Here is a 144,179-nt window from a genome sequence, read left to right as displayed (position 1 = left end):
TCCTCTCAGATCTTCATTCAGGGAGAGTTAGAATGTGCTGGGCAGGAAGCAATGATCGGGACTGCTGTCTGTGTAACTTCCAGCTCCGCCCACCTGTACTAGAGCTCTGTGAAAGCCCCGACTCAGCCTGCTGACAAAAAGAGACGTGGCTGCACTGCAAAGCATATCACTACACCACTACACCAGTGGGCGGCACCCAGCCGGTGGCCGCTGCTCTTGTGAGAAAAAAAAAACATCCCGCAGCAGCTCAATAGCCGATGGCAGCCCCAGGGCAGCCGGCCTGCCGGGAAATTTTCCGCTATCCCGGCAGGCCAGTCCGGCCCTGACTAGAAGTAGGTGGATGTTGGGAGGTCTAATGATGGGCATATCACACACTTTCAGGCAGAGATTTCTTCATCCATATCGATCGATGTCAATGGAGGAATCTGTTAGGTTCTCTTTTTTCGTTCAGCCCACAGGCTGCATGAAAAAAAGAACCTTACAATACATGCTCAACAAGGACCAGCAATGTACTGGTACATCGCTGGACTTTGAGTGGTCATGCCAGGATGATGCTTGCAGATTTAGGCATCATCTTGGTATTGTTTTTTAAAGCCAGTGGTCGACTTTCATGTAAAAGCAATCCTAGTGGATAATTGGCCACTAGACTGCTTTACAAGCAGTGGGAGGGGACTACCCCCCTCCCGCTGCCTTCCACAGTTTTCTCGGGCTCTCCTGTCACACCGGGTAACCCCAGACTGCAGCCAGTGGTTCTGCCAGCTGACCATAGAGCTGATTAGAGACCATAATGGCTCAAATCATCTCTATGGTCTAAGATACCGGAAGCTATGAGCATTTCATGACTTTGGTTTTGTCAGATATAAACAGCGCCATTGGGAAATTGGGGAAAGCATCTGATCTCACCAATCTTGGTGTGGTAAGATGCTTTAAGGGCAGAGGAATCTAATAGACACAATTTTTTTTTAAAAAAAAGAGTACCTGTCACTACCTATTGCTATCATAGGGGATATTTAACTTCCCTGTGATAACAATAAAAATGATAAAATAAATAAATATGGCAAGGTGTCAAAAAAATAAATAAATAAATAAAAAAGCAAAATAAATAATAATAAACTAAAAAAAAATTCAAGCACCTCTTTTTTCCCCGTGTTTGAACGCAAAGGCAAACGCAAGCATCTGTCTGGTGTCATATGTAAACAGCAATTGCAGCATGCATGTGAGGTACCGCAGTGAACTTCAGCTCGAGGGCAGTAATTCTTGCAGTAGACTTCCTCTGTAAATAAGTAGTAACCTGTAAAGGCTTTTAAAGGATTTTAAAAATGTACATAGTTTGTTGCCGCTGCACAGGCATGTGCAATTTTAAAGCATGTCATGTGTGGTATTTTTGTACTCGGCATAAGATCATCTTTTATATTTTACCAAACAATTGGGCAATAAATAGTGCATTTGTGCATTCAATTAAAAAAAATAGTTTTTTTCCCAAAAAATTGCATTTGGAAATTCTCTGTGCAAATACCGTGTGACAAAAAAATTGCAACACCCACCATTTTGTTCTGTTGGTAGGACCTCTGCTTTAAAAAAATATACATAATGTTTAGGGGTTCAAAGAATTTTTTTAGTAAAAATAAATAAATAATTTTCATGTAAGCAAAAAGTGTCAGAAAATAGTTGGTCTTCAAGTGGTTAGAAGAGTGGGTGATGTGTGGCATAAGCTTCTAATATTGGGCATAACATGCCAGGATGGTTCAAACCCCCCCCCCCCATGACCCCTTTTTGGAAAGAAGACACCACCAAGATATTTGCTGAGAGGCATGTTAAGTCCATGGAATATTTTATATTTTGCCACAAGTTTTGGGAAATGACAAAATTTTTTTTTTTTTACACAATGTTGTCACTAAATTATATATTGCTCACACATGCCATGGGTATATGTGGAATAACACCCCAAAATACATTCTTCTGCTTCTCCTGAGTATGGTATTATTACATGTATAATATTTTTTTGGCAGTCTAGCCGTGTACGTGTTCTAAGGGCGTAAATTGTTGATTTCACTCCTCACTACCTATCACAGTTTTGGAGGCATGGAATGCTAAGATAGCACAACCCCCCACCCCCAAATGACCCCTTTTCAGAAAGCAGACACCCCAAGGTATTTGCTAAGAGGCATGGTGAGTATTTTATAGCTCTCATTTGTTTTGGAAAATGAAGAAAGAAAAGGAAAAAAAAGTTTTTTTCTTTATTCAATTTTCAAAAGTTTGTGACAAAAAGCGAGATCTGCAAAATACTCAACATGCCTCTCAGCAAATAGCTTAGGGTGTCTACTTTCTGAAAATGGGTCATTTGTGGGGTGAGGGGAGGGGGGGTTGTGCTATCTTAGCATTTCATGACCTCTGAAACTGTGATAGGTAGTGAGGAGTGAAATCAACAATTGACGCCCTTATAAAGCCTGAAGGCAGTGATTGGTTTTCGGGGTCCTGTACGCTAGACTGCCAAAAAATCTCACACATGGGGTATCCCCATACTCAGGAGAAGCAACAGAATGTATTTTGGGGTGTAATTCCACATATACTCATGGCATGCATGAGCAATATATAATTTCAATGACAACTTTGTGTAAAAAAAAATATATATTTTTTTGTCATTATTCAAACACCCGGGACAAAAAAATGTAATATTCAATGGGCTCAACATGCCTCACAGGAAATTACTTAAGGTGTCTACTTTCCAAAATGGGGTAATTTGGGGGGGGGGGGGGTTTACTGCCCTGCCATTTTAGCACTTCAAGAAATGAGATAGGCAGTCAGAAAGTAAAATCTGCGTAAATTCCAGTGTAAATACACACCATAGTTTGTAGACGCTACAACTTTTGCAAAATCCAATAAATATGTGCTTATTGAGATTTTTTTTATCAAAAACATGTAGCTAAATGCATTATGGCTTAAATGTATGACAAAAATTGAGTTTATTAGATGTTTTCTATAAGAAAAAGCAGAAAATGTAATTTTGTCTCCAAATTTTCGTCAATTTTTCGTTTATATCGCAAAACATAAAAACTGCAGAGGTGATCAAATACCACCAAAAGAAAGCTCTACTTCTGGGGAAAAAAAGGACATAAATTTTGTTTGGGTACAGCATTGCATGACTGGGCAATTACCAGTTAACCACTTTCAGACCGGAGGATTTGGCTGCTCAAAGACAAGGCCCTTTTTTGTGATTCGGCACTGCGTGAATTTAACAGACAATTGCACGGTCATGCAATGCTGTACCCAAACAAAATTGACGTCCTTTTTTTCCCACAAGCAGAGCTTTCTTTTGGTGGCATTTGCTCACCTGTGCGATTTTTTATTTTTTGCGCTTTAAACAAAAAAACAGCGACAATTTTGAAAAAATAATATTTTTCAAATTTTTTTATATGAAATTCTCAAAAAAAAATGTAAAAATCAAAATTTTTTTAACATTTCAGGCCATTTTTTTTTCTGCTACATATTTTTGGTAAAAGAAATCGCAATAAGCGTATTTTGATTGGTTTGTGCAAAAGGTATTGTGTTTACTAACTACAGGAAAGATTTATGTAATTTTTATTGTTTTTTTTTTTTTTACTAGTAATGGTGGCGATCTGCGATTTTTTTATTTATTTATTTTTTTTTGCAGGACTGCGACATTGCGGCGGACATATCGGACCCCTAACTGACGTTTTTTACACTTTTGGGGGGTACCAGTGACTTTACTACAGTAATCAGTGATAAAAATATGCACTGTTACTGTAAAAATGACACTGACAGGGAAGGGGTTAACTGTAATGGTGATGAAGGGGTTAAATGTGTCCCTAGGGGCGTGATTCAAATTTTCAGGCGGCGTGGCTTGTGAAGTAATCACAGAGACATGTGATCCTATATAGCAGGGTCACATAGCCTCTGTGATCACTTCAGGGATAATGACAGACGGCTGTGTTTACATCATCCGTCTGTCTTTCTCCCTCAGCTGCGGGAGATCACAAGTGGCCGGCGGCCATTGGAGCTGCCGGCCACACGCACTGGCTCCCCTGCTGACGAGCGGGGGCAGGAGCGCACCGCAGGCGGCACACGCTCGCCCCCTAGAGTCTCCTGAGCGAGCGACGTAGTAAAACTGTGGCAGATGGTCGTTAAGTGGTTAAAGTCACACAGTTCCAAATTGCAATAAATGGCCTGGTCATTAAGGGGGTAAAACATTCTTGTCCAGAAGTGGTTAAATAAAAATTTAAAAAAACTTAGGAAAAAAACTTTTAAACTAGTGGTATTTCCATTTGACACAAAAAATAATAGCTTACACGTGGACTTCAGTTTTCTAAATCAATATCCAACAGATTTTTAACCACTGTCACCTCTTTGATTCTTCCTCACCTCTTGTTCCATAGCTATTTTCTATCCTTATCTCACCAACTATTCCAGTTTAACTACCATCCCTGTAGTGTGTGTGTGTGGTTTTTTTTGTTATTGCTGGTTTTTTTTTCTCCAGAGGTTGTCCTACTTGCTTATCAGTACTGCTTGGACCATAGAAGAAGGGTGTACACAATGACAGCGTAAGTTTGTCCAAATAAAAAAAAACTTTTACAGGCAATACTCAACTGCATTATTTCCAGATAAAATCTGCCTGCTCTCTCCCTGTGAAAAAGCAGACTATCAAACAGGCTTCTGAAACTCTGTTGCAAGTACATTATTTATGGTCTATGGTCTTCAGTCTCACAATAAAAGTCACTGTTACTTTTTTATTTCAAATGAAATCTGCCTGTTCCCACTCTCACTTTCTCTCTTTTATGTCTTAGAAAAAAAAAAACAACATACTGTCCAGAAAATCTGTTCTATTTTTCTTGCTTTTGGATTTGAAAATGTACACTTTAATATTTATTTAATGGTAAAACCTACTTTGTATCTCTCTCTTGTATTGTTGCACCGACATAACAAACTGACACCTTTTTCACAATTAAAAAAATGCCTCTTCTCTCACTTTAACATAGTGAAACAGTACAAATACCTGCATAATGTGCAGCCATTCTTTACTATGGGGTTAATATACTAAATCTGGGAGCAAAAAAAGATGGTCAAGCTGTGCATGGTAGCAAGACAGATTCTAACTTCAGCTTGTTCAATTAGGCTTTGACAAAAAAAAACTGGAAGCTGGTTGGTTTCTGATTTTGCATTCTCTGGTTTTAATAAATCAACCCCATTGATTGCTGCTGTCTACAATTGTTGTTTTTCGATGCATAAAAACCATGCTTCATGACAGTGATTTTCAGGCAGGTAATCTGCTACTCTTAACACAATTCTTGCCTTTTGGCAGTACTAACATGACCCTTCACTTGTCAATGTTGGAAGTGTAAGTATATGTTGGTTCCAACAGAGGAGATGGCAACATATGGGCCAACAAAACTCAGAAATGTAATGTCTAACACTTGGTGGCTAAAAAAGCTGAATATATTATCAATAATGTTGTCAAGAAATCTCATAAACACCTGAGAAATTTGTAGCCACACCAGCATAAAATACACATTACAGCATCCAGAGTCACATAGAAAAAATATAAACAATCTATTGTTATCTTTATAATGCTTGCTGTAATTCTTCTATTTTAAGCACTTAGAAATGTCACTTTTTTAATCCATAAAAAGTAACCCACAACACTAATTTTAGGTATAGTACACTGTAAACCCTTTTAAGACCATAGTTTACGTCATATGGCACATACAAATGGCCCTTTGAGTCAATCAACAACAGATTCACATCTACAGTATGTCATTCTCATACTCATTTTAAAATTACATTTCTGTCTTATCAAGGTAAAGTCATATCTCAATGGAATGCTGCAGTTCAATGTCTTCTCCAATGTCAGCATTTGTTTGACACCAGTAATGCTGAGTTTTCAGAACAGTCCATCTCTGCCAACTGAGCAGATGGCCTCCTGGCACTGAGAAATGTTTCGTATTTCCTCCTGCGGTATTGTTTAACCTCGCCAAAGGATGTCTCAGGATTAAAATGCACATGATCTTATGATCTCTTAAATTTGTTCATATTACAATATTTACTTAGATTAATTTTATTCATTAGTAGATTCTGAGATAGATGTTTCTTCAATATGCTCCATCTGCTGTCAATAATTTTTGAGGAGACGCAAAATGTTTGCATATGTTTTAAATTTCTTATGCCACTAAGACATCAGAAGGAGTTTGATGTATTAACGACAGGGGAATGGAAGAGCTTGGTAATATTCTATACAAAATGCGTACATGCTTGAATGAATTTTTTGATATTTCTGCAATCAGCCAATCAACATTAAAGACAGTCATAAAACAATGTATCACTTTATAAAGTAACTGATATGTGCTGCTACAACAAATGAAAAATGTAGGGAAGACAGTTACATGGTATTTATGCAGCATATGATCCATTATTTCACACAATACTGCACAATGTATTGAATCAAAGTATTATGTAATATACAGTACATTATGAGGTCTTCTCTTATGAACATATATAAGCATGAGGGGGCGTGTCAGGAGCATGGCTAAGTAAGGTGGGTACATCAGGAGCTCCCGCATCTTGAACACCTTTACCACATTCAGGAGCTCATGTTTTACCACCCCTTAATATAACATAGCACTGCCCCCATAGTGGGTGCTGAGTATAGATTTCCCTGGGTCTTCCTCTGATTATCCCGCAGACAGTTGCTTGGGTATTATTTCACAGCCAGGTGCACGCTCCTCCACTTGTTATCCAATTACCAGTCTAGGGGATTTTTTTGTGTTTATTAGCAGAACTTGGATAGGAGAAGGGATTAGTGGGATACTCCAACTTTAATTGTGTACAGATGAGGTCAACTCTCACTTGGCCTCACTTGGTTGAACTGAATAGCAGACCCTCTGCTGAACCATACAACATTTGTATGGAAGAATAAGTCCTTTGCTTGCTCTGGCAGCAGACTCAATGAACTCTGATTCTTCAGGACATTATCCCCTTTAGCTGGCACCCGTCCACTAACTTTACTAGCATGAATGGATAGCCCTCACCAAACAGGCCCCTAGACATGGATCTGTACTCCAGTAGCCAGGAACAGATCCTTCTAGGGGTATCCATCTCTCTCGCTCTGTAGGACATCTGGGTTGCAGCTCTGGCCCTCAGGTCAACCACGTAAGGTTGCATGGTTTCCTGTACAGAGGAGAGGCAGCGACCCCCTTCCTCCAGGACCCTGCACACACGTGCTCCTTGGTATAAATACAGTCACCCAGCATGCCTTGAGGCACCTTCTTCTGCCAATCACCAAAATGTCCAAAAGCAGGAATTCCTGGGGAAGAAAGAGAGAAACTTTGATACCAGATACCACCTGCTTTCTGAGTACTTTTACTACTTTTACCGATTAGTCAGTTGAGCTCCAGAAATCCAAGATGGAGCAGACTCACGCAGCATCCTCTCAGATAGACCGATCAATAGAGACATCATGCTCAGAACAGTGTGACAGCTTAGATCCGCTGACACAGATTAATCTCTATTCACTATCGGCTTCTTGTGACTCGGTATTCATTGATGATAGATGTACATCCCTGACCTGCACTGCATCCTTTCAAAGAGAGAGACCTGCTGGGTCATCAAACCTGGCAGCATTTAACAGAGAGGAGCTAATGACACAGGTTTCCAACTCTTCACAACCGGCTTCTCAAGGCTCAGTACCTGCTGTTGACGGCAGTATATTACATTGCTCCTCTCCTGCTTATCCACTTGTTGAACCTCTCACACTCCCTGCTGATCTGAGAGGATTACTGAGGTACATCCCATCCAAAGCAGATTTTGATGAATTCTCTAATAGGATTGGTAAATCTTTTCGGGAAGATAATAACCCTTTTCAAGAATCCACTTCTCAGTTCTCAGCTCAGGTAAACAATTTAGAGACAACCTCTGCTGTGGCATTGGAATGATTGCAGACAGTGGAAATGCATTTCTTGGATACCTTGCCTCATTTAATGAAATTACAACTTTGGATTGAATACCTTGAAGATGGCAACCGCCGCCATAATATACAGTTTATCTCAGGGGATCCCTGAAACTCTCCCTCCAGCTCATTTACGGGAGGCCATTGTTGACATTTTTGAGTGGTTGCTAGGACACATTCCTAGACATAACATTGAGCGGGATTGTGTACACCATGCTCTCGGCCTGGGATCCCAAACACTCTAGGGATATTTATTGTTGCGTACACTTTTATGCAGTAAAAATCAACATCCTTCGCAGAGAACTAGGCACTGTAATGTTTTTTTCCTGACTTATCTAGGAATACATTACGCAGGAGAGCCATTCTTAAACCCCTTTTAGAAAAAATATATAACTCTGGTGCAACTTACAAATGGGATTACCCTTTTAATATGATCATCAAAAAAGACAATGACACATGTATGTACGATCTATTGAAGGCGTCCCTCTTTAATTTGAGAAACTCGAATCAAACCTTTCCAACTTGATGATTGGCTGATTCACATCATCTGAAGATTTCTAGGGGGTCAACGTCCTCTTACATCTTCTGTCCATGCATCAAGACAGTAACTCCAGGCATCTCTTCATATTGTTCTCATCGTAGTGCAGTCCTGGATCTGCAAGACTTGGACCCTGATCTGAGTTTCTTCGTGTTATACAAGGTCCCTCTGACCTCTCCATTTTAATAAAACTTTCTCCTCCTTCTTACCATTTTAAGTAACAATGTTTCATTGTTGTCACTTTATGGGGTTAATTTCCCAGGACTATGGGGGTGCGGGACCTGCTGCGGCCGAACACCCCCTAGTTCGCTTCCCACCATTACTCCTGAACATGTAAAAAGGTTGGACCAAAGTCGTGAACCCTATTAAAGTCTTAAAACCCAAACTTGAAAAATCAAAAGTCCCCATTTTAAAGGCTTATACAGTATTGGTATTTACCACATGGATCCCCACATTAGCCTTTTCTGGGCGCCCTCACCTCTTGCATTCATTTCAATGAAGTATGTGAAGCCATTACAAACATTTCTAGCAATTAATGTGATATATTGATTTCTATATCTGTTTTTTTCGTTGTGTAACCATACATTTGTGCATCTTAGCTAATGTTCATGTTCTACCATATAAAGCATTGAACTGTAAGCTCAAGGTGAAGCGTTATGCGGAACATGTTGAGTGTTCTGGCTCAATTAATTTTTGTACTTGCCTATGATGACCACACCGATTGATCTCTTTTGGAGGACAGCCTTTGCACCAGTCATCTTCAATGGATCGTTTTGTTGTGGAACACAACCCAGATAATTATGCAATGACCTTACTAGCTCTTATTTGCTTGTTTAATGTACTGTATTACCTTTTATTAATCACATTTCTTTCTAGTATACTGATGCCTTTTCAGGCGATGTGCTTATGTTTTTTAAATAGGCAATAATAAATTGTTAATATTTTTTTCTACCTTGTGCCTCCAAAGTCCATGTTTTTCTTTTGTTAGTAGTTCGGTTAGCAGACATGGATTATAATCAGGAACAAAGGAACTAAACCTGAAGACAATCCATCACTGAAGCCAGCAGACTCTCAATTTAAATAGGCTTCTGGAAGCCAGAATCTGTGGATGTGTGCGCATGCCTACATTTGCGTGGGCATTTTAGCCCTTGCTCCTCTTGGGCTATGCTCGTGACTCTGCCCATGTGCATAATAATGAGCACCTGATGCATGGGAATAAGCACCTGCTGTATGAGATCCCTAACAGGAAATTTCAAACTCCAGGCCCCGATCTGGACCCACCATATCTGGAGAAAAATTCTGGAGAGCACAGCTTTCTCCATTCACAATAAACATGCCTGAGCTTATCAAATTGCATCTTTGAGAATGCTATGTCCTTTTTAGCAAAAATATATTTTTAAGCAGTGTTTGTTGTATTTTGATACTTCATGGTTACGACTAAGCGGACGTTTATTCGTGAAACCCGTCAACTGCTATGCTTTCATCCCTTGTCTCTGACTGTATTATGGACTGTATCTTGGATTGATTTTATCTTTTGGATTCAAATAAACGGATTTTATATTTTGTACCTTCAAGTTGGAGTGCGGCTGTCTTTCTCTCTACATAACACAGCTGTCTGGACTGTGGATCCTAGCTGCACCTAGCCTTGATGGTCGGGATTGCTTTCTCACCTGAGCGGTTCCCTAGCCTCTTTTGCTGATCTGTGACTGTATTTTGATACTATTGATCTTAGTAGAATATGTTAAAATATTTAAACTAGTTTATCTACAGACACTAAAAAAACTGCAGAAACTGCAGCAAATTATAGAAGAAGACACAAAATGATTAAATGATTTATCAATGTTAAATGCCCTTATTTATTTCTTTATTTAGATATGCATCTTGTTTGTTTAGTATAGTTTATATTGCATCAGTAAAGTAAGAAGGTACTTTAATTTACTTGTAGTTGCATGCCATACAAACAGAATTTTCAGATGTCATGATATTATAAGTAGAAGTTGGAGTAAAAATCACGTAACTAACTAAGTCTGAATATAAAAACATTTTGGCTGTAACCGAATCATAACAATTCAAATGTAAAAAAAAAAATTCTGCAGGAAGAAAATGCAAGGAAAGAAGCTTTAAAACTAAAAAGTGAAATCAGAGAGTAATAAATATTCAGTTAATGTAATAGGAAAATACTTGGTTTACTGACATGTAGTGAAAACATCTATTTTGTAGACATATTCTTAGAAGTTAAACAATTAAACAATGATATTAAATAGCACAACTTGGCTCAACGTACTGCATGAGGACAAGGGCTTTTCCCTTCAACTCTGGCCCAGTGGCTGTAGAGGTCTGGAGGTGGGGACTTCTGGAACTCACCTTTACCACTAACAGACACACTCCACTCCTGTCGAGCATTTGCTGTGAATTACATCATCCAGTATCTGTGTCCAACAGTAAACAAAGCGGTGGGGTCTCCTGGGTGCAATCATTAACCACATATGGACATGACCATATTAAATCATCAAAAACATCATGGGGATTCTATCCCTTACCAGACACCAGTCTTTTAGTATCTGTCCATTCTTCAGAGTTACTGCTTTAAATGTCTGTACACAACCATAGAAATGTCGGAGGTACAGATATACATGTAATGCATTCCTAACACTTCTCTAGATGAATTAATTTACTAAGTGCAGGCTGTCCATCCAAAAGCCCCATCATTTGCATTTCATCATTGTATATTCATTTCTGCCCAAACTTCAACGTTCTGTATCTCTGGATACTGGCACCCCAGGATACAAAATGTTAAATGGAAAACACAGTTCTTTAGTGTCAGCCCTGACAGAGAATAACATTGCTCTAAGGCAGCCTTTTTCAAGCAGGGTATCTTACACCCTGGGGTGCCTTTTGGGATTCTTCAGGGGTGTTTTGGCAAATTTCCTAAACATTCAGCAAACTACCCAAAAAATGGTGTATAAGCCAGTGGTGGAACAAACCTACCTTTACACAAAGCCACAGGTTTTCATTGTGCTGCATTACAACCTTTCCCACCATGCGGGCCAGCGGGCCAGCGGCCGGCCTCCTAACAACCAATGACATAATTGGTTAATAAAAAGGAGGCTGGACACTTGCACAGCATCCTTGCTTGCTCACTCCCTGTCCTTCTCTCTCAGCACTGTGGTCATGTTAGCTGATTGAGGGAGAGAAACTGGGGAGAGAAATGCTGGAATACTAGACAATATCAGTGTACAAAGATGTTTTTGCTTTGTAAGAACAAATCATCTCCAATGTTGGGTCTCCAATGTGTGTGGATAATGCTGCGATATGTAAAATAATTTGTTTAGTTATATTTATAAGGGGGTGTCTCTAAACTTTGCAAAGTTTTAAAGCGGTAGTATACTCCACCATTAAACTTCTACCTACAGGTAAGCCTATGATAAGGCTTACCTATATGTAAAATAAATATCTCCTAAACCTACACATGCATGCGCTCTGTGGTCCGGCAGTTGTTCAGAGCTCTTTGCCGGCTCCTTGTCGGAAAGTAACTTCCGCGCGCGTCATCGCAGCTCTGGCCACTCACAGCGCCGGACCCGCTGAACCCGGAAGAGACCCCGAGGGAACATGACGGCTCCCTCAGCGGTGTCCGGGCGACCATGTCGGGGCTTCATTTTAAGGTAAGTATTTCATAATGAGCTAGTATGCCTTTCTCCTGCAGGGTTTATTTTTTTTGAGGATACAACCGCTTTAAAGGGTGCCTTGACTGAAAAAACGTTGACAAACACTGCTCTAAGGCAATATGTAATGGTAACTTTGTATCCAGCCATGGCTTTGTAGAGCTACCCCCAGATTCAATAATAGTGTATCAAGTTTACTGTAACTTTGTATCACAGATCATTAGCAAGCAAGCCATTCACTTTGTTTATCTCTACATGTGAAAATGGGTATTCCATAGCACTGTAATCAGATTGCATGCTGCTTAGCATCGATCTCTATCAGGAAAAAAACAATCCCACTGTTCAAACATAATTTCTTTTCTCCCAGGGTTTTGTATATACTCAAAAGAAACAGTGTGTGACAATACTTTGCGATCTCTGGCTGCCTCAGAGGTGCTGGGAGATGGCTCTTTGGGAGAACTGGACAGAAAGAAAGGGAAATCTAAAATTCTGAGTTGTTACTGAAACAGTAATAGAGAGGAAAACTTCCAATGTGAGAAATGATTGCAGTGACAACAGTTTAAGAGGGAGTTGCTCTCACTTTGCAGGGATTTCCTCCTACTTTGTGGTGTCTAGAAGGGGACTTCCGTTATTTTAGAGGGACAGCAAGCATGCAGCCCCTTTCTAAACCATACCAAACTACATACAACAACATGGGTGGGGGGGGGGGTGTTGTTGAGGACAAGGATCTCAGATCCACAACCCTGACCCAGTGGTTTTAAAAGATTGCAGAGGTGTTTTATTGAAATCTGGAATACCCTTCTGAATAAGGGATCCCCCAAATATCCATCCCCCTCCATGTAAATGAGTTAGGGGGGATGGATATTAAGGTACTACCAATAAGGTAGTACCCTTGCTTGCACAATTCAAAAATTACAGAGTGAATAAATGCACCCACTCTATGAAAATGTTTATTTAACCAGTTCCGGACCACCCACGGCATATATACTGCCCAGCTGCGCAAAATCACGTACATGTGCGTGATTTTGTGCAGGATACGTGGAGCGCTGTTTCCACTGTGATTGGACACAGTGGGAGTCAATTAGCGGATCAACTATCGCGGCCACCGTGACCCGCCGATCGTTCGGCGGAATGACAGAATGGCGATCTGCCTATGTAAACAAGGCAGACCGCTGTTCTGTCAATGAGAAAGCTGAAACACAGATCTCTCTTTTCCTCCAGTGCATCCAGTCCCAGCACAGTTAGAAATTGTTATACTATATTTTCTCAAATATGTTGGCTTGAAGTTTGCCTTGTTTGTTAGGCTCATTCTTATGCTGCAGTTTATGTTTACTAAGGTCAGATTTGTGTTTTGCATTAAATAGCACATTTAATTTGGCCTTAGCTTCATTAAGTAAGTGTAGTACCACAGAAGATTGATTTTGCTTATGTACTTTCTCTAGATCTTTTTATCTGATTAAATAGCTCATCAAACTTTTCAATCTTTCTTTTTTCCTTAAGGGACCCATATTTAATTAAAAAACCTCTAATGTAACACTTCATGACATCCCGCTGTATTAGGGTTTGAGTCTTGGCTCAACTGATATAACCTTAGTACACTTTTTTTAATTTTATTTTTACCATATTCATTATCATTCAATGAGGAATTTAGCTTCTATTCTTAGTTTTATAATTCTCCCAAGATGGAGTTTATATTTTAAATGACTGAAGTGTGGTTAGAATAGAAATGCGTACTCCAGAAATATTGGTTACAGCTAACTGGGCTATCAAAGAAATAGTTCACTTGTTAAGTCTACATGCTAAAGGACCAAATGCCTAATTTCTTTTTTTCAAATTCTTCATTAAGTCAAACAGGAAGAGAAAAAAAAAAATACAACATTCACACGCAATGTGACTTTGATGTGTTTCAACAGAAACAAACATGCATCAATAACACTGAAGTTATAGCAAAATGTGCGGCGAAACTGTATACCGAATCGGGGCAAAATAACCAATAACATACTATTATTCCGCACCAATCCCAGTGCAGCACTGGTCAATGTTCATGAAGTCAAAGCCACGTGTCAGTTACAAAATAGAGCATAATGTCAGATACTCTGGAGCGTGTAGAGATGTAAGAATGGGTATAATTTCTCACCAACGTTGTGGGAAAAAAGAAAAACACAGTCATGGGATACAGTTAGAAGTGGGGGTTGGGGGGGGGGGGCGAAGGAGGGGAACAGAGAGGAGAGTGAGGGGGCAAGAGAGGAAAAAAGAGTGGTTAGTGAGGGTGAGGAGATGAGATGGATGAAGAAAGCCAAAGGGTGGGGGGGCAGGGGCATCCCGTGCGGGGAGCCAGGGCCACAGTTCAATTGCTCAGAGTTTCGCCATGTAGAGCTTGTCCCCCATCTGAAAAGACAAACATATTCCAGCAGTCCCTGGTCTTAGAATAACGTTCCCTCCTGCCCTGCGAAGTCAGCACCAGATCTTCAAAGTCATTTATAAGTTTAACCTTGGAAAGCCATAGTGATAAAATGTGTAATTTCTAACAAATACACAGAGCAAATCAATAGATTATACTGTCCATACTTTATCATTTTCAGTGGTGATATCCATTACAATGCTACTATAGCCTCCCATTAGACAAAAAAAAAGTCCCACAAATGCCTATTGAGCCTGCCAGTAAGGTCCACCTAATGTAACTGTATAGGTGGCAATGATGATGCATTTCTACTAAACTCAGAGCAGCATTGACACTCTCATGTAGGCTGCCTACCAGCCTGTAGCTTGTCAATCAACATCCAGCTAAAAACCCTCCCACTGTAGGCTGCAATGTCTGGAAGAGGGCATTAAAAAAAAAACACTAATATAGGGCTTTTGGGCTCAGTCAGGAAAGATTTTTTTTTAAAAAAAAACAACTTTTGTTTAATTTATGAGGTTTGTGCATCACAGAGTAATTAGGTTTGGTACTTGTTAAGACTGTCATACAGGCGCCATTAGTTGCTACGTTTATAAGTTGGATGTCAATTACATTTGCCACCCCCATGACAACTATCCTGTTTAAGGCTACAAAACAAGAGAAATGGCCCGTGGGACTTTATATGAGGTGCGTGCTCAGTGGCTGAAAATAATGACATGCACAATATATGAATATAACCACATAACATTTTATTACATTGTAAACAAACATGGCAATGTATATGCTCAAAAACACATAAAATAGCTCAAGGGCTCAAATATGAATGGCATATGACATGAATGATATGTAAACAAATTTTGATATGCATCTTGGTGTATCCTCTTGATGATAAATACTATAATTGATACTATGAGATAGTAGAATGTACATTGTGGGCTGATGCGTTTCGGGAGCAACATCTCCCTTCCTCAGAGACCAATGCGTTCAAGGTATCTCTATAGAAAATAATCATATATTAGAGTCTGCAGTAGGGATAGAATTTGAATGAAAGAATTCAACCAAAACATGGGAGCTCAAGGGAGTACTGTATACTCACAAGTCAACAGAGCTCAAATAGCAAAAATGCACTCTTGCATGGCAGCGGTGCGTCTCGTCTAACCCGGGAGCTGAAGGGTCCCAATGTGACCGCATCCATAGAGGGGGGTCCATGGCAGGCAAGTGTGTATGTGATGGGGGACCTTCCATGTCTGTTGTATATAAATAAGTAACAAAATAATCAAAGTGTAGCATGTGAGCTACCAAAAGTGAAAAAAACACATATGTGATTTTGTATCAGGTAGGAAGGGCTAGTGTGGTGAATGTGTGAGGGGGGGGGTGGCCAAGTGGGGGTAGGAGAAGAAATGTGGAGGCATATGGGGGAGGGAGGGGGAAGGGGAAGGGAAGAGGGAGGAAGGCAGGAATGAGTGAAAGGGGGAGGAATGGGGAAAAAAGGGAAGGAAAGAAGGGGGAAAAAGGGGGGGGAAAGGAGGGGGAGAAAGGGGGGAGGGAATGGGAAATGAGGGGGGAGAGAGGGGAAGGGAGGAAAGGGAAAAAGAAAAAGGGGGGGAAAGGATTGGAGAAAGGAGAAGGAGAAGGGGAAGGGGGAGGGAAGGAAGGGGCCTTAGGGGGATGGAAAGGAAAGGAAGGATGGGAAGAGAAGGGAAGGGGGGAGAGAGAGGATGCCCAAGCCGAAAGGTGATGGCAGTGGGTAAGGTAGTGATGTGTAATGACGGGGGTGAGGTGATGTGAGGAGTGTGAGTGAAGTGCTCAGCTGTGTGTAATGGGTGGGGGAGAGGAAGAAGCCGTGAGAGGAATAGTGGGGAAAAATGGGTCCGGTGGCTCACCTGTCAGGTATATCCATGGCTTGCAGCAAAAGAGGGACCCTAGCGTCATGTGGCGGGTGTATACGGATCTGACAGTGCCATGGGCAACTGTGATCACGTGTAGGAGAGGAACGCTATGAAGCGGACCTCTCCGTCCCGCAGATATGACGGCACACAACAGCGTGGGCACGTCAGTGGAGATACCGACGTACGGCGCTGAGGGTGTGGCATGACGCCGATGTAATGGTGGACCCGCTCCTCCCAATGAAGGGGAGGGGCGGGGACAGCAAGGGAGGCGGGGCCTCCCTCTTTATACATCGCAGCTCCCGGGAAATAGGCTCAAGCACCAACTGATACAAAGAGCCAGTGTGTCAAAACTAATAATACCACATTGATAGTATATGAAGGAGGACTCTAGTAGTAAGATGTTGCCTACTATTGGCAGAGAAAAAAAGGGGAATAGTATGTATATAAACTTGAGATATAACAACAATGAATATGCAAAGAGGGGGGCCACCAAGATTGCATTATTAGCCGGGAAGAAACCAGATCATTGATGGGCACAATGGGTGTCTTCCACCCTAAATATAAGTACAAAAGGGGTAATGGTCTGGTTTCTGCCAGAGCACTCCTCCATCCCAAAATATGTATACAAAACAAGAGAAATGGCCCGTGGGACTTTATATGAGGTGCGTGCTCAGTGGCTGAAAATAATGACATGCACAATATATGAATATAACCACATAACATTTTATTACATTGTAAACAAACATGGCAATGTATATGCTCAAAAACACATAAAATAGCTCAAGGGCTCAAATATGAATGGTATATGACATGAATGATATGTAAACAAATTTTGATATGCATCTTGGTGTATCCTCTTGATGATAAATACTATAATTGATACTATGAGATAGTAGAATGTACATTGTGGGCTGACGCGTTTCGGGAGCAACATCTCCCTTCCTCAGACCAATGCGTTCAAGGTATCTCTATAGAAAATAATCATATATTAGAGTCTGCAGTAGGGATAGAATTTGAATGAAAGAATTCAACCAAAACATGGGAGCTCAAGGGAGTACTGTATACTCACAAGTCAACAGAGCTCAAATAGCAAAAATGCACTCTTGCATGGCAGCGGTGCGTCTCGTCTAACCCGGGAGCTGAAGGGTCCCAATGTGACTGCCTCCCTTGCTGTCCCCGCCCCTCCCCTTCATTGGGAGGAGCGGGTCCACCATTACATCGGCGTCATGCCGCACCCTCAGCGCCGTACGTCGGTATCTCCACTGACGTGCCCACGCTGTTGTGTGCCGTCATATCTGCGGGACGGAGAGGTCCGCTTCATAGCGTTCCTCTCCTACACGTGATCACAGTTGCCCATGGCACTGTCAGATCCGTATACACCCGCCACATGACGCTAGGGTCCCTCTTTTGCTGCAAGCCATGGAGATACCTGACAGGTGAGCCACCGGACCCATTTTTCCCCACTATTCCTCTCACGGCTTCTTCCTCTCCCCCACCCATTACACACAGCTGAGCACTTCACTCACACTCCTCACATCACCTCACCCCCGTCATTACACATCACTACCTTACCCACTGCCATCACCTTTCGGCTTGGGCATCCTCTCTCTCCCCCCTTCTCTTCCCATCCTTCCTTTCCTTTCCATCCCCCTAAGGCCCCTTCCTTCCCTCCCCCTTCCCCTTCTCCTTTCCCCAATCCTTTCCCCCCCTTTTTCTTTTTCCCTTTCCTCCCTTCCCCTCTCTCCTCCCTCATTTCCCATTCCCTCCCCCCTTTCTCCCCCTCCTTCCCCCCCCTTTTTCCCCTTTCTTTCCTTCCCTTTTTTCCCCATTCCTCCCCCCTTTCACTCATTCCTGCCTTCCTCCGTCTTCCCTTCCCCTTCCCCCTCCCTCCCCCATATGCCTCCACATTTCTTCTCCTACCCCCACTTGGCCACCCCCCCCTCACACATTCACCACACTAGCCCTTCCTACCTGATACAAAATCACATATGTGTTTTTTTCACTTTTGGTAGCTCACATGCTACATTTTGATTATTTTGTTACTTATTTATATACAACAGACATGGAAGGTCCCCCATCACATACACACTTGCCTGCCATGGACCCCCCTCTATGGATGCGGTCACATTGGGACCCTTCAGCTCCCGGGTTAGACGAGACGCACCGCTGCCATGCAAGAGTGCATTTTTGCTATTTGAGCTCTGTTGACTTGTGAGTATACAGTACTCCCTTGAGCTCCCATGTTTTGGTTGAATTCTTTCATTCAAATTCTATCCCTACTGCAGACTCTAATATATGATTATTTTCTATAGAGATACCTTGAACGCATTGGTCTCTGAGGAAGGGAGATGTTGCTCCCGAAACGCGTCAGCCCACAATGTACATTCTACTATCTCATAGTATCAATTATAGTATTTATCATCAAGAGGATACACCAAGATGCATATCAAAATTTGTTTACATATCATTCATGTCATATGCCATTTATATTTGAGCCCTTGAGCTATTTTATGTGTTTTTGAGCATATACATTGCCATGTTTGTTTACAATGTAATAAAATGTTATGTGGTTATATTCATATATTGTGCATGTCATTATTTTCAGCCACTGAGCACGCACCTCATATAAAGTCCCACGGGCCATTTCTCTTGTTTTGTATACATATTTTGGGATGGAGGAGTGCTCTGGCAGAAACCAGACCATTACCCCTTTTATCCTGTTTAAGGCTGGGTTCACACTTATGCGAATTGGATACGGGTTGTGAACCCAGTCTAAAAGATTATCATTTTTCCAAAATGTTAAGCAATAACCTTATCTTTCTCTCATCTGGGGCATGCATTTTTGCTAAACAAAATGCAAATATACATGTTTTTGTCTTTTAAAATAGAATTCCCTTTAGATATTTCTAGATATTGCTAAACATACATTGCTAACAATACATAGTATCAGCACATGTATTAGGATAGCCACCGCTTTTGTTTTATTTATTGCTTTTTGTATTTTCTTTTTTTTAACTTTGACATAAATAAACAGGCCCATCCCATAATGTTATGAATTAATTTTGATTAATTTGTTTCCTATAGCAATACAATCTTTAAGTTATGGAGTCTTTCTCATGTCATTCATTGACAATTTTTGGTTTCCTTAATGGAGAAGTAGGGTCAAAGCTCTTTTGGCTTTTTTCTCCTCTGGGTCACAGGAGTGCACTTAGTTCTGCACTCCTGTGACCTGTTTTCAGTAGAGAGGGGGCTAAAGTCAGCTGTCAGCCTGTCTGCCGGCTGACGTCAGTCAGCCATTCCAGACTCTAGCCCAATCCTAGCTTTAAAGTTGGGATTCACCCAGATTCCTGATCGGTAGCTGGTTCAGTCTTTTAGCATGCTACTAAGAGCCTGAACAGCCAATCCTGCCCCCTCCACAGCTCGGTTCTCTATTGAGCGCTGGAAAGACAGAACAGAAGACCGAGAACTGAGCGATCAGTAGTCATCCACCTAGTTGAGTATGTATGTTTATTTATTTATTTACTTTTAAATTCCCACACTTCTCTTTAAGTCATGAATTTGCCCTTAACATCTAATGTAATAACTCATAAACATCCATTTTTAAGAACAGAAAAGGCATAGGGTAGGAAAGGCAGAAGAAAATCAACCACAGCCTTACCAGGAGGGGGGGGGGGGGTCATGTAAAGCACAGATATTTACTGTTCAAAAATATTTCATATATCTTCTATTGGACTATTTTTGAACAATAATTGGATAATAATTGGTGGCAATTTTGCTACTTATCCTGGCTTGGAACACCATTGTTGTGGTTGGAGTTATTCACTAATATCCCTCCTCATTCCTTGGAGACACATCACTAACTATAATATATGATACATGCAGATGGAAACTAGTGCTCTGGCAGCTGTTTATGTACATTATAACAGTAATAGTTGCAATTAGGGTCTCATTGAATTAGGCAGCCATATATCAGGCATTTCTTTTAATGTGCCATGGTAAATGGTTTGAATGTTTGAGTAAAACAGGTTTTATAAGCATTTAGACTCAAAAACTGATGTTGGAATTGGCAAGTGTAATCTTAAAGGACATCAAGAAGTAGTGTAAGCAGTCTTCTTCTTAATGCAACCTAAAAGTCCACCTCTAAAATATTGTGAGATACAGAACTGCCTTTTTAAAACAGAAGTTAGCTATGTGTCCTCACATGGAGCACAAAGTCCAAAAATAAGAAGCTCAGTCTATGTTTATGGGTAAGTGGACAGAGTCATTGAGATCATTCCTTTCTGTTTTTTTTTTTTTCTTTAGCCATCAGTGCATTCAGAACTGCTGGTTTAAAGGAAAGATAAAGCCATAATTTACGGAAAAAGTATTACCAACTCACATACATCTGTTTCAGGCTTCTCAGCCTTCATCAGTACAAGATATGGCTTGTCTACTCTATAGTATAGGGCTAGTGAGTTCAGGGGAACAGCACAATGATTAAGGTTGCTGTGAGGCAGTACAAAAGTAACGCAAAAGCCCGACTCTAAAGTACTGTGCGATCCAGCGTTGTCTTAATAAAACTGAAGTTATTAACATATCTTCACTTTTATCACAAAACTCAAAACCAGAGAGCTTAGTCTTTCTCTATGAGTAAGTGAGTGGAAGCATGAAAAACATTCCTGTATCCCACATAACTATAGAGGTGAGTTTTTCAGTGCCTCTTGTACCACTGTATCCTGATCTTAATGTTTGTACTGTTCCCCTGAACTCAAAAGCCCTACACCAGGGGTGCTCAATTAAGAGTGAGGACCACTTAAATGAGTTGATAACCGGTTGCAGCCCACAGTGAAATGAAATGGTTCATAGTTTTATTTTGAATAGCATAATGAAGATTTTAAACCACAAACTGGATCATCATTTTTAGTAGGATCAATCCCTGTTGGATGTTTCCCCACTAATGTATCACAATCACAAAAAGAAAGAGTGGATGACACTAGTGTGAACACTGACCCTTTTTACAAGGACTCTATGTCTATTTCAACATCTGCAGGAGGAAAATGGAAAGGATTGATCCCTGTATATGCGCCCTCACCACCCCTCCTGTCCCAGTGTAAAGCAGAACGGGACAGGGAGGCCACACAGGCACCCTGGAGCATGGGGCAGGGTCACGATTATGACTGTGACGAGTGGTTGGGGTGCGTGGTAAAAGCATGTCTCAGATATGGGGTTTTACCGCCACCCAAATTGCAAATGTAAATGACCCCTTACTGTTCTGAGCTGCCAATAAGGCTGCCCTCACACTAACGCACTGTAGTTTTCTTGCACCGTAATTGCAGTGCAGTGTACCTGCAGCTTTTCTGCAGGTTAACTGTACTTTACTATAGACTTCTAATATATCATGCGGGTGTGGTGCACTTTTTGAAAGTGTACCAAAACTCCTTCATTCAGGAGTATAATAGAAGTCTATGGCTCAGTGCAACTAACCTGCAGGAAAGCTGCAGGTGTACTGTGCTGCATCCATGGATCAGTGTGAAAGCAGCCTAATAGCTGTTTACTCTTTTGTAGGTACAACTATGCCCATTGCAAAAGGGCATTGTATGTGTTGTTTAAAACACTGACCTTCTTTTCCTATTCCAGCTTCTGCTGACATCGCTCTACAGGCTGCTAGAAAGATTCCAAGCGAAGTGTACTTGGTATGACTCTGCCTGGGACAGGAGCCTGATACCTGCTTCCTATGCTGCCCAATGCACTCTAATGCTCTAGGATGGTGGGTTGGCAATCCGTTAATTGTGATCTGGGTTTGCCGACTCACCATCCCAGAGCATCGTAATGCACTTCCCTGGTCTAAGGCCACATCAGAGGGCCACATACACTACTGTGCCAGTAAAGCCATGTTGCACTATCTAGTGCTAGGAAGCCTGAAATAGCTGTGTGCAAATTGATAATACTGGCTCTGTAGAAATATTGCTCTGCACAATGCACCAATAGTTTTGGACCTTGTGTGTACTTGGAGTGTTTCATCAAGCCTTTAAACATGCAGTAAATATAGAATCATATATTTTATTCCATTCACTGCCAGGTCATGAACTCCACTTTCAGCTTTAGGTGGCCAGACCATTTTTAATATTTAATTGTTTTATTTTTATTTTTTTTACGGGTAGCTTTCAGAGTTTGTAAAAGACTCCCCAAACCACACATTTTCTTAAAGTACAGGACCAGGAGAATATAAACTTGGTTCTACTGATTTTGTGGGTCACATGATAGTTGGCATATGTTTATCAAACTAATATTTTCAAATAATTTGAAAATTATTACTAATGAACATAAACACAACATATTAACAATCATACTCTATCTTTAAAGAAAAAAAATGTATTCAGTTAATAAATAGCAAATATATGTAAGTTTCAATTTGTGCCATTTTGAAAAACAGTGAAAACAAGAGGCAAACAAAAGTAACGCTTCAAATCTGGAAGCTGTTTTTACACCAATGCCTTGTGGTACTGCTTGCAATACCATCTGTGTATTGTGTTGTTGTGCATTGCTTTAAAATATTCAATGCATATGGATTCTATAATGTTGATGGAACCTATTTTTTCATACTGTACATTTAATGACTTTACACCATGCTGTTTGGCTATATGGAATATATGGATTGCCAACCGCAACCTGTATTTGGATGAATCACAGTGATGACTTCCTATTTATTGCTTTTTCCCATTGCTAATGTTTTACAATATTCCAAGGATATACCTATTCTATATATTACCCCTGGTCATTGTGCATGATATTATTTGATGCTACATCATTATTTGTTTCTTGTTAAATTATCTCCCCTGTTTGCATAAGATTGTGCATTTGGTAAGGCTATGTCATGCAAATATATGACGTGTCTGTATGATACTGTTCAATAAACCGTATGAAACAAAAAATTATTCATGCACACATTTTATTGCAACTTAGCGGTTCACAATAAATGTACTTTTGCACATAACATTAAATGAATGTAAACTAAAGAAAGTTTACAAAAAAGGAAAAAATTGAGCCCAGCGATGTGTTGTAACATTGTACTACAAGTGCACAATACACACCAACATGTGCGTTATGTGCACTGTAATGTGCATCCGCTGGACACATAGTGGAAGAGAGAGAAAAGAATCCTCAAAATGATTTAAAATGTATTTATAGTAAGAAAGCAAAGTTAGAACATACTGGCCCCTTTAAGGATGCTCTAATGATGTTGCTTACAAAGTGCCAAGGAAGGCAACTTGAATAAATAAATTCTTCTCCTCAGTTTTTACTTTGGAAAAGACGGGGTATAATAGACAAGAGGATATTGTTAGCAACAAAGCAGGGAGTGTACCCTTGTGGCTAACAGAGGCCAGTGTTCAAAAAAGACAAAAAAAAATGAATGCGAACAAATCACCAGGACTAGGTGGCTTACACTCGAGAGTCTTCAAAGAAGTCAGCCAGGTCATTTCTAGACCACTATTCCTAATCTTACAGGAAAGCTTACTGACCAGAATGGTGCCAGCGGATTGGTGAAAAGCTAACGTGGTACCAATATTCAAAATACATACTTAGAAACGACAGGCCAGTCAGCCTAACATTAATAGTTTGTAAACTGTTGGAGGGGATGATAAGGGCAAATACAAGAAAAATGTAGACCACACTCCGACATGAAGAAACAAATGGACTTTTTTGAATAAAATATATTCCAAATATGACAGCTATCATGGACAAATGGACGAACAAGAGAACAGTTGACGCTTTTCACAAATTAAATTTGCTTAATGATATGTTATGATTAAGCAAATTTAACTCGTGAAACACGTCAACTGTTCTCTTGTTTGTCCATTTGTCCATGATGGCTGTCATATTTGGAATATATTTTATTCAATAAAGTCCATTTGTTTCTTCATGTCAGAGTGTGATCCACATTTTTCTTGTATTTGACTTTACTTGGACCGCGGACTGGACGTGCACCCAGCTTTTGATGGTTCTATCACTCACACCTGAGCGGCTACCTCTCCTTTGTGTTCAAGGGGATGATAAAGGACCATATCCAAGAATTTGCAGATAAGAATAGTATCATTAGTAATAACCAGAATGGATTTATGAAAGATCGTTCTTGCCAGACCAACCTTTTAACATTATATGAGGAAACCACTTGTAATCTAGATAAAGGGAAGCCTGTGTATGTAGTGTATCTAGATTTTTCCAAAACAATTGACACAGTACCCCATAATTGTTTAATCCAAAAATTGGGGTCTATCGGCATTGGCGATATCATATGTACCTGGATAGAAAACTGGTTACAGGGGCGTTTCCAGAGGGAGGTGATAAATAGCATAGCTTCAGAATAGTCTGGAGTTATAAGTGGGTTACTCCAGGGCTCTATCCTTCGACCAATTCTGCTTAACTTGTTCATAAATGAAATATAGTTACATAGTACATAGTTGCACAGTAGGTGAGGTTGAATAAAGACAATAGTCCATCCAGTTCAACCTGTGTAGGTGTATGTGGCCGTAAATATCTCTCATACCCCTGAATGTTTTTCTCCTTGAGATGTACGTCTAAGAGTCTTTTGAAAGCCACCATACTTCCCACAGAAACCCCCTCTTGTGGTAGAGAATTCCACAATCTTGTAGCCCTAACAGTAAAGAACCCCCCATGTTGCCTGAGGTTAAAACGCTTCTCCTCCAATCGCATTGTATGCCCCCGAGTCCTCATGCAATCCTTTCGACTGAATAGCTTTTTTTCTATGCTGAGATTACTATTGAGATATTTATAAATTGCTATCATGTCCCCTCTCAGGCGTCTCTTCTCCAGGGAGAATAAATCAAGCGATTTCAGACGCTCTTCAAAATTAAGGTCCTCCAATCCCCTAATTAGTTTAGTTGCCCTTCTCTGGACTCTCTCCAGTTCCAACACATCCCTCCTGAGGACTGGTGACCAGAACTGGACAGAATACCACAGATGCAGTCGGACCAGAGTTTTATAAAGTGGAAGGATTATAGTCTTATCTCTGGAATACATCCCTTTCTTTATGCATGCTAATATTCTGCTGGCTTTGGCAGCTGCCGCTTGACATTGCATGCGATTGCCTAGTCTATCCTCAACCAAGACTCCCAGATCTTTCTCCATTTTTGATTCTCCCAAAGGTTCCCTCCCTAAAGTGTATTGTGCTTTTATGTTTTTAGTCCCCAAGTGCAAAACCTTACACTTCTCCACATTAAACCTAATTTGCCATGTCGTTGCCCACTCTGTTATTTTGCCCAGGTCATTCAGTAGGATATCTGTTTCATGCTGTGCAGTTATTGCCCTGCCCAATTTTGTCTCATCTGCAAAAACTGATATAGAACTACTGATCCCGTCCTTAATGCTGTTTATGAATAAATTGAACAAGGTTGGTCCCAGGACTGAGCCTTGGGGGACCCCACTTACCACCTCAGACCAGTCTGAGTATGCACTATTTATTACCACCCTTTGGACACGCCCTTTTAGCCAGTTCCGTATCCAAGAGCAAACCCTGCGGTAGATGCCTGCAGACCTTATTTTATAAATTAAGCGCTTTTGGGTAACTGTATCAAACGCATTAGCAAATTCCAGGTACACCACATCCACTGGTCTCCCCTGTCTAGCTCACAGCTCACCTCCTCATAGAATGTTAAGAGATTGGTTTGACAAGAACGCCCATTTGTAAACCCGTGCTGATTACTGCTGATGATGTTGTTGTCTTTAGCAAACTCTACGATATAGTCCCTTATCATCCCCTCCAGAAGTTTACATACTATCGATGTCAGACTGACAGGCCTATCATTTCCCAGGACATGCCTCTGCCCTTTTTTGAATATCGGTACCACGTTTTATTTCCTCCAATCCCCTGGTACATTTCCTGTCATAATACTGTCAGCAAAGATCACGAACAGTGGTCTAGATATAACCTTACTAAGTTCTTTGAGTACTCTTGGATGTACACCATCCAGGCCTGGTGATTTATTTGTGTTAATTTTATCCAGCCTTTTCCTGATTTCACCCTCTGTTAGCCATAGGGGCAAGTCCTGTGTATTACTACTAACCATACAGTCATGGTCAGTGTACCCCTCCTTTTCATTTGTAAAGACTGACGAGAAAAAAGCGTTCAGCACGGTTGCTTTTTCAGTGTCCTCTGTAACCATCCTCCCATCATCGTTAATTATGTGTGCAACATGCTCTGCCCTAGTTTTTTTGCTGTTGATATAGTTAAAGAATTTCTTTGGGTTCTTTTTACTATCCTCCGCTATTTGTCTCTCAAAGTTGATTTTAGCCATTTTGATTTTGTATTTACTTTTCTTATTTGCCTCCTTGTATTGCTCGAAAGCCGATACTGTGCCCTCTGATTTATATTTCTTGAAGGCCTTTTTTTTCCCCTAATAAGTTTTTTAACATTACGGTTTAGCCAGCCAGGTTTGGCTTTGCCTCTTCTAAATTTATTTCCCATAGGAATGCACTGCGAGATGCATTTGTTTAATATGTTCCTAAAGCATTCCCATTTTTCCTCTGTGGTCAGTGTTCCCAGGGTTTGGTCCCAGTTTACCCTTTCCATCATTGAGCACAATTTGGTAAAGTTTGCCCTTCTGAAGTTTAGGGTTCTTATTTTCCCCTCTTGCCTTGTTATTTTGTTATTTATGCTAAATGTGATCATCCTGTGACCGCTAGACCCCAGGTTGTCCTGGACTCCTACCTCCGAGATTAGGTCTGGGTCATTAGTGATCAATAGATCCAGGACTGCATTTTCTCTTGTTGAAATAGAAGTTGGGATAAATAGTTAAATTTCAGTGTTTACTGATTATGCTAAGCTAAGCAGGGCAATAAATTCACAACAGGCTATAGCAACTTTACAAGAAGACTTTGGTAAAATAAAGGATGGGCAAACATGGCAAATGAGGTTCAATGTAGGGAAATGTAAAGTAATGCAATTGGGGGCTAAAAATATGAATTCACATTACACATTAAGGGGAGATCCTCTGAAAATATTAGCATGCATTAAAAAGGGTATTTACTTAAGGGATAAAACTATAATTCTACCGATTTACAAAACTCTGGTTCGGCTGCATCTTGAGTTTGCCACTCAGTTTTGGTCACCAGTCCTCAGGAGGGATGTTCTGGAACTGAAAAGAGTCCAGAGAAGGAAAAAAAGGAAAAAGGGCCTGGAGGACCACAGTTATGAGAAACTATTACAAACCATATTCTTCTTGGAGAAGATACTCCTAAGAGGGGATATGATAGCGTTATACAAATATCCCAATAGTGATTTCAACATTGGGAGGAAACTATTCAATCTCAGGTCACTCAAGGAGACATGTGGCCACTCACTGAAGTTAGATGAGAAGCGGTTTAATGGTGTAGGGTTTTTTTTTTTACTGGTAGAGCAGTGAGGATGAGGAAGTCCCTTCCACAATGGGTGGTTTCAGCTGAAAATGTCACTAATTTTAAAAAACTTTTAGATGAGAATCTTATTAAACAAAATATACAGAGATATAGAAAGTGGTAGACATACACAAACACTCAGGTTGCACTAGATGGACTTGATTATTTACTCAACCTTACCAAATATAACTATAGTGTGAATGGGACCTTAGTGTGTATGCACTAAAGTGTAGCCACATATGCAGTGGCAGGGTGTGTGAGCCCTAATGCCCAACTGGCACACATATGCAACAATAGGAAACTGCTCTATTGTGCAGAGAGTGCACTCACTGCGTACCTCCAGCACAGTGCCTGAGCTGTCACAGACAGATTCTGGTCATTGTTTAAAACCAGAAGCTTCTGATGATGTGACCACTGTGACAACCAATCATGTTGGTCACATGACTAAGAAGCCTACCTCTGCCTCCTGCTGTTTAGAACCTCCTAAAGGACTGCCAGGTGATGGTGGCAAATGGTTATGTCTAGGTTCAAATGTATGCACTGCCAACCACATAAATCACACCAAAGCAGCACACCACAACATATAGTAATAAGTTACCATACATTGTGGTGTGCTGCAACATAGGAGTGTTTGGGCACCAACAAGAATAACACATGTTTTTGTGCACTGCCGCAACATGTGCATGCTCCTGCACCACATAGATGAGAATAAGGAACATTTTTTTCTTTTATTGTCCTTTAACATTTTTTTTTTTTTATCCATAAACATTTTTTATTTTATTTTAAAACTTTTATATTTATTTATGTCAACTGCTGATTATAGCTATTCATTTAATCAGGGCTTTAGAAAGGATTATTTTCACTGAAGTGACTATGAGCTTATAACAGAGTGAGGAATGCAGTCAACGTAAGGCATATAGAGCTGGCCTGTTGGAAGCAGTTCTGTTCAACCATTTATCTTAAGTTGGTGGCAGCAAAAAGGATAAAGCTAGTATGGTATATCTATATATCAGATCCATGATATTTGTTGGCAGAGAAATGAACTGTATTGTAAAATCCTGCAAAGACTGTAGCCACTTGTAGTTACTGTTTGAATTACTTAAGCCCCGTACACACGCAACGATTATCGGCCGACCGATCGTCCGTCTTTTGTCCAGAGTGGTGTTTTGTTGGTTGGAATGTGCCTAGACTGCACACGAATTTTCTCGCCCGGTAAAAATCTACTTCAGAAGTGATGTCATGTGTTGGTTTGCTTTCTTTGTGTTCTTTCTTCTCTGAGCATGCCCAGACTTGCTCATAAGATTTTTCTGACTGCACGAAAATCCGCCGTGTTTTGACGGCGGACAAAAATTTTATAGCCTGCACACCAGATTTATTTCGGCCGAAAAGTCGGAGTTGGTTGTCGGAAGCATCATACTAACAAGCCGAAAATTGGCAGATCGGTCGTCGGATGAAAATTCCCTGCCGATTTTCGATGCGTGTGTACGAGGCTTTACACTCCTATTTTCTAGGTGCTATGCTGTGCCATTTATTTACCCTATATAATGATTGAAATCCTACCTTTTTTCCACCACACTGGCAAATTGATTGTTAGCAGTCTAGTTATAAAATTACATTTTAACAAGTAGTAACTTTAGCTCTTACACAGAATATACCAGTCTATCAACTGCTGATTAGTTCTCAAAGTTCCCCCTGTCCCTAAAAAAATGTTATGGAAACTATCTTTTTTTTATACTCTTGATAATGGTAAGGGTATGCTGAGGTATAGTATCTGTTATCAGATCCTTTACCTTGTTGGTATACTACTGTGTGTGGATTTCTGTATCCAGTTTCTAATGTAGTATACTTATATTTGACTTGATATGAAGCTCCAGATACAAAACCCCACCATATTGCAAAGTGTTATTTTCTTGTGTATCCAAAAACTAGTACAATGAAAGCAGGAATAAAAGAAATTGAAAAACAAGTCTTTTTTATCAGACAAAATCTATTGAAATATCACAAAAACTATACAAAATAAAAATAATGGGGTGTAGGGTTTACAATGTTACAAAACTCAACAACTCCTCCTGTGCAATAATGTGCAATGAATTCCCTTAAGTAGTACTATACGCCTGGAACTGTACTACAATACCTCTCTTTCCCGTATATACTTTACCTATATAAAGTGCATAAAACAATGACGTACAATATTTCAACTGTAAAATAAACTGTGCAACATAGTGTGTAAATTCCGTAAACAATATAACTCTGTACGAAAGTCAACAACACAAGTCTCCTGTAAAAGTGTATATATCCAATAAACAAAATTGGAATACAGTGTTCATAAAGTGCTCGTAAAGAGTGTCTTGTGCTCAGAGGTAGAAATAAATACATGCTGCTCTCCTGAACGCCACACTCACCTGATCTCAATTGCCCCCTATAATATAAGTGGGTCTTTAGCTCTTTAAGGATGTATCTTTACTTCAGCAGCTTTATCTGGATTCACTCCCCAGGATCACTTCTTCATAAACTTTTCTCCAGTAACATATGTGAAGGAAAAAGAACCAGGAGACAGCCTCCAAAAGTTTAATTCTGCATTTATAATCAATTAAAACCAATTAAAATACACTTACTCCATAACAGTGCTTGTACACAAGCTACAGAGCATGTAAACCACTTCCTGGAGCCCCCCGCGCTCCACAGACTAGAAGTATGAATGAGAAAGTGACAGAGTAAGTCCCACCCATGGGTTTCCTCACACTGACTTTATCAGGAACAGTGTCATCTTAGTAAATTCTGCTCTTTATATACCCTACAATGATTTTTTGCTGTTTAACCCCATTGTTATTGGTTTACATTACCTATGCTGGCTATAGCTCTTCTTCATGGGTATCCTCAGTGATTACTGTTGGTGTTAGCAATATTCATCAGTATCTCATAATACTTTTTAAAGGGCCCTCATCCCTACTAAAGAGAAACTTCATCCCAATCAGCAAACAGGTTGGAGCTATACTAATAATATATCGTGCCTAAAACCTTACATTAAAAATGTAAAAACATGTCCCTATCACATTAAAGTAGACCCCCACTCCTTTTCAATTAATTTAAAATACTCTCCCAACACTGGAGTTAACCACTTTAACCCCGCCCACCGTACATTTACTGCGGCACTCAGCCACTGCTGGGCAAAGTGACGTAGGGCTACATCGCTCGCTCAGGAGACTGTAGGGGGCGAGCACGCACCGCCGGGGGGTGCGCTCCCACCCCCGTTCATTCCCTGGGGAGCCAGCACGTGTGACCGGTGGATCCCATGGCCACCAGCCACTCGCGATCTCCTGCAGCAGAGGGAGAAAGACAGATGGCTGATGTAAACACAGCTGTCTCTCATTCTCCCTGAAGTGATCACAGAGGCTATGTGATCCTGCTATATAGGATCGCATATCTCTGCGGTTACTTCACTAGCTGTGCCCCCTGACAGTTAGAATCACGCCCCTAGGGACACACTTAACCCCTTGATCACCAGTAAAGTTAACCCCTTCCCTGCCAGTGTCATTTTTACAGTAACAGTGCATATTTATAGCACTGATTACTGTAGTAATGTCACTGGTACCCCCAAAAGTGTTAAAAATGTCAGTTAGGGGTCCGATCTGTCTGCGGCAATGTCGCAGTCCTGCAAAATAAATCGTAGATAGCCGCCATTACTAGTAAAAAAAAACAATAAAAATTACATAAATCTTTCCAGTAGTTAATAAACGCAATAACTTTTGCGCAAACCAATCAAAATACGCTTATTGCAGGTTTTTTTTACCAAAAATATGTAGCAGAAAACAAATTGGCCTAAATTGTTAAAAAATTTATATTTTTACTTTTTTTTTGAGAATTTCATATAAAAAAATGTGAAAAATATTGTTATTTTTTCAAAATTGTCGCCCTTTTTTTATTTATAGCGCAAAAAACAAAAATCCCACAGGTGATCAAATACCACCAAAAGAAAGCTCTGTTTGTGGGAGAAAAAGCACCACAACTTCATTTGGGTACAGCGTTGCATGACCGCGCAATTGTCCATTAAATTCATGCAGTGCCGAATCGCAAAATAGGGCCTGGTCATTGAGCAGCCAAATCCTCCGGGCCTAAAGTGGTTAAGAAAAGGAGCAACATCCTACTGCAACTGTAAAGGCCTACAGTATATAACACATCGTAATGAAGAATAAATTACAAAGAAAGTATTTAGAAGATCTCAAGTACCAAGTTAATTAACAAAATCATTAGAAGCAAAATGAGGGGCTGATGTAAAGTAAGGCCAACATAATGCAAGTCCCATATATATATACAGTTCTACATATTCATTCTTTCATCGGGGGTGTGTATAATAGTAGAACAGATCACTTTTACAAATGAAGCAAAGAATTATAAACATCATGCTGATAATATAGTAAATATTATTACATTTGTTTGAATAGGTAAATATTTTACTTACATGTTGCCAGGAGATAAAGCTTATATACATCAGCTAAAGCGATCTAAAAAAACATTAGTGATAGCAATCCCATTGCCAGGGAAAAGAATAACTTGAGTGATAGTTAAGCCCCAAATGAGGGATGCTTGCTGTGCCCCCACATATAAATCCCGACTGGCGAGAGAGAGAGAGAGAGAGAGCCAGGTGGTTCTGCTTCCGCCTTCCTGTAGCTGGTCGTGCATTCCAGCTTGGTCCCCAGACGTGCAACGCGGGGCGCAACCCCACTCAGATGGTGGAGTGACGTCATGCCAGCATGTACAGGGGCAGAGCCATTATTTGGGATGTTGGCCTGACTACCCCATCGACTATACCCACATCTTCCTCATAACACTTAAGTGTTAAGGATTTAAGGATTTAGAGTTAAGGATTTTAGATTTTGGACTTAAAGTTATGATAAACTATCACCATGTAAAACAACCCATTCCATTTAAGAAATGAAAGCCAAAAGATCTGTATATGGATTTAAAAAAAAACATTATAAATACCTTTTCTCTCCTTTCTTTTTCCTTCTGTTCACAGCTGCAAAAGAGCGGGTGGGGGAGAAACAGCAGCACACTGAGCTTGATAGTGAAAGGCTGTGCAGCGTGGGCATGCCAGGGCAAGTCTGATCATTGGAGGAGAGCACTGAGTTCCTAGCATAGCTATAAAACTGACCACGTTGTGATCTTCTGCTTAGTGTGGTCAGTTTTTAATAGAAAACCAGAGGGACTGACAGGAACACCAGAGATTTCATACAGACGAAGCAATACAAAGAGAACAGGAGACTTTTTTTTATATAAGTACATGGTACAGCAGGCACATTTCAGGAATGTGAAATGTTGGGGTAACAAATGCTTTAAATATGCCCCGGATAAGGATGTGGATACATAGTGCTAAATCCTTTCACCTGCTAGGGCACCTTTGTGTGCAGTGCACGCGCACCTGCAGCACAAAGGGTTTGTGCAAAAATAAGTCAATATTCCTCCACCTAAGGGACTCATCAACATTTGTTAAAATCCTCCTCTTATTTTAGTGGACCGGCTCCACGGTTATGCAAATAAAAGAGGAAATTCCATAGTGCAGTAGCCTTTAAAATCATTTATTTAGCACTATAGTAATATGATGTGTAAAACAGGCGTTGATAATGCAATCTGTACTATCCTGTTAAAATCTGCCGCAATGGGGTCTGGCTCTCTGGCTTCCCGCGTTGGATCGCAGTAAGACAGCTGAGTCTGACATCACTGGCTCCTCCTACATGTTTCATCACATGACGCGTGACTTCCCAAGGACATGAGGGACAAAAATAGAGGGTGTTATGCCTATATCCGCGTTTTCTACAGATACAACATCTTCTTTGGAGTGCTCTTTGGGTAGAGGTACTCGGGAGGACATCCGGAAAATGCTTCTCATGCAACTGGCTCACTGCATCTGTATTGTGAATTTTGGCCGCAGCACCTTCTGAATACAGAAGGGCTGTGATGATCTCTTCCTGGAATTTTAGGAAGGATCCGCTTCTTCCTAAAGCTTTGTATAGCACATAAGCGTTCAGCAGAGCCAATTGGAATGAGTATACAGACACTTTTTTGTACCAGCGTCTGGCCTTATGGGCAATTAGGTACAGGACCATCATCTGGTTGTTGAAGTCCACCCCTCTCATGTTAAGGTTGTATTCGTGAACACAGAGGGGCTTCTCAACAGCACCAGTCGCCATTGTAATTTGGACTGTGGTATCTACGTAAATGGAAGACAGAACGAAAACATACCCTGCATCCTTCCACTTCACGGCAAGCAATTTATTACACTTTAAGCAGGCTCTCTCCCCCATCCGAAGTCGAGAATCAACAAACAGTTGGGGGAAATTGGGGAAATCCCCCCCCCAGCTATTTGGTTGCATGGTGCCACATGCACCAATTCCAGAATCAAAAAGGTGACTAAAAAGTTACACACTTGTATAATAATTGTCCACATATAAATGGTATTCTTTCCAAATAAGGGTGACACCAAGTCCCAAAAAATCTTGCCGCTGCTCCCTATGTAGTCTGTATCTACATGTATAGCCTGCTGCCCTGTAACAGAGCTTATACATCTTGACCCCATATCAAGTCAGCCAAAAAACTTAATCAGGGATTCATCAATGCCGACAGCTTGTTGGGGCGTATACAAGGCTGCAAATTTTTGGTTGAAGTGATTTATGCGGAGCCAAATTTTGTGGAGCCAGTCATATACAGGGTCACCCCGAGGACAACAGAGTTCATTGTCATGGAAATACATGGACTGCAAGATTTGCTCATATCTAGCCCTGGCCATGGTAGCAGAGAACACAGGCATATGATGAAATGGGTCAGTGGACCAATTTGACCGCAACTCACTCTTTTTAGTAATGTCCATAATAAGGGATAGGCCCAGAAAGGTTCTAAATTTGGAAACATTGATAGGTTTCCATGCAAACTCTTTGGCAAGAGTCAAATTTGGGTTTGCGGTGATAAATTGATTGACATATAAATTGCTTGGTCCACAATAGATCTGTACAGATCTTCTGTGAAAAACAGCTCAAAAAAACCAAGAGGAGTAAAATCGGCTGTTTCCACCTGAATTCCGGGTTGGCCAGTGAATGGGGAAAGTACGGGTTCTGCAGAAGTGGTGGACTCCCAATCAGGATTTGCAAGTGCATCAGGAAGGACACTATGGGCTCTATGGGCCTGTCTTTGAACTACTTGTGCTAGCTACCGCTCCAGTTTAAACTGCACTTATGTAAGAGTTCCCCTTTAAAATAGTATTAGGGAGCCATACATAGTTACATACAAACCCAATTCCAAAAAAATTGGGACACTGTACAATTTGTGAGTAAAAAGGAATGGACTAATTTACAAATCTCATAAACTTATATTTTATTCACAATATAATATAGATAACATATCAAATGTTGAAAGTGAGACATTTTGAAATGTCATGCCAAATATTGACTCATTTTGGATTTCATGAGAGCTACACATTCCAAAAAAGTTGGGACAGGTAGCAATAAGAGGCCGGAAAAGTTAAATGTACATATAAGGAACAGCTGGAGGACCAATTTGAAACTTATTAGGTCAATTGGCAACATGATTGGGTATAAAAAGAGCCTCTCAGAGTGGCAGTGTCTCTCAGAAGTCAAGATGAGCAGAGGATCCCCAATTCCCCCAATGCGAAAAATAGTGGAGCAATATCAGACAGGAGTTTCTCAGAGAAAAATTGCAAAGAGTTTGAAGTTATCATCATCTATAGTTCATAATATCATCCAAAGATTCAGAGAATCTAGAACCATCTCTGTGCATCACACACAGGAATGCTACTGTAATGGAAATCACAACATGGGCTCAGGAATACTTCCAGAAAACATTGTCGGTGAACACAATCCACCGTGCCATTCGCCGTTGCCGGCTAAAACTCTATAGGCCAAAAAAGAAGCCATATCTAAACATGATCCAGAAGCGCAGGCGTTTTCTCTGGGCCAAGCCTTAAATAAAATGGACTGGGGCAAAGTGGAAAACTGTTCTGTGGTCAGACGAATCAAAATTTGAAGTTCTTTTTGGAAAACTGGGACGCCATGTCATCCGGACTAAAGAGGACAAGGACAACTCAAGTTGTTATCAGTGCTCAGTTCAGAAGCCTGCATCTCTGATGGTATGGGGTTGCATGAGTGCGTGTGGCATGGGCAGCTTACACATCTGGAAAGGCACCATCAATGCTGAAAGATATATCCAAGTTCTAGAACAACATATGCTCCCATCCAGACGTAGTCACTTTCAGGGAAGACCTTGCATTTTCCAACATGACAATGCCAGACGACATACTGCATCAATTACAACATCATGGCTGCATAGAAGAAGGATCCAGGTATTGAAATGGCCAGCCTGCAGTCCAGATCTTTCACCCATAGAAAACATTTGGCGCATCATAAAGAGGAAGATGCAACAAAGAAGACCTAAGACAGTTGAGCAACTAGAAGCCTGTATTTGACAAGAATGTGACAACATTCCTATTTCTAAACTTGAGCAACTTGTCTCCTCAGTCCCCAGATGTTTGATTAAGTCTGTTATAAAAAGAAGAGGGGATGCTACACAGTGGTAAACATGGCCTTGTCCCAACTTTTTTGAGATGTGTTGATGCCATGAAATTTAAAATCAACCTATTTTTCTCTTAAAATTATACATTTTCTCAGTTTAAACATTTGATATGCCATCTATGTTGTATTCTGAATAAAATATTGAAATTTGAAACTTCCACATAATTGCATTCTGTTTTTATTCACAATTTGTACAGTGTCCCAACTTTTTTGGAATCGGGTTTGTAGTTTGTCAGGTTGAAAAAAGACACAAGTCCATCTGGTTCAACCATAAAAAAAAAAAAACAGTAATGAAAACCCAACCATATAATCCCATATACACAATCCTATACCCGCAGTTGATCCAGAGGAAGGCGAAAAAAAAACCCCAAGCAAAGCATGATCCAATTTGCTACAGCAGGGTAAAAAAATTCCTTCCTGATCCCCCCGAGAGGCAATCGGATATTCCCTGAATCAACTTTACCTATAAAAAAATGTTAGTACCCCTTTATATTATGTACACCTAGGAAAGAATCCAGGCCTTTTTTAAATCAATCTAGTGAGCTAGCCAGAACCACCTCTAGAGGGAGTCTATTCCACATTTTCACAGCACTTACGGTGAAGAAACCTTTCTGTATTTTGAGACGAAATCTGTTTTCCTCTAGACGTAAAGCGTGCCCCCTTGTCCTCTGTGTTGACCTTAAAGTGAACAACTCAACACCATGTTCACTAAATGGACCCCTTATGTATTTATACATGTTGATCATATCCCCCCTTAAACTCCTCTTCTCAAGAGAGAATAAATTCAGATCCTCTAACCTTTTCTCATAGCTGAGGTCCTCCATGCCTCTTATCAGTTTGGTTGCCCTTCTCTGCACTTTCTCCAGTTCCCCGATATCCTTTTCAGGAAATGGTGCCTAAAACTGAACTGCATATTCCAGATGATCTGTACAGGGGCAAAATGATATCTCTCTCTCTCTCTGGAGTCCATGCCTCTGTTAATACAAGAAAGGAATTTGCTTGCTTTGGATACAGCAGCTTGGCATTGCATGCTATTATTAAGCTTATGATCTATCAGAAGACCCAGATCCTTCTCCGCTATGGATTCCCCCAGTTCTACTCCACCTAGTATGTACGATGCATGCATATTCTTAGCCCCCAAATGCATAACTTTACATTTATCAACATTAAACCTCATTTGCCACATAGTTGCCCAATGAAACAGTGCATTGAGCTCAGCTTGTAAGTTGGACACATCCTGTAAAGAAGTTATTCCACTGCAAAGCTTGGTGTCATCTGCAAAGACTGAAATGCTACTTTTAATCCCAGACCCTATATAATTTATAAAGATATTAAAAAGTAAGGGTCCCAACACTAAACTTTGGGGTACACCACTGATAACTTTAGACCATTCAGAGTAAGAATCATTAACCACTACTCTCTAAATTCTATCTTTTAGCCAATTTTCTACCCAATTACAAACCGATCTTTCCAAGCCAGTAGACTTACACACCTTACACATTAGCGTTGTGTGTGGGGAACTGTGTCAAACGCTTTTGCAAAATCCAAGTATACTATGTCCACAGCCACCCCTCTGTCCAAGGTTTTACTTACCTCCTCATAAAAATAAATCAGGTTTGTTTGACAACTTCTGTTTTTTATGAATCCATGCTGTCTGTTGCTTAAAATATTTTTTTTCCAGCAAGAACTCATCTATGTGGTATTTTATTAAACTCTCCAATATCTTCCCGACTATAGAAGTTAAACTAACAAGTCTATAGTTACTTGGCAAAGACTTTGATCCCTTTTTAAATATAGGCACCACAGTGGCCCTACGCCAATCCAGTGGTACTATTCCAGTCCTTAACGAGTCCCTAAAAATTAGAAACAAAGGCTTAGAAATTACAGCGCTCAATTCTTTTAGGATGCGTGGGTGGATGACATACATATTGTAACTGGAAGGTTAGAGTATTCTATTAACCATGATATACACTGAGTCCTACTTTAAAGTAAATGTTTTATGGCTCTTATTTTTTATATATGAAAAGCCTTTCTATGGAGTCCAATGTTGGGAGAGTATTTAAAAGTAATTATTATATACCTATAGGCAAAATTTATGTCCATGATATGAAAAGGAGTTGGGTTCTACTTTAATATAATAGGGACACATTTTTTTTTTAATTTTATGTAAAGTTTTAGGCATGATATATTATTAGTATATTATTACTACATCACTTCCACTTTCATACTTCTGGTCTGTGGAGCGCAGGTGGCTCCAGGAAGTGGTTTACATGCTCTGCAGCTTGTGTATATACAAGCACTGTTATGGAGTAAGTGCATTTTTATTGGTTCTAATTGCTAATGAATGCAGAATTACACTATTGGAGGTTGTCTCCTTTTTCCTTCACATATGTTACTGGTGAAAATTTTATGAAGTGATCCTGGGGAGTGAATCCGGATAAAGCTGTATAAAGCTTTATCTGGATAATCCGGAGGAAAGATAGATAGATAGTGGTGGCATGCACACGCCGATTGGCCAGAGGGGGGGCAATCAGCGGGTCTGGTGGGCGCGATGTCCGCCGGCCACCCATGATTGCTCCCCATGGAGACAGAACGGCGGGTCTGCCTTTGTAAATGAGGCAGACCACTGTTCTGTCTGAGATGAACACAGCGATCCTGTGTTCCTCCTTTTTAAGAACACAGGTCTCTGTGTTCATCCAGTGAGTCAATCTTTATACAGTTAGAAAGCACTACCTAGGAGCACACTTAACCCTTTGATCACACCTGGTGTTAACCCCTTCCCTGCCAGTGTCATTAGTACAGTAGTACAGTAACAGTGCATATTTTTAGCACTGATTACTGTAATAATGCAATTGGTCCCCTCAAAAGTGTCAAAAGTGTCAGTTAGGGGTCCAATTTTCCGCTGGAATGTTGCAGTCCTGCTAAAAATTGCTGATTGCTGCCATTACTAGTTAAAAAAATTAAAATTCCATAAAAATGTTGCATTGTTTGTAGACGTTATAACTTCTGCGCAAACCAATCAATATACACTTATTGGGATTCTTTTTACCAAAAATATGTAGCAGAAAACATATTGGCCTAAATTGATGAAAAAATTTGATTTTCATTTTTTTTTAATGGGAATGTTATATAGCAGAAAGTAAAAAATATTGTTTTTTTTTTTTTCAGAATCGTCGCTCTTTTTTTTTGTTTATAGCGCAAAAAAAAACAAACGCAGATGTGGTCAAATACCACCAAAAGCTCTTTTTGTGGGAAAAAAATGACACCATTTTTGTTTGGGTACAGCGTCGCACAACCACGCAAATGTCAGTTAAATAACGCAGTGCCGTATCGCAAAAAATGGCCTGGTCGTTAAGGCGGTAAAACCTTCCAGTCCTTCAGTAGTATAAACGCTAGAGACCCACTTATGTTATAGAGGGTCATTGAGATCTGGTGAGTGTGGTATTTATTAGGGGAGCACTTATTGATCACAATAAATGAAGACACTGGATTTCTACATCTGAGCACAAGACACTCTTTAAGAGCAGTTTATAAACATTGTATTCCAATTTTGTTTATAGGACATATTATTATACTTTTATTATTATTATGCAGGATTTATATAGCGCCAACAGTTTACACAGTGCTTTACAATAAAAAGGAGGGGAAAGTACAATTACAATACAGTTCAATACAGAAGGAATAGGAGGGCCCTGCTCATGAAGTTTACAATCTAAAGAGATGGGGAGTAGGGATGATCGAATTTTTCAAAAGTTCGGTTCGGCCAGAACATCCGAACTTCCCGAAAGTTCAGCCTGGATTTCAGAACCCCATTGAAATCAATGGGACCCGAACTTCGGTAATCAAAAAACACCATTTTGAAGCCCTAAAACCCAATAAATGCCCCTAAAAAGTGCCTAGGATTCTGGGTCATACCCCAGGGACTATTAATCACACAAGAAAAGTTCTTAAAAAGTGTCATTTTTGATAGAGAGCCAATTATTGAAAGAATTAAAAAAAAAAAATTCTTTGGATTTAGTATTTGGGGGGTCTAAAAAGTGTACCTGTGAAGTTTCAGGCCTGTAGCATGTCCAGAACCATAAAAAAAAGATTGTTTGTATTTTGTCACTTATAGAACAGGTTAGTGGCTTCTCGCTTTTCACACCTTGCCGGTTTAGTAGCAAGCGTTTTTTTGGGCATTTTTTGGGGTCTTTTCAGGCAGGCAAAACATCTGAACTTGTGTATACGGGTATATATACCACTATACACAAGTTCAGATGTTTTGCCTGCCTCCAAAGAACCCAAAAAAATGCCCAAAAAAACGCCTGCTACTAAACCGGCAAGGTGTAAAAAGCGAGAAGCCACTAACCTGTTCTATAACTGACCTAATACAAACAATCCTTTTTTTTATGGTTCTGGACATGCTACAGAGCTGAAACTTCACAGGTACACCTTTTAGACCACCCAGACACAAAATCACACAAAAAAAGTTCTTAAAAATTGTAATTTTTGATAGAGAGCCAATTATTGAAAAAAGTAAAAAAAAAAAAAAAAATTAAAAAAAAAAATCTTTGGATTTAGTATCTGGGGGGTCTAAAAAGTGTACCTGTGAAGTTTCAGCTCTGTAGCATGTCCAGAACCATAAAAAAAGATCGTTTGTATTTTGTCACTTATAGAACAGGTTAGTGGCTTCTCGCTTTTCACACCTTGCCGGTTTAGTAGCAAGCGTTTTTTTGGGCATTTTTTGGGTTCTTTGGAGGCAGGAAAAACATCTGAACTTGTGTATTGTGGTATATATACCACTATACACAAGTTCAGATGTTTTGCCTGCCTCCAAAGAACCCCAAAAAATGCTCAAAAAAAACGCTAGCGTCAAAAAAACGCCCAGGTGTGTTGTTGCAGGCATTTTTTTGGGGTTTTTGGAGGCAGGCAAAACATCTGAACTTGTGTATAGTGGTATATACACACACATACTTATATGTATTTTACACTTAGACATATATTGGTGTTATAGAACCGTAACCATATTAGTGTAAATGATTTAATTAGCGCAAGCATATATTTCTGCTACTATCACACCTATATATGTCTAGGTGTGTATATACATATAAGTATGTGTGTATATATACCACTATACACAAGTTCAGATGTTTTGCCTGACTCCAAACATGCGCTCAAAAGATCCCTATGGACGCTTGCAGCCAAAAAGAATGCTGACGGGGGCGAAGCCATATTACTGCAGCGAAAGTGACACAAGAGAAACTAGCTTTTCTCTATAGCGGTCACCCTGATATGGAAGGATTTTCTCACCCTGCCATAGCAGTCACTGTCAGTTAACCCTTTACTACACTATGGTCCCCTTACACTTAACACTTTCCCTACAGAAACTGAATAAATTAAAGCTAACGAAAGTGTAAAAGAGCACCCTAACTACACTAGATATCCCTTTCCTCACACTAAAAATTGCTAAATGACACTTTGTAACAGAAGTAACAGAACAGCATTCCACTCTCTTCCATGTCCCGTATAAGAATGCTAGGAATTTGGCGGGGGCTATTTTATATACTGGGGGGGCGTATTCACTAATGATTGGTCTATGGACCCCCTAGTCACTCCAATCACATTCCTAGCATTCTCCTGCCCCCTTAATTGGCTAATGGTTCTGGTCCAATCATGGGCTTTTAAAGCCCATTTCCTGTCCCATTGCATTTTGGTAGGTTCTGGTTGCCGAATTCCGAACTTTTTGGGCAAAAAGTTCTAAATTCGGCCGAACCTCGAACAGCCAATGTTTGGGTCGAACCGATGGTCGACCCGAACCGTTCGATCATCCCTAATGGGGAGGTGGTGCAAAAGGTAATAGCTGCTGGGAATGATCTGATGGAGGGGACTCAAGCACAGTTCTTAGATGGAGGTGAGGTAGGTTTCCCTAAATAAGTGAGTTTTTAAAGATCCCCTAAAAGTGGACAGGGTTGGAGCTGACCAGACATACTAGGGCAGGGAGTTCCAGAGGATGGGAGAGACTCTGGAAAAGTCCTAGAGGCAAGCATTGAAGGAGGTAACTAAGGAACTAGAGAACAGGAGGTCCTGGGAGGAGCAGAGAGGATGATTTGAGCGAAATCTGCAGATGAGGTTGGTGGTGTTGGAGGTGTGCTGTGATTAGTATTTTGAATTTCATACGATGGGGTAGGGGAAGCCAGAGAAGAGATTAGCAGAGAGGGGCAGCAGTCACTGATCAGTTAGTAAGGTGTATTTAGTCTGGTAGTAGCTTCATAATAGACTGAAGGGGGATAGTCTGTGTAAAGGTAGGCCAGTGAGAAGGGAGTTGCAATAGTCAAGGCAGGAAATAACCAGGGTGTCAGGACCTGGACTTGAACCTGGGACCTCTGCTGTGTGTGGCAAGGTCTCTGTTTGCTGAATCACCTGGAATACTGGACAGTTTCCTGGATAGTTCAATGGGCAACTCCCTGGGCAATTCCTTGAATGATACTGCTGTGAATCTTATTTGCCTTTAACTCTTTGCTCCTCCCATGAACTTCCTGATTTAAGCCATGTCTCTGCACTTCATGGTTGCCAGAATATTGTGCCTTCTCAAGCCAATATCTTGCTTTTTGAAAGAAGAGAAGAAAAACCTACGCTAAAAATTTGTGTTTAAAGGAATAATTGGCTGTCGCTGTTCATCACAATGTGAAAGGAAATATTAAATTGAAAAATACAGCGCAAGCCCAAATTAAATGATCAAATGCTTACAAATCCACCAAATGTGCCAAAAACTAAAGCGCTGAAGTGCGTGAATAAATACGGTAAATCCACCTTATATTGATCACATAAATAAAATATATTAAACATCCAATTAATCGTCCAAATGTAATAAAACAAGCAATTAACCAGTGAAAGGTCCTCAATTGAGTGAAGAACAAAAGTGCGTGCATGCTCAAAAATAAGTTAATAAGGTGACAAGCATGTAGTCAGTGAGGATTCCTTGATATTCCTCCTTTTCAAAGTGCTTCCATGCTAAAGTGCTGAAATTGTTGAATATTCCATGCAGTGTAAAATACTCCACTCCCCAGCAGCATGCACACTAACCAGATAACGTGGACCCACTAGCCTTATAGCATGTGGGTCTGGCAGGGTGTTACTGGTAAGTCAATCCAGGTGCAGTTCCTAGGCGTCCTTATCAGAGGTATGGCTCATACGTAGATGGAAAGAGAGGGATCCAAAAATAGTGTTATACGTTCCTTTATTTGAATATGTACAATAAGCAATACACTTACAATGTTGTAGTCAACATTGCTCAATAGATTGGACATCAGCGAGGGAAGATGATGTGTGCTAATAGTTCAAAAAGCCGATGCCAGGACCTGCACTCCGCGTGCATTGCAACATGCATCCCACGGGTAACCAGAAGTGATGACTTTCCACATATTGTATAAGAATGTACACACTATATTGCACAGGGAATGTTACAGTTGCAATAGTGTATGTTATTGTTTTATGCACTTTATATAGGTAAAATATATGAGGGAAGGGGGAAGGGTATTGTAGTACAGGTCCGTATGTATAGTATTACTGAAGGGACTTCATTCCACAATTTTGCACACGGGGAGTTGTTTAACATTAAGCGCTGCACCACATTATTTTTATTTTGTATATTTTTTGTGATTTTTCCAATAAATTTTGTCTGATAAAAAAAAGACTATTTTTTTTTTAATTTATTTTATTACTGCTTTCATTGTTCCCATTTTTAGATACACAAGAAAATAACACTTTGCAATATGGTGGGATTTTGTATCTGGAGCTTCATACCAAGAAAAACAACAGTAGTATACCAATGAGGTAAATAATCTGATAACAGACACTTCCTCAGCAAACCCTTAGCATTATCAACAGTAAAAAAAAATGTTTCCATAACATTTTTTTTAGGGCCACACCACATTATTTTTTATTTTAATTTGACTGTTTTCTTAGCATAGGATTTATCCAAGGTGGGGGCGATTGCACTTAATCACAGACCCATAGCGCGGAGTATTATATTGACAAAAATTCACAAACTTCTCCCTTTCCAGAGTTATCAACATTCCAGATCATGCATTTATCCAAACAACAAAACCATGTATAATATTTATAAAATAAATCACTTGCTCATAACAACAGACAGTCTTACCAGTCCTCCCAGCAACAACCTCTTCTTTTTCTTCTCACCTCCTTTATCTTTATAGGTACCATTATATTTAGAGGCACCATGATTGTCTATGTAGCATTATATTAAATGGTGTCAATCCCAGGGTATTCAACCATCCCCCCAATATTCTTTCAAATTTATTAAATCAACCATGGTGCTAAAATAGTAGACGTTCATATCTCAAGATAGTACACATATTAAAAACCACTCCTCTGGATTTGGAGCAGTCTCTATTTTCCAATATTTCAAAATAAGTATGTGGGACTGAAGTAGTGCTATAGAAATGACCTCTCTGGTGGATTTCTGTGGAAACACAGCACCCAATAGGCCTAAAAGGCATTGTTTGGGATCTAATTTAGCAATAGTTTCAAATGCATTATTAATAATATTTATAACTGTTTCCAAGTACCTGTGCAGCTTGGGGCATGGCCAAAGCATAAGTATCAGGTCACTTTTATCTTGATGACATCTAGTACATGTTGATTCCCTCAGTAGACCCACAGTGCCTTATTTGGACGGGGTATAGTGTATGCTTAATAATAAGTGGGAGAGCCCCTGAGGTGTACTCAAAGAGCTCATCTGTACAAAGTGTAATGCCTCCTCCCACTTTTCGGGCCTATTTTACCCACATCTCCCTCTCATTTGGCCATAGGATTACATGGGTAATCTTCCAAATATGCACTAAAAAGTAATATACAGCACCTGGAAATAAAACCCTTAGTTGTAGCGGCATTCTGCTTTACATTGAAAAGGAGCATAAGAGGCATATGTCAAAGTGTAAAAGGAACTTGGGATATAACAGTGTGTTTAAGTTGCAAGTAATAAAAATTCATACTGTCCAGGAGATTAAACTGTGATTAAAGAATGGAAAAAGGTACAAGCTCACTCATCCACTCCCGGAGACCAATTCCAAAGATATATACGGTAATTAAACAATTATAGTGTTTTCCGTAAAAAAAAAAAAATACTTATGATAAAATGCAGATAAAAGACACTAAAATTATTATGTGCACTCCACCTGGTGCACCACAGTATAATGAGCCTATTTTTGCATTAATTCTCCCAGATCGAAGGCTCCATGAAGACCGCAGCCTGTGTGTGTATACAATACATATTACAAACTCGCATCTCAATCCCCTCAGGACTTGAAATACTCCTACCACTCACTGCTCTCCTGGGCATTCTTCTCAGTGTTATGTTAAGTTACTCCTCCCAATTATATCACTGGCTCCTGCTCCTGCCTTACATATTACGCCACCAGGGTGGCTTCCTCAGAAGGATGGGAGCTGTGTTACATATGCTGGAATTTAAGCATGTCATGTTTACAGGTTATCATGGTAATCCAATAGATTTATTTCTATGAGCAAGTGCACTCAGCATCCATGATGTTCTGGCATAGAGAACATCTAACCCTGTACTGCATATTTAGAGATGATATCTTGGTGATTTGGAGAGATAGATATGACCTTTTGAGAAGTTTTAGGTTTGGCTTACTATTAATTAAAAAAACATCAAATTGCTATGGGAAATCAGTAAAGAAAGTGTTAATTTTTTAGATTTGGTGATTTTTATAGGTAATAGCAGTCTGTGTACGCATACCTTTTTTAAGCTCACTGACAGAAACAGTTAAATCCCCAAGGATTATAGCTGTCACCATATGTCATGGCTTATGAACATCCCCAAGGGCCAACTATTAAGGATTAAATGCAACTGCACCAGTGAATTGGATTATTTGCGACAAACTGAAAAGATACAGTAGGCAAATGATTATTGATAAAGATTATGATAGATAATTTATCACGGATCAAATAATAGAGATTAGACAAATAGAAAAGAGAAATCGAAATTCATGATGTGGATAGACAATGGGATAAAAAATATTTTAGGTTAACGGTATTACTGAACTATAATAGGCAACACAAAAGTGTGGAGAATAAATTTAGAAGATATTGGTCGGTACTAAGGAGGGATAAACATTTAAGAACCGTATTGCCTGAAGATCCAAAATGTATTTATCGTAGAGCTCCCTCATTGCATACTAATTTGGAAAAAAATGTGGTTGATCCCCCCACATGAAAAAAAGTTTCCTTTAAAAAAAAAAAAAAAAAAAGGATTCTATGCCTGTGGGCATTGCTATGCATGTAACAGGGTGAAATATAACAATAAAAGGGAAGACCTTTACATCATACAGCACAGGAAAATAATATACCATTAAAGAGTGTATTGCATGTCGTTCTGAAGGTGTAGTTTATGCCATTTATTGTCTTTGTGACTACCAATATATTGGTAGGAATATAAGACCGTTGGAAAAAAGAATGAAGGAACATGTACATAATATAACCTTGGGATTTAAAAAGTCTAACCTGTCACTACATTTAATGAAAATATCACAATAAGAATCCATCTGGTATGTCTTTTTGGGGTATCGAAAAGTAAAAAAGTAATTGGAGAGGTAGCGATACGACTAAAACACTGAGTAAGGCAGAATCTAAATTGATATATGAGCTTAAAACCCTGGTACATAAGGTTTAAATGTGGAGTTCAATGTGAATTGCTTTATTATTGATTAACGATTTTTATTATTATAAATAATATTTATAGTACGCTATGTTTTGTGTGTGTATTATTTAATTTTAATATAAATAAGTATTTAACATTGTTTTTTGTATGATGGAACACAGTTTGTGGGTATATCCAAGTTTGTAGGATGTTTATGAATAAGTCTTGTATAGATTCAGTATCTCACAAAAGTGAGTACACCCCTCACATTTTTGTAAATATTGTATTATATCTTTTGATGTGACAACACTGAAGAAAAGACACTTTGCTACAATGTAAAGTAGTAAGGGTACAGTTTGTATAACAGTGTAAATTTGCTGTCCCCTCAAAATAACTCAACACACAGCCATTAATGTCTAAACCACTGGCAACAAAAGTGAGTACACCCCTAAGTGACAATGTCCAAATTGGGCCCAAAGCGTCAATATTTTGTGTGGCCACCAGTGGCGGCCGGTGTGTTGGGGGCGCAGGGGCGCAGCCCCCCCCTATCCATGCGTCTGGCCCCCTAATCTGTATGCAGGGGCGCCAAACACATGGAGTTCAATGTGGCTTTTTTTTTTTGCATCACCTGATTAGAGCCAGAGGCTCTAAAAAGGCAATGCAAAGGGTGGACCCTGGGCGCCCATTGTGTGACAATAGTGAATGAAAATTCGCTATTGTCACACGGATCCTCCTCCCGGCCAATCAGGGAGTGGGTCTAATACCTGATTCCTGATTGGCCACTAGGCAAACCACATGCCATTGGCCGAGGAGGAGGTGGGAGCGGGAGGACCCGAGGAGACGTGCCGGGGGACTGAGGAGAAGCTGCGCCGCCGCCGCCACTGCTGCTGCTGATCCAGGTAAGTGCACTGGATTGAAGGGGGCACACATGCTGGTCTCTGCATTGAAGGGGGCATGTATGCTGGTCACTACATTGAAGGGGGCATGTATGTTGGTCACTACATTGAAGGGGGCATGCACGCTGGTCACTGCATTGAAGGGGGCATGTATGCTGGTCACTACATTGAAGGGGGCATGTATGCTGGTCACTACATTGAAGGGGGCATGTGCGCTGGTCATTACATTGAAAGGGGCATGTACGCTGGTCACTACATTGAAGGGGGCGTGTATGCTGGTCACTACATTGAAGGGGGCTTGTATGCTGGTCATTACATTGAAGGGGGCATGTACGCTGGTCACTACATTGAAGGGGGCATGTATGAGGGTCACTACATTGAAGGGAGCATGTACGCTGGTCACTACATTGAAAGGGGCATGTACGCTGGTCACTACATTGAAGGGGGCATGTATGCTGGTCACTACATTGAATGGGGCATGTATGCTGGTCACTACATTGAAGGGGGCATGTATGTTGGTCACTACATTGAAGGGGGCATGTACGCTGGTCACTACATTGAAGGGGGCATGTATGAGGGTCACTACATTGAAGGGGGCATGTACGCTGGTCACTACATTGAAAGGGGCATGTATTGTGGTCACTACATTGAAGGGGGCATGTATGCTGGTCACTACATTGAAAGGGGCATGTATGCTGGTCACTACATTGAAGGGGGCATGTATGCTGGTCACTACATTGAAGGGGTCATGAACGCTGGTCACTGCATTGAAGGGGGCATGTATGCTGGTCACTACATTGAAGGGGGCATGTATGCTGGACACTACATTTAAGGGGGCATGTACGTTGGTCACTACATTGAAAGGGGCATGTACGCTGGACACTACATTGAAGGGGGCATGTATGCTGGTCACTACATTGAATGGGGCATGTATGCTGGTCACTACATTGAAGGGGGCATGTATGCTGGTCATTACATTGAAGGGGGCATGTACGCTGGTCACTACATTGAAGGGGGCATGTATGAGGGTCACAACATTGAAGGGAGCATGTACGCTGGTCACTACATTGAAAGGGGCATGTACGCTGGTCACTACATTGAAGGGGGCATGTATGCTGGTCACTACATTGAAGGGGGCATGTATGCTGGTCACTACATTGAAGGGGGCATGTATGCTGGTCACTACATTGAAGGGGGCATGTACACTGGTCACTACATTGAAGGGGGCATGTATGCTGGTCACTACATTGAAGGGGGCATGTGTGCTGGTCACTACATTGAAGGGGGCATGTACGCTGGTCACTATATTGAAGGGGGCATGTACGCTGGTCACTGCATTGAAGGGGGCATGTACGCTGGTCTCTGCATTGAAGGGGGCATGTACGCTGGTCTCTGCATTGAAGGGGGCATGTACGCTGGTCTCTGCATTGAAGGGGCATGTAAGCTGGTCTCTGCATTGATGGGGGCACACTGGTCAGTGTTTTGAAGGGGGCATGCTGGTCACTGTGCATTGAAAGGGGGCACGCTGGTCACTGTGCATTGAAAGGGGGAACGCTGGTCACTGTGCATTGAAAGGGGGCACGCTGGTCACTGCTTTTGGTGCAAAATAGAAAATCACTGTTTAGTTAATTAGATCAGCTGCCAGTGCATTCTAATGCAGTCTGATGCTTTCTATGGAGGCTTATTGCTTAGTCCAACCAAACTCAGTTAGGCCACATATCTATTATCTCCAGTCTATGAGCAGTTCTCCTGTTATTAATGCACTATTATCCTGTTATTATTTTGATTTTTTCACATAATACTTAACTAAATGAATAATACGAGGAATTACCTAGAATGAGTAATGTAATTAACTGTAACTTCCAAGATATTTAGGAGGTTAATTAGGTAATTTTTCCCATCATAACAGAGCAGAATTATTAATTGCTATACACTAATGTCATTGTTTTATAGTTACAGTAAAAGAACAGGCAAATCAAATTACAATAGGAACATATGTTAATTGGACATCACCTGTAATTGCAAGTAATACCTAATTAGCAGCACCAGGCAAAATACATAGCCAGATAAATGAACACAAATTTAGAAACGGGTCTCTGAACTGTGACTTAATAAGGAAGCATTTAGGTTATGGACTGAGATTACAAAATATTCTAATAATTCACTTAGCTGGATGGACAATGTCACTAAGGTAGATCCTACAAATATACTAGTCATGTTTAGAAATAAAATCTATAAAGGGTTTTGCATGCACTTTTACTTATGTGTTTATTGATGTTTGCATGTGTATAGCTGGGTGGCAGTAAAGGCTTCTGTGGTTACTAAGCTGTTTTTAATAGAAACATAGAAACATAGAATGTGTCGCCAGATAAGAACCATTTGGCCCATCTAGTGTGCCCAATATATCTGAATCCTATGAATAGTCCCTGGCCCTATCTTATATGAAGGATAGCCTTATGCCTATCCCATGCATGCTTAAACTCCTTCACTGTATTTGCAGCTACCACTTCTGCAGGAAGGTTATTCCATGCATCCACTACTCTCTCAGTAAAGTAATACTTCCTCATATTACTTTTAAACCTTTGCCCCTCTAATTTAAAACTGTGTCCTCTTGTGGTAGTTTTTCTTCTTTTAAATATGCTCTCCTCCTTTACCGAGTTGATTCCCTTTATGTATTTAAAAGTTTCTATCATATCCCCTCTGTCTCTTCTTTCTTCCAAGCTATACATGTTAAGGTCCTTTATCCTTTCCTGGTAAGTTTTTTCCTGCAATCCATGTACTAGTTTAGTAGCTCTTCTCTGAACTCTCTCTAGAGTATCTATATCCTTCTGGAGATATGGCCTCCAGTACTGCGCACAATACTCCAAGTGAGGTCTCACCAGTGTTCTGTACAGCGGCATAAGCACTTCTCTCTTTCTACTGCTTATACCTCTCCCTATACATCCAAGCATTCTGCTGGCATTTCGTGCTGCTCTATTACATTGTCTTCCCACCTTTAAGTCTTCTGAAATAATTACTCCTAAATCCCTTTCCTCAGATACTGAGGTCAGGACTGTGTTAAATATTCTATATTCTGCCCTTGGGTTTTTACGCCCCAGGTGCATTATCTTGCACTTATCCACATTAAATTTCAGTTGCCAGAGTTCTGACCATTCTTCTAGTTTTCCTAAATCCTTTTCCATTTGGCGTTTCCCTCCAGGAACATCAACCCTGTTACATATCTTTGTGTCATCAGCAAAAAGACAAACCTTACCATCGAGGCCTTTTGCAATATCACTTATGAAGATATTAAACAAAATTGGTCCCAGTACAGATCCCTGAGGTACCCCACTGGTAACATGACCTTGTTCTGAATGTTCTCCATTGACTACAGCCCTCTGTTGTCTGTCACTCAGCCACTGCCTAATCCACTCAACAATATGGGAGTCCATGCTCAATGACTGCAGTTTATTGATAAGTCTTCTATGTGGGACAGTGTCAAAAGCCTTACTAAAATCTAGATATGCAATGTCTACTGCACCTCCACCGTCTATTATTTTAGTCACCCAGTCAAAAAAATCTATAAGATTTGTTTGACATGATCTCCCTGAAGTAAACCCATGTTGTTTTTCATCTTGCAATCCATGGGATTTAAGATGTTCCACAATCCTATCCTTTAATAGGGTTTCCATTAATTTGCCTACTATTGATGTCAGACTCACTGGTCTATAGTTGCTCGATTTTAATGTAAAGGAAAGCAGTGTAGATTTCATGGGTTCAATTAGTTTAGAGATGTTAATCTTCAGTGGTAATATTGAGGTAAATATAACATTAATTGTAGTGTATATAAGAGAGGAAATCCCTTACTACATATTGTATATTACATTTCAAAAATTGAAATTCAATGCTGACAGATGTGGTATTTTGGTAGTGTCAAGTTATAGGAGGGTGTTGTATTTGTTAATTTGTATATATTTTAAATGGTTCAAGCAGTTGCATCAAGGAACACTTGAAATTAAAACTAAAGCCCTGCTTGGAATATAGCCTGAGTACTTTAGATTTTCATCTAGCCATTGCGGCACTGTCCCAATCCACCCCACCTCAGTCCTTTTTGTTGGTATGCTGTTGGAGGAACCTGTGCTTGAACTTATAATCCTTGCCCTAAGAATAGAAAGCTTAGGGTAAAAAAAAAAAAAAAAAAAAAAAACATTCTGGTACTGGTAATATACTTTTGGCCACTAAATTGGTTCTAACCTGTCAAAGAAATTTGAAAGTGGTTGGCGAAGCAGGAAGAAAAGCAAGGATAGTTACACAACAAAACATTTTAACTTCAACACAGTTGCAGCATTAAACGATAATACATATATTTCACATTTTGTCTGCAATCACTCAAACTTCCATGTTAAATTAATTTAATACATTGTATGTGTGCATTAAGATTTGTGCCAATATCCAGTGGCGTTCATTGGACAATATCATGACGACTTATATTTTATTTAATACATTATATTTTATTTAATACAATTTAAGCTGCGCTATCAATAACATTACTATTTTTACTATTGGTTGATCACTATAGTATTTAATTTATTGGTTTCACATTGGTTTATTTATACATTAGCGTGAGGGAAATATTTATAATATATTAACATCATGATAGCATTGATGAAAATAATTACTTTTTATAATTTACCAGTTCTGCGGACTCACCTTAGATTGTCAATAAAGATGGGCTGAACACCCCCCTGTTCAGGTCGAAAAAGAACTCCCGTACCGCAAACTCCATTGAAGTCTATGGGAGCCGAACATGTGAAATCAAACGTCTCCATTTTGAAGGCTTATATGCAAGTAATTGGCCACAAAGAGGGTACGGAAGACCGAGTATTGCTCTGGGGTTCATGTATCAATGCATTTTTTTTTTAAATGATAGTGATTTTAATGATGTTTATAGGGAGACAATGAAAATGAAAAATTATTTTAGCCACTTTGGAAGATTTTTCCCCCTCCTCCCTTCATGACCATGCAATTTTTTGTAATACGGCACTGTGTTAATTTAACTGACAATTGCACTGTTGTAAGATGCTGTACCCAAACAAAATGTATGTCCTTTTTACCCACGAACAGAGCATTCTTTTGGATCACCACTGCGCTTTTTTGCGCTATAAACAAAAAACCTGACAATGCTGGAAAAAAAATATATGTATTTTTTTTACTTTATGCTATAAAACAAATTAAAATAAAAAAAATGGAATAAAACTAATTTATTCATGAATTGAGGCCAATATGTATTCTGCTACATATTTTTGGTAAACAAAATCCCAATAAGCATATATTCATTGGTTTCCGCAAAAGATATAGCATCTACAAACTATGAAATATTTTAAATTATTTTTTTTTCACTAGTAATGGCAGCGATCAGCGACCTATAGCAGGACTGAATGATTGCGGCAGACAGTCAAGCACTAACTGACACTTTTGACACTTTTTGGGGACCAGTGACACTAAAACAGTGGTCAGTGCTAAAAATATGCACTGTCACTGTATTAATGATGCTGGCAGGGAAGTTTTATTTATGGTTGTTAATCTTTTTTTTTTTTTGAGAAACTTTTTATTAACGTTTTGCAACATTACACGGAGAAAAGAATACATGAAACCATCATGAACAGTACCATTCAAAAATCGTACAATACAGACAGCAGAACTGGATGGATCAAGCTAAACTGAGGGAGGGGGGGGAGAGGTGAGGAAAAGGGCCCACAGTGTCCTTAAGTGGCACAGCATAGGAAGGTGCAGTTCGGTAACAAAAGGAGGGCTTGAGGGATTCCAAAGTTTAATTGGGAAGACCAGAGTCAATAAAGGCATACCAGCGTCTGTGAAAACGTTTCAAGGACGGAGGGTGGTTGAAATCCGTATAAAGTTTTTCCCTATGTAGCAATTGATTGAGATCCTGTTTAACCTGAGAAACAGAAGGGCAAAAAGTGGAAATCCAGTTTCTCAGAATAACTCTGCGGGTGATAAGAAGGCAAAGGAGGGACCACTCCTTGTGGTTAATAGGTTGCAGGGGAGACCATGTGAGAAGTTGTTTGTCCCAGTGTCCAAAAATCAATAGTAGGGGGTCCTTTGGTAATTGTAGCAGCGTAACACTGTGTATGAAAGAAAGGACTTGATCCCAGAAGGCCGATATGAAGGAGCAGGACCAAAAACGATGTGAGAGAGTAGGACGCACTTGTTTGCAATAAGGGCACAGTGCCGAGTCCGGGTTATGTTTCTCCGGAATAAAAGGGATGTGGGCTCTGTGCAAGATTTTCATTTGTGATTCTCTCCACTGTTCGCATTGAATAAGTCTGATAGTCGTATTGTAGCCAGACAGAATCTTGTCCATTAAATGCGGATCTGGGAAATCCTTATGCCATGCAGTCGACAACGAGGCGTTTGCATAAGAAGAGATCTATTTTGCCAGATGTTGATAAATGTCAGAGATTTTGTAAGAGCTTCCTTGGAGAAGCAGGTTCAGAAAACAGGGTTGAAAACGTTTATGTCCAACTGAGCAGGAGGAGCGTATGTAGTGTGTACATTGCAAATAGTGAAAAGTGTGGGATGGCGGCAAGGAAAATTTCTGAGCGACAATTGTGAAGGGGAGAGGTGCCCCTGTGTCTTCACGGCACAATAGAGAGAACTTTGTAAGTCCTTTTGCACGCCATTCAGTAAATATAGTGCAATCCATCCCTGGGACGAAACCCGGATGACCTTGGATAGGGGTGACCTTAGAAATAAAAGGGGACAGACGAAGGCATTTACGTGATTCCCTCCATGCAACAATAGTGTCTCTAAGAAGTGAGTTTTGTCTCAGGTCCTGGGGATAGTGGTGAGTTTGGAGTGAAGCATAGCAGACAAAGAGTAAGGATGTGCCATAGCCGATTCCAGTCCATAGTTGCAGTAATGAGAAGATTCCGATACCCAGTCTAAACCAATTCTCAACAGAGCAGATAAATTATAAACTCTGATATTGGGAAGGCTAATACCCCCTTCGCTTCTGGGATGGTAAAGTCTCTTGAGAGCAATGCGCGTTCGTCTCTTCTGCCAAATGAATTTTGTGAGGGATTTATTGAGCAGTTTGACATCTACATGTTTAAGGAGTAATGGGATGGTTTGCATAGGGTAAAGTAGCCGGGCGAAACTGACCATTTTAAAGAGATGACACCGACCCAGAAGCGAAAGGGGGAGATCCATCCAGTTTTCCAACTCAGAGACAATCTTGCGGATCAAAGGGGGATAGTTTAGTGAATAAAGAGATGAGGGTAGTTTCCCTATTTTAATGCCCAGATAGGTAATGTGGGATTTTGCTATGGTAAAAGGAGAAAGGGTCGACCAGGCAGGGGTGGATGGACCACAAAGGGGAAGAATTTCACTCTTGCCAAGATTTATACGGAGACCCGAGTAGATCCAAAAATCGTTAAATATTTGTTTTATGACGGGCATGTCTTCCGTGGGGTTGGTGATAAAAATAAGAACGTCATCGGCAAACAAGGCGGTACGGAGATCATGGCCATTTATGTTGATACCATGGAGGGGGGCATGAGTTACAAGATACCTGGATAAAGGTTCCAGGGCCAGATTGAACAGCAGCGGGGACAGGGGGCAACCCTGCCTAGTGCCCTTATGCAATTGGAATTCGTCTGATATCGTACCCGCTACCATCAATCTGGCCGTGGGTTTAGAGTACATGGAGTGGATCAGGGACATGAAGGAGCCGGAGAAGCCTAGTTTAGTCAACACCATGGAGAGCCATGAAAAACTGATGTTGTCAAAGGCTTTCTCCGCGTCCAGGGTGATGATGGCTGTGTCTTGATCAGGGTGACTCTTAGCATGATCTAAAATCAAAAGGACTTTGCACATGTTAAGGGTTGCCGATCTGCCCTTTTACGAATCCTGATTGGGCTGGGTGAATGAGGGAGGGGAGAATATCCGCTAGTCTGGATGCCAATATTTTGGAAAGGATTTTTATATCTAGATTAAGTAGCGAGATGGGCCTATAGGAGCCGGGCTCTAAAAGGTCTTTGTTTTGCTGAGAAGTTTAATGGTTGCTTGGTTCCCCGATGGCAAGTAAGGTCCTCCAGACCAAATAGAGTTATAAACCGCCAGAAGAGTGTCCTCTAGCGGTTCACGAAGGGTCTTGAAAAATTCTCCCGTGAAACCGTCTGGACCCGGTGCTTTATTAGGCGCTAGGTGGGATATAGTGGCTGAGAGTTCCTGGGCCGATATGGGAGCATTGAGCACATCTATTTGGGCTTGGGAAATCATGGGAAGAGATAGTTTGTCTAGGAAGCTCATGGCGGCTGACATATCTATTGGATCAGGTGCATATAAAGAAGAGTAGTACCGATACATAGAATTGGCTATGGCAGTCGGAGTTTTAGCGATGGAACCGTCGGAATTCCTCAGAGCAGTGATATAGGTGGGGGAGTATGGGCCTTTACAGAGCCGGGCTAGGCGTTTGTCAGCTTTATTACCATGTTTGAAAAACACTGCATCTGACTTAGCTCGTTTTGTCAGTTCCAATGTCTGGGCCCAGGTATCAAAATCCTTTTTGGCTCGATACCATAGGTCCCTGCTAATGGTGGAGGGGTCGGCAGAGAGCCGGCGCTGGGCAGATTGAAGTGAGGAACTAGCCAATTTATACTTGGACAACGCCGACCTTTTGTAGGCTACCGTGTAGGCGATAATTTTACCTCTGAGGAAGGATTTCGCTGCGTCTCAGAACAGGTTAGGGTCATCTTTATGAGGGGCATTTGCCGTGGTATATTCATCCCACGCCTGGACGAGAAAGGATTTGAAATCAGCGTTTTGATATAGGAAAGCTGGGAAACGCCAGGAGGGAGGAGATGAAGCTGCATGTTAGTAGTTTAACAATACGGAAACGGGAGCGTGGTCCGATATAGCTATCGCGTCAATGTTAGTGTCAGTGATAGCAGGGACAACACTATCGGTGCAAAAAACATAATCTATCCTAGTGAGGACGTTATGCGGGGCTGAGTGAAAAGTAAATTCCCTGTCAGTAGGGTGAAATAGTCTCCAGGTGTCAATAAGACCTAAAGAATCCATGGTGGAACATAAAAGTGTGGGTGCTACGTGGTCCGTAGATTTGGAGGGAAATTTGGGGGGGGGAGCGGTCATCTGTTGTATGGTAAATACAATTGAAATCTCCGCCTACTATATGGGGTAAATGCGGATTTTGCAAAAGTTTTGTGGAGAGGTCAGTGAAGAAGTGGGCATTCGGATTATTGGGAGCATATACGTTAGTGATAACTAGGTCCTTGTGGTAAATTCGTAAGTGTAATGTTATCAGGCGACCAGAGTCATCTTTATCAGAAAAAATCAATTCAAAGGGGAGATTTTTATGAAGAAGTATCAGGACTCCACCCTTACGGCCCACGGCATCTGAACCAAGGACCGAGCCCACCCAAATTTTTTTCAATCTAGGGAAGTCTGATGATGTCAAATGAGATTCCTGAAGAAGGGCAATGTCGGCTTTCAACCTTGTGAGGTGTCGAAGAACTTTAGTACGTTTAATGGGGGATCGCAATCCCTTAACATTCCACGATATGATGTTCATATAAGGAAGAGTAGGGGAAAGATCCTGCATACAGTACGGAACCGAGGTGAACGGGGTGAATGAGGCGGGAAGCTGTGGGTAAGAGGAGGGGAACAGAAAAGGCAGGTATACCCAGATTACTGTGTATGGCCAGGAGGGATTATCATGGAGTGGAAGGGCAGCAAAAAAAAATTAAAGGAACAATAGGACAAAATCATAAGAGAAACAAAAACCATGAAGAACTTCACTTTCTTCCACATGACAGCACCTTGAATCAGCTCCGGTGCAGCCACGGACCCATGGATGCGTGTAAGTGCCCCGCTCATAGAAAAAGCATACGCAGAGGCCCCAGACAGGCATCCTGGAGAGAGGAAGTTCTTTTTTTTCAAAACAGTGAGGTTTATTGAAATTTTTGGTACAATACAAAAATAAACCGTGCATTGAAACTGCAATCAGGTTCATAACACATTGAGGTACAAAAATACAAATATACAAAATGATCAGCACCGAGAGACAGAACAGACATAGTAAAAAACAAAACAGTAGTCAGTGGCTCTCCGTCGATCCAACCCTCGAACAGAAAATATTGATTTACCAGGGGCGGTCAACATAAAATAGTTACCCACTGCATTACCGAGCCGTATCAGGGCACTGCACCCATTTGTCCCAAATCTTGTTGAACTTCTGAGGGCACCCCCTATGTTTATATAAAAGTTTATGAAATGGGATGACACTATTAACCTCCTTAATCCACAAACCTAGAGTAGGAGGAGTAGGTCTCATCCACCTCCTGGCTATCAGTTTACGTACTATAAACAAAGTTTCCTGAAGAAATATGACAGTGGATTTGGGCATCTCTCCATCTGGGTAAACCCCCAGGAGACACTCCTTAGGGGAGAGTTGCAGAGGAGACCCCATCTTGTCATGGAGGAATGTGACTACTTGTTGCCATAGAGTCTGTAATTGGGGACAGCTCCACAAGAGATGAAAGAAGGAGGCGTCAGGGTCTCCACACATAGGACAAGAAGGGACCAAGTCAGGGTGATATTTGGACAGTCTAAGTGGGGTGAGATAAGCCTGGTGTATTATAAAGGTCTGAGTTAGGCGATCCGACAGTTTTGGCGACACTCTGCGGCACGTCTCCAGGGCATCCTCCCATTCCTCATCCTCCATGGCCCCCACACTGCGCTCCCAGCGGGTCTTAAGTGCAAAAGCCAAGGTGGTCGAGGAAGGTGTGTGAAGTTCAGAGTAGAACATGGAAATAAGGTGACTGGGTGCTGTACTTTTAACAATCTCAAGGGTGGTAACCGATTCTAGCTCAGGAGGGCCATCAGGGAATTGAGATCTATAGGCATGGGAGAGCTGTAAGTATCTGTAGTGCATGGGGCCCTGGATCGCAAACTGATCCTGCAAGGCCTCGTAAGACCGCAGACCAGTGGCCGTGGAGATATGGCTAAGGAGAAGAATACCCCTCCCGCTCCATATCGACAGGTCAGGGATGGAAAGGAACTCGCGTAATGCGCCGTTATGCCACAGAGGGGTGAACGTGTGAAATGGAGGGCACCGAAGCCTGGACGCTACCACCTCCCAGATCCGACAATAGTGGTATAGAAGAGATCTGGGGCACAAGGGCTCCAGCGAGCCCCTGACACCCCTAAGGATAACTAGGAGGGGGTCCCCGAGGGGATGAGCCCACCCAGGGCAGAGCAGGGTCAAAAAACGTTCTCTATCTGTTTTATCTATGTGAAAGAACTGGGACAACTGAGCTGCCAGATAGTACAGATTAAAATCCGGCAGGGCCAATCCCCCTAGGTTTGTAGGATTCTTGAGTTTGCGCCAGGAGATCTTGTGCCGGTTAGCACCCCAAACAAAGGTCTTGAGGAGTGATTCCATCTGCTTAAACAGCTTGAGTGGCAGGTAAATAGGAGAGTGCCATACAACATAAAGTATTTTGGGAAGGAGAATCATTTTAATTAAATTGACTCTACCCATCACTCCCAGAGGTAATTTGGACCATACTTGAATTTTAGCCTTAAGCAGAGGGAACAGGGGTTGAACGTTATCCGGGACATAATCTGCTGAGTTAGCTGTCACTTGAATCCCTAAGTATTTAATGCGGGATACACATTGTAGGGCTGGGCTTGCGGGGGTGATTGCCTGTGGGCTCTCGTCAAGCGGGAGAATTTGTGACTTATCCCAGTTTATCTGAAAACCGGAGAATCGTCCATACCGTTCAATTAAAGAAAGGGCCGTGAGTAGGGATTCCCGAGAGTCTTCCAAATATAACAAAGTGTCATCTGCATACATGCTGATCTTCTCCTCCAACGGTCCCTTACGTAGGCCTCGAATCCCGGGATGTGCTCTAATGGCCATCGCCAGAGGTTCCGCGGCCAGGGCATACAGCAGGGGGGAGAGGGGGCACCCCTGTCGAGTGCCACGGGATAAAGGGAAGGCGGTCGACTGCCAGCCATTTGCCAGGACCCTAGCTACCGGGGCGCTATATAGAAGTTTGACCCACTTAATAAAATTAGGTCCAAAGCCGTACCGGTCCAGACAGGTCCACAGAAACGGCCACTCTACCGAGTCAAATGCTTTAGCCGTGTCCAATGAGACCACCACCCTGCCACCCATTCCGTCGTGCCGTGCCTGGAGATTCATAAATAACCGGCGAAGGTTAAATGAGGTGTTCCTCCCAGGCATGAACCCGGCCTGGTCCGAGTGTACGAGTGAAAGGATCACTTTGTTAAGGCGGAGGGATAAAATTTTCGCAAGGATTTTAGTGTCTACTGGGAGCAAAGAGATGGGACGGTAAGACTCTGGGGCGTGTACATCCTTGCCCGGCTTGGGAATGAGCACAATTAGCGCCTCCCGCATAGAAGGGGGTAGGGTTGCATCTTTGAATAGAGATTGAAACAAAGCCAATAATTTAGGAGAAAGGAGTTCCGAATATTGGGAGAAAAATTCAATCGGGAGGCCGTCCAGGCCGGGGGCCTTAGACCTAGGGAACTTGGACACGGCTGCTGCAATCTCTTCCACAGAGATGGGTGCCTCGAGGGTCGCCAACTGGTCGGGTGTCAAAGTGGGAAAGTCAATAGAGTCCAAAAAGTCATGCATGTCAGTGCAGTCAGCGGGAGCCCTAGAGGTGTAAAGAGTACTAAAAAATGAGCGGAAGCACTGTGTCACCGCAGCAGGATCAGCGATCTCATTACCCAGGTCATCCTTCAAAGTAATAACTACCGGGGGCCTATCCTCACAATGAACTAAGTATGCGAGGAGTTTCCCCGCCCGCTCACCATGTGCAAACAGATTCTGCTTCTGAAAAAACATCTTAGATTTTGCCCTCTCGTAGTCAAGTTGGGAAAGGACTCTAGAGGTCAATTTATACTGAGATTCATGTGCCGGAGTCGGGTCCCCCATAAAGGCCTGTTCAGCTTCAATTAGATTTGTCGTTGCCCTGGAGATCTCCTCGGCAGCCCGCGCTCTAACAGCCTTGATTTTGGAAATCATAGTGGATCTGGCGAACAGTTTAAACGCCTCCCACACCGCAGCCGGGGAGGCAGTGCCCTCATTGTCAGAAAAGAATTGTGTCCAGGTCCCCTCAATGTCGTTCCCATCCGACACCAAGGGGAGCCAGGCGGGATTCAGGCGCCAGGCCGGGGGAGGTCTATTGCAGGGCAAGGACAACAGTATCCAATAAGGGCAGTGATCAGACAGAGTCCGTGGGGCGAAGCCTGCCGTCAGTAACCTGGGGAGCAGGGTTCGAGACAGCAATATCAGATCAATGCGTGACATAGAGTGGTGTGCAGCCGAAAAACAGGAGTACGCGCGCTGCGCGGGGTATTTGCTGCGCCAAGAGTCGGCCAAACCAAAGCTCTCCAACAATCGGGAGAACCTGGTCGGGGACGACCCCGGCGGCACCTGGGAGGCGCCACCGGACCTATCCAGACCCGAGTCCATCACATTGTTAAAGTCACCCAGCCAGATCACCGGGGCCCCTGGGCTCTGTGCCATAAACGCCAGTCCCTCCATAATAATCACAGCAGAGTAAGGGGGGGGCACATAGAAAGCCATCAGTAGCATCAATTCCCCATAGACTGACGTTTTGAGAAAAACATATCTACCCATTGGGTCGACCTGAGATCCTAGGAGCTGGAAATGTACCGATTTGGCCACCAGTAGCGCCACACCCCTGGAGTGTGAGCTATAAGCAGAGTGCTGCACCCAACCAACCCAGGGACGTTTGAGGGACTGTTGTACACGGCCCTCCAAATGTGTCTCCACCAGAACTATAATATCAGCCCGTACACGGCGTAGGACATTAAAGACAGCCGTTCGTTTAATCTTATCACGCATACCCCTGACATTCCACGTCAACAATTTCAATGCGGCCATGGCAGGGGTAGTACAGAGCGCGGAGCGGAGGCTCCCAGGATCTCAGGCAGTAAGGCCACGGGACCAACTAGTCCACGGTCACACACCAGCGGCGATAAACGGCAGCAAAAGAGCAAATAATTATTACTTGAGGTCAATGTGCATAAAACAGAAACAGTATAAAGATCGTACCAAATATAAACCATAAACAATGGTAACACCCCAATCCCCCCTCCCTGCCCTGCACCAACCCCAACTTGTGCGGGCATGTTCCCAAACAAGTGCCTCAACCAGAACAGGCCCACATGCGACTGGGAAAGAGCAAGATCAGGAGGCCAGGGACCCCCAAGGTATGCAGCAAAAATACAGCAAAATACAAATAGAATAAACAAGGGGGCCCGGGGGCCCAGGTCCAGCAGAAGTCGCAGGGGGCAACAGGGGAGTTGGGCACAAACACACGCCTTAGCGGGTGTAGGGGGCGAAAACCAACAGGTGTATCGCTGGGTAGCAAAGCCTATGGGCAGGTGGAAGTCCATAGGAAGAGAACAGAGAAATCAGTTCCATCTGTGGAGCTAGGGCGCTCCGCCGGTCAAACACAGGAGCAATAGTGCAGGAAAATGAGGGGGGAGGGGGGGGGGGAAAGGGGGATGCAAAGTCTTGAGTTCCACAGGATCTACAAAACCCCTCCTCCACCCTTGCAGCAGCTTAAGGTATAGGCCATCAGGGAGAAAGTATCATGAAGTCGCCAGGGCAAGGTGGTCAGGTTCTAGCTTCCAGTCCTTCTAGCCAGGAGATGGCGGCTTCCGGATCCTCAAAGAAGTGGGCTCGGTCCTCGCCCTCCACTCTAAGACGGGCCGGATACAACATGGAGTATTTGATATTCTTGATACGCAGTCTGCGTTTGACCTCCAAAAAGCTCTTGCGGCGCCTCTGGACCTCAGCAGAGAAGTCGGGGAAAATCGCTATTTTGTGATTTCCAAATGGAATGTTCCCCTTAACCCTGGCCAGGCGCAATATGGCCTCTCGGTCCCGATAGTTCAGGAATTTAGCGATGAACGTGCGGGGGGGGTGCACCCTGAGGGGGGGGGCGCCCTGAGAGGCGATGTGCACGTTCCACAACAAAAGTGGGTGAAAAGGATTCTCTGCCATAAGTCTGAGTGAGCAATTGTTCCAAATATGATTAAGGGTCAGCACCTTCAGAGCCCTCCGGGAGGCCAATGAACCGCAGGTTACAGCGGCGCAGCCTATTCTCCATGTCATCTTGTTTTTGGAGGATAAGGTGTACTTGTTGCTGCAGCCTGTCTGAGGAGCTTTGCAATGGGGGGAGGGAGTCTTCCACCTCACTAAGTCTGTGTTCAGCCTCACCAACTCTGTCCCTCAGCTTCTGCATATCCTGACGCATCAAAGATATATCTACCTTCACCTCCTCGATTTTAGTTGTCAGCATGGTCTGGCAAGTAGCAATCGCTTCCAAAACCTTGGATGTAGCAGGGCTCTCAGGCTCCTCCACCACGAGCGACGGGCCGGCGCCATCTTGGATCGGGGCCTCCTTCTCCAGCCTCCGGAATGCAGCCAGTTTTGCCGCAGCTTCAGAGCCTTTCTTCGGCGGAGACATGCGGAGGTCGGTGCCGCGGGTGTGCGGGAGGTGAAGGAAGGATTATCGTGCCCGAAGGGCTGCAGGATTAGCGGTGAAGGATATCGGTCCGGCGGAGCTCCTCTCACACACGTCCTCTCACATGCTGCGCCAGGCCACGCCCCCGAGAGAGGAAGTTCTTGACTAAATTAGCCAACAGTGGCTGCTGAAGACCAAGGAGTGGTAGGAGAACTTGGACTGGTCGCTCACCATGGATAGTCAACGAAAGTTGTGCCGAGAGTTTTGACCTGAGAACCGCTGGCATTTGGGGGAGTCTTTTCGTGGACTGCGTTGTTCCATTTGTCTAGCAAGTGAATTAGCTCGGGAAGAGGGGTTGTTGGAGAAATCGGGTGCAATAGATTTCAAGAAAGCTTCCGCGGCAGAGGGTTCTTGGAATGTAAGTTGCTCGCCATTGGGGGCCTTCAGACGCAGAATAGCTGGGAATGCCAGGGTGAATTTGATGTGGCGGCGATAGAGTTCAGAGCAGATCTGTTTAAAAGCTTTTCGCTGCTTGGAAACTTCACTGGAATAATCGGCAAAAATAAGAATCTTGACACCATCCACTATTAAGGAGGAAGACTGTCTGTACTTTTGGAAAAGAAGGGTCTTTTCCGCATAGTTGAGGAACTTAGCGATTATGGGACGCGGAGTGGTGCGTTCTGTTGAAGGAAAACCCAGCCGGTGTGCACGTTCCACAACACATGGGTTAGGGAGACCCAGAGCTGCAGGAACGCGATTTGAAACGAAATGTGAGATATCTGCGGTTTGCAGCGATTCGGGAATGCCCACGAATCGCAAATTACTTCACCTTGATCTGTTCTCCAGATCCTCAAGCTTCTGCATCATGTATTGGTTCATTTTATCCTGCTTCTGCTCGGTCGCTTGGGACTGGTACAGTTCATCCTCTATACTGGAGACCCTGCTCTCCATTTCATTCAGGCGTGATACATGTTCCCCCAGTTCCTTCTTAATCATTAACATAGCCGTGGACATTGCCTTCTCCACTGAAGCTGTTATTGTTGGAGTAAGTATAGCAGCTACAGCCTGGGCAATATCGTTGGTGTTAAGAGCCCCTGAGGGTGGAGGGGTGGAGGGGTGGAGTGGGGGTGCCCCCGCTCACCTCCTTTGCTGGCGGTATTGTTAGTGCGGAAGACAGGGCCGCATCCCCGGCCTCAATTTGAGCGGCGGGCGGGAGCGATCGCGCGCCGCTCTTCTCCAGGAAACGGTCCATAGGAGCAGAGGGAGAAGCGGAGATGGTCCGGGACCCGAAGTAAGTGCTGGGGTGGATGTAAATGCTGATTAGGGAGGCCCGGGTGCGGGAGCTGTGGCTCGGAGCTACTCCGTCATGAGGCGCCGGAACCGGAAGTGGTTGTTAATCTTAAAAAGTGTTAGGCACATATACAAACTGTGTAATTCCTACAACCTTCACCTGATTTGGATGTAAATGCCCTCAAATTAAATCTGAAAGTCTCCAGTTAAAGCACATCTTATTTGTTTAATTTCAAATCCATTGTGGTGGTGTATAGAGCCAAAAAGATTAGAAATGTGTCAATGTCCCAATATTTATGGACCTGACTGTATATATATTACATGAGGAGGGGGGAAAATTGTCCCACAAAAGGGTAAGCTCTAGGGATACTGGGATCCATCTACATTCTCTATGTAAAATGATCTTATCAAATTCACCCCCTCGTGGGTGTGAATGGATCTTTTCGAATGCAAACAATTTTAATCCAACAAATATTTGTAGTCATTGAGCAGCTGTAAAAATGGACATTGCAAGGAAATATCACAAAGCAGGGGCTTAAAGTTTTTTTTTGGGGGGGGGTATTTGTTCAGATTGTGGATTAAGTCTAGTAATAAACCTGGTCTTGCTAGAATAATGCAATCTCCCTAAAACAGAATTAGGTCTCATGGACTGTATTTGGCTTTCAGGTAACAAGCATGTTATATTTACCTGCTCTACACAGAACAGGCTCTCTTGCAACTGGATCTAGATGGGGTTCAGGAAAGTATTAGGGGGGCTGCTGCACAGATAAATTGTATTAAGATAAAAAAACATTCTGCCTTTAGAACCACTGCAACTGTTTTATGACTATAAACTCTCCTAAGAAAGCGTTATTGAAGATTTTGAACTTTTTATTCAAAAACATCAAATTCAATACAATTTCTAGGGATCCTACAGCATTGGGCCATAGCAATACTTTTAATGACATGTTTAGGATGACTACTATGTGCCTGTAGGAGGACATGTGTAGCTATAGGTTTGCGGTGATGTTGCTAATTGATTGTTGGGTCCTTTGTAGATTGTCAGATCAAAAAAGGAAATTTGTTGGATATCAAAGGAGAAAGTAAATTGCAGAAATAATGTATTCACATTCAACCTGTCAATGAATGATTGCAGTACCCCAATGGGACCAGACCATAAAATGAATATACCGTCAATATGTAATACAAATGTGCAAACCTGAACTCGGCAAAAAAAGACCTAGATCAGCTATTTTGAATTCATTTCAATAGGCCGTCTTCTGCGTGTTGTGGGAAAAACATACAAAGGAGCATTTGTAAAAGGCTAGGGGGACTTGAATGGGGACTAAAACATTCTGTTGTTTAGAGAGTTCTATAGCGAAATGCACACAGAATTGAATGACTCATCACAGCAACACATACCTTATCAGGTGGCTCAGCCATCAGAGAATCAGACTCTGAAATTGAGAATATTTCTCTTTAGCAGCCTATCTACATATCCTATAGTGCACTGGGAATATTTTGCTATGCATTGTTGTTGATCTAATATATATATATATATATATATATATATATATATATATATCTCACTTAAAAAAAAATTAACAAATAAAAAAAGCAAAAGCAACTGATATAGTTTCCTTTTAAGCTTAGTAATGGTTCTTTCACATGCTATATCACATTAAAGCATTCAACATAATTATTCAAATACTGTAAGATAAAACATTACATGAAACTAAACATGGGAGGTAATTATCCGACAAACTACAATGGAAAATGTTCACAAACTACAGCCAATCTCTGAAATATAATCAGAGCTCATTGAGATATGAAAGGAGCAATCTCACTTCTTAGTTATCTTCAGGTGCCACTGAACACAGGACTAAATATTAACTGGAAAATGGGTCCAGGTTACTCATCTACAAAACATATGGTTGCTTAGGTAATTATCACATATTCTGGAAACTCACATACATATTTCATTTGCCAATACAGTTTTTTTGGCTGAAGTAAGACAAACGTGCAGTATGTGTTATTCAGAGAAGCGCTGTTGGAAAATAAGCAGCCAAATAATGTACCATGCAATTTCAAAATAAAGAATATCAATACTTTCTATGAACACTTGTATGTTGTTCATGGGGTTTCCAATGTCTCTAGCAGTCAGACAGATAAAGAATGATTCAAAATTCATAGAAACCAGAAAATTAGCACACTATATTAGTTTTTCATTGACTCAACATCACATAGAAAAGAAGGGTGGACATGGACACAGCTTGTATGTTTTGTTCTGGGAAGTCTAACCAGCAAAAATGCTAAATTGGGAGACTCATAGGATGCAGACAAAAAAAAAATATTTTCTCTAATAGGATAGGGGAAGGCTAGAATTCCTGTTGGATTTCCAATGTCTGACTAAGCTGGGGTGAATCAAACCAGTGAGGCACTTTAGCTCCCTGAGTAGACTCCTGGGCAGATCTCTTGCAGTAAATTGCTTCCACCCTAAGGCACAAGGTTTGCCAGCACCCAGCAAGTGCATGGGCATTTGTATAGCTTCAGATACTAGATGGAATTCCTTTATACCTAATGGGCAAGATCCAATCTTTTCCATCCAATGTGTGTCAGGCACAGGCCTACAACAAGTGTGGATACACAGAAACTATATACAGTAGATGCTGTCATGCTTTTATAAACTTGGAACTGGAACATCAGAGATATTCTTGTTTATCCATGTCACTTACTAAGTGCTATCACTAATATGTCTGGCAATATGATCTTTGTCTGGCATAATAACTCTAAGGCCTCTGTTTTGACAAAAAAATCTGTATGTACCACTCCAAGTTGAACTTAAACCGCTTTACGTTATATATACAATAGGTGGCTGAGCATCTGAAATATGTGAGGGTAATGTTTTATTTCTGAAATTCAACAAAAGATCACCATACATTGACTATTCATTACAAGGCATTTGCCATTCTCTAGTACCTCCTATTGTGGACATTCACAATTTGCTAATACATTTTTTCTGTAGATTACAAATGTCTATATGGGACATATACCAACTAATGGTCAAAGTAGAACTAGGCCAAAACTTTTTTTTTCCTTTTGGATAGAGTAAGGTAGGTGTCCCATTGTGGAGAATTTCCTTCACTTTCTGTCCCATAGCTAGCCAAACAGGAAGTGAGAGGAAATCTCTGCAAATTAAGGAAATCCCTTGGGGACCCCCAGGTCACCAGAACTAGTGTCCCCATTGGAAGATGTCCCCTCTATTACTTTTCTGGGAACAACCCAAAGTTTGTGATTTTCTTTTAATTTTGCTTTCAATGATAATGGTAAACAGGACAAATAGAGAGGGTGGATCTCTTTAATAGGGACACAGACAGAAATAAAAACCTGGCAGGAGTTCTAATCCCTCTACACTCTATTCAAAACTTAAAAAAAGTTTTTGCCTTTAGTTATACTTTAAGCCCTGGCTTTTTGATATTTCCTTGCAATGTCCATTTCAACAGATTACAAATAGAGTAGTAAATGTTCCTTCTACGTACAATAGCTTAATGGATGAATGTGCACGTTTCCTATTTTGCTTGACCAAGTTAAGACTTCAGGGTGGAGCTTCTAGATATTAACTTTGTTGGGACATTGCTGGATATTTTCTGATCAATAAAATACAAAATTAAAAACCGTGAGGTTGATTATCCTTTTTGTTCAAATACTGGGTTTATTACTTAAATTGAAATAGATATCATTGCCCATAAGGCCTATCTCTCTATTAACATTATTTTTTTACATATAGAGTGTGAGTCTATATACAAAAAAAAAAACACAAACATTTTAGGAGAGCGAACACCTGTGAATACCTCCAATATGATTTTAATTTTTGTCTCTATCTCTGTTCTAGATTTTCCATACATGTCCAATGAAATCAACAGAGCCTTGAGTAGCAGCAAGACCACACTGGAATTCTGATAGCTCTCTCCTGTTATCTAAATTAGAAAAAACAATTTGGTTAGATGTACACACAAAGCCAGTGTACACAGCCTATGGCATTCAACCTAAAATGAGGGTGCAATAAAAATATGAAAGCATGTTGGTCTTTATCACTATCACTTGTAGTAGCACTTTGCAAGGCAATGTCTTTCTCCCACAGTGTGTGTTTACATGGCGTTTATGGTGCAGTCCAAAGCCACACATTCACAGTATGAAGTAATGACACATGGAGGGAGAGTTGTTCTTACCTCTGCAACTTAAAGTGGCTGTAAAGGCTGAAGGTTTTTAACCTTCATGCATTCTATGCATGAAGATAAAAACCTTTTGTGTGCTGCTCCCCCCACAGCCCCACTAATATGCACCAGAGTCCATTCTTGATCCAGCGGTGTTCATGAGAGCCTCAGCTGTGCTGGGACTTCCTCTCAATTACAGCCAATGAGCCAATGAGGAAAGAGTATGGGAGGGGCTGAGCCATGGCTCTATGTTCTTTAGGAACACATACATATAGCAGGGCTCGAGAGCGAGAATACACCAGTGCCCCAAGCGGCTTGCTATTGGGGGCACTAGTTAAGGGGGAGGAGCCAGGGAAGCCAAGAAGAAGAGGATTGGGGCTGCTCTGTGCAAAACACTGCACAGAGCAAGTAAGTATACCATGTTTGTAATTTAAAAAAAAAAAAGCTGAACTTTTAATACTTCTTCTACCTCCAGAAAATGTACCCTTATAGCCTATAGCAGGATTGCAACATTGCAGCTCACAAATAGGACACCTAACTGACATTTTTTTGGGGACCAGGGACATTGTTACAGTGATCAGTGCAAAAAATATGCCACTGTACTAAGGACACTGGCAGGGAAGGGGTTAACATCTGGGGTGATCAAAGGGTTAACTGTGTGCTTAGCTAATGTTTCAGTGTAGTGTGGGAGGTGCTTTTACTAGTGGAAGACATGGATCAGTGTTTCTGCTTTTTCATGTCTTCTATACTGACAAAATGACAATCTGCCTTGTTTACATAGGTAGACTGGCATTCTATGAGTGTACCCAACTTTCAGCGGGTGGCGGCAGACATCGGGTCTGGGGGACCCACTGTTCCACTCCCACTATGTAATATCACAGTGGAAGCGAGCCACTGGTGGTTGGTGAGCACTCATGCCCAAAACCAAAAAGTGCAGAATCATTTATATATATATATATTTATATATAGTATTTCACAATAGTGAGTACACCCCTCACATTTTTGTAAATATTTTATTATATCTTTTCATGTGACAACACTGAAAAAAGGACACTTTGCTACAATTTAAAGTAGTGAGTGTACAGTTTGTATAACAGTGTAAATTTGCTGTCCCCTCAAAATAACTTAACACACAGCCATTAATGTCTAAACCCCTGGCAACAAAAGTGAGTACACCTCTAAGTGACAATGTCCACATTGGGCTCAAAGCATCAATATCTTGTGTGGCCACCATTATTTTCTAGCACTACCTTAACCCGCTTAGGCATGGAGTTCACCAGAGCTTCACCGGTTGCTACTCTAGTCCTCTTCCACTCCTGGTGTATGTTAGAGACCTTACGCTCCTCCACCTTCCATTTAAGGATGCCCCACAGATGCTCAATAGGGTTTAGGTCTGGAGACATGCTTGGCCTGTCCATCACCTTTACCCTCAGCTTCATTAGCAAGGCAGTGGTTGTCTTGGAGGTATGTTTGTGGTCATTATGATGTTGGAATACTGCCCTGCGGCCAGGCTCTGAAGGGAGGGGATCATGCTCTGCTTCAGTATGTCATAGTACATGTTGGCATTCATGGTTCCCTCGATGAACTGTATCTCCTCAGTGCCGGCAACACTCATGCAGCCCCAGACCATGACACTCCCACCACCATTCTTGATTGTAGGCAAGACACACTTGTTTTTGTACTCCTCACCAGGCCGACACACATGCTTGACACCATCTGAACCAAATAAATATATCTTAGTCTCATCAGACCACAGGAAATGGTTCCAGTAATCCATGTCCTTACTCTGCTTGTCTTCAGCAAACTGTTTGAGGGCTTTCTTGTGCATCATCTTTAGAAGAGGCTTCCTTCTGGGATGACAGTCATGCAGACCAATTTGATGCAGTGTGCAGCGTTTGGTCTGAGCACTGACAGGCTGACCCTCCACCCCTTCAACCTCTGCAGCAATGCTGGCAGCACTCATATGTCTACTTCCCAAAAACAACCTCTGGATAGGATCAACTTCTTTGGCCGACCATGGCAAGGCCTGTTCTGAGTGGAACCTGTCCTGTTAAACCGCTGTATGGTCTTCAGCCACCATGCTGCAGCTCAGTTTCAGGGTCTTGGCAATCTTCTTATAGCCTAGGCCATCTTTATGTAGAGCAACAATTCTTTTTTTCAGATTCTCAGAGATTTCTTTGCCATGAGATGCCATGTTGAACTTCCAGTGACCAGTATGAGAGAGTGAGAGCGATAACACCAAATTTAACACACCCGCTCCCCATTCACAGCTGAGACCTTGAACACCAATGAGTCACATGACACCGGGGAGGGATAATGGCTAATTGGGCCCGATTTGGACATTTTCACTTAGGGGTGTTCTCACTTTTGTTGCCAGGGTTTTAGACATTAATGGCTGTGTGTTGAGTTATTTTGAGGGGAAGCAAATTTACACTGTTATACAGGCTGTTCACTCACTACTTTACATTGTAGCAAAGTGTAATTTCTTCAGTGTTGTCACATGAAAAGATAGAATAAAATATTTACAAAAATGTGAGGGGTATACTCGCTTTTGTGAGATAGATATATATATATATATATATATATATATATATTCTGATTGCACAAAGGACACTGGAGAAATTGTTGTTGGGGTGACCCTACCTCTGTAAGTACTGAAGCTTCTATTTCGTTAAAGCATTCAAAACTGAAAAAGAGTGTATGTTGGTGTGATGCTGTACACGGCATAATTCTTTGGACTACCATGGGTTTGTGGCAAATATTGTGAGTTCAAAATCCACAAACCATAATGAACGGGAAGCTGGTACAGGGAAAGCTGACAAACTGCATATGGAGAAATTGTGGCTGATTGATCTCAGCAGTCACTTTTAGCTGCTGTACCATCCATAGCAAACTTTTTTCCCTTTAAAATAAAAAGTACAAGGATGAAAATGAGTGGGGAGTTTGGAGAAGAATCACTTTGAAATTTGTAGAGGAAAAAATGAAGTATTTGAAGAGCAGTGTGCACTTACAGGTGGAGGATATATACTGTATATAAAGTGGGGTGTAAAAAATGCCCTTTTCCTTTTAGGTTTATATTAGCAACATACATAATTTACCAGAACCATCAGTAAAAGCCAATTGAGGGGGCAGGAGAATGCTAGGAATGTGATTGGAGTGACTAGGGGGTCCAGAGGCCAATCATTAGTGAATAAGCCCCCCAGTATATAAGATAGCCCTGCCAAATCTCTACCAATTTAATACAGGGCTGTGGAAGAGAGTGGAAGCAGTTCTGTTACTTCTGCTCTCAAAGTGTCATTTAGAAATTATTAGTGTGAGGAAAGGGATATCTAGTGTAGTTAGGGTACTATTTTCCACTAGTTATATTTAATAATCTAGTTTCTGTAGGGAAAGTGTTAAGTGTAAGGGGACCGTAGTGTAGTGTAGGGTTAACTGACTCTGACTGCTGTGGCAGGGTGACAAAACCCTTCCATGTCAGGGTGACCGCTATAGAGAAAAGATCGTTTCTCTTAGAACACTTATAGAACTGGATAGTGGCTTCGCCCCTGTCACCCTTCTTTTTGTTGCAGGCGTTTATAGGGCTTTTTTGAGGACATGTTTGGAGTCAGGCATGACATATGAACTTCTGTGTAGGGGTATATATACACACACACACACATGTATGTATATATACACATACACATATATAGGTGTGAAAGTAGCAGAAACCTATGCTTGCGTTAATTAAAGAATTAACACCCATATGGCTTCTCTGCTATAACACCTATATATGTGTATAAATACATATAAGTGTGTGTATATATATATATATATATACCCCTATACAGAATTTCAGATGTTATGCCTGCCTCCAAAGACCCCCAAAAAATGCCCAAAAAAACGCCTGCAACAAAAACGCTCAGGTGTGTTTTTTCAGCAGGCGTTTTTTTTTGGGCATTTTTTGGGAGTCTTTGGAGGCAGGCATAACATCTGTACTTCTGTGTAGGGGTATATACACACACACACATGTATGTATATATACACATACACATATATAGGTGTGAAAGTAGCAGAAACCTATGCTTGCGCTAATGAAATAATTAGCACCCATATGGCTTCTCTGCTATAACACCTATATATGTGTATGTGTATAAATACATATAACTGTGTGTGTATATATACCCAGATACAGAAGTTCAGAAGTTATGCCTGCCTCCAAAGACCCCCAAAAAATGCCCCAAAAAAACGCCTGCAACAACACACCTGGGCGTTTTTTTGGCGCAGGCGTTTTTTTGGGCATTTTTTGGGGGTCTTTGGAGGCAGGCATAACATCTGTAATTCTGTGTAGGGGTATATATACACACACACATGTATGTATATATACACATACACATATATAGGTGTGAAAGTAGCAGAACACTATGCTTGCGCTAATGAAATAATTAACAGGCATATGTCTCCGCTCCTATAACACCTATATGTGTGTATGTGTATAAATACATATAAGTGTGTGTGTATATATACCCCTACACAGAATTTCAGATGTTTTGCCTGCCTCCAAAGACCCCCAAAAAATGCCCAAAAAAACGCCTGCGCCAGAAAAAAAAATGCCCACGTGTATTGTTGCAGGCGTTTTTTTTGGGCATTTTTTGGGGGTCTTTGGAGGCAGGCATAACATCTGAACTTCTGTATAGGGGTATATATACACACACACTTATATGTATTTATACACATACACATATATAGGTGTTATAGCAGAGAAGCCATATGGGTGTTAATTATTTCGTTAGCGCAAGCATAGGTTTCTGCTACTTTCACACCTATATATGTGTATGTGTATATATACATACATGTGTGTGTGTGTATATATACCCCTACACAGAAGTACAGATGTTATGCCTGCCTCCAAAGACGCCCAAAAAATGCCCAAAAAAACGCCAGCTACAAAAACGCCCAGGTGTGTTTTTTCAGCAGGCGTTTTTTTTGGGCATTTTTTGGGAGTCTTTGGAGGCAGGCAAAACATCTGAAATTCTGTATAGGGGTATATACACACACACACTTATATGTATTTATACACATACACATATATAGGTGTTATAGCAGAGAAGCCATATGGGTGTTAATTATTTCATTAGCGCAAGCATAGGTTTCTGCTACTTTCACACCTATATATGTGTATGTGTATATATACATACATGTGTGTGTGTGTATATATACCCCTACACAGAAGTACAGATGTTATGCCTGCCTCCAAAGACCCCCAAAAAATGCCCCAAAAAAACGCCTGCAACAACATACCTGGGCGTTTTTTTGGCGCAGGCGTTTTTTTGGGCATTTTTTGGGGGTCTTTGGAGGCAGGCATAACATCTGTAATTCTGTGTAGGGGTATATATACACACACACATGTATGTATATATACACATATATAGGTGTGAAAGTAGCAGAAACCTATGCTTGCGCTAATGAAATAATTAACAGGCATATGTCTCCGCTCCTATAACACCTATATGTGTGTATGTGTATAAATACATATAAGTGTGTGTGTATATATACCCCTACACAGAATTTCAGATGTTTTGCCTGCCTCCAAAGACCCCCAAAAAATGCCCAAAAAAACGCCTGCGCCAGAAAAAAAAATGCCCAGGTGTATTGTTGCAGGCGTTTTTTTTGGGCATTTTTTGGGGGTCTTTTGAGGCAGGCATAACATCTGAACTTCTGTATAGGGGTATATATACACACACACTTATATGTATTTATACACATACACATATATAGGTGTTATAGCAGAGAAGCCATATGGGTGTTAATTATTTCGTTAGCGCAAGCATAGGTTTCTGCTACTTTCACACCTATATATGTGTATGTGTATATATACATACATGTGTGTGTGTATATATACTGTACCCCTACACAGAAGTACAGATGTTATGCCTGCCTCCAAAGACGCCCAAAAAATGCCCAAAAAAACGCCAGCTACAAAAACGCCCAGGTGTGTTTTTTCAGCAGGCGGTTTTTTTTGGGCATTTTTTGGGAGTCTTTGGAGGCAGGCAAAACATCTGAAATTCTGTATAGGGGTATATAAACACACACTTATATGTATTTATACACATACACATATATAGGTGTTATAGCAGAGAAGCCATATGGGTGTTAATTATTTCATTAGCGCAAGCATAGGTTTCTGCTACTTTCACACCTATATATGTGTATGTGTATATATACATACATACATGTGTGTGTGTGTATATATACCCCTACACAGAAGTACAGATGTTATGCCTGCCTCCAAAGACGCCCAAAAAAAAACGCCTAGGCCATCTTTATGTAGAGCAACAATTCTTTTTTTCAGATTCTCAGAGATTTCTTTGCCATGAGATGCCATGTTGAACTTCCAGTGACCAGTATGAGAGAGTGAGAGCGATAACACCAAATTTAACACACCCGCTCCCCATTCACAGCTGAGACCTTGAACACCAATGAGTCACATGACACCGGGGAGGGATAATGGCTAATTGGGCCCAATTTGGACATTTTCACTTAGGGGTGTTCTCACTTTTGTTGCCAGGGTTTTAGACATTAATGGCTGTGTGTTGAGTTATTTTGAGGGGAAGCAAATTTACACTGTTATACAGGCTGTTCACTCACTACTTTACATTGTAGCAAAGTGTAATTTCTTCAGTGTTGTCACATAAAAAGATAGAATAAAATATTTACAAAAATGTGAGGGGTATACTCGCTTTTGTGAGATATATATATATATATATATATATATATATATATATATATATATATATATATATATTGTGACAGGAAGTCAGGTAAATCTGGGAATGTAGTCACTGAGAGGAGACACATTCCCACCTGCTTTGAAAAGTTCACTGATACTATAGGGTGTTGGCTGCAAAAAGAGCCAGCAGGAAGTTGAAAACCATTCAGCTGTTCAGAATGAGGAGATCAAGGCCTCTATAATTTGTCCAGAGAAAATCTATTGAGTGCTGCCTCCTGTCGCCGTGTAGGCTGGGAGAGGAGGACAGACATACGTGTACCTCCCGACGCCGTGTGGGCATGGGAGAAGGACTGCTGCCGCCTGTCGCCGTGTGGGCTGGGAGAGGGGGACAGTCGGATGTGTGCCTCCCGACAAGCTGGTGAGCATGGGAGAAGACCCCCTACAGCGATGTGAAGCTAAGGAGGGTAACCACGAGTGAAGACGTCTCAAAGGTGAGAAGACAAAGTGTTCCATGTGAAGAGTGTGAAGAGTAAAGGGACCTGTTAAATGAACTGTGTTCAATGTGAAGAATCTGAAGAGTAAAGGATCCTGTTATAAATGAACATGTGTTGATGTGAAAGAAACAAAGGGACATGTTCAATGGACAATGTTTGTGCTGTGTGAAAAGCAAACAAATGGACATTTGAGTGTCTGCTGTAGGATCAGCAGTGTCGGCCCAACAGTAGGTTGGAAAGACTTCTTAGGTAGGTTCCAGCGTGAGAAGGTAGCCGCCCACAGAGGCAAGGATTTATTTTGTCTTTTATTTTATTTTGGCTGTTTTGACGCTTGCAATTGTGTGAAGTAAATTGCATGAATAAATCAGTCTTGTTTTCAACCTCTGCTCGGCTATCTCTCTGTGAAAACGCACCCCCAAAGAGGTCATCCACACCCGCCACCGAGCTAATCCCTTACATATGGTGGAGGTATGCAGTGGGCATAAGCAGAGATCCCTGCAAGGAAGTGCAAATGTTTGATGAACTTTATCTGGTGCATGAGATTGCACAATCTATGTGTGCAGGAGAGAAGATCCTGACAGAAAAAAAAAAAAAAAAAGTGTTTTAAAGAGACAGCGGTCTCAAAATTATTTGATGAACTTTGTTGTGTCTGGTGCAAGTGACTGCACAAACTGTGTGTGCAGGAAAAGAGATCTTGCAAGAGAGAGAAAAACTACATGTGTTAAAGAGACAGTGGTCTGAAAATTTTTTGCTGGACTGTGAAAAATTTGTGGAGTTATTGAAGATGGGGCGATCCAAACGCCTGAAAAATGCAAAGATAGATGAAATGAGAGACCGGATTCTATGGATGGAGGGGATGTTACCGTCTGAACCAGCCCCATCCATGCCTAAAGAGAGTCTACTAAAGAGGAAGGTTGTTGTCCCTAGCAACACTGATGAAACTGCTATGGAGACGCAGTGTGCTCAGATGAAAAGTAAACCCAAAATGGGGGAGATGCTGAAACAACGGAGCTTTGCAGCTCAACAAAAGGCTCATCAAGAGAGCATGGCAGGCTGGAAACAGAGACGCCAGCAGCCAATGGAGGCCATCGGTTTGGAGGAAACAGAGTATGTGTGCAGGGCTGAGTTGGATGCCTTGCAACGGAAAATGGAAGAAAAGGAACAAGCCTTGGAATTTCTTAAAATGGAGCATAGAAACTTGCAGGAAATGAATGAACTACTCAAGTCTCATGTGTTACAGTGGGAAGAATCCACTGCTCTTCTTTTGGTCGAGTTGCAAAAATGTCAAGACACTATAAAGGAGAAAGATACCATCCTCATGGAAAAGGAAATTGAAATTCAGACTTTGCAGAAGCAAAGTATGTGTGAAATGTTGGAGTTGCGTAATCAGCGGGAAAAAAGTCTTCAGTGTTTGGAAGTTACAAAAATAGACCTGCAGGAGTCGCAGGAACAGAATGTTGCTCTGAAAGCGACATTGTCTCTCAGCGACAACGAGAAAAGTGAAAGAGAGGCTAAATTACTGAGTACTGTGTATGAGCTCACCACTTTGAGCAATGTGGTAGATGAATTACGTGCAGACTGTGAAAGTTGGAAAGGTGAAGCCCAACGTTTCCAGCAGCAGTTAAAGGAGAAAGAAGCCTGTGTGGCAGAATTACAGTCTCATTCCCAGAAACTAGCCAATGAGGTGAAGGCTCTTATGCAGGGAAAAGGAGATTGTGAACATAAGAGGAAAAAAGTAGAGGCACAGCTTCTGGAATCGCAAGTCAAGGTGTCAGAAGGTGACCGATTGTGTGCTAAGCTGTCAGAGAAGGCAAACCGACTGCAGGTTGAGTTGGACAATGTTACAAATCAGCTTTCTCAAGCAGACAGAAAATCTAGAGAAATTGCGGAAGATTTTTCTATCTTGGAATCGCAGCTGCAAGACACGCAGGAACTCTTACAGGAAGAGAGGTGTCAAAGGCTGAGTTTTAGCACAAAGCTCAAACAAATGGAAGATGAGAAAAATGGCTTCCTGGAACAATTAAAAGAGGAGGCGGAAGCAAAGAAAAACCTATCAGAGCAAGTCGCAACATTGCAAGCTCAGATAGCGGATATGAAAAAACGCATGGAAGAAAGCGTTGGTTCATTACAGTGTGTTGAAGATGTGAAAAAGAAGTTTGATCAGATGCTTGGTGAAGAGAAGACTGTGTCTGCAAAATATGCAGAAGAACGCGCACGTGCAGAAACGGAGGTGCGTGATAACGAGAGCAAAGCCCTGTTCTTGGCTCGCTCTTTGGAGGAAGCTCTAGAGTGTAAGGCTGAACTAGAAAGTGTTAACAAACAGCTGCGTACAGAAATGGAAGAATTGGTCAGCTCCAAGGATGATGTTGTGAAAAGCGTTCAGGAGCTAGAAAAGTCTAAGCGAGCCTTAGAACAGCAAGTAGAAGAGATGAATATTCCGTTGCAGGAACTGGAAGAGGAATTCCAGGCAACAGAGGATCTGTCCCAAAGAGGGGATAGTGTGCCTGATGCAGTTTTTAAAAGGATCAGTGTTTTGGGGTCTGTCCTGAGTGAGCCTCAGAAATGTGATGACACGTGGCTTGAATCACCCCTTTGGAATAAACCATTCCTTCAAAAACTTCAAGCATTGGAAAATGTATCATTAGAGCTTCAGCAAACAAAAGAGTTGTGTAAGAAATGTGATGATTTCTCAGTTCAGGCTGAAAACCTAGTGGAGAAAACTAAAGCGGAGAAAACTAAAGCAAGTGATATAAATCTGGGAGAAAAAAGCAAACGCCACCTAGTGGAGAAAACTAAGGCTGTTGGTGAAAACGTGAAGCAAATGAATAAGTGCCTTTCAGGGAGTGTTTCCAAAATGGAACTGGTGAAAGACGGGTGGCAGAAGTTTGATCGTGATCTTGAGATACATTCCATGTGGAATTCAGATAGAGAAAAGGAACTAGGTGACCTTGAGCGGTCAAATAGTTCAGCAGAAAGTGCATTGAAGAAACCTGTAAAAGAATGTGTTGCAGTTCCATGCTTCTTCACTGATGCAGAGAGGAGGTCTATAATGGATACCACCCAGATCGCTGGGTTCAACTGTGTTGTTGCCTTTAACCCCTATGTTGGTGGAAGGAAAGTTGATGATGTTCTGGTTGGCTTCTTCTGTGAAGAGTTTGGCAAGAAATATAAACTGAATATCAAATCAAATAGTAGGCCTTTACTGCGACTCGCTCAGGAGGGCAAAAAGTTTAAGAAGTTGATGAGTACAAATGCTTCAGATCTGCCTATGAATATGAAATGTTTGAATGATATTGATATCTCTGGGAAAAGGAACAGGGGTCACTTTGAAGAAATGTGTGACAGCCTGTTGTCTCAATTGGAAAATCCTCTGCACAGCATCTTAGAGCAAGCAAAGCTCAAGAAGGAAGATCATTCCCTTTTACAACAAAAAGTCAATGATTGTGTACAGCTGTATGGAGAGGCAACTCAAGTCACAGAGGGATGTCAAGAGTCCCTACTTGGAACAAAGCTTAGTGAAGCAAAGGTTCTCAAAGTTTTGTGGAAAACATTTATGGATTGCAGAGAGAGGCGTCTTAAGAATGTTGAAGACATTAAGACTAGCCCAATTGAGTTGCCTATGGATCACGGTCCTCCATGGTGGATTGGACAGATGGTTATGAGGGACAAGCTGTCTGACATTTATGAGAAAGCTGTCAATGAAGATGACAGAAACGAGAAGGAGCAAAATTATGCCAAAAATGCAGTTGAAGAATGTGTATATGAGATGAGAGACAAACTGTGTGGCATTTATGAGAAATCTGTCAGTGAAGATGACAGAAACAGTTTCATCCGGAAGCTTGAGGATAATAGGAGGCTTATCAGTGAGTCAGCAGTGCCTGACACATGCGTGCCTGGAAATATGTGTCCCAACCCTAGGGTTGAAACAAGAGGGGGGGGTATGTGACAGGAAGTCAGGTAAATCTGGGAATGTAGTCACTGAGAGGAGACACATTCCCACCTGCTTTGAAAAGTTCACTGATACTATAGGGTGTTGGCTGCAAAAAGAGCCAGCAGGAAGTTGAAAACCATTCAGCTGTTCAGAATGAGGAGATCAAGGCCTCTATAATTTGTCCAGAGAAAATCTATTGAGTGCTGCCTCCTGTCGCCGTGTAGGCTGGGAGAGGAGGACAGACATACGTGTACCTCCCGACGCCGTGTGGGCATGGGAGAAGGACTGCTGCCGCCTGTCGCCGTGTGGGCTGGGAGAGGGGGACAGTCGGATGTGTGCCTCCCGACAAGCTGGTGAGCATGGGAGAAGACCCCCTACAGCGATGTGAAGCTAAGGAGGGTAACCACGAGTGAAGACGTCTCAAAGGTGAGAAGACAAAGTGTTCCATGTGAAGAGTGTGAAGAGTAAAGGGACCTGTTAAATGAACTGTGTTCAATGTGAAGAATCTGAAGAGTAAAGGATCCTGTTATAAATGAACATGTGTTGATGTGAAAGAAACAAAGGGACATGTTCAATGGACAATGTTTGTGCTGTGTGAAAAGCAAACAAATGGACATTTGAGTGTCTGCTGTAGGATCAGCAGTGTCGGCCCAACAGTAGGTTGGAAAGACTTCTTAGGTAGGTTCCAGCGTGAGAAGGTAGCCGCCCACAGAGGCAAGGATTTATTTTGTCTTTTATTTTATTTTGGCTGTTTTGACGCTTGCAATTGTGTGAAGTAAATTGCATGAATAAATCAGTCTTGTTTTCAACCTCTGCTCGGCTATCTCTCTGTGAAAACGCACCCCCAAAGAGGTCATCCACACCCGCCACCGAGCTAATCCCTTACAATATATTCTGATTGCACAAAGGACACTGGAGAAATTGTTGTTGGGGTGACCCTACCTCTGTAAGTACTGAAGCTTCTATTTCGTTAAAGCATTCAAAACTGAAAAAGAGTGTATGTTGGTGTGATGCTGTACACGGCATAATTCTTCGGACTACCATGGGTTTGTGGCAAATATTGTGAGTTCAAAATCCACAAACCATAATGAACGGGAAGCTGGTACAGGGAAAGCTGACAAACTGCATATGGAGAAATTGTGGCTGATTGATCTCAGCAGTCACTTTTAGCTGCTGTACCATCCATAGCAAACTTTTTTCCCTTTAAAATAAAAAGTACAAGGATGAAAATGAGTGGGGAGTTTGGAGAAGAATCACTTTGAAATTTGTAGAGGAAAAAATGAAGTATTTGAAGAGCAGTGTGCACTTACAGGTGGAGGATATATACTGTATATAAAGTGGGGTGTAAAAAATGCCTTTTTCCTTTTAGGTTTATATTAGCAACATACATAATTTACCAGAACCATCAGTAAAAGCCAATTGAGGGGGCAGGAGAATGCTAGGAATGTGATTGGAGTGACTAGGGGGTCCAGAGGCCAATCATTAGTGAATAAGCCCCCCAGTATATAAGATAGCCCTGCCAAATCTCTACCAATTTAATACAGGGCTGTGGAAGAGAGTGGAAGCAGTTCTGTTACTTCTGCTCTCAAAGTGTCATTTAGAAATTATTAGTGTGAGGAAAGGGATATCTAGTGTAGTTAGGGTACTATTTTCCACTAGTTATATTTAATAATCTAGTTTCTGTAGGGAAAGTGTTAAGTGTAAGGGGACCGTAGTGTAGTGTAGGGTTAACTGACTCTGACTGCTGTGGCAGGGTGACAAAACCCTTCCATGTCAGGGTGACCGCTATAGAGAAAAGATCGTTTCTCTTAGAACACTTATAGAACTGGATAGTGGCTTCGCCCCTGTCACCCTTCTTTTTGTTGCAGGTGTTTATAGGGCTTTTTTGAGGACATGTTTGGAGTCAGGCATGACATATGAACTTCTGTGTAGGGGTATATATACACACACACACACATGTATGTATATATACACATACACATATATAGGTGTGAAAGTAGCAGAAACCTATGCTTGCGTTAATTAAAGAATTAACACCCATATGGCTTCTCTGCTATAACACCTATATATGTGTATAAATACATATAAGTGTGTGTGTATATATATATATATATACCCCTATACAGAATTTCAGATGTTATGCCTGCCTCCAAAGACCCCCAAAAAATGCCCAAAAAAACGCCTGCAACAAAAACGCTCAGGTGTGTTTTTTCAGCAGGTGTTTTTTTTGGGCATTTTTTGGGAGTCTTTGGAGGCAGGCATAACATCTGTACTTCTGTGTAGGGGTATATATACACACACACATGTATGTATATATACAAATACACATATATAGGTGTGAAAGTAGCAGAAACCTATGCTTGCGCTAATGAAATAATTAACACCCATATGGCTTCTCTGCTATAACACCTATATATGTGTATGTGTATAAATACATATAACTGTGTGTGTATATATACCCAGATACAGAAGTTCAGAAGTTATGCCTGCCTCCAAAGACCCCCAAAAAATGCCCAAAAAAAACGCCTGCAACAACACACCTGGGCGTTTTTTTGGCGCAGGCGTTTTTTTGGGCATTTTATGGGGGTCTTTGGAGGCAGGCATAACATCTGTAATTCTGTGTAGGGGTATATATACACACACACATGTATGTATATATACACATACACATATATAGGTGTGAAAGTAGCAGAACACTATGCTTGCGCTAATGAAATAATTAACAGGCATATGTCTCCGCTCCTATAACACCTATATGTGTGTATGTGTATAAATACATATAAGTGTGTGTGTATATATACCCCTACACAGAATTTCAGATGTTTTGCCTGCCTCCAAAGACCCCCAAAAAATGCCCAAAAAAACGCCTGCGCCAGAAAAAAAAATGCCCAGGTGTATTGTTGCAGGCGTTTTTTTTTGGGCATTTTTTGGGGGTCTTTGGAGGCAGGCATAACATCTGAACTTCTGTATAGGGGTATATATACACACACACTTATATGTATTTATACACATACACATATATAGGTGTTATAGCAGAGAAGCCATATGGGTGTTAATTATTTCGTTAGCGCAAGCATAGGTTTCTGCTACTTTCACACCTATATATGTGTATGTGTATATATACATACATGTGTGTGTGTGTATATATACCCCTACACAGAAGTACAGATGTTATGCCTGCCTCCAAAGACGCCCAAAAAATGCCCAAAAAAACGCCAGCTACAAAAACGCCCAGGTGTGTTTTTTCAGCAGGCGTTTTTTTTGGGCATTTTTTGGGAGTCTTTGGAGGCAGGCAAAACATCTGAAATTCTGTATAGGGGTATATACACACACACTTATATGTATTTATACACATACACATATATAGGTGTTATAGCAGAGAAGCCATATGGGTGTTAATTATTTCATTAGCGCAAGCATAGGTTTCTGCTACTTTCACACCTATATATGTGTATGTGTATATATACATACATGTGTGTGTGTGTGTATATATACCCCTACACAGAAGTACAGATGTTATGCCTGCCTCCAAAGACCCCCAAAAAATGCCCAAAAAAAACGCCTGCAACAACATACCTGGGCGTTTTTTTGGCGCAGGCGTTTTTTTGGGCATTTTTTGGGGGTCTTTGGAGGCAGGCATAACATCTGTAATTCTGTGTAGGGGTATATATACACACACACATGTATGTATATATACACATACACATATATAGGTGTGAAAGTAGCAGAAACCTATGCTTGCGCTAATGAAATAATTAACAGGCATATGTCTCCGCTACTATAACACCTATATGTGTGTATGTGTATAAATACATATAAGTGTGTGTGTATATATACCCCTACACAGAATTTCAGATGTTTTGCCTGCCTCCAAAGACCGCCAAAAAATGCCCAAAAAAACGCCTGCGCCAGAAAAAAAAATGCCCAGGTGTATTGTTGCAGGCGTTTTTTTTGGGCATTTTTTGGGGGTCTTTTGAGGCAGGCATAACATCTGAACTTCTGTATAGGGGTATATATACACACACACTTATATGTATTTATACACATACACATATATAGGTGTTATAGCAGAGAAGCCATATGGGTGTTAATTATTTCGTTAGCGCAAGCATAGGTTTCTGCTACTTTCACACCTATATATGTGTATGTGTATATATACATACATGTGTGTGTGTATATATACTGTACCCCTACACAGAAGTACAGATGTTATGCCTGCCTCCAAAGACGCCCAAAAAATGCCCAAAAAAACGCCAGCTACAAAAATGCCCAGGTGTGTTTTTTCAGCAGGCGGTTTTTTTTGGGCATTTTTTGGAAGTCTTTGGAGGCAGGCAAAACATCTGAAATTCTGTATAGGGGTATATAAACACACACTTATATGTATTTATACACATACACATATATAGGTGTTATAGCAGAGAAGCCATATGGGTGTTAATTATTTCATTAGCGCAAGCATAGGTTTCTGCTACTTTCACACCTATATATGTGTATGTGTATATATACATACATACATGTGTGTGTGTGTATATATACCCCTACACAGAAGTACAGATGTTATGCCTGCCTCCAAAGACGCCCAAAAAATGCCCAAAAAAACGCCAGCTACAAAAACCCGCAGGTGTGTTTTTGCAGCAGGCGGTTTTTTTGGGCATTTTTCGGGGGTCTTTGGAGGCAGGCAAAACATCTGAAATTCTGTATAGGGGTGTATATATATATATATATACACACACACACTTATATGTATTTATACACATACACACATATAGGTGTGAAAGGAAAGAAGCCATATGGGTGTTAATTATTTCATTAGCGCAAGCATAGTGTTCTGCTACTTTCACACCTATATATGTGTATGTGTATATATACATACATGTGTGTGTGTATATATACCCCTACACAGAAGTTCTGATGTTATGCCTGCCTACAAAGACCCCCAAAAAATGCCCAAAAAAACGCCTGCTACAAAACCGGCAAGGTGTGAAAATAGCAGAGCCACTATCCTGTTCTATTGCAATTCTAATACAAACAAACTTTTTTTTTTTTTCTGGTTCTGGACATGCTACAGAGCTGAAACTTCACAGGTACTCTTTTTAGACCCCCCAGACACTTAATCCAAAGAAATCTCATTTTTTTTTCACTAATATTTTCAATAATTGTCTCTCTATCAAAAAATGACAATTTTTAAGAACTTTTTTTGTGTGATTAATAGTCCCTGGGGCATGACCCAGAACCCTAGGCACTTTTTAGGGGCATATATTGGGTTTTAGGGCTTCAAAATGGTGTTTTTTGATTACCGAAGTTCGGGTCCCATTGATTTCAATGGGGTTCTGAATTTTGGGCCGAACTTTCGGGAAGTTCGGGTGTTCTGGTCGAACCGAACTTTTGAAAAGTTCGATCATCCCTAGTTATATGACGTCCTAGCTTTTGAGTGGTGATATCTGAATGAATCCTGCAGCTAAAGGCATCATCCAGATATCTTCTTTTCAGTCTGTGATTCCTTCACTTGTAAAAGGCATCTTAGTGGCTGTTTAGCCACTTACCATAAATACTCGAGTATAAGCCAACTTTTTCAGCACGTTTTTTATGCTGAAAAAGCTCCCCTCGGTTGTTACTCGAGTGAGGGTCCAACTTACCTGTTCTCCACTGCAGTGCGCATGCGCTGCCACTGCTCGGGAAAGCCTGTACATGTTCGGCTATTCCCGGGCAGACGGCGCATGCGTGGTGACGTGTTGGCACAAGGCGGCACCATTTTAAATGTAAGACGCCACACCGAAAGGTAAGTGAGACTCCTCCGCAGCCCCTGCATCTCCTCAGGAGATGCAGTGCTGCGAGCATGGTACAGGAGATTCTCCTGTACTATGCCCGCAGCCCTGCATCTCCTGTACCATGCCTGTACCATTGCCTGTACCATCTCCTGTACCAGCTCCTATACCATGCCTGTACCATCTCCTGTACCATGCCTGTACCAAGCCCACAGCCCTGCATCTCCTCAGAAGATGCAGGGCTGCGGGCATGGTACAGGAGATTGCCTCTACAATGCCCGCAGCCCTGCATCTTCTGTACCATGCCCACAGCCCTGCAGCCCCTGCACCATGCCCGCAACCCCTGTTTTAGGTCTCGTGGTGGTCCAGTTGGGTCCATTAGCTGCTGCATTTCCCACCCTAGACTTATACTCGAGTCAGTATGTTTTCCCAGTTTTTTGTGGTAAAATTAGGTGCCTCAGCTTATATTCGAGTCGGCTTATACTCGAGTATATACGATAATTGCTTTTACAGGTGGTGGGAGGGGACATCCCCCCTCCTCCCCCCTCCTGTGCTTCTCTCCTGTGCGATCGGGAATACAGAGAATTAAACCAGCAATCCGTGCCAGTCTCTCCCGTGTGATCAGGAACCCAGAGAATGAATCCAGCCATCTCTATGACCCTTGGAGGCCAAAAGCGATGTCATGACATCACATTCGGTCTGGCAGATGTAAACACTGACGCTTTTTTTTTTTTGCTGGAATGCCTGAGATCGCTTTATTTTTCTGATCGCAAGCTTGAAAAGCATAGAGGAGAGATGTGGGGACTTATAGACCCCAGGTCTCTCCATAAAGAGGACCTGTCATGCCCTATTCCTATTACAAGGAATGTTTAAAATCTTTTTATAATAGGAAAAAAGTGATGAAAAATGTAAAAAAATTTAAAGGAAAGTGTAAAGAATAAATAAATAAAATAAACAATAATAATAAAAAAAAATGAAAGCGCCCCCATCCCCTCCTGCATAAGCAGACGCATACATAGGTCGTGCCCGCACGTAAGGCTTTTAAAGCACACACATGAGGTATCGTCATGAATGTTAGAGCAAGAGCAATAATTCTAGTACAAGATCTCCTCTGTAATCTTAAACTGGTAGCCTATAAACATTTTTGAAAAGTCGCCTATGGAGATTTTCAAGTACCAAAGTTCGGCACCATTCCACGAGTGTGTGCAATTGTAAAGTGTGACATGTTAGATATCTATTTACTTGGCATCATCTTTCACATTTACAAATATGGGAAAATATTGTTGTTTTGTTTTCTTTTAATTCAATAGTGTTTTTTTCCCCAAAAAATTGCATTTAAAACAGCTGCGCAACTACTGTGTCACATACAAAATTGCAATGACGGGCATATAATGTTTGGGGGTTCTGAGTAATTTTCTAGCAAAAAAATTATACATTTTTTTACATGGAGGAGAGGAATGCCAGAATTAGCTTGGTCTGGAAGTAGTTAAATAAATAAGCTTGCAATAAATAAGTGAAGAAATGTAATATTGTTTCATTTTCTATACTCCAGAATGATTATGGGAAAGTTTGTTCAGTGCTATATTTCTGTAAAGCTATCTATTGAAAATGACATTTTTTTAAAGATCACCTGTTCTTTGCCCTGTAAAAAAATGAAGCTGAAACCATATAGCATACCAAATCACAAAAGTAAGCCTAGGTTAGCAGGCTGTTGCTGTAAATGATGAAATAGTTTTCCCTGCAGTAATTTCCATGCTACAATTCAGTGACAGGCTTTAATCTGATGGTTTTAGGTTTCCTGGCCATAAGAATAATTTAAAACGACCTCCCAAAGAATATCAAATTTCATTTCTATTCTACAGGTCAGCTACATTTATAGAAGTGAATGTGATTTCTAAGATACCCAGAGGTATTAGGTAGTGTGAAAGATAATTTTGTTTAAACTTAGTTTTATAATGGTGCACTGTATCCAAAAAGCAAGTATAAAGAATGGTTCAGATTCAGGTGATGTAGTTGCCTTTATCAGGAAATTTGGAGGACCTTCTAATAGCTTTGCTGTGAAATATATTTATTTTTAGTTACACTCCTGCTGCTATCGACATTATTTAAAACTCTGCATTAAAGCTGGATACACACTATACGACTTTTGTTTGCAAGTTTTCTTTATTGGCCGGAGCTGCGGTGACTTCAATCCCGCGCACGTGCGTGGGAGCTGACGGTCACGGCACGGGGCTCTGAAGAAACGACACCAGCGGCCGTTCCTTCAGAGAGCATGCGCCAGTGATGTCACTGGCTGCATGTAAGGTAAATATCTCCTAAACGATACATGTTTAGGAGATATTTACAGTACCTATAGGTAAGCCTTATCTATAGGTACAACTTGCAGAGGAGGGTTTACTTCCTCTTTAAACTATGTAGTGCATGGGCCTGCCTGATTGCCTATAGATTGAAAGTGTTTAGGTCTGACCTCATATTATATGGTTTTGGTAAATCTAAAGGTAAAAATCCAAAGACAATTGAATAGTGTGTATCCAGCTTAACTTCTAACATCCAATTTAATATTGCAGATAAAGACATAACTAACACTATACGAAAACAAATGCTTTGAGAGAGAAAAAAAAAATAAAACGAGGGAACTTTTTTTATCTTTCACTCTCATTCAAATGCTAAATGTTCACTGATAGTCTATTACCTTAAGAATGACAATTCGCAGGGTGAACTATATTTTGATCAATGAAAAATTACCATATCAAAAGGCAAGATGATTAACTTTTATTCACTTTGAGAAACATGTTTAAAATTTGCTAAGTTAAAGTATATTAATCCTCTTTAAAGATTTAAAATTATTAATAAAGCATTTTATAAAATAGCACTAGTTCTTAACCACTTGTGGACTATGCAGCGTACATTTATGTCGGCAAAGTGGCAGTCCCATTCCCAGACAGAATCACGTTAATAAACATCATCTGACTGGGAGGAGATAGGGGGCGAGCGTGCGCCATCAGTGGAGAAGCTGGCCTGAGTGTCAGGTGGCTCCGATTGCCACCTGACACCGGCGATCTCCCCCCGCTGACAGGGAAGGACGGACGGCTGATGTAAACATAGCCGTCCGTCCTTCTCCCTTGGATGATAACAGAGGCTATGTGATCCTCCTATATATAGGATCGCATGTCTCCGTGATCATCTCAAAAGCCCAACCCCCCCCCGCAGTTAGAATCACTCCCCTAGGCTTACATTTAAGCCCTTGATCACCTATACTGTTAACCCCTTCCCTGCCAGTGTCATTATTACAGTAACAGTGCATATTTTTAGCACTGATTACTGTAGTAATGTCACTGGTCCCCCCAAAAGTGTAAAAAATGTCAGTTAGGGGTCCGATCTGTCCGCCGCAATGTCGCAGTCCTGCTAAAAATCGCATATCGCCGCCATTACTAGTAAAAAAAAAAATCAATAAAAATGACATAAATCTTTCCTGTAGTTAGTAAACGCAATAACTTTTACGCAAACCAAACAAATTACGCTTATTGCGTTTTTTTTTTTACCAAAAATATGTGGCAGAAAACAAATTGGCCTAAAATGTTAAAAAATTTGGATTTTTCATTTTTTTTTTTGGGCATATTATATAGCAGAATGTGAAAAATATTGTTTTTTTTTTTTTTTTTTTGCAAAATTGTCGCTCTTTTTTTGTTTATAGTGAAAAAAATAAAAACTGCACAGGTGATCAAATACCGCCAAAAGAAAGCTCTATTTGTGGGAAGAAATGGACATCAATTTATTTAGGTACAGCGTCGCACGGCCACGCAATTGTCCGTTATTATAAAGTAATGCAGTGCTTAATCGCAAAATAGGGCCTGGTCATTAAGGGGGAAAATCCTCCGGTCTGAAAGTGGGCAAACTGGCCTTAAATGGTTCTGATTTTTTCACAAAAAAAAATAAATTGATTCACCTTCCACAAAAATCAAGGGAATCAAACCCCACCATGTCATTGTGTTCTGACAGCAGAGGAGTCAACTGGACTCCTCCACTGTCAGAATTCCCTGATCAGCGCTGAAGACTACTGACTGCAGCGCTGATTAAAGTAAAGTTTTCCAGCAAGCCCACTCAAGAAGAGCAGTTAATCAGTAGGTTGACTGCTCTCAAACAGGACTGGGCATACATAGATTGCTGATCCAGATTAATTTTAATCCATCCATGGCCAGCTTGGTGAGGTTTACCTAAATGTCATTGTCACACCTTTTATTTGACCAATGCCATTACTTTTCTTGTATTAGTCTTTGCTCTTTTTTACAGCTTTCATGTAATTTTAATGCATACATATTCATGGGTATATTTTTTCCAATACAGATATGTGTGCATTTATAGTCTTGTAATTATGTATTTATGGCAGGGAAATGTGGCATTTGCTTAAGGAGTCTGTTATAATCTTATCTCTTTACACCATTGTCTAGTACATACATCAGAGGAGTTCAAATGTTGGCCTGGGTTTAAATTGTTTCCTGGCATCAAGTTTAGGGAATTACAGATTATAATACACGGGATTAATTCTTTTGACAAAGAAAAGTCTATTGCACAGAACACCGTGGTGTTTAAAGAGAAACTATAATGGTTTTGGATTTGTTTTTAGGTTTATATGGTGTACATTTTATTTACAACAGGGTTTACCCATGCCACAGGATTCGTAGAGCATAATGGGTTTAATGAACAGAATGCACAGAAGAAACTATTTACTTTCAGTCCCTCTCACTCTCTCTCTGTCATCCCAATATGAACAGGAAGGTAGGCAATGATGAAAAGAAAAGATGAATCAATGCTCTGATTTTTTCCGTTGTGTGAAAATTTTAGTTTACGCTCTTCATACTGGCTTTGTTCAACATACATCCAAGAAAAGACCGGTACATAGAAGGAAAGGAGCCTAGAGCTCCATCTAATAGATTGAAATGAGAATAAAAATCCTGATCACAAACACATACAATATGTACTGTATAAAATCCCTATACATCATTTAATGGATACAAAAGGTATCCTTTTGTCCTCAAATACTCTGATCACAAAGATCTAATAGACAACAAATTACGAGATGTGGAAAAAACAATATAAAGCTTTACAACAAACCTGAATACATAGTTCTATAATAATGTACCCATTTTCTGCCCATGTTCTGTATAAAAGCTCTTTGTACTGCTGGTAGCTTTTAATCCCGGCTGCCATTGGCTGCACCAATCCCCACTGGCAATTGAGAACCAATCAGAGTGGTTACCAATCATGTAATCACAATGCCAGTTATGGTTAAGTGATTAGATTCAGGCTAGAGGCTTTATTGACATAATAAGCCTTTAGCCTGTAGCTGAACGCTGCCTCCTTCATGCTGAAGTCGCATTTGCAGTGCCATATACCGGTATTTAACAATGTAACTGTCAGATACATTACTGACTAAAAATAAAGTTTACATATCCTTAAAAAATAAATTATTGCAAATTAGTCCGTGTCAATGTAACCAAAGCAAGTTAAGAATGCTGAATGTTGTGTAGACTTTAAGGCATAAATTACCTCTGATCATGAAAAGGCTAATCATTCTATCATTTTTATGGTCACAGTACACTGAGTACACTGATCAAATCAGCCTTACGACACAGAAAGGAAACACGTGTCCCTATGCAATCATGACCTAGCTATGTTCTATGCCCATTCTGCCCTCCCCAAGATAGAATTTTCCTTACCTTTGCTTCACAGCTTAATAATGAATAGTCTACGTCTGGTGTTACACTAACAACAGAAGCTTGCCTTCAACATGAACCTACTTAGAATTTCTACTGACAATTTAAAATTGTATAGCTTGTCTGATCTCTTTTCTAGTTGTAGAGCCATGTTACCATTAAGTACAATTGACAACACTAGAAGCACACTGTAAATGCAGCTTTTAGGTACAATTTGTATTAAATATTAAACAGATTTTTAAAACATCGGAACAGTTATTGAGCACTTTTATTAAATGTGATTTTATTTTATTATCTAAACACAATATACATGAGCATTGATTACAGTGTTCTCATTTACTGTCAAAAATCATGCTCAATCATGCTGAGTATTTTTTCTCTTGCCAAAATGCACTGCAGACTTCTGATTGATTTTGAAAGGTCACATGCAGCTCAGTATCAGAGACTATGCAAATTGATATGACTTTTCATGCAAAGGAATAGAGGGTATTTTATTTTTAGCATTTATCATTAATTTTCCAGTTAGAGTGGGAAATGTAGGTTCAATCCCATTTCCATGGAGTATGTGTTAACATTAACAACAGTCAATATTCTTCCATCTTACAAGCAAACACAGGCAACAGGCATTCTCTGATACCTGCATTTCTCTTTTTGAATGGATTGTCTTCAAATTTGAAGAAAACCTTTAATGATATAATTTTTTAACAATATCCACCATTTCAATTTATACACTGTGTTGCATAAATTGGATTTTGTTGTGGTTTGACATACTTTTTATTTTAAAAATTTGCATATTGCAATTGGAAAATTGAAATCCCTCTTACCAAGTTCTTAAACTTTCCCTTCAAAGAAGAGAGCCCTCTACCAAGCTCTTTTGCTGGCCAAGAACACTGCTGAGTCTCTATAATTAGCATGGAACAATTAGGGAATGACATCTCATGCTTTTGGCCAATGAGGGAGCTACTATATAGAAACAAGTGAGTAGTGTTTTACTTATTTTGTCACTGGCAAGTTGTTGTGAGGGCCAGAATTGCTCAGGTGACATGTTCTTTAGGTTGTAGTAGTAATGACATAGATCATGTTTTAATGATGCATGACAGGTCTGTTTTTACAAACATGCAAATAGTGCACCATAATTGTGGTAAAAAATACTGCGCTAACAAAAATAGTCAACAAATAGCCGCTGACACTCCAACAGACTGTGATGGCAACCAAATTTAAACATAAATTGTGCAGCGCTCAAATGTTAAAGTGAGTACAATGGGATACACACTGAAATGCAAAAATAAAGTCCAATATTCAAAATTAGACAAAAAAGGAAAGTGACCAGTCCCACATAGAAGAGTGAATACTTGTGATAAATCCCACACCAAAAAGAGAATATAATTCACTCACCAGATGGCATAGACCCAAAGTACCTTACGGTAATTGGGTCATGCAGGCTGAAAGTGATGATCTCCTTGGAACAGATGGCTAAAGCTTCGACGAAATCTCCTCCAAATGTTGGATATAGGAACGTCACTCAAGGATGGTACACATATGGATATCTGGAAATCCCCACTCAGAAAGGTGTATGTGGGATAAATCGAAAAGACACCATAGCGTGATACCGTTTAAATGGTTTATTAAAGCAAAGAAAGTAATGCACTTACAATGGGTCAGATTGTAAGAAGCATTCAATACAATTCGGCACTCTTGACAATTTTAACGCGTTTCATTACACATAACATTTTCAAAGGAATTAGCCTGGTGCCTGAATCAACATACCTTGTATTTATAGAGGTGTAAAGGAGCAGCTGATAGAAATCAGAAAATGATGACAAACTGGACCATTCCAATATGGCGCCGGCATGTAAATCAAGCCTCCTTTTAGTGCACCAATTAGGAGGTATCTTCATTATTAAGAACCAATCCAAATGGGCATTGTTTCAATACCTTACATTGTTGTGGCCATGCCACATTGGCTTGCGGTTCAAGCCTCCCTATGAATTCAATCAAAGGGGCCGTTCCATCGCCAGGAAATGACACTCTTAAAAGTAAACATGTCCAATTGGTTGGAAAACACTAAGCGTCATCAGAAAGTGACACTGTCAGCTTCTCTCATTGGCCAAATGGTGATTGTGTACATCTAGCATCACTTCCTGTGGCGCCAGGAAATGACACAATCAGGTACTCGGAAGTGACCCTAGGATGAACCCAAGCCTCCATCTCAGACCAGGAAGTGACCATAAACCCTGATAAAGAAGCCATAGATCAACAGCAATTCACTGACAATGGCTGGTGATTAATTAAATACGCTCAACGGAATAAATTAATTAAAAACATTGAATTGGGGAACAATAAATAACATAATAAAAATCTCATAGAATATACATAAAAATTGTGCCAATAGGTCACATAAATAATCGTATAAAACCGCATAAAATTACATAAATAGATTGATAAAAACTCCATAAATAGAATGATAAAACCATGTAAAAGCATATAGAACCCCTCTGGATTTGTTATAAAATATTAATCTAAAAGGTACATTAAAAAGCAACACCGACAAAGGACCATAATATTAAAGGTTAATTAAAATAAATTGTGTACAAATATGTGTCCAATCCCAGGACAAATGTGGGTGGGAACATCAAAACTTAAGAGGTACTAATAAAAGCGTTGATATCCTACATTTAAGCCATAGGGCACATAAGTCTGCAAGGTATAAATCCAGTAAGTTTCAAGGCGGGAAAGGCTTATTATGTCAATGAGTTTTTATTGGACCTATTACTTGTTGCCACTAGCCATAACTATTTTTGGTTTGACGGTAAATTTTATTTGCAACAACTAGGCGTTGCGATGGGAGCGAAATTCGCCCCGAGCTTGGCGAATTTATTCATGGCCAAGTGGGAGGAGCATGTCTTCTATCCTCAGGCGAGATCGGAACTCACTTTGTGGATTCGATACATAGACGACATCCTCCTCCTATGGAAGGGTGACATGACATCTCTAGATTCTTTCATGAGCTTCTTAAACTGTAACAATAGGGGCATTCAATTGTCCTATGAAGCTAGTGATGTACAGGTACATTTTCTAGATCTTGAGATCTCCCTTAGTAATAATCAGATCATTACAAAGACTTATTTCAAAAGTACGGATCGCAACTGGTATCTCCCTACAGACAGTTGCCACCACAAAAGTTGGTTTAGTTCAATACCAAAAAGCCAATTTACTAGGCTTAAGCGGAACAGCACCCTTAATGAAGATTTCCTGAAACAATCTGAGATCATGAAAAATAGATTTATTGTAAAAGGTAATAAATCTACAGATTTGGAGTTGGATATCCAAAAAGTTTCCCAGATTGATAGGTCTTCTTTATTATCATTTTTTATGCAGGAGGTGACCAGCGCTATGGAGTTTATAATAAATACAATAAAAGACCTAAGGTGTAAGCTGCCAACAACCAACCCTGAAAGGGTTAAAAGTGATAAATGTAAAAAAGGTTGAAAACGGCGCTACCTTCCAAGTGCTGATGTGTCAAATAAATAAATAAATAGTATTTGATATAAAGTGCTGACGTGTCTGATATAATAAATATTATTTGTTTAAAGTGCTCATATACTGGGTGATAACGGGTTAGTTATTGCAACACTTACCATTCATAAGTGCTAGTGCCAGAAAAAATAAAAATGAAACTGAAAATGAAAATAAAATGGAAATGAAACCAAACCCAGTGCTTTTATTTGAAATAATATTGTGTCTTACAGTGATAAATCGTGGACATTGTTTACATAAATAACATATACATAAGTGCTTGTTTTATTGGAAGAATGACTGTAAATAGTAACCTGTTATTTTATAACGTGTTGTGATTAAAAGTGATGTGAAACTTCACACATATACAAGTGAAAAAATTAATTAAATGGTGAGTCCTCTCTGATAGAGGAATGAAAAACAAGTGTTGATGAAGAAAGAAGAAGAACTCGGGTTGCAAACACCAATGTAGCCACTAGGTGTCGCACCCGGCCGGTATACAACCTATGGCTTAAATGTTGAGTGGGACATCAACGCTTTTATTAGTACTTCCTAAGTTTTGATGTTCCCACCTACATTTGTCCTGGGATTGGACACATATTTGTACACAATTTATTTTAATTAACCTTTAATATTATGGTCCTTTGTCGGTGTTGCTTTTTAATGTGCCTTTTAGAGTAATATTTTATAACGAATCCAGAGGGGTTCTATATGCTTTTACATGGTTTTATCATTCTATTTATGGAGTTTTTATAAATCTATTTATGTAAATTTATGCGGTTTTATACGATTATTTATGTGACTTATTGGCACAATTTTTATGTATATTCTATGAGATTTTTATCATTTTATCTATTGTTCAATGTTTTTAATAATTTATTTAATAATTTATTCCGTTGAGCATACTTAATTTATCACCAGACATTGTTGGTGAATTGCTGTTGATCTATGGCTTCCTTATCATGGCTTATGGTCACTTCCTGGTCTGAGATGGAGGCTTGGGTGCATCCTAGGGTCACTTCCGGGTACGCGATTGCGTCATTTCCTGGCGCCACAGGAAGTGATGCTAGATGTACACAATCACCGCTTGGCCAATGAGAGAAGCTGACAGTGTCACTTTCTGATGACGCTTAGTGTTTTCCAACCAATTGGACATGTTTACTTTAAGAATGTCATTTCCTGGCGACGGAATGGCCCCTTTGATTGAATTCATAGGGAGGCTTGAACCACAAGCCAATGTGGCATGGCCACAACAATGTGCGATATTGAAACAATGCCCATTTGGATTGGTTCTTAATAATGAAGATACCTCCTAATTGGTGCACTAAAATGAGGCTTGATTTACATGCCGGCGCCATATTGGAATGGTCCAGTTTGTCATCATTTTCTGATTTCTATCAGCTGCTCCTATACACCTCTATAAATACAAGGTATGTTGATTCAGGCACCAGGCTAATTCCTTTGAAAATGTTATGTGTAATGAAACGCGTTAGGATTGTCAAGAGTGCCGAATTGTATTGAATGCTTCTTACCATCTGACCCATTGTAAGTGCATTACTTTCTTTGCTTTAATAAACCATTTAAACGGTATCACGCTATGGTGTCTTTTCAATTTATCCCACATACACCTTTCTGAGTGGGGATTTCCAGATATCCATACATGTACCATCCTTGAGTGACCTTCCTATGTCCACCATTTGGAGGAGAATTCGTGGAAGCCTCTGCCATCTGTTCCAAGGAGATCATCACTTTCAGCCTGCATGACCCAATTGCTGTAAGGTACTTTGGGTCCATGCCATCTGGTGAGCGAATTATATTCCCTTTTTGGTGTGGGATTTATCACAAGTATTCACTCTTCTATGTGGGACTGGTCACCTTCCTTTTTTGTCTAATTTTGAATATTGGACTTTATTTTTGCATTTCAGTGTGTATCCCATTGTACTCACTTTAACATTTGAGCGCTGCACAATTTATGTTTATAAATAGTGCACCATGCTTTCCCTTCAAATAAAAAATGTTCGAACCATTATTCTTAAAAACATTTGTATTGTACCAAATTTTGTCAAAATCTTTCACACCATCATTTTTGCGGAACAGCTTGGTAACCCTGCAAATGTAGAGAAAAATATAATTACAGACTTGTGAAATAAACATCTTTTAATTAACTCACATTCAAATTTACCTTAAATGCTCTTTTGAAAAAATATCTAATGTGCTATCTCAGTGTGTTTACATCTTACATTATGTAATGGGTGCCACTTTATCTCAAATAGTTTATTCTGAATTTACTGAGGTTTATTTTCTGTTATAGTAGCTGCCCCATTTCCAGGGATATACAGGAGCATGTAGGCACAGAACTGTGTGCACCTTAAGTTCTGCCCATCATTTAATTACATCATATTTTCAGAGTGTCTGCTGTGTTAATAAGCTGCTGACATACTAAAAGCAATGGTGTACAGATGTGTTACAAAAGCATCTACATCTCAGAAGAGAGTTGTTTATTGCCACAGTGCCACTCTGTCCTATTTTGGTAGCCTCTTAAATTCTTCATACCACCCCTTAGCATTCTTAACGGGTATTTGTAGCTGCTGGTTAATTAGTTAATCCACTCATATGTGCATATGTGGTAAATTGTATGGCTAATAAGCTAGCTGTTGTAAAAAAAAATAAAAAAGTAAAGAGAAACTTGGCACTGCATATACATATACCAATGCCAAAATTAAAGTGATGGAATTCCACAGAGCGGCCATGAACCTCCTCTTCTCAGGTCCCCCGCCGGTGTTTCTGACCCCTCCCCTCTGCCCAGTGCCCACATGAGAATTGGCTTCCCATGGGGTACTTATGCATGCTCACTCCTGAGCCCCAAGACTTCCTTCACTGAAACAGGCAGTGGGACTCGGCCCGGCCCCCCACTCCCATATCACTGGCTTTGATTGACAGCACTGGGAGCCAATGGGATAGGGCATTTTCATGTAGATTTGAGGGCTATATTGAGAATGCACAAATCCTTGAAATTACATGCTTTTGGGATGGTGTTATTAAACAGCATGATTTTCACTGACAGATCAGAGACAGCATACTCTGGCATTGCATTTGGCTGTGTAAATGAATTTATTATTTTCTATATTTTTTTCTTTAGTTTTAAATAAAAATGGTTTTTTTCAGGTTGTTATACCAGGGGCAAATGTTTTTTTTTTTTTTTTATCAGACAGTAATAAGCATGCTATAACAAGTGGAAGCAATAGCCCCAACATAAAACAGCTAAAGCATATAACGTTTGAATTGGCCAGTGGCACATTAGTTTGATGGTATTGTTTTTAAGCTCTGTTTAATTGCAGCACTTCACTGCTTACATCATCCCAAAAAGTAAAAAAAAATGCCTTTAATTTTAGGCCTTACTGTTATTGTGTATGGAATTCACCTAGCATGTATTTAGTTCAAGCACAGCAAAGCAGCAGTGTGCTGGGAAACAAGGATGAATGAAGGATAACTTAAGAAAATGAATGCTTTAAGCACCTGAAACCTAAAAAAAAGCCCTATCAACAGAAAATAAAAAACAGTACACCAAATAAATCAAAAGAAAGTAAACCCCCAAAATACCATCCCTCTAAAGCAAAAGCTCACCTATTTTTAAGGAAAGCCTTGCAGTAGTAAAAATATAATGGCAATAAAAGTAACACATGCCCTCAAATTAACTGCAAGCTAAAATTAAAGACATAGGAGCCCCCCATAATAACAGCATACAAAATGCAGCATAGACTTATCATTTAGGCATTGTCAGAAGTTGTGTCTTCTATATACTCGTCAAACAAACATGCTGAACTTTTTATTTTGCTTTTTGCCTGCTACACAATTTAGAAGTATGCAATTAAAAATATGAATATTAATAAAGTTAATTCACCTAAATAAATTACCTTTATGAGGGAACAATTAAATACCTGCTATGCGCATGAACAGGATTAAAGAACTGTGTTATTTCATTTGGTTAATGTATTAATCTCTTGCTTTATCATAATCTAAAAAATGGATAGACACCATAACAGATATTAATGATGTGAAATCAATAAAGATGCAATTAGACCTATTAAATGAAGATAGGAGCCCTTTTAAAGAAACTGTACTGGACACAAGATATAGAAGGGAGCAAGCAGAATAGCTACTTGAAGAAATTAAAAAAAATATTATGCCAAGGAAAGATAAAATTAATTGGAATCTTTATCTAGTCATCTGCTGGAGAAAATGAGTAAATCAAGAACAAACTGGGACAGAGAATGACATATGAGAAAGTGATTGTTCTAAATACTCCCATAAAGATACAACAAAAAACTTAAAGCCCAGATTATAAAAGATAAGCATTCCTGTTTATAACCTTTGTTAAACATAACTGTGCCCCTTTACTGGACATAATTGAATGTGCTGGAAGGCATTGCAAAACACAAGTTTTTTCCCATAATCTTCATTTTTGTAGAACATTTTCCAAAAGTGTTACATATAATTGAAACACACATTATAACACTCACAAGCATAATCACAGAACAATAAGGACTTTACAAAAGTCTATTGCAAGTACATGCCAAATGTCTGTATTCATACTTTATCCATATTGTGGACCAAAAAAGGTGTATATTACCCTTCCATCTAGATATCAGTTACAGAATAAAGTTATAAGTCAGTGAAACTGTCTGAATCTTACACATGTTGTAGTACATGTATTATTCTACATGTATTATTCTGAATGAAGTTCATTCATACTTCCAAATTTTATTAACGTTGTCATATTTATATTTTAGTTTATTTGATTATTCCTCTGCCTCCATTTATTATATACTTTAGTTAACCATTCTAATATGATGGCTGCCCTATATGATTTCTATGGTCTGGGAATTAATCTTTTCCTGGCATTCAAAAGGTGTGGTAGATCTCTTATATGAACTATTAGAGGAAGGGTTTGCATGGAACAAAATCATCATGGTTTTGTCAAGAATGTATTGCTGTGTTACCTTCTCTAATAGATCCCCTATTTCCATCCAAAAAAGGTTCATGACCAGGCACAATCTCTCCATCAATCTGCAGGAACCTGTAGGATAAATCTTAGTTTGTCAGGCACTCTGTACTATCTTGAAAAGTAACTTATAATATATTTCCTTAATTTTAGAATATTTTGAGAAGTTGTGAGCCAGTTTGGTACTTTTGTGCATATGGGGGATGTTGCAGAATTTTCTTTGCATCTCTTTTTCCCATTATGTTATCTAACAGAGGTTGGACTGGGATTCCTTTTTCAGAATCATTTTATATATGGTGGAAAGTGGTTTCAGAGAGGAGCCTCTTTACTTTACTACACATAAGTGGAGAGGGAGCCCAAACTTAATCTCTGTTCAGAAAGTCACAAGTTTATTAAGGTGTTCAGTGACATGGGGAATGTGATGTTCGCCAGGCATTTCCTAAATTGTGCCCTATTATTATTTTTTCCAATACTTTTTCTTCACTCCTCTGTTCCAATTGATTATTCTTGAGGAAGCATTAGCCCTATAATACCAAAGAAGATCTGGAAAATTGAATACCCCATCCGTCCTTCATTCTTTTTAGCAGTAAGGACAACCTTTTTTTTTTTTGTTTATTCATCCATACAAATTGTACAAAGACTTTATTTGAATTTTAAGAAAGCTGGCTTTTAGTATTTCTAGTGGGAGCATATGGATAAAAAAGAAAAAAAGAATTCTGGGAAGTTTATTCGTTTTTAGAATATGAATTCTCCCAAGCCAACTAGAATGTGTTTTCTCCTATTCTTAGGGATAATTTGGATTTGGAAGTAGAGCTGGGAAGTTTGCTGGAATGAGATTGTCTACCCTGTTAACTCGTTTTATTTCCAGGGGTTTGTGTTTGCCATTTCAAGGAAAGTGAACTCTCCAAAGGAGTTCCATTGAGATGGTAATTAGCAGCAGCTCTAATTTTCCCAATAAAATTTTAAAATTAGGAAAGTCCCTGGAACTTATCAAGTTCTTTCATATTGTTAATTAGTGAAAGTTATGGTTTAACCACAAAAAAGCAGATAATTTTACACAAAACCAGCAAGTTATTGGGAAGCGGAGCCTACCATTATACCATTTTTGTCTGCATTCTGTCTAACCTTATGAAGCAATGTTTCCAAGATCAATACAAACAGCATCACTGACAAGTGGGCAACCCTGCCGGGCCCCATTTTTAATTGCCAAGCCTGAATAAAATATGTTATTAATTTTGATGCTGGTCAAGAGGTTGCCACTTGGGGTGAATATCAATGCAAGCACTTTATTACCCAGGTCCAGAGTATGTAAGGCTTTGTCTTTAAAGGCCCCATATATCTGATCAAATGCCTTCTTGGCATCTGTTGATAAGATCAGGTATAGGATGTTTTTTTGTCTTACAGGATTTTTTTTCCAGAATCTTAACAATGAGAGCTATTTGGGAAATAGATTTCATGGCATTAAAGTATGGGGTCAAGTGGGGGATGAGAGTTTCTGCATATTTTAGGAAGTAGGCCTAAAGCCTCCCATACACAGATCCAAAGTCATCCAGTTCAGCAGGGACGGGACGGAATTTGATTAATTTATGGGCAGTCTGGTTGTGCAAATAAACTTGTTTACAACCAGCCTGTCTGTTTTTTTCCTGAATGATCAGTGCCCCTGGCTATAGATGGCAACACTGATCATTTTATTCTGACAGCGGGAAGGCTCCCTGTCATTAGAATACGATACCAAAGTGGGAAGGATTCCCCCATCTACATTGAGTGTGTGGATGGGGGAATCAGGTGTTTTTTTTCATTCAATCTGCTGAATGAATGAAAAAAAAAATGAATCATGTATGGCCAGCTTTAGTGAGATTGTTCAGTACCCAAATACCTCCATGTTGCCATCCCACAGAGGGCTGTGATTATTTCCATAGGCTTGATATCCTGTTCCAAGTCCTGGATAACATATAAGAATGTGTTATAGTATTGGATCAGTTCAGCTACCTGAGAGAGTCTGTACACCTTCTCCAGAGTGGGTGATGTGGATCTAGGCCTTGTCGACTCCCTTCCTAGGGGCCATCAATAACATGCAATCCCACCTTTTCACATTCTTGTAAAAGAGTTTAGATATAAATCTAAACATTTATTTTAATTGCTGGCTTGACTAGGATTGAGTAAGTCCATCTGTGGGACTGTGGGGCACCTAGACCTTTTGTGTGTATGCTCCAGATTTGTGATTTGATCTATCAAGTAAAACATAGTATTTAAAAGATTTTTTTTTTCAGATAACATTTTATAGACATTCACTTATTCCCTTAACTAGGATTTAGAATTTTGCTGGTTTAAAGTACTTAGTAATTCCATTTCAATTTACTGTAGCAAGTGCTATGGGGACATCTTTAATATTACAACCTCTTTAAACAGATGTTAATTACTTTTAAATCTCTATACAATTAAATTAATTCATAAGATTTTGAAAATTGCCTTGATAAACCGCATATTTTATGAACAGCTAGTGCATTTACCTAACTATGCAAGCTTGTTTGTGTAGAAAGGAAAGTATCAGAGAGTAGAAATGAAGTACAACTTATTGGAACTTAAATAAAATAGCAGGAAAACGTTTAATACACAGGTAAAATAGCTTTTTATGGACTGCTTTCAAGTGTTTACATGTATAATGAGTTGACAGGACATAAGGGGTTGCTGAGCTGAACTAGGAAATAGAGGTGTATCACTTACCTAGATATGAATTTCAGAGCTGCGTAAAATGGGGACAGAATAATAATCTTTTGGCGTTTCATACACCAACAGTGTACAAAATGCCTCTGGGTTGCTTTATTGCACTAAATGTTACAGAAAATTACATCTACTGCAGCCTGAAAAAGCGAGGTAATTTTTCCATAACATTACCTTACAACATGGCTTGTGTGTGGAGTTACCCTGTGACACTTAGGAAAAGGAAATGTCACTTACGGTAAATAACAAGCACCTTAGAATAGATGTATACAAACTTGAATGTAGAGTGCTTTAGAAACCCCCAAAACAGGGACACGCAGTTATACAAAGAAGGACTTTCTCCAATTGCCCCCATGATAGGTTGACCCATTACTAGAAACATTAGGAGGCTATACTTATTTCTTCGCCAGACTACCCTGATTTTGTGAGCTCCCAGTGCACTGTACATGAAGTTGAAGTTGGTGTGCAGACACCTTGAGCTGCCTCCTAGTAACTGTTGGAGGCATTTTCAGTTGGCTGACTATGCAAAGCCCTGCAGAGTATACCAGTTTATAATAAAAGAGAAGAGAGAAATAACTACTCTCCTTTATAAATAAGCCAAACAAAATGATATAAAATGATATAAATTATCAATGTCATGGTAAAAAAGCATGTACACACAAACACTGTAAAAACATTTTATTAAAACCGAAAATAAAACACATAAACCACAACACCAGGAATCTCCAGTTATAAACAATACAAACTAATAAAAATAATTTATGTCCTAAAGAAATTCCTGAAAAATTGGTGTAGGACTGTGTATCTAGCTTATTAAGTGTTTGAAACCAAAAACAATTAGAAATAAATACCAAAACAACACATACACAAATGCTAAATCAAAAAACCACAGTGCAGCATTTCATTTAGTTTGTTATGTTTGTGAATTTAAAAGAAATCAAGCATGCTCTGGAGACATTCCAAGTTTAACATATATTTCAAATGACAAAGTCTTGAGCCAGGGAACTGTAAACTGCAAATTTGTTATTAATTCAAGGCATAATTTGACAAACATTTACTTCTGTGGAAAGAGCACATACCTACAAATCACTCAAAGAACGCTTTGCAGTGCTTGACATGAAATCTCCTGATGAAATATGGAAGGATGCCAATCCACCGCTATTACCATTTAGGGGACCTAACACATGTGTTTTAAGAATAAACACTTTTTTTTTTTGTTCCTATGGACGATCAAATTAAAGACTTCTATATTTCTATATTTTTCTAAAACTTAAGGCCAATTTCCTTTGTTGTTTTTAAAAATTTAGGTAGAGTAATGAGAGTTAGAACCTCTAGCAGGTCTAAATTGTGGAATTGTGGTATGTGTTCTCATTCAAGATTTTCACTCTCTTAATTTTCCTGAGCACCGGTGTCATCGAGAATGAATGTGAAAAACATCCCCTGCACTGCAATAATCCAAAGTAAAATTGGGTTGGATTCAACTTCTGTGTTTTACTGAAGAATGAAGCTGTCTGTGGATGGTGCCAAGTCAGTAGGTGACCATGCTATCTGAATAGACTGGGTCTAAGGAGGTATGTCCATACATTAAGTGGCATTTGAAACAGAAGTTTTTAATATGTTCAATGCAATGCAGTAAAATCATGGCTGGTGGTGTGCAGTAAGGTGTTGTGTATATACCTTCCAGACACTATTACAACAAGCAAAGCATCTAGACAAAATGGTAAATATTTTAGGGTAAATGGCAACACTGAACTATTTTAGAATGTAGGGGCTGATAAATATGTGAGATTCCACTTGACTTTTCAAAGAAAAATACCAACCCTTAGAAAATTTCCACCATTTTACCATGCCAGTCCAGATGACTCCAGATTGTTCTGCGTGACTCTGTCATGTGTTGCTTGTTTCCCTAGGTTTGTTCTATGGTAATATATACAAGGCGATCAAATGAAAGACTTATTTCCGATATTCAAAAAGGGGCAGAGGCATATCCCGGCCTGTCAGTCTGACATCGATAGTATGTAAACTTCTGGAGGGGATAATAAGGGACTATATCGTAGAGTTTGCTAAAGACAACAACATCATGAGCAGTAACCAGCACGGGTTTACAAATGGGCGTTCTTGTCAAACCAATCTCTTAACATTCTACGAGGAGGTGAGCTGTGAGCTACATAGGGGCAGACCAGTGGATGTGGTGTACCTGGATTTCGCTAAGGTGTTTGATACAGTTCCCCACAAGCGCTTAATTTATAAAATAAGGTCTGCAGGTATGGACCGCAGGGTTTGCTCTTGGATACGGAACTGGCTAAAAGGGCGTGTCCAAAGGGTGGTAATAAACAGCGCATACTCAGACTGGTCTGAGGTGGTAAGTGGGGTCCCCCAAGGCTCAGTCCTGGGACCAAACCTGTTCAATTTATTCATAAATAGCATTGAGGACGGGATCAGTAGTTCGATATCAGTTTTTGCAGATGACACAAAATTGGGCAGGGCAATAACTGCACAGCATGAAGCAGATATCCTACAGAATGACCTGGACAAAATAACGGAGTGGGCAATGACGTGGCCAATGAGGTTTAATGTGGAGAAGTGTAAGGTTTTGCACTTGGGGACTAAGAACATAAAAGCACAATACATGTTAGGGGGGGGGAACCCTTGGGGGAATCAAAAATGGAGAAAGATCTGGGAGTCTTGGTAAATGATAGACTAAGCAATAGCATGCAATGTCAAGCGGCAGCTGCCAAAGCCAGCAGAATATTAGCATGCATAAAGAAAGGGATGTATTCCAGAGATAAGACTATAATCCTTCCACTTTATAAAACTCTGGAGTATTCTGTCCAGTTCTGGTCGCCAGTCCTCAGGAGGGATGTGTTGGAGCTGGAGAGAGTCCAGAGAAGGGCAACTAAACTGATTAGGGGATTGGAGGACCTTAATTATGAAGAGCGTCTGTAATAGCTTGATTTAATCTCCCTGGAGAAGAGACGCCTGAGAGGGGACATGACAGCAATTTATAAATATCTCAATGGTGATCTCGGCATAGAAAAACAGCTATTCAGTCGAAGGGATTGCATGAGGACTCGAGGGCATACAATGCGATTAGAGGAGAAGCGTTTTAACCTCAGGCAACGTGGGGGGCTCTTTACTGTTAGGGCTACAAGATTGTGGAATTCTCTACCACAAGAGGTGGTTTCTGCGGGAAGTATGGTGGCTTTCAAAAGACTCTTAGATGCACATCTCAAGGATCAGAACATTCAGGGGTATGTGAGATGATTACAGCCACACACACCTACACAGGTTGAACTGGATGGACTATTGTCTTTATTCAACTTCACCTACTATATAACTATGTAACTATGTAAGGCAGTACTACCCCAGGTCAGTCCACTGCATATACACCTCATACACACTCAAAGCAGGTGCTGGCCCTGCTCACATACCTGTGCATATGATCATGAAAGAAGTCCTGTACGGCCACATTTCCAACTCTGTAATTCACCTTTAGTGAAAATTCATGAACATCGCAGCATACAAACACTCTAACAAATACAGTGGGGGAGAAAAGGTTAACAAATTTTTAATGCTGACCTCAGCTATTAATCATAACCAAAAACACAGATCAACCAGCTCTCTTATACACTCCAACTAGATTGTATATGCAGCTGTAGATAGGTTAGGGATACAGCTGCTGTGAATGAGCTGAAGTTATGGGAGAGTCGGTATCAATGAATTGTTTGAGAGTGCCTTGTAGTGGCAGTACCTCATGAGAATGTTGAGAGAGGTGTCATACAAGTACATAGTACATATACTACCCCATGAGAGAAGAGGATTATAAAGTTATCAGACCTATTTTATAGATGTATCCAGTGATCACTGATTGAGCTCTACTAGCTGCTTTATTTCTTAGCAGCATGCCCATGAGGTGAGTGTGTGGTCTTACCTTTGGTGGAGGATCACACACGAATATTGGTGTACAGTTTTGGATTTATTCTGGTGAAGAAACTTCACACACACATTTGGATATGACTGTTTTTTGTATTATAATTTATACTAAAGCAGATTGAATTTTGATTCTGACACTTATATGTTGGAGTCTGTCCACTATTCACTTTATGCAATTTATTACTGGCATTATAGCACTGTTTTTTTTGTTTTAGTGCTACAATTTATTTATATATTGGTCAAAGTTTTTTTGGAGCATATCAACCTTTATTGCATGCAGCTTTCCCTTTTTTTAAAACGCTAAATATTCTTTGGATTATTAAAAACTAAGGTGACCAGCGATATGGGATATGCAGTGAGTGTAGGTTGAAAAATCACGGTGTAAGCTGCCAACAACCAAACCCAACGGGGTTAAAGAATGAAAAGTGTGCAAGCGGGGTTGTGAACGGCGCTACCGTGTTAAAAGCATAAATACATTTGGTGAGTAAATGTTATAAATAGTGGTATAAAAAACATAGGGAATATATGTAAAATGTATATATAAAATTAAAAGTGCTGAATGTGCTATTCTTAATAAGGTATAATTTATAAAGTGCACATGTGACTTATGGTTTTTCAAAAACCAGTTTTAGTGAGAGTACATACTCTGTGCCTTTAAAATTGCAAATAACAAAGTGCAGAGTGCTGATGTAGAAAAAAAGACACAAAACTAAAGACAAGACGGTGATTTTTTATTTTTCATTAAAGGAGTGACCTGTTTAAAAAACAGGTTTAAAAGTGATTGTGCACAATAAAGAGATCTAAAACCTCTGTGCTTTAGTGAACAAAAGTGAAAAAGATAGATTTAGAAGCCATTCAATGCAAGCAATTTGCGGGTAAAAAAGAAGAAATCTGGGTTGCAGATACCTGCGTGGCCGCTAGGTGTCGCACCCTATATACAACCTGGTGAGTCTTTTCTATGGTGGATATCGTCTAGGGGCTCCTACACTCCCTCTGATTTTCCGAAGTGTGGTCCTCAAAGAAAAATACAGAGAGGGGAACCCCCTGGTACCATATCGCAAATGTGTATAGAAGAAACGTATAGTAACTCACAGGGAAGAATCAGGCTGTCCTCGATCAGTGGTGGTGTACGCCGGGAAGCTTCCGCGTTCCACGGCTCTGGCTCCGGAAATGACGTAATGACGTCGAAGACTCCGCCCTACCGGTTTCGTCGATAGACGTCTACTTGGAGCGGCCCCTCTCTGTATTTTTCTTTGAGGACCACACTTCGGAAAATCAGAGGGAGTGTAGGAGCCCCTAGACGATATCCACCATAGAAAAGACTCACCAGGTTGTATATAGGGTGCGACACCTAGCAGCGAACCATAACATTTTATGTTCGCGACATCTCTACTTTTAGACCCAATAATGGGGGATGGAGGAATAAAAACTAGATACATTACACGTTACACACACGTTTTTCTCAGACCACTCGAAATGTTGGAAAATATTCAAAAGGTGTTGGTTTTGTGGCGGTAACTAGGGAGTTACATTACTAGGGGTTCCAAAACACAAGAATTGTAAAGACTACAAAAAGAGTTCACAGAGGCGACAAAAGAAATGTTGCCTCTTAAGGAACAGTCTATTTCAAAATCTGGTCATTAAACTAAATGAAAAATTGGAAAGAATATAAATAAAAAGAGGTGATTTCAGATAAAGAAAACATATTATGGGACATTGTTTACATCTGGAGGAAACCCCTACAGTTTAGAGCATATCGTAAGAAGGAAACCACATGCCGGGTCTATTGGCAAACATGTCAGTCTTTCAGACACAGAAGGCAAGGTTCTGGATCAAACAATGGCCGTGTCAGTGTTGGATTTCTCCCTGGAGGTGCAGTGAATGTAGATCAGTCTTCAGCATCCCGTTTAAATGAGTCATCAACATTCAATAGTAAGAAGAAAAAGAATAAAGATAGAAAAATGTATAAAAAGATTAGACAGGGTGGGAAATAAAGAAGAAAACAGAGGGAAGAAACAGAAACAACAACAGAAACATTAGGCAATACTATTATTGTCTACATATACAGTACTTAATTTGTCTATGATTTATGTCTGTAAAATTAGATGTAAATAAATTTGCACAACATTTAAGTCTACGTAAACATTGCTTTGATGATGATGAGCAGACCGCTAGTTAGAATAGACTTTAGAGAATAATGTGCCATTCTTGATTTGGAAGAATTGGCTTTAGAAGCAGGTATAGATGAGGCAGAAGGTTGTGTGTCTGTACCATTAGCCACTTTTTATATGTAGATCAGACTGTTATCCTGTCCAGTCTGGAAGTAAGGATGTGGATACATTTCAAAAGCAAGTTGAATTAAATCTGACCAGACTGGCATCACGGACTGCGGTCCGGGGAAATGCAAAGAATGATAATCTCAGCCTCAGTGAAGGCCAGTTTCTGAGATGGTTAAATGAAGACTGCTCAATTGTAATAAAAATTCCCATAACTGGGGTTTAGTAGTTGTGTAGGATGCTGATCTGTATAAATAGGAGGCTGTGAGACAATTATCATTATATTATATATTCTTACCACTTTGATCCAGAAAGGAATTTATTTGGGTATTATACCCAGACAGGAAGGTAGGTAATTATTCTTTAAGACCCCATTGTCCCTATATTTTATCATTTACCTAAGACCCAGAAGGGGTTTAACCTCTTGCCGACCAGCCGCCATAGTTTTACTGCAGCAGGTCGGCACTGTTACGCGAAACAATGTACCTGTGCTAAAAACCAAAAGTGATCAGCACTGCTATTTCTGTGACAATTTCTCAAATAAATATGAAACTATATGATAAATATATGTGCAAATTAGCAATAATCCACATCAATGTATATACTATATGTGAAAACCTGTGTGCAATGCAAATATACTTAAATAATTAAATAATCAATACATAAACCAATAGTCCTTATGTGCACATATCCAAGTGCTGTGGTGCTTCAATTCATAAAGGTGCAAAAATAATTAATAGTCCTTAAGTGCATGTATCCAAGTGCTGTAGTGCTTCAATTGCTTGAGACAAAGTGCTGGTGCTCCCCCTATGATTCCCTACTCACCACAGGCAGATGGAAATCGGGCGTTAAATTGTATGTGATCTCCTGGTGTATGACCACCGATCCTGCTAGGAGCAGCCTTCGGATAACAGCTATAGAGAGAAATCATTTGTACCAATATCCATGGATCCAGTGTGTCCCCATAAAATATAAAAACCATCCATGGTGAAGTACGTTAAGGTGTTACTTTATTATATGAGCAGAAAACCTACTTACAAAACATAGAATAAAACTGTGCAAGACACGGCTCGGTGGTTAGCTGCTCTCGCAGCGTGCGCTTCACCGGCCGGATATGACATTGTCGTGATGCGGGATGCTTCATAGCTAGACGCGTTTCGCTCTCCTCCCAGGGTGTCATCTGTAGCTGGCAGATTAGGCGTCCCGAAGCCATTTATACATGAGAGCCGCTCCTCCCATGCCTCCTTACTTTATTGTGACTCTGAATGTTAAATGTTTCAATTAATGGCGCTATTTCATTACTTATTAATAAGCATATTCGGGCCATGTATTAAACACAGGGGGATGCATTATATTAAATGTCAATATATTAATAATAATATTACGTGGTACACTGTAATGTGTAATCCAGCTCCCCCTAATGGATGCTTATGTAAAGTGCATATGAAGGAGTGACTTATAATTTACAACATACAATGAGCAATAAGAAATACACTAAAGATTAAATTGATATATCATACATACCTAGCAGGGTAAAAGATTTGTAAATGCTAAATGAATACATAATATACTTCGCACCTATAAATAATTTCAAGCATAATTCAATACAATACTACTATACATAAAATCATTAAAATATATAAATATATAAAAATATTAAAATATTAAATATTAAAAATCACCAATAAAACAATTAATGTCCAGCTCTATGTTTAATCCTCTAGGTGTCATACTTCCAAGTCTGTGTATCCACCTGGTTTAATTTTGTGAGATGGATCTTTTCATGTTGGTACGCAGCTTTGTGTAATAGATAGCGGGGTTGCGCGTGCCACCGGAGGCACGCACACATGCCAATTGGCCAGAGGGGGAGCCAATAAGTGGGTCCAGTGGATGCGATGTCCTCCGGCCACCTGTGTTCGCTTCCAATGGAGACAGAATGGCGGTCTGCCTTTTTTACATACAGTAGGTTCTGTCGCAGATGAACACAGGGATCCTGTGTTCCTCCTATTAAGAAACACAGATTTCTGTGTTCATCTATTGAGTACATCCCCCACACAGTTAGAAATCACTCCCTAGGAGCACATTTAACCCTTTTTTATCGGCCCTGGTGTTAACCCCTTCCCTGCCAGTGTCATTATTACAGTAACAGTCCATATTTTTAGCACTGATTACTGTAGTAATGTCACTGCTCCCCTCAAAAGTGTCAGAAGTTTCAGTTGGGTGTCTAATCTGTCTGCAGCAATGTTGCAGTCCTGATCGCTGCCATTACTAGTAAAAAAAAATAAAAAATAAAAATGACATAAATCTATCTCCTAGTTTGTAGAGGCAATAACGTTTGTGCAAACCAATCAATATACACTTATTGGGATTTTATTTACCAGAAATATGTGGCAGAATAAATATTGGCTTAAATTGATTTTTTTTTTATTATTGGGAATGTTTTACAGCAGAAAGTAAAAAATATTGTTTTTTTTTTTCAGAATTTTTTTGTTTATAGCGCAAAAAATAAAAACCGCAGAGGTGATCAAATACCACCAAAAGAAAGCTCTATTTGTGGGGGAAAAAAAGGACATTGGTTTTATTTGGGTACAGCGTCGCACGTCCACTTAATTGTTAATTAAAATAACGCATTGCCATATCGCAAAAAAATGGCCTGGTCATTAAGGGGGTAAAACCTTCCAGTCCTTAAGTGGCTAAAGGGATTGAAACTGTAGAGGATATGCAGTGATGACTGTGATTTTGAAAGGGAGTTAGCACAGATGTTTCTCCAATGTTGCCAATATTATTGCCTTATCGCTGGCTTTCAATCTATGCTTTCTAGCTTGATTGCTGTTCTCTTGGGATGTGTATTACACCTCTTTTTTTATTTTACCATATATATTTTTGTTTTGTTTTTAGACTTTTATATATTGTTTGCTTGATATATTAACCACTTTAATACCGCTCACGGTAATACTACTGCGGCAGAGCGGCACGATACCGCTCAGCCACGTAGTATTAACGTGATGCGCGATCACGGCTCCAGAGCGCGCTCCCGCGCGCCGCGGGTCCCGATCCCGATGTCATTCGGTGGGGAACCGATCAGTCATCAGATACTGACCAATGATTTTTGGTCAGTGTCTGTAGATCGGTCCCCACCAATGGCAATCTGTCCCCTGTCTGTGTAATGTAAACACAGACAGGGGAAGTGATGTCACTGTCCTTCCTGGAGTCCTTTCGGTTCCAGGAGAGAGACAGAGACACACCAAAAACGTGAGTTCCACCAACACTACACTGACACACCTCACATAGGTACATTTAACCCCTTCATCACCTCTGATCACCCCCTGATCACCCCCAAAACCCCTCACAGTGAACACTATATACAGTGGTATACAGATATTTTACTGATCACTGTATAAGTGTCACTTGTGAGCGTAGTTTGCGCCTGCGTTAGGCCCAAATAGGGTTAGGGTACCCGCCACCTATCCCCTAATAAAGTTTTTACCCCTTGATCAGCCCCAGTTAACCCCTTCACTACCTATTACTCTGTGCACTAAATACAGTATATAGGTAAATACTGATCACTGTATTTAGTGTCACTAGTGACCCTAATTTGCGCTTGCGCTAAGCCCATATAGGGTTAGGGCACCCGCCACCTATTCCCTAATAAACTTTTAACCGCTTGATCTTCCCCAGTTAACCCCTTCACTCCATATAAATCAGTGCACTAATATATACAGTATATCAGATAACTACTGATCACTGTATTTAGTGTCACTGGTGACCCTAATTTGCGCTTGCGCTAGGCCCGAATAGGTTTAGGCTACCCGCCATCTATCCTCTATAAAGGTTTAACCCCTTGATCTCCCCCAGTTTAACCCCTTCACTTCCCTGTCACAGTGTTCACTATATACAGTGATTACCGATCACTGTATTAGCGTCACGGGTGACACAACTTAGGCTAGCTAGTTAGCGTCAGGGTCCCACTACACCACCGTTACTTAGCGTCAGTTAGAGTCAAGTACACTAACACACACACACCACCGTTACTAGTATAGTGTTTGAACAGATCAATATCTGATCTGATCAGAACTATACTAGCGTCCTCATAATTTAGTGTTCCCCAAACGCAGTGTTTGCACAATCAGCACTGATTCCTGCTAGCACCTGCGTTTAGCCCCCCTGCCCAGCCCACCTTACCCAGGCAAGTGTAGTAATCAATAGATTACTGACACTTCCAAAAAACACAAATCACACAAAACCGCTGCGTTAGCAGAGTCAGGCCTGATCTCTGTTAGCACTAGCAGTTTTTCTTTGTAGCGACCAAATAGTCCTCGACAACCAGGTGCTTTTATTACCTAGTAGTCGCATCACTGTACGAGTAAATTTAGCTACCAAAATGACAAAACGTTCGTTCAGTGATGATGCTATATACAGTATAATGGCCATGTCAAGTGAGAGCGATGGGGAAGCCTCACTGTCAGAATCAGGGTCAATATACGAACCAGATGACAGCAGCGGCTCCCTGACAGATAGCTCCGACAGAGGGGTCCCTGCTAGGGTCAGGCGTACCCGACCCCATTCTGGAGTTGTTGACTTGCAAGAACTGGAGGTTTCTGGTATGCAGCAGAGTGCCAGTACTAGTGCCGCTCACACTTCTCGTGAACTGGCAAGCACGAGCGGCCTAGTACACCCTGGACCTTCAACCAGCACTGCAGTATCACCTGGTGACGTGGCGAGTCACCTGAGTGCAGTTGAAGCTGGTGCGGTGGCTAGCACGAGTAGTGGCCCGCAGCCACCGCGTATCCGAAGACAGGCCCGTAGAGCCCATAGTGTCCTCCCTGAAGCGCTGGCATATCCTAATTGGCAGCCCACAGATTCCACAGCGCCAGTACTTCCCCCATTCACCGCCCAACCCGGAATCCAAGTGGAAACAGCTGGTTTTAATCCCATAAACTTTTTTGAGCTGTTTTTCACTGAAGATCTTTTCAGATCTATTGTGGACCAATCAAATTTGTACACTCAACAATTCATCGCCGCCAACCCAAATTCACCCCTTGCCAGACCATTCGCCTGGAATCCTATTACGATTCAGGAGTTTAAAACCTTTCTGGGCCTTTCCTTCAACACGGGCATTACAAGAAAGAATGAATTGCGGTTATATTGGTCCACTGACCCAATTCATCAAATGTACGTGTTCTCTGCTGCTATGTCCAGGGCTCGATACCAACAAATATTTCGGTTCATGCATTTCAACGACAATGAACTCTGTCGTCCTCGGGGAGACCCTGAATATGATCGGCTCCACAAAATTCGGCCCCTCATAGACCACTTCAATCAGCGGTTCGCAGCCTTGTTTACCCCCCAACAAGATGTCTGCGTTGACGAGTCCCTGATTAAGTTTACTGGTCGCCTTGCTATCAAACAGTACCTCCCCAGCAAGCGTGCCAGATACGGGGTCAAGTTGTATAAGCTTTGTGACAGGGCCACAGGCTATACAGTTAATTTCCGTGTCTATGAGGGAAAAGATAGCACTGTGGAGCCCCCCGACTGCCCAGGCTACATAGGGAGCAGCGGCAAGATAGTTTGGGACTTGGTGTCACCCTTATTCGGAAAGGGGTACCACTTGTACGTGGACAATTTCTATTCAAGCGTGCCACTTTTTAGACACCTCTATCAATTGCAAATTGGCGCTTGTGGCACCGTGCGATCTAATCGCCGGGGCTTCCCCCAACGGCTAGTGAATGCCCCACTGAGCTCGGGGGAGAGAGCCTGCTTGAGGTGCGAGGAATTGCTTGCAGTGAAGTGGAGGGACAAACGAAACGTTTACGTGCTGTCCTCCATTCACCCAGACACGGCAGTCCAAATTACTACGGTCACCGGTGTTGTTGTTGAGAAACCCCTCTGTGTCCACGACTATAACCGTAAAATGGGAGGGGTGGACTTCAACGACCAGATGATGGGACCGTACTTAATTGCCCGTAAGGCCAGACGCTGGTACAAAAAAGTGTCTGTATACCTATTTCAATTGGCTGTTTACAACGCTTTTGTCTTATACAAAGCTTCTGCTGGAACATTATCCTTCTTTCAATTCCAAGAAGAGATAATCAGAGCCCTTGTGTATTCAGCTGGTGCTCCTGCCCAACTTCCCCAACCAGATGCAGTGAGGCGGCTGCATGAGAGGCATTTTCCGCAATACCTCCCGAGTACCGATACCAAACGATACCCCCAAAAAAGATGCCGTGTCTGCAGCAAGCGCGGATTTAGGCGTGACACCCGGAATTATTGTCCCGACTGTCCTGACCGACCTGGTCTTTGCCACGGTGACTGTTTCCGTCGCTACCACACACTAGTGGATTATTAGCATAGGGTACAGCACGGCACAGTTTAGGGCACATTTACACAGGGTCTCAAAAGATGTTCGATGGCTATCGTCATTTTGAGAGACCCGAACCTGGAACCTGGAACTCGACGTTTGAAGAAAAAAAAAAAAAATACATAAAAGCCAAAAATAGTTGTCGTCTCAGTCATTTTTTATGTTCTTCTACACTTCCTATGTACTTTTAATGTACTTTGTTTGTTTTTCATTCTTTTGTGACCTGTTTCTCTTGCAGGTACTCGTCGGCTACCACGCATTGATTTCATATATTCTGACACAAACAGTGTTTGCGCTCAGCATACATGGATACCTTTGCTGATAGCAGCTGTGGTGATTTTCTGATTTCAGCACTGCAGTTAAAATCCTATTTTGGTATACGTGGATAGCGCCGTGTATACCCATCATTAAATTCAGTGGGTGGTTGTTTGGGCGGTTAATGATGAGAATCCAAAAACTTTTGTTGTGTCAGTCATTTTATATGTCCTACTCTTCCTAATGTACTTTTTTTTAATGTACTTTGTTTGTTTTTTCATTCTTTTGTGACCTGTTTCTCTTGCAGGTACTCGTCGGCTACCATGCATTGATTTTATATATTCTGACACAAACAGCGTTTGCGCTCAGCATATATGGATACCTTTGCTGATAGCAGCTGTGGTGATTTTCTGATTTCAGCACTGCAGTTAAAATCCTATTTTGGTATACGTGGATAGTGTCGTGTATACCCATCATTAAATTCAGTGGGTGGTTGTTTGGGCGGTTAATGATGAGTAATACTACGCATTATTCCTGTGCTGATTTCTGATAGGTTCTCTTTTTTTTCGTTCAGCCCACAGGCTGCATGAAAAAAAAAAAACCTATATGCCAAACAAAGACCAGCAATGTACTGGTACGTTGCTGGACTTTGAGTGGTTATACCAGGATGATGCCTGCAGATTTAGGCATCATCTTGGTATCGTTTTTTACAGCAAGCGGTCGGCTTACATGTAAAAGCAATCCTAGCGGATAATTGGCCGCTAGACTGCTTTTACATGCAGTGGGAGGGGACTCCCCCCCCCCTCCTGCCGCCTTCCGCTGCCTTCCACGGTTTTTCTCGGGCTCTCCTGTCCCACCGGTTAACCCGAGAGTGCAGCCGGTGGTTCAATTATCTAACCATAGAGCTGATTGGAGATGAGAATGGCTCCAATCATCTCTATGGCCTAAGATGCCGGAGGCTACGAGCATTTCATAACTTCTGTTTCGCCAGAAATAAACAGCGCCATTGGGAAATTGGGAAAGTATTTTATCACACCAATTTTGGTATGGTCAGATGCGTTAAGGTCAGAGGAAAGATCTAGAGTATAAAAGACCCCAATTTTTTTTAAAAAGAGTACCTGTCACTACAGATTGCTATCATAGAGGAAATTTAAATTCACCGTGATAACAATAAAAATGATTAAAGAAAAAAAAATGAAAGAAAAGGTGTCAAAATAACATAAGAAAGCAAATTAAAAAAAAAAAAAAACAAAAAAAAAAATCAAGCCCCCCTGTCCCCCCGTGCTTGCGCGCAAATGCGCGCACAAGCGTTGGTCTAGTGTCATATGTAAACCACAATTTCAGCATGCATGTGAGGTATCGCCGTGAACGCCAGGTCGAGGGCAGTAATTGTTGTGGTAGACCTCCTCTGTAAGTCCAAAGTGGTAACCTGTAAAGACTTTTAAAGGCTTTTAAAACCGTACGTAGTTTGTTGCCGCGGCACGGGCGTGCGCAATTTTTAAAGCATGTCATGTTAGGTGTCTATGAACTCGGCATAAGATCATCTTTTAAATTTTACCAAACAATTTGGAATTATATAGTGTATTTCTGCATTAAAAATAAAAAAAGTGTTTTTTTACGCAAAAATTGCGTTTGGAAAATGTGTGCGCAAATACCGTGTAACAAAAAAAATTGCAACATCCACCATTTTGTTCTGTAGGGCCTCTGCTTTAAAAAAATATATAATGTTTGGGGGTTCAAAGTAATTTTCTTGTGAAAAAAAAATATTTTTTCATGTAAACAAAAACTCACAGAAAAGGCTTGGTTTTCAAGTGGTTAGAAGAGTGGGTGATGTGTTGCTAAAATTGAGCATAAAATGCCAGGACTGTTCAAACACCCCCCAAATTACCCCTTTTTGGAAAGTAGACACCCAAAGCTATTTGCTGAGAGGCATATTGAGTCCATGGAGTATTTTATATTTTGCCCTAAGTTTCAGGAAAATGACAATTTGTTTTTTTTTTTTTTTTTTTTTTACACAAAGTTGTCACTAAATAATATATTGCTCACGCATGCCATGGGTATATGTGAAATGACACCCCAAAATACATTCTGCTGCTTCTCCGGAGTACAGGGATACCCCATGTGTGAGACTTTTTGTCAGTCTAGCCGCATACAGGACCCGGAAAACCAATCCGCACCTTCTGGCTTTCTAAGGGCGTAAATTGTTGATCTCACTCCTTACTACCTATCACACTTTTGAAGGCCATGAAATGCCAAAATGGCACAAAACCCCCCCAAATGACCCCATTTTGCAAAGTAGACACTCCAAGCTATTAGATGAGAGGCATGATGAGTCCATGGAATATGTTATATTTTGCCACAAGTTTCAGGAAAATTATTATTTTTTTTTTTTTTTTTTTACACAAAGTTGTCAGTAAATGATATAATGCTCACACAAGCCATGGGTATATGTGAAATGACACCCCAAAATACATTCTGCTGCTTCTCCTGAGTACAAGGATACCCCATGTGTGAGACTTTTTTGCAGTCTAGCCGCGTACAGGACCCGGAAAACCACTCCCCACCTTCAGGCTTTCTAAGGGCGTAAATTGTTGATCTCACTCCTTACTACCTATCACATTTTGAAGGCCATGAAATGCCAAAATGGCACAAAACCCCCCCAAATGACCCCATTTTGCAAAGTAGACACTCCAAGCTATTAGATGAGAGGCATGATGAGTCCATGGAATATTTTATATTTTGCCACAAGTTTCAGGAAAATTATTTATTTTTATTTTTTTTTTACACAAAGTTGTCAGTAAATGATATAATGCTCACACATGCCATGGGTATATGTGAAATGACACCCCAAAATACATTCTGCTGCTTCTCCTGAGTACAAGGATACCCCATGTGTGAGACTTTTTTGCAGTCTAGCCGCGTACAGGACCCGGAAAACCACTCCCCACCTTCAGGCTTTCTAAGGGCGTAAATTGTTGATCTCACTCCTTACTACCTATCACACTTTTGAAGGCCATGAAACGCCAAGATGGCACAAAACCCCCCAAAATGACCTCATTTTGCAAAGTAGACACTCTAATCTATTTGCTGAGAGGCATGGTGAGTATTTTGCATCTCTCATTTTTTTTGGAAAATGAAGAAAAAACAGGAAAATGCATTTTTTTTCCTCTTTTTTCAAATTCCAAAACTTTGTGACAAAAAGTGAGATCTGCAAAACACCCAACATGCCTCTCTGCAAATAGCTTAGGGTGTCTACTTTCCGAAAAGGGGTCATTTGGAGGGGGGTTGTGCTGTCTTGGCATTTCATGGCCTCCGAAACTGTGATAGGTAGTCAGGAGTGAAATCAACAATTTACGCCCTTGGAAAGCCTGAAAGTGGGGGTTGGCTTTCGAGGACCTGTACTCGGCTAGACTGCAAAAAAGTCTCACACATGTGGTATCCCTGTACTCAGGAGAAGCAGCAGAATGTATTTTGGGGTGTCATTTCACATATACCCATGGCATGTGTGAGCAATATATCCTTTAGTGACAACTTTGTGTAAAAAAACAAAAAAAAAAATAATAATAATATATTTCCCGGAACTTGTGGCAAAATATAAAATATTCCATGGACTCACCATGCCTCTCAGCAAATAGCTTGGGGTGTCTACTTTGCAAAATGGGGTCATTTGGGGGGGTTTTGTGCTATGTTGAAATTTCAGGGCCTCCGAAACTGTGATGGGTAGTCAGGAGTGAAATCAACAATTTACGCCATTAGAAAACCTAAAGATGGAGATTCATTTTCGGGGTCCCGTACACAGCTAGGCTCCCAAAAAGTCTCACACATGGGGTATCCCCATACTGAGGAGAAGCGGCAGAATGTATTTTGGGGTGTCATTCCACATATACCCATGTCATGTGTGAGAAATTTATCTTTTAGTGACAACTTTGTGTTAAAAAAAAAAAAAAAAAAATTGTAATTTTCCCAAAACTTGTGGCAAAATATAAAATATTCCATGGACTCACCATGCCTCTCAGCAAATAGCTTGGGGTGTCTACTTTGCAAAATGGGGTCATTTGGGGGGTTTTGTGCTATCTTGAAATTTCAGGGCCTCCGAAACTGTGATGGGTAGTGAGGAGTAAAATCAGCAATTTACGCCATTAGAAAACCTAAAGATGGAGATTGATTTTCGGGGTCCCGTACACAGCTAGGCTCCCAAAAAGTCTCACATATGTGGTATCCCTGTACTCAGGAGAAGCAGCAGAATATATTTTGGGGTGTAATTACACATATACCCATGGCATGTGTGAGAAATTTATCTTTTAGTGACAACTTTGTGTTAAAAAAAAAAATTTTTTTTTTTTTATTCATTTTTCAAACACCTGTGACAAAAAAATTAAATATTCAATGAGCTCAACATGCATCTCAGAACATTCCTTAGGATGTCTACTTTCCAAAAAGTGGTAATTTGGGGGGGTCTTGTACTGCCCTGCCATTTTAGCACTTCATGAATTGAGATAGGCAGTCAGAAATTAAAGCTGCGTAAAATTTCAGTATTTACACCATAGTTTGTAGACGCTATAACTTTTGCGCAAACCAATAAAAATACGCTCATTGAATTTTTTTTTGTCAAAGACATGTAGCTAAATATATTTTGGCCAAAAAATATGACATAAATTGAGTATATTGGATATTTTTTAAAAGACAAAGTTGAAAATTTCATTTTTTTGCAAAATTTTCGCTCTTTTTTTATTAATATCGCAAAAAATAAAAAGCGCAGAGGTGATCAAATACCACCAAAAGAAAGCTCTGTTTGTGGGAAAAAAAGGACGTAAATTTTGTTTGGGTACCACATTGCATGACCGCACAATTGTCAGTTAAAGTCGCACAGTGCCGAAGCACAAAAAGTGGTCTGGACGTAAGACAGCAAAATCCTCCGGTTGTAAAGTGGTTAATAGCTGCATGTTGGGAATAGCAGATGCTGGATACAGTGTGTTTTAACACTGATCACTACTACCTTATTATCTACAGCTGCACACATGTTCTAGTTGGAGTATATAAGATCTGGTTGATCAGTTGTGGGTTATGATCAAGCACTAAGGTTAGCATGAAAGCTGTTAACCTTTTCTCCCCCACTGTGTTATTTGAGTGTTTTTTTTTTTTTTGCTGCTATGTTCTTCTCTATGAATCTTGTTATCATTAGTTCTATGTTGGTTACCAATGATTATATGGCTTTGCTGCTGTAGCATCAGATTAAAAGTCACAGATAAAGATGTTACAAAAGGAATGCAGCTTCTAATAATTCTTTTGGACACTTCTGGCAAATATATCAGTGTGCTCCACAAGCAGTTGCCTCAAGCAAATGTCCATGTGCCAGAGGGTTGATCTTTCACAGTGGTAGACAGATGCAAATTACAAAAAATCCATCTACCATTGCATGGGGGAGCAAATAGCTGAGATAAGAAAGATTGTTGTCTAACTATTAAACATGCCTATGGCCACTCTTCCTTCAATCAGCACTGTTTTTATTCAGGTCTGTTAAAAAGTTACAGACTTTTGACGTGCTACACACACCCAAAGTAAAACAACAATGTTATAATACACAGGGCGTGTGTACCATGTCCAGTCCTTCTTCCCTGCTACCAGGACCCCCCCCCCCCCACCCACTCCACAGCAATTCTTAGCTCTGATTAATCAGAGCCAGAGTTGCTGTGTACACAGAGCAGTTCTCATTGATGCTGCTGTCAAAAAAAGTAGTCTAGTGTTTATCAACAGCACTGTTCTGAATCTAAATAGAAAGATACAAAGTAACATTGTTACTTTTGTATCTATTCTGTTCATTCATCTGCAGACCAAAAAGATCAACTTAGATCTGTAATGATGTAACTTAAAGCAACCTAATAAGTTCAAAACTTTTTTTTTAAATAAAATGTTCCTTTTGTTGAACCCTTTATTAACCCTTAGTTTACAGTTACACCAATCAACCCTAATTAACTTCTTATTCTTCTTCTCCATTGGATTAATATTTTCTTGTTCATTTTTGATATTTGTTAATTTCTATTTTATTACCCATTAATATTTTAACTTTTTTGTTTGTTTTGTTCATGACTATTTTACACATTTAACATATATTTACACATTTCAAAAAGCTCACAATTGAAAAAAATAACATTGTTGAATTGGTAAATAACTTTGCAATACTTTGTACCAGAATCATTGTTTTAGTGTAATTTTAACCACTTGCCAACCAGCCACTGTAGTTATACAGCGGCAGGCAGGCTCTGTTACGCGAAACAACGTACATATACGTCGCTTCGAGCAGCAGTTAGTGTGGGCGCACGCACAGATTGGCTAGAGGGGGAGCCAATCAGTGGGTCCAGCAGCTGTGATGTCTGCTGGGCACCCGCAATCGCTCCCCATAGAGACAGAACGGCGATCTGCAGATGTAAATTTGTCAGACCGCTGTTCTATCAGTGATGAACACAGGGATCCTGTGTTCCTCCTATTTAGAAACACAGGTTTCTGTGTTCATCCAGTGAGCCCACCCCCACACAGTTAGAAAACACCCCCTAGGCACACATTTAATGCTTTGATCGCCCCTGGTGTTAATCCCTTCAATTTTTTTGGGGTACAGCATCACACGACAGCGCAATTGTCAGTTAAAGTAACGCAGTCTTGTATTGCAAAAAATGGCCTGGTCATTAAGGGGGTAAAACCTTCTGGTCCTTCAGTGGTTAAACAGGCCAAACTACAGAATAAAATGTGTACTTTGTATCTGCAGTAAGACCATTTATTTTGTAACTAACACTAGTCAAACTAAAAGAAATGTTAAACAATTTTGTTTAGTTTTGTTATCTTTTGTCTTTTATCTTATTGTCTAAGGATTGCAAAGAGAAGAAATCATTGTTGCTAGACAATATCAGGAAAAGAAAGCCTTGAAAAAACTATATGTCTATTACCTTGATATCTTAAGTAACCAGTTGCAGACTCTGGGCATACTAGACATGCCCAAAAACATGTCACCATTGTACACAGGGTCTGTTTAGTACGTCCAGTCCTTCAGTTCTGCTGCTGGGATCAACCCTGTCCCAGTACAATGCAATTCAGCTGTGATTAAGAGCTACAGATGAAAAGAGTTAAAGCAACCTTGATAAGTAAAATTTGTATTTTATTTTCTAATTAAGAGTCCATTCACACTGCCGCGACTTGTCAGGCAACTTGTGTGCCCTCAAGTCGCCCCAAGTCACTTGACATAACAAAAGCAATGTAAATCAATGAGAGCCATCTTAATTGGCACTACTGAAGTCGCTCCGACTTCAGAAAAGGGTCCTGTACTACTTTGAGGCGACTTGTATCCAACTTGTCCCAATATACTTCAATGGGAGTCGCCTACAAGTCGGATCCTTATCTTATTTGAAGCGACTTGTGATGCGACTTTCCAGGAAGAAGAAGGAAAATTAACTAGGCATTCCCCACATTGCAGCCATGCCTACAGTTCCTATATACCATTATCTCTGCCTGTTCTGTGTAAGTGGCACTGGTGGACACTGATTCGTGGCACTGATATGTGGCACTGATGTGTGGCACTGGTGGACACTGATTCGTGGCACTGACATGTGGCACTGGTGGACACTGATTCATGGCACTGATACGTGGCACTGGTGGACACTGATTTGTGGCACTGATATGTGGCACTGATATGTGGCAAATGTAGACACTGATTCGTGGCACTGATACGTGGCACTGGTGGACACTGATTCGTGGCACTGATATGTGGCACTGGTGGACACTGATTCGTGGCACTGATACTTGGCACTGGTGGACACTGATTCATGGCACTGATACGTGGCACTGGTGGACACTGATTCGTGGCACTGGTGGACACTGATTCGTGCCACTGATACATGGCACTGATACGTAGCACTGATACGTGGCACTCGTGGACACTGATTCGTGGCACTGATATGTGGCACTGGTGGACACTGATTCATGGCACTGATACGTGGCACTGGTGGACACTGATTTGTGGCACTGATTTGTGGCACTGATACGTGGCACTGGTGGACACTGATTCATGGCACTGATACGTGGCACTGTTGGGCAGTGGCACTGGTGGACACTGATTTGTGGCACTGATACGTGGCACTGATACGTGGCACTGGTGGAAACTTAGTGTGAGAAAAGGGATATGCAGTGTAGTTAGGGTACTATATACCACTATAGTTAAATAATCTAGTTTCTGTAGGGAAAGTGTTAAGTGTCAGGGTGACCGTAGTGTAGTTTAGGGTGAACTGACTCTGACTGCTATGCCAGGGTGACAGAACTCATCCATGTCAGGGTGACTGCTATAAGGGTGACCGCTATAAGAAAAATAATTCTTCTTAGAATTATTAGTAGAGCAGGGATGGGTCTCCGCTCCTTTTACACCTGGGCGTTTTTGTTTCAGGCGTTTATTGGGATTTTTTGTGGACGTCTTTGGAGGCAGGCATGAAATCTGAACTTCTGTGTAGGGGTATATATACACACACACACATATATGTATATATACACATACACACATATAGGTGTGAAAGGGGCGGAACCCTATCCCTGCGCTACTGAAATTATTTGCAGGGATGGTGTTACCCTCCTTTCACACCTATATGTGTGTATGTGTATATATATATGTATGTGTGTGTATATATATATATATATACCCCTATACAGAAGTTCAGATGTCATGCCTGCCTCCAAAGACGCCCAAAAAATGCCCAATAAACACCTGAAACAAAAATGCCCAGGTGTGACAGGAGCGGAGCCCTATCCCTGCGCTAATAAAAATTCTAAGAAAAACAATCTTTTTTTTCTGGTTCTGGACATGCTACAGAGCTGAAACTTCACAGGTACACTTTTTAAATATTTTTTTAAATAATTGGCTCTCTATCAAAAACAGCAATTTTTAAGAACTTTTTTTTGATGGGCAATGAGGAAATTGGCCAAATACAAAGTCGTACAAAGTCGTCTATCATAAGTCGCTTAAAATAATTCACAAGTCGTGCTGAAGTCACGCTAAGTCGCGCTAAGTCGCGCTGAAAGTCGCGCTAACAAGTCGCCCCTTATGAGGCGACTTAGAGGTCGCGGTAGTGTGAACTGGCTCTAAATGTTTCTCTGTTGAACCCTGTATTAACCCTTTAGTTTACTCTAATCAGCACTAATTAACTTCGTATTCAATATTCTCCATTCAATTGTAATTTTCCTGGTGATTTTTTTTTCTATTTTATTAACTAATAGTTTTTTCCTGTTTTTGTTTGCTTTGCTCAATAATTTTTTTTACCTTTCACGTATATTTACACGTATCACACTAAAAAAAGCGCAAAATTGAAAAAAAAAAATACCTTTACTTAATTTGTAAATAACTTTGCAATGCTTTGTACAAAAATCATAATTTTAGAGCTGTTTTAAACAGAACATATTACAAAATAAAATGCACATGTTTTTATGTGCAGTAACACTATTTATGTTTAAACGAAAACATATTGTTGTAGGACAATATTCACAAAACAAAAGTCTTGTTTGTCATTAAAAAAAGGATGTATGTATAGTAATGACAAAAATATTGATGAATAAATAGGCTCGTAGCAGAAATTTGAAAATTGCTCTGGTCCATAAGGGGTAAACAGGAGTGAGAGCCGAAGTGGGTAATGACAAAGTTATTGCAGAATAAACAGGTCCATAGCAAAATTGTAAAAGTTGCTCTGGTTAGTGGTTATAGGGGAGAACAGGTGGGGGTTTTTGGAGGCAGGCAAAACATCAGAACTTGTGCACAGTACCACTATACACAAGTTCAGATGTTTTTCCTGACCGCAAAGAACCCAAAAAAATGCCTTCTATTAAACCGGCAAGGTGTGGAAACCGAGAAGCCATATTGGTGATCTGAAAGTTTTCTAATACAAACAATCTTTTTTTTATGGTTCTGGACATGCTACAGAGCTGAAACTTCACATGTACACCTTTTAGACCCCCCAGATCTGAAATCCAAAGTAAAAATCAAAATCTCTCTTTTTTTTTTTTTTTTCAATAATTGGCTTTTTTATCAAAAATGACAATTTTTAAGAACTTTTTTTGTGTGATTTTGTGTCTGGGGGGGGGTCTAAAGGGTGTACCTGTGAAGTTTCAGCTCTGTAGCATGTCCAGAACTAGAAAAAAAAGGATTGTTTGTATTAGAAAACTTTCAGCACAGGAATATGGCTTCTCTGTTGTAACACCTTGCCGGTTTAATAGCAGGCATTTTTTTGGGTACTTTGCAGTCAGGAAAAACATCTGAACTTGTGTATAGTGGTACTGTGCACAAGTTCAGATGTTTTGCCTGCCTCCAAAAGCCCCCAAAAAATGCCAGCAAAAACACACCTGGGCATTTTTTTTTTTTGACGCTAGCGTTTTTTTGGCATTTTTTTGGGTTCTTTTGAGGCAGGCAAAACATCTGATCTTGTGTATAGTGGTATATATACACACATATTTATATGTATATAGATACCCAGCCATATATAGGTGTGATAGTAGCAGAAATATATTACTGTAAATGATTTCATTAGCGCAAGCATTTATTTCTGCTACTATCACACCTATATATGTCTAGGGGTATATATACAGACATATATGTGTATATATACCCCCTATACACATGTTCAGATGTCATGTCTGACATCAAACATGTCCTCAAAAAAGCACTGGCAGTGGCAGCCCCTGCAGCATAAAAAATGCTTGGCTGGTGAGAAGCCATATGGGTGTGCCGAAGCAATTCAGAGAAATTATCATTTCTCTATAGCGGTCACCCTGCTATGGAAGGGTTTTGTCACCCTGCCATAGCAGTCACTGCCAGTTAACCCTACACTACACTACGGTCCCTTTACACTTAACACTTTCCCTACAGAAACTAAATTTTTGAAGCTAACTTAAGTGTAAAGGAGCACTCTAACTACACTAGATATCCCTTTCCTCACACTAATAAACAGCTAAATGACACTTTTAAAGTAAAAGTAACAGAACTGCTTCCACTCTCTTCCATGTCTAGTATAACAATGCTAGGAATATGGCGAGGGCGATCTTATATACTGGGGGGCGTATTCACTAATGATTGGTCTAGGGACCCCCTAGTCACTCCAATCACATTCCTAGCATTCTCCTGCCCCCTCAATTGGCTTTTGCTAATGGTTCTGGTCCAATCACGGGCTTTTAAAGCCCATTTCCTGAAGCATTGCATTTTGGGCGGTTCTGGTTGCCGAACTCCGAACTTTTTGGGCAAAAAGTTCTAAATTCGGCCGAACCTCGAACACCCAATGTTCGGGCCGAACCGATGGTCGACCCGGACCGTTCGATCATCCCTATTCCTGATAGACAAAAGGGGTCCTGAATGGCTCCCAAAAGTTTGCACTTGGTCCTTTGTGATGTGATCTTTCTGCAATAACATTTTGGACGACATCTGTTGATCCATGCTGTGCTGGCGAATATGTGCGTTGTTTCATGACAAGTCAAGTACCAAGCTAATAGTTACTACAACATCGGCTACTTATGAGCCTATGTCCTGGAATAGTGGTAAACATGATTAGAAGCTGCCAATCACAAGCATGCATCGTGAGCTGCTCATGACAGCTTAGTTACTGTGCTGGGAGAGTGCAGTGAGTGCGCATTCAGCACAGATAAACTGTTCCCTACAGATGCATATGTGTGGTGGCTTGGCATTAACCACTTTACGACCGCCCGCTGCACTTATATGGCGGCAGGCAGCCGCTCCTGGGCAAATCGTCATAGCTGTACGTCGCTTGCTTTCAGCGGGGAAGCCACGATCGTTAACCACCGAGAGAGAAGAACAGTCAGCTGTTGTAAACACAGCTGACCGTTCTTCTCCCTGGAATGATCATAGAGTCCCTGTGATCCTTCTATATAGGATAACATGTCTCTATGGTCATTTCAGAAGCCATGGCCCCCCACAGTTAGAATCACTCCCCTAGGCTCACATTTAACCCCTTGATCACCCATAATGTTAACCCCTTCCCTGCCAGTGTCATTATTACAGTAACAGTGCATATTTTTAGCACTGATTACTGTAGTAATGTCACTGGTCCCCCCAAAAGTGTCAAAAATGTCAGTTAGGGGTCTGATCTGTACGCTGCAATGTCACAAAAATCACAGATTGCCGCCATTACTAGTAAAAAAAAAAACAATAAAAATGACATAAATCTTTCCCGTAGTTAGTAGATGCGATAACTTTTGTGCAAACCAATCAAAATACGCTTATTGTGATTTTTTTTTACCAAAAATATGTAGCAAAAAACAAATTGGCCTAAAATGTTAAAAAATGTTGATTTCTAAATTATTATTATTTTTTTTGAGAATGTCATTTAGCAGAATGTGAAAAATATTGTTTTTTTTTTTTCAAAATTGTCGCTCTTTTTTTGCTTATAGCGCAAAAAATAAAAATTACATTTAAATTGATTTTCCCGACTGCAAGCCATTGTCAGCAACACAAAAATGAAAAAAAGAAAACGACGTGGGGTCCCCCCAAAATCCATATCATATCCTTATCCGAGCATGCAGCCTGGCAGGCCTGGAAAGGGGGGACGAGTGAGTGCCCCTCCACCTGAACCATACCAAGCAACATGCCCTCAACATTGGGAGGGTGCTTTGTGGTAGAGTGCCTCTTCCCGACAACCCTGGACTGTGGTTGTGGGGGTCTGCAGGCAGGGGGCTTATTGGAGTCTGGAAGCCCCCTTTAACAAGGGTGCCCCCAGATCCCACTCCCCCATATGAATGAGTATGGGGTACATAGTACCCCTACCCATTCACCAAAAAAGTGTCAAAAAGAAATAAAAACACACAGTTTTTGACAATTCCTTTATTAAAAATAAAAAAAACAATGCCCCCCGACGTAGATCCATCATCAATCACGATGCCCGCCGCACCACTGGACCCAAAAAAAGAAAAAAAAACCCTGCCCATGATGAAGGCTAACCACTGTCTGCCTGCTCCACCATCTGACAGTTTTTAAATAGGTAGAGAGTGGAGCCACCTGACGTCACATGGGTGTGTGTTTCTAATTTTTTTTTTTACACTTTTTTTTGGAGAATGAGTAGGGGTACAATGTATACCATACTCACTCACATGGGGGGCTGGGATCTGGTGCCCTCTTGTTAAAGGATGCTTTCCAGATTCCGATAAGCCCCCTGCCTGCAGACCACAGCCCAGGGTTGTGGGGCTGAGCCCCCCCCTGCCCCAAAGCACCCCTCCCATGCTGAGGGCATGTGACCTGGTATGGTTGAGGAGGGGGGTGCTTGCTCAACCCCCCTTTCCTGTCAGGCTACATGCTCGGATAAGGGTCTGTTTTTTTCATGAATTTTGGGGGGGGAGCACGCCAATTTTTTTTAAATTTTGATGTGGGGTTCCCTTTAAAATCTATACAAGACCCAAAGGGCCCGGTATGGATTGGGGAGACCCCCATGCCTTTTTTTTTTTACATTTTTGAATTGCCATTAATGGCTTGCAATTTGGAAAAACAATTGAAATGTCTTTTTTTTCTTTATATATGTCAGTTTTGCTGCAGCAGGTTCTATACATAGTGCAGATGCACCACATTACAGGCAGACATTTCACATTTTTCTATTGCCGGCAATGTTTTTTTTTTTCATTCTCCTTTCAGAGGGGAAGCCTGTTGACAGCTGATGGCTCATCTGTTGTACAGGACGCAGTGTCCAGCTTCCCAGCTCACTCCTTAACAACCAGCTATTCTTTGTTACTCACGGTCAGATGCATTGCTTTAGCCAATCATGGCTTAAAATGCACTTTGCAGTAAGTAGTGCATTTTGGGGCACTCAGCGGATGAACATCCCGCTGAACGCCCTGCAAACTTGACTGTTCGATGAACGGGCGATGTTTGGGCTGAACTTATGCTTGGTATGAACCGCACACCCATGCTATGGCATCCTCTCTCAATGAATGAAGTGTGAGAGAGGTATCTTTGAAGTGCTTCCCTAGTGTAGTGTTTATGGAGCTGAATTGACTTCGTCAACTTCATGTACTCCTCATATCATACTGGAACTGTTCATTATTTCATCTGAATGAATTATATGTATTTACTTTCAAATATTTTTTATTACGTTTTTCAAACATCAAAACATAGAAAAAAAAAAAACAGCTCGCGGACGCAGCCGCCAAGCAGATGTAGGAAGATATGTAGCAATTAGAAGAGCATCTTCATAAAGCTTTATAGTGCGAAAGAGAAGGTAATGTGACTCAAGCAAACATTTCCATACACGTAGTAGTGCATAACGAGCAGACTATCAACAGGAAATGAACTATACATGAACGCTAATGCAGGATCAGGTGCAAACATCAGGAATTAGAACAGAAAACAACCGCTTAGGGAGGGGGAGAAGGCATAGGGGGGGAGGGAGTGAGATGGGGCAGGGGGGACCGTGGTAAAAGCGACAAGAGGGCCACGACCCTCGCACCACTTGCGCCATGGGCCCCAGTGACTCTCGAAGGTTTCGTAGGAGGAGGTTCTGAGCGCTAGGAGCCTTTCGTATTGGCAGTTAAGCTGTACCTGAAAGATGACCTCTGATGGGTTAGGGGGTGAGGAGGTACGCCATCGTCTAGCGATGGCTAACGTGGAGGCTAGTAGTATATGGGCAACGAGTGTCCGTTGTACCGGAGGAAATGCATCAATCCCCAAGAGCAACAGGCAAGTGCAGAGTCGGGGTTTGTATTAGTGTCTGTGATGTGTGATATAATTGAAAATATCTTGTGCCAGTAACTGGTAAGTGATTTACACGTCCAAAATATATGGATAATGGAACCCAGTTGTCCACAGTCCCTCCAACAACAGGACGAGAGAGATGAATAGAACCGGGCCAGTAACTGGGGGGTTCTATACCACCTGGTAAGTCGTTTCTGGTAGGTCTCCCAGTGGTTGATACAATGGGATGAGGCGTAGGCCAATTTTAGTGCACAAGCCCGCTGGTGCAGAGAGAATTCCCTGGCTAGGTCAGACTCCCAAGCTTTCATCAGGGGGGTCTTGGACAACTGGGTTTTTCGGTGTAGGATAGAGTAGAAAAGGGTAATGCCTTTGGTGCGTGAATTGGGGTTAGTTATGTGGTTCCAAGCGTGAAAGTCTAAGTTAATGTCAGGGGGAGGGTGTTTGAGCAGGAAGGATGAGATTCGGGTGTAAGAGAATCAGGCCTTAGCTGGAAGGTGATGCTTCGAGGAGAGGGTTTCATAGGGAACTAATTTGTTGCCAGCATAAAGCTGGTCGATCCTCAAGATATTCGCTGACCTAAAGAGTGTAAGGGATAAATGAGGGATTAGGATCTCTAGTGTCCGTAGAGGAAACATAACTTTGGTGTTGTTGGTATTGTCAATTGAGTGGAAGAGTAGAGATCGCCACGCCAGGATGGAGGCATGCATAGGGGGAGAGAGATTAGTGAGGTTAAGTGGCTTCCAAGCATCCGCTAGGAGCATTAGGGAGAGGTCGGACGTGAAAGAACAGGCTGCTTCAAGGGAAGTCCAGAAGGAGTGACTCGGGTCTGCAAACCAGTGGGGTAGTTGAGCCAGAAGCGAGGCTGTGTAGTAGTCCACAATGTCAGGCAGGAGGAGACCGCCTGCACGTCTATGGAGCGTGAGATACTTGAGGGCACATCTGGCCTTTTTACCCTGCCACAAGAATCGCTTCATGCAAGTGGCCAATTTGTTGAGCCGGTAGGAGGAGAGAGGGACGGGGAGGGTCCTGAAGAGGTATAGGATTTTAGGTAGTAGGAGCATCTTGAAAGTGGCGACCCTGCCCACCCACAAAAGTTCGTGTTTGGCCAGGGCGGCCATATCCTTGTCGAGCTGCAGCAGTAGACAATCTAGATTTAAGGAAGACATTTTAGGGATGGAAGAGGCTAGGGAGATTCCAAAATATGATATGCTGTGGTCGGTCCAAATGTAGGGGAGGGAGGAGGAGAGGTGTGACTTGGCATGAGGGTTAACCCCTAAGTTTAGAATAACCGATTTAGAAAAGTTAACCTTGTAAAAGGACACAGCGCTGAATTGTTGGAGAAGGTCGTGAGCAAAGGGAAGGGACACCGTTGGGTTAGTGAGGGAGAGGATGATATCATCCGCAAAGAGGTTAATGGTGTGAGAATGATGGTTCAATTTGAAGCTTGTGATATGTGGATGCGACCGAACTGCTTCGGCAAGTGGTTCTATGGCCAGGTTGAAAATAGATGGGGAGAGAGGGCATCCCTGACGGGTACCGTTCGTAATCTCAAACATTTTAGAAAGCATACCATTGGTAAGTACTTTGGCGGAGGGGCAAGAGTACAGCGCTAATATAGAGGATAGGATCTGGCCTTGGAAACCAAACTTATGTAGGGTTGCTTTCAGGTAGTCCCAGTGTACCCTGTCGAACGCCTTCTCCGCATCAATAGAGAGAAGAAGAGAAGGCGTCCGACAGGATTTGGCATGGTGGATAAGATTGAGCATCCGGCGTGTGGCATCTGAGGGTTGGCGGCCAAGCATGAAGCCAGACTGGTCCAGGGCAATGAGGGATGGGAGGGCATGATGGAGTCTATTTGCTAAGAGCTTGGCGTAAATCTTTACATCCACATTCAAAAGGGATATGGGGCGAAAGTAGGAGGGGGTATCTGGAGGTTTCCCTGGTTTCGGGATGGTCACCACATGGGCCAGTAGCATTTCCTTGGGAAATGAACCACTAGAAGCTGCGGATTGGAATACTGCAAGGAGTTGGGGGGACAAAATGGGGAGATAGGTTTTAAAATACTCAGAGGAGAGGCCGTCAGGGCCCGGGGATTTGCCATTGGGCAAGGAGTGGATCACTTTAGAGACTTCGTCAGCGGTGAAAGGCTGGTCCAAGGAATCTAGTTGGGATGAAGAAAGGGAGGGGAGGTGAAGTTTAGAAAGGAAGTCAGCAATATTGGCATCTGTGGGTTGGGGGGTGGATGGACAAGAGTAAAGATTGTAGAGAGAGCCATAATAGTCCGAGAATGCGTCAGCTATTGCTTGGGGATTTGTTAGGGGAGATTGGGTATGGGGATGGATGAGGGAAGAGATCTTCGATTTAGACCGCTGGGATTTGAGGCGATTGGCCAAAAGCTTACCCGCTCTATTATTATTAGCGTAGTAGTCAAGTTTTAATTTGCGCATGTAGTGGTCATGCTAGGAGGACAGATGTTCTTGGAGGGAGTGACGAAGGGCAGCTATTTTGTCAGCCAGGGCTTGGGAGGGGGAAGTTTGGTTTTTGCCATCCAAAGTGCGGATATCAGCAAGGAGAGTGTCAAGCTTGGAACGAAAGGCTTTACGGAAGCGGGTATTAAGTTGGAGGAGTACCCCTCTGACAAAGGCCTTATGGGCACACCAGTTATTGAAGACAGTGGTATCAGACGGGGAATTGAGGGAGAAGAAGTGTTGGAGGTGTTGAGAAATTATTTGTTTAGTGGTGGGGTCTTGGAAGAGGGATGTGTTGCACCTCCATACTCTCGCCGTAGCAAAGGAGTTCCCATCTTCAAGGAACAGAGAAATCGGGGCGTGATCCGACCAAACAATGTCATGAATGGCAGCCTTGGAAACTCTCTGCAACAAGATTTTATCAACCAAGAAAAAATCAAGGCGTGAGTAGGAGCTGTGACATGGGGAGTAGTATGTGTAGGATCTGTCAGTAGAATTCAAGCACCGCCAGGCGTCGTACAGATCCTCCGACTCAAGGAGGCCCACTAAGGAAGGAAGGGGAGCCTTTACCTCGAGGGGAGGATGTATCGAGGCTGGGGTTCACAGGCGCATTAAGGTCACCACATACAATAAGATTACCATACCTAAGATTAGACACTTTTTTTAACAACTTAGATAGAAACCGTTTCTGTCTCACATTAGGAGCATAGGCAGAGACAATGGTAAGAGGTAAATTATTAATAACGCATTTCAAAATAATATACCGACCATCCGGATCAATCGTGGAGTCCACAAGGGAAAAGGTGACAGTATCTCGAATGGCAATCAGGACTCCTCTCTTTTTTTCGCTGGCAGACGCCAGGAAGACATGAGGGAACGCTGGGTGGGAACAGTTCGACGTTGCATGAATATTAAAGTGGGTCTCCTGGGCCGTGAGAACGTCCGCTTTCAGGTGAAGTGCCTCCTGCCATAGGGATCTACGTTTGGCCGGGTGGTTAACTGAAACAACTTTTATACCCATGGCATCGGAGGTAAAGAAGAGTCAGAGTTCCGCAGAAACTGGGTGGGGAACAGAGGAGTGAGGTAGGTAACATGAAGCGGAAATGATGGCAAATTGAAGGTAAGGCAATGGTCTTCCTGAAATTGCAGAGGAGGGAGGAGTCAGAAACAAACAGCGGTAGTCTTGAGGTGGAGGTGAAAACAAACTGCAGCTCAAGAGTAGAAAAATGTACCTTAAAAAGTGGGGCTCGCTGATCACATGCATGCTAAACCAAAAAAGCGCTGGAGACCCCCAAAAAAAAGGAGGGTCAACAGCGAAAAAATAAACAAAAACAAAAAAAACACAGAGCTTAAAAAAGCAGCCTTGGGAAGGCCAGGGCAGTGAGCACTGCCAGGTGTGAGGGGAAATGGGTACATCAGCGAGTACCCGCTATACACTCAGGGAACAGTAGGTGCATATGAGAAGTGTAGGGCTTCCTTAGCCCCCTTGTGTTTCTTGGAGGACCGCTTGTAGGAGACCGTGTGCCACTCCTGGCGGAGATGAGCTGGGGGTGATGGGGCAGCCATAGCTTGCCCATCCTGGTCATCAGGTAGGATATTCCATGTTCGGAGAAGACGGAATCCCTCATCCAAGGTGGTGACATAGTGTTTGGAGCTCTCGTGGGATATTTCCAGCTTGGCCGGGTATTTCCAGCGATAGATAATCTTGTGGTTTCGCAAGGCCTTTGTAATGGAGGAGAGGTTGCGGCATCTCTGGAGGGTGTATTGGGAGAGATGGGGTAGAACTTGCAGATTAGCAGCCTGGGGAGGTAAACCTTTGCCTTGGCGAAAGGCTGAAAGTAGATTTTCTTTCACTTGAAAAAAATGAATGCGCAGCAGCACATCTCTAGGTGTTTCTGCAGGTAAGAAGGAGGGCTTAGGAACCCTATGGATCCTGTCGATGGGGAGATCTGCGTTTGAGAGGGACGGGAGCACTGCCAGAAAAAGATCTTTGGCAAAGTGAGGGAGTTGTTGTGGCAGGATATCTTCAGGGATCCCACGGATCTTCAGGTTGTTCCTGCGGGACCTATCCTCCAAGTCAGCAATCTTCGCCTGCATAGAGGAGAGAACCTCATGGTGTGAGGAGTGTGAGTCCACTAAAGATTTGAATGAAGAAGTGACTTTGCTCATCTGAATTTCAACCTGATTGACTCTGTCACCAAGATGTGCAATACCAGCCTTGCATTCTCTGATACAGGATTGTGTATCCATGTGAATAGAGGTGCGGAGTGTCCGCAGCATATCTTTCATTAAGGCTACAGAGAGAGGTTGATCTGAGGAGGGAAAGTCCTGAAAGGGGTCAGCAGAGGGGACCGCATGGGTGTCCATAGGCGCTGCGTAGGCCTCATGTGGAGGGGGTTCAAACCGGGGCCTAGATTTGGCCGGGCTTCTGGAGGTAGGGGAAGAGGGCTCCGAGTGAGGGGAGGAGGAGGGAGGTGGAGGACTTGCCTGGAACCGGTGTTGCGTCTGTTCCTGATCTGATCCCACCTCGGATGGATGAGGGAGAGGTGCCAGAGGACGGGTCCCGGTGCCATTTTAACTGCTTCCACGGAGCATGGGAGGAAAGAATGCCGACAGCTTTTGGACCGGCGGGGGATCCAGACGGCGTCGCCTCATATCCCGGAGCAGCTGTGAGGTAGCGGGAGTGTTTTGCGGTCTGATGCGGTGAGTCGGGCAGGTGCGGAAGGCTCGGTGGAAGTTGATATGTCCCGGAGCGGAGCGGAGCTCTAGCAGTGTGCGGCCATGTTCGTCGGCGGTCGCCACACCCCTGAATTATATGTATTTAAATGGTTTAAGTTAAGGTTCCAACAGCGACCCTCCTACAATCCTACATATATGACTGGCAGTTGTGGACTGCCTCTGCTTTGAATATTATAATGTGAGCAGTCCCCAGTGACTTCCATGAGACCTCAGTAGAGACTGCCTGCCACAGGAGTGAATGTGACTACGCTGGAACTACTTATGATAGGTGGTTTATTATCTGTGTTATGTCCCAGCAGTCAGGCAGCCCATAGTAGGTCTATCTATCTTTCCTATTGGTTATAGAACAGGTGTGTATGCATGAGTGTACGTTGAGAGCAGCTGCAGTGGTGAGTAGACTATGTTGTCTTTTTATTTTGTGGTGGAGGTGTGGTGGGGGTTTTAGCTCCTATTTTTTTGTAAGAAGGTATTTATTTTTTCTATAAAGCCTTGAAAGTTTACACTGCCTGGTCCAAATAGTAATGTTATTTTGGGTTCTTCTTTACCCCAGCTTTTTGTTTTCTAAAAACCTCTGTCTGCTCATGCACTTGCCACAGGTATAAAACGAATTACATAAACATGCAAAGTGTAAATAACATAACAAATTGTGGTACTTAGAAGCACAGAGAATTTATGGAATGAATTATTATTTTACTTTGCATGTTCATGCAATTACCTGTGGCAAGTGCATGAGCAGACAGGGGGTAATTCAATGGAAATATAGACTGTTTCTTTTGACGCTATGGCCCTTTTAATGCAACAAATTCCAAACCTCTAATGTCTATCTTTATAACTTTTTCAACATGTGCGGCGGATTCAGGTAGTTCTTAAAGTGGTGCTAGTAATGCACCAAATAAAAAAAAAATGACCTGCAGTTCGTAAATAAAGAAACTGGAGGTAGTTAGGACCTACCCTAAACTGACATACAGAGACAGGCAGAGTGCTTGCCCCTGTACACATTGTAGCAGTGTGGCATGTTCGCCGCTGCTATTCCCTTCACATCCGACAGCCTCTTAACCACCAATGATTCTGCAGGGGGTGGAACCTGATGAGGTGAAACTGAAAACAAGACAAACAAAATTCCAGCACTGACATAAAAGTGCCGTATATCCAAGCAGATTGGTAGGAACCATTTATTGAAAGGAATAAAATTCAAATACATAAAATCATTCTGTACCAGACTGGTGGGATTTGAGATGTCAGTCAGAAGGTTTCCGGTCCTCTGGGTGGGAGATGTCCGATCCCGAGTGAACTTGACAAAGCGCATGTGCACGAAACATGTCGTCACGGCAACCCTCTCTTCATGTGTTCCAGGCTGGTTATACTTCCGGGTTTGAGACTTCCATTCGGCTTCAGCATTGTTGACTCGCTGGGCGGTGAGCATCGGCTGGTCAGACTCAGCTCCCGCCTGCACGGCTTCCACACTGCTCTTCATCCAGCCTCCCCCCTCCCTTTCAGATGTGTTCAGAGCTGTTCCATCTGCAACCCATCTAAGGGATCGGACATCTCCCACCCAGCGGACCGGGAACTCTTGATTGACATCTCCATTCCCACCAGTCTGGTACAGAATGATTTTATGTATTTGAATTGTATTCCTTTCAATAAATGGTTTCTACCCATCGGCTTGGATATACAGTACTTTTACAATACCAGTCCGGATAGCGCTGCCTCCTGTTCCTGTGTGAACCTGATGGGGAAGCTGAGACACTACTTCCCCATCAGTTTCTCACTTGCCTTGAAATTGACAGCAGGCAGTGGGCATATTCTTTAGCCGTTTGTAGGCTGTCTTTTGGCAAAGGATCCTCTCACTGCATGTTGTCAATCACACGCAAAGTGAGCCTGATGGGTAACTAGTGTCTGAATCACCATTAGGTTCTGCCCCCCAGGTATGAATCTCCCCCACCACTGCACTTCCTGTGTGACAGCTTCAGCGGCGGAGGGAGTTCCACTGTACTGAGGTCGGAACGTCCTTATGGACGCTCCATTCTCAGTGTGCCAAGACTCACTGTTCTGTGCGGCTGAGACTGCAGAGAAAGCAATGTGTGTTTGAGCTTTGGCGTGCACACCCCAATGCAATAGGCTGTGCACACATATTTGTGTTAGTTGTTGTTTATACCCTTAGTAGAGCCCAGAAACAATGGTGCACATTTAATTTTTTTTTTTTATTCTGCCTAAAACACAGTGACACGGGCTGACACTGATACCAAATATATATTTTTTTTTAATTCTGCCCAAAATATTCTGACTGTGACCTATGACCCCAATCTTTACCCTAACACTAAAGCTAGCAAACCTTGATCTTATTATTGTTTTCTTTCTTTTTTTTCTGTATTTTTTTTCTGTATTTTTACAAACTTTTTTTTTCCTACAAACTTTGGTTTGTTTACATTTCCTCTCCTGCAAGAACGGAAAGTAAACACAGGGGTGGGCTCACAGTGAATGAACACTGTGATAACCAATCAGAGGCTATCCCAACGATCAGGTGACCCGGAACTGACGGTTCCGGGTCCCAAACGATAGTACGAGACCCGGGGGCTCTCAGTGAGAGACTGGTCTTTGTGCTGGGAGCATGCTCCCAGCAAAAAGAGAGATACGCATATATTCAGCCCCATGGAAAAAAGCACACTTCCATGAGGCCACACAAATGTGTGTGGTTGGTGGGAAGGGGTTAAGAACACTAGCAAAAAATGTAAGGTAGCTGGAAGTGGGAGAGGTTATATATGTAATGCCCCTGCAGCTTTGTTTTTCTTTTCCAGTATACAATTACCTAAAGGTATCTGCATATAACCCATGGTTAAAGACTAAAGATCTATACTTCACAACTATGATTTGTGTTTTACTGAGAACTACTGTATGTATATGTACAGTATGTGTGTTTGAATATAATATACTACACACACACCCACTAAAATCATCAGTGTATAGTTGAAGCAATAGGTGTTACATTGCAAATGTTTTTTTGTCAGTACATTAAATCCTCAAATCTTGAAATTTATATTAAAACTAATAAAACAAACTCAATGTGTGTTGGGTATACTGGCTCTGATTTCAAAGATTTCAAATAAGCATAAAGGTGTTTTTTTTTTTTTTAAAGTTCACTTAATACTAGGTACTAAGCAATGAAATCAAATGATCACAAATGCCAATGAAATGCTGGGTGTTGACAGTAAAAGATATCCCAAATATCAGCATAAATCTTAGCTCAGTCAAGAAAAATTATATATCCTAGCAGACCTCGGAATAAATTACAGTTCTGGAATCTCCAAGGTTTTAAAAGCAGCAGACTGTAATAACCAAAGTGAAAGATGGTAGAGAAGGATTTATAAAAATGCACTCATTAATCTCATTCATCCCCTGGGGTGTTAGGCTTTCAAGCATGTGCATCTATCAGTACTTCTGCTGCATCAAGTTCCTATTTCTGTCACCTCCACACTTTGTCGTTGGTACATGATTGATTACTTTATTTGTTGGCTAGCTTGGAGTTTGTATGGTAAGTTCAATGTGAGTATTCACTCAGGTTATAAGAGATTGGCTGCAGGGCACTGATTCTGCGTCACATATTCATACACAAAAATAGTTATACTGGTCACGTGCTCAGTGTAATTTCAAATTGATTTAATTAAACCTATAAAGAAAAAGAAGCCCTGTACACATGGCTGAGAAACAACAGATGGAAAAAAAAGTGCAATTGATATCAAATGGATATTTAATGAAGATGTTTTAATCAGTGACAGATGAGCGGTGTGCCGTGTTTACAAGTAAAAGCATACATGTAACATGACTATGCATTTTTCATTATTTTATTGGTTGAAGTGCATTTATGTGTTAACATGTATGCTTTTACTGGAAAAACTTGATTCATTAAAGCGGAGTTCCGGGCACAAAATCGACCTAATTGATTTTGTGCCCATCAGCTTGCTCTTCTTCACCTGAAAAGGAATTGGATAGTTAGGGTTATTTTTTTTTTTTTACTCACCTTGTATTTGTAGAAAGAAATACTCACCTATTCTCCACTTCCTCCCTCTGTGGCTGCGGCCCGCGCCGTCACTTCCAGTTTGCAATGATTCCTGGGAGCTGAACGTCATCGCTCCCAGGAATCAATGCGACGGCACCGGCCCCGCTCGTCACTTCCGGTGCGACGCCACATTCCCTGCTAAACAGCTTCTGGGCATGCCCAGAAGCTGTGTAGGAATGCGGCGCTGCACCGGAAGTGACGAGCGGGGCCGGTGAAGGCGCATTCTGGGAGAAGAAGACACAGAAGAGGACGCAGAAGAGGATAGCGCTGGCTTCAGGTGCCCACAACAGAGATGGCAACGCTGTAGAAGAAATTTTATAAGTGAGTATTTCTTCTTGCAGGTAAGTGCGAACCGGGACAGATCAGAGTCTAGCCATTGTGGAATGTACTAGCCCTGACTGTCCCGGGGGTATGTTCATTGAAAAAATGTTTTTGTGCCCGGAACTCCGCTTTAAAAGGTTTTTCAAATACATATTTTACACATTTTACAAATACATTGTTGTAACAATACTTCCTCTATTCCAAACAACATATCCTATTTAACATACTGTTACTAAATAAAATTAGGGCAATATTATCTTTGATAAGTAAAACATTCAAAAGGGACCTCACTTTCCCCACAAAAAAAGTCAGTTCATGTGCCTTAACCTATATGGTGTTTTTTTTTTTTTTGCTAAATAAATTTACTCACATGCCCAGTAGATCTGGTGTTGTCCTCTTATCTTGCATCACTCTCCTTCTGTAGGTCCCATCTGTAAGTGAGGAAAATCAATAGATTCCCTCATCCACAATGTTAAACAGTGTTAATGAATGAATCTCCCCTGCCGCCAGTTATTGTATTCTGATATCGTATTCCATGGCTGTCAGGATACCCAAACAGTGACTGCATCTGATTGGCAGCAGTCACTGTTCAAGACAAAACAGGTGCCAAATCTTTAGAAAGTACTAAATCAACAGTGCTTCCATAAATTAATGACATAAGCTTGCAAAAGGAAAAATAAGACAGATAAAATGAAAAAATAGGTATCTTTCCCTTTAAGAATGTGTGTTCAATAGTGCATGAAAATTCTCCTGATGGCATTCTGTGTGTGATGAAAAATGTGTTGGGTGGGGCCTGGACTGTGACATCATCACTCCCATTGAATGCTGAGCAACACAGCGGTTTCTGCTTGATTTATCTCTTACACATTGTGAGTACCTTTTTATGCGCTAATTAAGTTATATACTTTTAACAATATTACACTGTGTGGTCTGCCTCTGTCCTTCGCTATGTCCCTTGAGACTGTCCCTATGTGAAGCAGTGAGTGGGTTAAAGTTGCTGCTGTATTGAGGTCCATTGATTTAAGAGCTTTTGGTCTCTTATGGTTTAGAGCAGTGTTTCTCAGCCTTTTTTCAGCAAAGGCACCCTTTAACCACTTCCAGGCCATTTTTTGCAATTCGGCATTGGGTTACTTTAACTGGCAACTGCACAGTCGTGCGACACTGTACCCAAATATAATTGATTTTTTTCCCCACAAACGGGGCTTTCTTTTGGTGGTATTTGATCACCTCTTCGCTTTTTTGATCATGCGCTATAAACAAAAAAAGAGAGCGACAATTTTGAAAAAAAAAAAAGCAGTATTTTTCACTTTCTGCTATATAACATTCCCAATAAAAGGAATTTAAAAATCAAATGTTTTCATCATTTTTGGCCAATTTGCATTCTGCTACATATTTTTGGTGAAAATCCCAATAAGTGTATTTTGTGGTTTGCGCAAAAGCTATTGCGTCTACAAACTAGGGGAAAGATTTGTCATTTAAATTTTATTTTTATTTTTTACTATAAATGGCGGCGATCTGCGATTTTTAGTAGGACTGCGACATTGCAGCAGACAGATCGGACACCTGACTGACATTTTTGACACTTTTGGGGGGGGTCCAGTGACATTACTACATAATCAGTGCTAAAATTATGCACTGTCACTGTAATAATGACACTGGCAAGAAAGGGGTTAACACCAGGGGCGATGAAAGTGTTAAATGTGTACCTAGGGAGTGATTCTAACTGTGGGGGGGGGCAGACTTGGTGGATGGAAACAGGGCTCCTGTGTTCCGAGATAAGAGGAACACAGGAGCCCTGTTTCAATCAGTGACAGATGAGCGTTGTGCCATGTTTACAATGGCACACCGCCTTCTGTCAGTGTCTGCAGCGATTGCCAGGTTCCTGGCGGCCATTGGGCCTGCCAGACCCGTTGCTTAGTTGCAGGGATAGAGAGCGGGCGCATGCCTGCGCCACCGGTGGCGCTAACCCGAGACCTGCTCCCGCGAGCCGCCGTATGGGTACGGCGGTTTACACAGGAGAGCCAGCCTGCCACAGTATATTTGCGGCAGCTGGTTCAGGAAGCGGGTAAAGTGATGGACAATCTCGAGGCATCCCATTTTAAAACGTAAAAACTAATGATAATGCCGCAACATACACAATTCCAAGCAGGACACCCAACTTTAGGGGTTATTTAATCTTCCAAAGCAAATACACTTTTGAAAATTGGCACTGATCAGTATTCCAATGTTTCTCTTCTCTCTGTTTTTCTCCATTACTAAGCTAATGTGACCCCAACACTGATGGAGAGGGGCAAGGGATGCTCAAATGAGGATGCTGTGCAGGTGACTGACATTGTTCTTATCAACTGATGATGTCATTGGTCGTTAGGACGCCGGCAGCTAGAAGGTTGCAATGCTACACAATGAAAGCCTATGACTTAGTGTTACTAAAAGGCAGCCTTCATTCGCATGCTGGCTTGTATATAATTTTTGGGCAATTTTTAGGAATTTTGCCAAGGCACCCCCTGAAGAAACCTCAAGGCACCCTGGTTGAAAAAGGCTGGTTTAGAGATCAATAATATCTGATAAGATGCTTGGACACTGATGTGAGACACAGAGGGAAGCACTTGATTTCAAGCTTCATGGTTACAGTATTTTTTTGTGGACTTAGTGAACTTTCATGCATTATTACATTTATTTATTTAAGCGTTGCTGATGTATTACTTTCTAAAGATTATTTACCTATTTTGTCTTGTATTACTTAAGGTTTTGTATCCAGACTGACAGTGTGCTGCATTTTGTGGGTATATTGGTGTACTAGGCGCAAAAGATTATTTTTGGTTGGACTCACAGTTAAATCAAAATTCGTTGAGCTGGATGGTGTCAACAGGGCTCCAATGTTGGCTGATTCAGCAGGAACTGACCAAAAATGTAGCCATCTATGGCAAGCAAGTATTTACTGTTTGCGGGTTAGTAAAATTGCTGACGAAACCCAAAGACTAAAAAAAATACTAAAATCCAAAGTCATATTGCTATTCAAAAGAACATATACAAATTATTGAAAGTATGTTCACCTTTAAAGACGCAGGAGGAGAGGCTGTCATTTGGGGAGCAACAATATAAATGATAGAGGGGGGACTCAGTGCTTAAAGGAGCACAGGTGCAGAACATATCCAAGTAGAAAGACTGTCCGCAGTTGCCATATCAGAGCTCAAAAATAATATTTCCACTGAATTCTAATGCTTCAACACTGTCCCTTGTAATTTTGCTTTTGTCTCTTTGAACAGGAAAAGGTATTGAACAAATAAATATTCAGTTTATGACATTGATCATATACTGAAGTATCTGTGAAATACACAACTTCAAATATAGCCCTAGCTTTCAATATGTGGAAGTATAAAGAAATCTTTTGGTGCACTACCTTCGAGCTACTTCCTAAAAGGGAGCTACATCAAGTGTGAACTTTAGTAATGGGTCTGCTTTAAATGCTATAAATACTATAAATATTATTTGTTTTGTTTTCTTACCACCTCTTCATGTAGGTTAACTTTATTAAAAAGCTCATATAGGATTCAGAAAAAAACATAGACCAAAACAGGCTGGGTTAAAAAAGGGGACAACCCACAGCTATGCTGTGTAATGCCTAAATATACTCGTAGGGCTCTTTCACACGGACGTTCCGTATGTCCGTAAATCACCCCATCTGTTTGCGGGTGATATACGGACATAATGAATGTCTATGGGATTGCGGATGTCAGCGGATGACCATCCGCTGACATCCGATTTTCGTCCTTTCAGTTCTGTCCCATTTTTTGGAACGGAACAGAACCCTATTTTTGTTCCGTTTAAAAAACCGAACGGATGCAAAATCGGATGTCAGCGGTGTCATCCGCTGACATCCGCAATGCCCATAGACATACTCTACATTATGTCCGTATATCATCCGTAAATGGATGGGATGATATGCGGACATACGGACCGGATGACACAAGTGTCATCTGTGTCCGTGAAAAAAAAAGTGTCGGAGCGGATCGCAATACGGACCGCTCCGTGTGAAAGAGCCCTTAGTATTTTACTATTATATACATTTTGTAGTTGTAGGGAATATAAGAAAACTGTCTATGTACTTTTTAAATATTGTACAGTATATGAAAGTGCATATAGCTGTTAATAAATTTGAGAAGGATCTCAATTATTTATGTCACAACAATGTTAAAGACTTTGGGGAGGGATCGC

The sequence above is a fragment of the Pelophylax lessonae genome (genome assembly GCF_965119305.1).
Source record: "Pelophylax lessonae genome assembly, chromosome: 4".
Lineage (NCBI taxonomy): Eukaryota > Metazoa > Chordata > Amphibia > Anura > Ranidae > Pelophylax > Pelophylax lessonae.
This window is presented reverse-complemented; position numbering follows the sequence as displayed.